At 41.9% G+C, this 144179-nt stretch overlaps 6 protein-coding genes across 6 annotated transcripts; 5 read left to right on the forward strand and 1 right to left on the reverse strand.

Moving 5' to 3' along the window:
* The first annotated feature begins 7152 nt into the window (after nucleotides 1–7152).
* On the forward strand, nucleotides 7153–8118 carry LOC135118123 (uncharacterized). Its single transcript, XM_064039249.1, has one exon. It carries the CDS (start codon nucleotides 7153–7155, stop codon nucleotides 8116–8118), a length of 966 nt encoding a protein of 321 aa, XP_063895319.1.
* A 6696-nt stretch (nucleotides 8119–14814) lies between these two features.
* Nucleotides 14815–20343, forward strand: LOC110379592 (membrane-bound alkaline phosphatase). Its single transcript, XM_049846855.2, is given in 6 exon segments — nucleotides 14815–15183; nucleotides 15265–15457; nucleotides 16510–16682; nucleotides 18532–19097; nucleotides 19099–19178; nucleotides 19648–20343. Coding segments are annotated over 6 exon segments (1602 nt in total). The 5' UTR covers nucleotides 14815–14853; the 3' UTR covers nucleotides 19908–20343.
* Nucleotides 20344–26363: 6020 nt separating this feature from the next.
* Nucleotides 26364–31351, forward strand: LOC110379591 (membrane-bound alkaline phosphatase). The gene is made up of 5 exons (XM_021339317.3): nucleotides 26364–26721; nucleotides 26803–26995; nucleotides 28610–28782; nucleotides 29364–30015; nucleotides 30484–31351. Exons 1-5 carry the CDS (start codon nucleotides 26392–26394, stop codon nucleotides 30741–30743), a joined length of 1608 nt encoding a protein of 535 aa, XP_021194992.3. The 5' UTR covers nucleotides 26364–26391; the 3' UTR covers nucleotides 30744–31351.
* A 5694-nt stretch (nucleotides 31352–37045) lies between these two features.
* On the reverse strand, nucleotides 37046–41940 carry LOC110379590 (membrane-bound alkaline phosphatase). The gene is given in 6 exon segments (XM_021339316.3): nucleotides 37046–37352; nucleotides 38968–39619; nucleotides 41061–41233; nucleotides 41310–41502; nucleotides 41595–41757; nucleotides 41759–41940. Coding segments are annotated over 6 exon segments (1632 nt in total). The 5' UTR covers nucleotides 41926–41940; the 3' UTR covers nucleotides 37046–37068.
* Nucleotides 41941–43233: 1293 nt separating this feature from the next.
* LOC110379589 (membrane-bound alkaline phosphatase) lies at nucleotides 43234–47870 on the forward strand. The gene is given in 8 exon segments (XM_021339315.3): nucleotides 43234–43483; nucleotides 43557–43640; nucleotides 43643–43753; nucleotides 43756–43850; nucleotides 44403–44595; nucleotides 46329–46504; nucleotides 46579–47230; nucleotides 47624–47870. Coding segments are annotated over 8 exon segments (1737 nt in total). The 5' UTR covers nucleotides 43234–43248; the 3' UTR covers nucleotides 47815–47870.
* Nucleotides 47871–48456: 586 nt separating this feature from the next.
* On the forward strand, nucleotides 48457–65756 carry LOC110379596 (uncharacterized). The gene is made up of 10 exons (XM_049846762.2): nucleotides 48457–48693; nucleotides 58166–58328; nucleotides 58404–58449; nucleotides 60645–60847; nucleotides 60928–61133; nucleotides 61254–61432; nucleotides 61525–62159; nucleotides 62741–64232; nucleotides 64347–64458; nucleotides 64539–65756. Exons 2-10 carry the CDS (start codon nucleotides 58272–58274, stop codon nucleotides 64669–64671), a joined length of 3063 nt encoding a protein of 1020 aa, XP_049702719.2. The 5' UTR covers nucleotides 48457–48693; nucleotides 58166–58271; the 3' UTR covers nucleotides 64672–65756.
* The last annotated feature ends 78423 nt before the right edge of the window (nucleotides 65757–144179 follow it).

Genomic DNA, 144179 nt, shown 5'->3' on the forward strand with positions numbered 1-144179 from the left:
CTGGCCTGGCCCCTGGCCTGGCCTGGCCTGGCCTGGCCTAACCTGGCCTGGCCTGGCCTGGCCTGGCCTGGCCTGGCCTGGCCTGGCCTGGCCTGGCCTGGCCTGGCCTGGCCTGGCCTGAAGCCTGAAGCCTGGCCTGGCCTGGCCTGGCCTGGCCTGGCCTGGCCTACAACCTGGCCTGGCCTGGCCTGGCCTGGCCTGGCCTGGCCTGGCCTGGCCTGGCCTGGCCCTGGCCTGGCCTGGCCTGGCCTGGCCCCTGGCCTTTCAGCCTGGCCTGGCCTGGCCTGGCAACCTGGCCACCTGGCCTGAAGCCTGGCCTGGCCCTGGCCTGGCCTGGCCTGGCCTGGCCACAGCCTGGCCTGGCCTGGCCTGGCCTGGCCTGGCCTGGCCTGAGCCTGGCCTGGCCTGGCCTGGCCTGGCCTGGCCTGGCCTGGCCTGGCCCACCTGGCCTGGCCTGGCCTGGCCTGGCCTGGCCTGGCCTGGCCTGGCCTGGCCTGGCCTGTGGCCTGGCCTGGCCTGGCCTGGCCTGGCCTGGCCTGGCCTGGCCTGGCCTGGCCTGGCCTGGCCTGGCCTGGCCTGGCCTGGCCTGGCCTGGCCTGGCCTGGCCTTTCGGCCTGAAGCCTGGCCTGGCCTGGCCTGGCCTGGCCTGGCCTGGCCTGGCCTGGCCTGGCCTGGCCTGGCCTGAAGCCTGGCCTGGCCTGGCCTGGCCTTGGCCTGGCCTGGCCTGAAGCCTGGCCTGGCCTGGCCTGAGCCTGGCCTGGCCTGGCCTGGCCTGGCCTTCCTGGCCTGACCTGGCCTGGCCTGGCCTGGCCTGGCCTCCTGGCCTGGCCTGGCCTGGCCTGGCCTGGCCTGGCCTGGCCTGGCCTGGCCTGGCCTGAGGCTGGCCTGGCCTGGCCTGGCCTGGCCTGGCCTGGCCTGGCCTGGCCTGGCCTGGCCTGGCCTGGCCTGGCCTGAGCCACAACCTGGCCTGGCCTGGCCTGGCCTGGCCTGGCCTGGCCTGGCCTGGCCTGGCCTGGCCTGGCCTGGCCTGGCCTGGCCTGGCCTGAGCCTGGCCTGGCCTGGCCTGGCCTGGCCTGGCCTGGCCTGGCCTGGCCTGGCCTGGCCTGGCCTGGCAGGCCTGGCCTGGCCTGGCCTGGCCTGGCCTGGCCTGGCCTGGCCTGAGGCCTGGCCTGGCCTGGCCTGGCCTGGCCTGGCCTGGCCTGGCCTGGCCTGGCCTGGCCTGAGCCTGGCCTGGCCTGGCCTGGCCTGGCCTGGCCTGGCCTGGCCTGAGCCTGGCCTGGCCTGGCCTGGCCTGGCCTGGGCCTGGCCTGGCCTGGCCTGGCCTGGCCTGGCCTGGCCTGGCCTGGCCTGGCCTGGCCTGGCCTGGCCTGGCCTACAGCCTGGCCTGGCCTGGCCTGGCCCCTAACCAACCCCTGGCCTAACCTAACCTAACCTAACCTAACCTAACCTAACCTAACCTAACCTAATAACCTAACCTAACCTAACCTAACCTAACCTAACCACAACCTAACCTAACCTAACCTAACCTAACCTAACCTAACCTAACCTAACCTAACCTAACCTAACCTAACCTAACCTAACCCTAACCTAACCTAACCTAACCTAACCTAACCTAACCTAACCTAACCCTAACCTAACCTAACCTTCCTTTAACCTAACTTTCAACCTAACCTAACCTAGCCTAACCTAACCTAACCTAACCTAACCTTTTTTTTTTTTTTTTTTTTTCTCGGAAATCCTCATGGACTTCCCTCCATGGGGAGAGGCGGGAGTGTGCCGGACTCTTACCGGCTAAAACCCCTGTGTCCTCCTTACGCATGGGCGGGGCCGCGGGAATCAGTTCTTCCCGCAGCCCGCACTGGTGCTGGCCCGCCTTGCGGGCCTCGCCTGGGCACGGGGGTGAGGTGTTAAACTCCCCGTGCAACGCCTCAGAGGCGCGCGTCGACACCCGCGCCTCCGCTCGGGTCCGTTGAATAGGGGCGGGGACTTCCCCAAGTCCTTCGCCCCTGGACCCGTTCATGGGGGCGGAAGAGGGCGTTGTCTGCCCTCCTCCGGCGCCCGGCGCTGCGGGCGGGATCGGCAGTTGAAATCTCCCTCTCCCGTTCCGCAGCTTCCTTCTGCGACATCACGTCCTCGCAGAAGGACACCACTGCGTCCCACGACTCTGCGCTGCCGACCATCTTCCGTACCACGGCCGGCAGCGACAGATCGCCTACTTCATTTGTGAGGACACGGCGCTGCTCCTCCCAAGCAACACACTGAACGAACGTGTGTTGCGCCGTGTCCCCGCCATGGACGCAGTGGTGGCACCGAGCGTCCGGCTCCCTGCCTATGCGACACAGGTACTTGCCGAAGCAGCCGTGCCCCGACAGCACCTGCGTCACCCTGAACGACAGGGCCGTGCCTTCTCCCGAGCCAGTCGTCGAGCACTGGCCGGATCGCCTCGACGGTGGCGAGGCCGGCGGTAGGGCGCAGAAGCCTCTGCCGCCATTCCGCCACCAAGACCTGACGGAGCTCTGCTCGGCGCTGCGCTATCTGCCGCTGCACCGGCCTCGAGTCCCGTGCCCGCTCTTCCTCGCGCCACCGATACAGCGACGCGAGTACTTTAGCCTCTAGGTCCCAGGGCGGGGATCCGGCCAGGACGCAAGCCGCCTCGTAGGAAATCGTGCGATACCCGCGGACGACTCTGACGGCCATCGCCCTCTGCGGTCTGCGCAGAATGGCTGAAGTGCTGGCCGCCAGGTCCATCGCCCAGGGGCCCCATATAGGGCCATGGACCGCACGATTCCCACGTACAACCGCCTACAGGCGGCGCTCGAGCCCCCATGTTGGGAAGCAACGTTGACAGCGCGCCCGCTGCACCCATCAGCTTGGGCACCAGCCGCCGGAAGTGGGGCCGAATTCCCATCGGCTGTCGAGCACCAATCCCAGATACTTCATGGTGGACTCGACAGCTATCCGGCTCCACCGACCACGATGTGTGATCCCGACGGCGGCGCGCGTCGGGGCCATGAAACACCATGGCCTCCGACTTTGAGGGCCACCTCCAGGCCCAGGCGCCGGATGCGGTTCACCACCTGTGACACCGCAGCCGTGGCTATCAACGCTGCTTCCTGTGCGAGCTCCCCGGGCAGTGACAAGCGTGTCGTCCGCATAACACGTCAAGTCGGCGCCCGACGGAGTTCGCCCTCAGCACAATCGTAACCGATGTTCCACAGGGCGGCCCCAGCACCGATCCCTGTGGAACACCGCACGTCATGGTGCCGACCGGCACCGTCATGTCCCCGATATGTGACGCATCTACCTTCTAGGTAGGCCCCTACTGTGCGACGGAGGTAGGGAGGCACGCGGTGATATCTCAGTGCCTCCCGAATACAGCTCCAGGGCAGGGTGTTGAACGCGTTGGAGATGTCTAAAGACACCGCCAACACCACCCCACCCTGGGACACCGTCTCCTCCGCCAGGGCTCTCACGCGCATTATGGCGTCTACGGTGGAGCGCCCGCGACGAAAACCAAACTGGTTGTCGTCCAGGTCCGGCCCCTCTCTGCACAAGTGGCTGACGAGGCGATCTGCGATGACACGCTCAAAGAGTTTGCCCGCCTCGTCGAGCAGCACTATGGGCCGGTACGCGGACGGCGAGTCCGCGGGGCGCCCCTCCTCCTGAGCAGGACCAGCCTCCCTCCTTCCACACACTGGGAAACTGACCCTGCTCGAGACATGCCGTGAAGAGCCCTCTCAGCTGGGGCTCTAGCTCCTTCAGAGCCAGGACGAGAGCTCGGCCAGGAACTCCGTCGGGTCCGGGCGCCGTGTTCTTAGCGGAGCCGCGACACGGCCGCTCTCGTCTCTGCTTGCGTCACCTCGGGGACATCGGTGCTCTCCTCTCGGGAGAGTCTGTGGCCGAGGGTGAAGCCATCGTCGGGGAACGTGTCCCGCTCGCTCAGGGAAGAGCGCCAATACGACCGCCCTAGCAGCTGGGGCTGCATGCTCTGCACCAGTGGAGGCGCCCATGCACGCAGCTTGCCCCGTACCCAACGGTAGGGGCGGCCCCACGATCCCGATCCAGGGACCCCAGCAGCTCCTCCCTGGCACGCGACTTAGAATCGCCGATGGCCAGCCACAGAGTCTCCTTGGACGCGCTGTACACCTCATACAGCGCGTCCTCCTCGGCAAACCCGTCGACGTCGTCTCCGGTATCGTGTGTACTGGCGGCGAGCCGCAACACGCGATGCGCAACTGCGCAATCTCGGCGGTCCACCAGTACACCTGGCGCCTTGCGGACTGTTGGCGGACGCGGGCATGGACGCGTCGCAGATCTGCGTCATCGCCCCGAAACCGCAGCGCCACCGCTTCGACGTCGACGGGGCCGTCCGTCGCCGACTCCCAAATCCAGGACTGGACTAAGGCAGCTTCCTCGAGCAGTTCCTTGTCGATGCACTTAAGCGCCCAGCGCGGGCCGTCGTTGATCGGGGCTGTTGGATGGCGGCCGCTCGCGGTCTGGGCAGAGACGTCGAACCGGATATACCTGTGGTCCGACAGCGTCTCCACCTCCACGGCGACACGCCAGTCGCGGACTCGGCTGGCGACAGAGGGGCTAGCGAACGAGACGTCCACTATCGACCCGCCCCGCTGCCGCACCCTAACCTAACCTAACCTAACCTAACCTAACCTAACCTAACCTAACCTAACCTAACCTAACCTAACCTAACCTAACCTAACCTAACCTAACCGGGACGCATTGGCTCGATCAAAGATTGGATACTGCTGAGGGCGCCGTAGTGGAAATAAAGTCATATAAAATCCTGCAGGCTAACCTCCAAAGAAAGCAGCTGGCGACCGCCGAGCTGCTCGAGTGTGCTTCACGGTCGAGAACGGCTTTTGCTCTTATTCAAGAGCCGTGGGCTCTGTCCGGAGAATGCGGGGCTACCGAGGGTCGCGGATCTACCAGGCTTCGGAGGAGGGAGAGGGTACTGTGAAGGCTGCCGTAGTAGTATTCGACCATGACCTCGATGTAATCCAGTGCCCGGAACTCACCACCCACAACATCGCTGTGGTGAGGATCCGGACCCGAGCCTGGGAAATCACAGCGGCGTCGGTATACTTCGAGCCGGACAAGCCCATGGACTCGTACCTGGAGCACCTCAGAGTGATTCGGCGGAAGCTAGGAAGTCGCCATCTTCTCATTGGAGGCGACTTCAACGCCCCATGGTGGGGAGCCTCACGGAAGACAGCAGGGGGAGGAGCTGTGCTCCACACTGGACGAGCTGGAGTTGCAGGTGCTCAACAGCGGCACCCTGCCCACTTTGACACCATCCGAGGGGCAGGAGATACTGCAGTCACGTCGACGTGACGGCATGCTCCGCGGATCTTCTCTGCCTGGTGGAAAGCTGGAAAATTGACGAAGGTCTGACGAGTTCCGACCACAACGGCATTAAATTCAATATAAAACTACAAAAATCATTTGGCATTGCAGCAAAATCAACGACTAGGAAATTTAACACCAAAAAGCAAACTGGGACCAGTTTCATGAAAAGGCCCAGTTTAAAATAGAAATGAACATAAATAAAGAAAAATTAGAAGAAATTAATAATAAAATAGATTTAGAAACCACTATACAAAATTATTTAGATATAGTAAACAAAACTTGCGAGGAGACATTACCCAAAAAGAAAAATTCTGACAAAATTACTTTGCCGTGGTGGTCCCAGGAGCTCGTCAGCCTAAAGAAGGCGGTAGCCACCAGGAAGAGAAGAGTCCGCTGCGCTGCTCCAGTCCGAAGGCAGACCGTCGTCGAGGAGTACCTGCAACTAAAAACGAATATGAGGCAAAGGCCAAATGCTCAACTAAGAGCTGGACAGAGTTCTGCACCAAGCAGGACAGGGAGGGATGTGGGAGGGCATCTACAGGGTGATCGGACGAACCGCAACACGACACGAAGACGCAACCTAACAAAAGTGGTGTGAATTTGACTCCGGCAGAATCCGCGTCGCACCTGGCTGAGACCTTTTATCCCGAAGACCTGGAAGAAGAGGACACAGAAGAACACAAGAACATCCGGCGTTTGGCCATGCGGGTAAACGACCCGGATCATGATGAAAACCATGACCGCCGTTTACAGCGCATGAGCTTATGACCGCGGCGTCCTCCTTCAACCCAAAGAAGGCGCCAGGTGCGGACGGTCTCACCGCGGACATCTGTCGCCAAGTAATCCTCCAGGACCCAAAGGCGTTCCTTGCCCTGGCCAACAAATGCCTCATTCTGGGCCACTTCCTAAGAAGTGGAAAGAAGCCACAGTCGTGGTACTGAGGAAGCCGGGCAAGGACAACTACACAAGCGCCAAATCATACAGGCCAATCGGGCTCCTGCCCGTGTTAGGAAAGGTCCTGGAAGATGGTCGTCACGAGGCTCCAGTGGCACCTAGTACCGAGGCTGAGTACCCGCCAGTACGGCATGCCCCAGAGAAGCACTGAGGACGCCCTCTATAATCTAGTGAACCAAATCAAGGTCGAAATCAAGAACAAAAAGTTGGTCACCATCGTCTCACTGGATATAGAGGGCGCCTTTGACAGCGCCTGGTGGCCAGCCATAAAAGGTGAGACTGGCGGAGGAAAAGTGTCCGGTCAACATTAGGCGGCTACTCGACAGCTACCTTGGCGACAGATGTGTGCGACTAAGGTATGCCGGAGTCGAACACTTTAGAAACACGTATAAGGGTTGCGTCCAAGGCTCGATTAGCGGGCCGATGCTCTGGAATGTCCTCCTGGATCCTCTCCTCAAGAGCCTGCAGGACCGCGGGGTTGTGTGCCAGGCGTTCGCCGATGGTGGTTCTGCTGTTTGCCGGACATACTGCGCTGGAGGTGCAGCGACATGCCAATGCCGCCCTCGAATTTGTTCAGGAGTGGGGAGTCAAAAATAAACTCAAGTTTGCGCCACATAAGACCTGCGCAATGCTGCTGACTAACAAACTTAGGTATGACACCCCACTCCTGCGCATGGGCGGGGTCGACATTGGCATGTCTCGCGAAATAAAGATCTTGGGCCTGACTATAGACGACAAGCTGACTTTTAACACCCACGTCGCCAACGTCTGTAGGAAGGCCTAAATAGCAAGCAGCTGCAACGAGCTGCAAAATCAGCTGGGGACTGCACCCCGATGTCATCCGTACCATATACACGGCAGCAGTGGAACCCGTCATCTTATACGCCGCGGCCGCATGGTCGCCCGCAGCCGAGATCTGTGTCCGCAAGCTCCTCAATACCGTCCAGAGGGCTTCGCACAAAAATCTGCAAGTCCTACCGCACCGTCTCCCTAAACTCGGCCCTACTACTGGCCGGGTTACTACCCTTGGACCTGCGTGTAAAGGAAGCAGCCGGGCTATACGAGGCTCGCAAGGGGTCGACCCGGCTAGTGCTAGGAGACCGGGAGGTCGAGCGGGTGGTAGGATTTGCGGAGCTGCCACATCCCGCCTTGCGTATGGGCCTGACCTTCAGAAGTCTAGACGACCGAAGCCTGGTAGACCAACACAACGTGCAGTCGCTCAGAATATTTACAGACGGCAGCAAGCTCCAGGGCAAAGTCGGTGCTGCGCTGTCCATATGGGACGACCAGACCGAACTGCGGAGCCAAAAATTGAGCTTGCCAGCGTACTGCACAGTCTACCAGGCTGAACTCCTGGCCATATGCAGGGCCACTAGCGAAGCCCTGAACAGCGGAGCAGAGAGCTGCGGAATATACAGTGACTCACGAGCTGCTTTGCAAACAGTGACCAATCCCGGGTCTATGCACTCCCTCGCAATCGAGGCGCGCCGAAACCTCAGCGTGGCCTTGACCCGTGGCAAAGCTGTGACCTTGTTCTGGATCAAGGCCCACGCCGGCATCGATGGCAACGAGCGCGCCGACGAGCTTGCAAAAGAAGCAGCACTTTCGAGTCGGAGGAAGCCTGATTATGACCGGTGCCCGATCTCATTCGTCAAGGGGGATCTTCGAAGCGACTCTCTTGACGAATGGAACAGGAGGTATAAAACGGGCGTGACGGCCTCCGTCACGAAAGTGTTCTTCGGATGCGAGGGAGGCATATCGCTTGGTGCGCAAAATACAGCCGCAGGGCATCGTTACTAGCATCTTTACGGGCCATGGGGGGTTCTCCCAATACTTGCACCGCTTCAAGTGTCGGGAGAGCCCGTCATGCGTCTGCGACCCTGCGGTTGAAGAGTCTGTCCAGCACATTTTATTTGAGTGTCCAGTGTTTGGGGCTAAACGCTACAACCTCGCCCAAAAAATAGGAAACAATGTGACGATCGGCGAAGCCTACGGGCTCGTCGCAAGCAAAAGAACTAGAGCCGAATTTATGGAATATGCGGAAGCCATATGTAGGACTGTAGTGGAAAGGAACGCATCGGACTAAATCCGAGCGTTTCCCTCCCCAAAACTATAAAAGAGACACAAATCGATAAGACATAAAATGTCTCTGATCATGTCAGAGGTACACCTGACGGCAGGAGTGGGTTTAGCCGGTAAGAGTCCGGCACTACCCTCAGGGGTGTCCATGAGGATTTCCACTCCTGCTACACTTAAAAAAAAAACCTAACCTAACCTAACCTGTGTCCATGAGGATTTCCCACTCCTGCCACAAAAAAAAAAAAAAAAAAACCTAACCTAACCTAACCTGACAGACTGTGTGACTTTGTCTTTTTTTTACTTTCGCTAACTTTACGCTCAACTTCGACTTACTTGTACTTCATTTTATTTTGGACTTTGACTTTTAATTCGACGTTAACTTTGACTTTGCACAAAGTTAAGATACAGTAAGTTAGGTTGCACAAAATACTTTTACAGAAAGATGGAATGCACAAAATTAGGTCTCAGAAAGATAGGTTATGCACATAGATAGTTCACAGAAAGTTAGTTTGCACAAAGTTAGGTTGCATAATGTTAGGTTGCCCAGAGTTAGGTTTCACAAAGTTAGTTTGCACACAGTTAGGTTTCACAAAGTTAGGTTGCACACAGTTTCATTTCACAAAGTTAGGTTGCACACAGTTAGGTTTCACAAAGTTAGGTTTCACAAAGTTAGGTTGCACACAGTTAGGTTTCACAAAGTTAGGTTGCACACAGTTAGGTTGCACACAGTTAGGTTGCACACAGTTAGGTTTCACAAAGTTAGGTTGCACACAGTTAGGTTTCACAAAGTTAGGTTGCACACAGTTAGGTTTCACAAAGTTAGGTTGCACACAGTTAGGTTGCACACAGTTAGTTTGCACACAGTTTGGATTCACAAAGTTAGGTATCACACAGTTTGGTTGCACAAAGTTAGGTTAGTAGGCGTAGAGTTCAGTAGATCTGGTTTTAGATGTGCTCTGTCTGTTGTTGTTTAGAAGTTAAGACTACTGCCAATTTTGCATGTAATTATTCATCAAAATAATGTTAAGGCTTATAATTTTGAAAAGTCAAGTTTTGTGAACTTATATTTTCATTATAATTATGTATTTGAGATAGTTGTCACTAATTTTATCTGTGCTTCCTACTTGGGCTTTTGGATTGCGAATTTTACGCTCCGTTTTCGGCAAGTTATTCGCCATTCTTTATGAAATTTTGTTTATTTATGAAAAAACAGTTTTTCGACCAAAACTTTAAAATTTTGCTCTATACTTACCTAATATTATATACCATTGGATAGCTCTCGCCGAGACGCTTCTTTTGACACCACTTTTGTTACGATATCTTTTACGAAACGTCAAAATTGCCCCGCACCCACCCGGTGTGTACAGGGCAGGTAAACTTTGCCTCAAGGTCATATTGTGATTACCGCGTTTTGAATGAAATTTGTCTCGAAATGGCTTGTAGTTGCCTGCACAAACATCTTTTGTTCTAACAAAACCCTCATAGTCGTACCAGGGAGTGTCAATGCGAGTGTTTTGATATTAACTTTTCGATATGTCCACCCGACAAATAGTAAATAGTAGGTTTATGAATTAAGTGGTTCAACAGTAGACATTTGTAAAAAATAATGTTTATTTTATACTAGTGTAAGTCTAAGTGGACACTTTTCCCTATATAAAAATATAGCAAATGAACCATTTATATATATTTATATATAGTACCTGTAATAGCACCGCTCCACACCAGCATTCAACTTCTCATTCAATTTAGAGCATTAAATCGTGTGGAGTATAATATATTTTATAATGTCAAAAGGCAACGGCCGGCAGTCAGCGCGCTTGCCGCTACCACACAACTCGGCTCGCAGCCCGCGTGCTGCAAGCGAGCGGACCTTATGCGTACAGTGCGCCGACGGCAGGCTCATTACGCGCCGACTCCGAGTCGGCAGCGAAACAATGTCATTGCTTGCTCGCAAGTCCTAGGCGTGTTCTATCATAATTGTCTTAAAACAATATTGATTTTGCGGTGACAGCAAGCTTACACCTCGCGGCCACTGCGCGGACTGTGAGCTTACACGTCGCGGCCGGCGCGCGGACCGCGAGCTTGCACCTTGCGGATAACGCGTAGTTAGCGCGCTGGCAGCTAGCCGTAGTCTAAATTCGAGGCGACGCCGCGCTGCAACTGTGCTATTGTGGTACCGGTATAATGTGCCATGACCTTTAGACGTAAGGCGTAGGGGGGTGATTCTTCGAAACACAGTTTTGACGTGTTTTTGACCGAAGAACACATGCAAATATCCTTCGATTGGAATACCAGTTTCAGGTTTTATGTAAAAGGTAAATGTCTATCGACGCCTTATGTAACTAATTAGAATTTATTAAAAAAAACGATAATTAAGTTAGCAGAAAACAGTAAAACCTAATTAGTCTGGTGTGTCCCAACGACGGTTTTGGATGCATTATTTAACTTTCTGCGAGCTACGGTCGCGTTACAATAAAAATAATGAATCCAAATGATCTTTAAATATGTGTTTCTTAATATTTTAATATTAAAATATAAAAAAAATGGTGTATTTTCATAATTACATAAATTTAAAAATTGTCCCCGACTAAATTCATCATTAAGCTGGCTCGATTTAAAAGTCGTGGTGGCCTAGTGGGTAAAGGACCAACCTCTCAAGTATGAGGGCGCGGGTTCGATCCCAGGTCAGGCAAGTACCTACCAATGCAACTTTTCTAAGTTTGTATGTACTTTCTAAGTATATCTTAGACACCATTGACTGTGTTTCGGATGGCACGTTAAACTGTAGGTCCCGGCTGTTATTGAACATCCTTGGCAGTCGTTACGGGTAGTCAGAAGCCAGTAAGTCTGACACCAGTCTAACCAAGGGGTATCGGGTATGTAACTGGGTTGAGGAGGTCAGATAGGCAATCGCTTCTCGTAAAGCACTGGTACTCAGCTGAATCCGGTTAGACTGGAAACCGACCCCAACATGATTGGGAAAAGGCTCGGAGGATGAAGCTGGCTCGATTTGTTCAAACATTATCTATAGTTAGTTACAGCCTATTTATCGTCCCACTGCTGGGCACAGGCCTCCTCTCACACGGAGAAGGATTGAGCATTAATCACCACGCTTGCTCAATGCGGGTTGGTGATTTCAGACTATATAGTCCAGGTTTCCTCAAGATGTTTTCCTTCACCTTTTTATCAGCCATTGGTGTCTAATAATACTTAGAAAGTACATACAAACTTAGAAAAGTTGCATTGGTACTTGCCTGACCTGGATTCGAACCCGCGCCCTCATACTCGAGAGGTTGGTTCTTTGCCCACTAGGCCACCACGACTTTTTCGTTAAACATTATCTATACGTAAATAAAAAATATTTGAAAGAGTAATATTTACTTGTATGTGATCGCACCGGTCAGCACCGAACGGTGACAGCGAGTGCTCGTGAGCGGACGTATTTTTGCAGAAAAATACAATCGCAAGTTGTCATCTGGTGTTTGTAAGGCGAGTAGTCATATCAATCTGTCTTAATTAACTGATAGTGTGTATCTACTATCGTTTTGTTGCCAAAGCAAAGTGTCTTAAAAGAGGGTTTTGCTAACATTAATTGCATGTTTGATGCTTTACGTTTATAAATAAAGGAGCAGGATTTGATAATCTGCGAATTCCTATTTTTTCTGTCCCCCATTAGTCTGGATTCATCTGGCTCTTAAAGCCAGATGAATTTGAGCGGGACATATGAATTAGATTTCATTCAAATTCGGGCATATGTTACAGGTATGTCTAAAGACATTTCTTAATTGTAGTTAAGTATACTTATTTGTTAATTTGTGTTGGCTTCTAGTGCATTGTTTTTTGTTCAAATACCGTGGAAATAATTATACTTATTTTTTAATTTCAATAAGATTACTTAAGTAAGTAATACAAAAAAATAAAGCAAATGGCCTGTTGGTTTTTATTCCGAAGTTCAATTTCTGTGCTGTGCTGTTTTGTTTTTTTTTTTATCGTCGCTAGAATAGCTTTATATTTTTTTACATCCATATTTTCAAAATGGCACAACGAAAATTACAAACAAGAGAAGAAATACTAAGAAAAAGGCTAGCGGATAAGAGAAGATATGACAGAATAAATAATAATGAAGAATTATGGAAAGAAAAACAAGAAGGAATAGACAAAACTATATTCGCAGGAAAGAAGAAAACAAAAAACTACTGATAGGAGAAATGAATCTCAACGTCTGATTCATTTTCATAAAAAGTTCCTGAAAAACTCAAATTTAATTATTCAGCGTTCTGCAAGTTTGGGAGATCTAACCTGATTTTCGATCAAGAGATACTTTTTTAAGAGATGGAAGTAAACATTTTAGTGTCGATTTAGAAAATATAAATCCATACTTAATAGACACTGATGATGAAAAATTTAATATTTTTTATTAATTTAGGTAGCATATTAATTAGTTTTCTACTATCTCAAACTTAGAGTTCCTATCGTACTGAAAAATTAAGTCTGATTTTGATTAGTAAGTTTTATTTCTTTTTAATTAAGAGTTTGTTTTCGGTGAATTTTATTTTTGTTTTAAGCTAAGAGTCGTTTTTGTTTTGTGTTATTAAGAGGTCTTATTAAGATAAGTTTACCATTTCATATAATTATTATAGCGTTGAAGCTAGTGTGATTTAACAACCGTAAGAGGTTTAATAAATGATTAATTTGAATGAAAGTGTTACTGTTTAATTAATTCATAATTATTTTCTTGTGTCAGCCAAAAAAAGTGATAAATTAAGTAGTAATAGGAGTAATTATTTCAATATTTGGTAAAATCTATACTATCTATACTAATATTATAAAGTGGAAAACTTTGTTTGTTTGGTGGTAATGGATAAACTCAAAAACTACTGGACCGATTTTAAATATTCTTTCACCATTAGAAAGCTATATTATCTGCGAGTAACATAGGCTATATTTTATCCCGGTGCGGGCAATAGCTCCCACGGGACGCGGGTGAAACCGCGGGGAAACGGCTAGTTTTATGATAAAGATCGTTGGAAAAATAAAGGAATCTGTACTGTCACAATTAATCTGGCCCAGCAATTAATCAGCACCTTTTAAATCCTAATCTACGTGATGCAATTCGATGCCTTCCATATATGATATTGCACATAAGGCACTGGGTCAAACTATTACGTCAATTCAGGTCTAAGAGCAAAAAAAAATTGAGCCAGATCAATGAGTCAAAAAAACACTCGGTCTCGAAGAATCACCCAGGGACGATCGTCTTTTTTCATACAAAAACCACGGTGCGGCAACAGTCCTGTTGTCGAGCGTTCGACGTGTACTCACTTCATGGATTTCCTTATATACTTCCTTAAGTACTCCCCTTATGAACTGCCTTATGTTCTTGTACCGGAACGTTACATGATTGTAACACTTTTCAATGCGTTGGTCTTTGTTTGTGCGCGGGTTAGGAAAGCGCGGAATGAACCGAACGAATCATTTCGATCGACGCAGCGGCGCGAGCGCAGCGCCGGAGTGAGATTCGCAAGTCGCTTCTAGACTGGTGCGAGCGTTGACCTCCGGCCACTTTCCGTCCTGTCAAGCTCCCTAGCAGACATGGCCGTAAAGCCTACCGTCGTGGATGAGTCGCGGTGGCCTAGTGGGTAAAGGACTAACCTCTCAAGTATGAGGGCGTGGGTTCGATTCCAGGTCAGGTAAGTACCAATGTAACCTTTCTAAGTTTGTGTATACTTTTTGAGTATATCTTGGACACCACTGACTGTGTTTCGGATGGCACGTAAAACAGTAGGGCCCGGCTGTCATTTGCAGTCGTACATCATTGGCAGTCGTTACGGGTAGTCAGAAGCCAGTAAGTCTGACACCAGTCTAAACAAGGGGTTGCCCTTGTAACTGGGTTGAGGGGACAGAGCAGTCGCTCCTTATAAAATACTGGTACTTACGGCTCTACTGGCGCGCTGCACACCTACCCGCTTGACCGCTGCCGAGCTGCCTGACTATACAGGATAGTGGTGTTCTATAGCGGGCTAGAACTTAACGTGTGCTCGATATTCTGAATTCACTCCCGGCTCTGCCGATCTTTTTGTAGAACATTGTACTAGGATCTTTTTGTAATACATATATAACTTATATCAAATTACTATTTTTTTTTTCTCTACACCTTACTAGTCTACCTACCACTACATCCAAACGTGACAGTTCTACATCCGGTTAGACTGGAAGCTGATCCCAACATAGTTGGGAAAAGGCTCGGAAGATGATGACTACAGTCATGAGTTTACTTGACGCCTACAAAAATTTTAAATTCGAAGAATTAACAAGCATATTTAATTTTATGAATAGATTATCTCCACAATTTTTGAATATCATCCCTGCTCTGATTAAAACTACCACAAGATTAGATATTCAAGACAATAAAAAAAACTTGTTGAGCGGCGTCATTCTTCAGTGGTCACGATCGCGATGGTGACACTGTTCCCGTACGTAGTGGCGGTGCTGTGCGGCGCGACGAGCGCGCGCGCCCACTGGCTGCATCCCGCGGCGCCGGCCGCCGCCAGCCGCGCCGAGACCTCTGCCAACTACTGGGCGCAAGACGCGCAGGCCGCCATCAACGCTCGCCTGGAACGAGTTGAAAGCGTGAAGAAAGCGCGTAACGTCATCATGTTCCTGGGCGACGGCATGTCGGTGCCCACGCTCGCCGCCGCGCGCACGCTGCTCGGGCAGCGCCAAGGGAAAACGGGAGAGGAGACAAAGTTGCATTTCGAGACTTTCCCCACAATCGGATTAGTGAAGGTTAGCTTGGAGTAACCAGCTATTTGATGGTTGTTTTGAAGCGAATCAAAATGTTAAACGGTAGTTTCGCTTATGTTTTAGACGTACTGTGTGGACGCCCAGATTGCAGACTCCGCATGTACTGCCACAGCGTATTTGTGTGGTGTAAAAAATAACTATGGCGCCATAGGCGTAGACGGCACGGTACGCCGAGGAGACTGTCAAGCCGCTTCAAACACTGCGACACACGTCGAGTCCATCGCGGAGTGGGCGCTCGCTGACGGACGAGATGTCGGTAAGTGATAGTAGCTTTATCGATGTAGATATTGTTTTGTGTTCAATTAATTACGCTCAATTATGCTGATGTGAATAATGCTGAAGCTGCTCGTCATTTTAATGGTAATGTTTTCATGTTACGATGCTGATGTGAATTGTAGTCATGTCGGTGAAAAATATAATAGGTATAACTACTCCGATATTCGTCCCGAATAATTACTGCCGAGGTGGACACACAAACTTTTTGCCGTTCCCGCTTATTGCGAATTAGCGAGTCCCAACTGATTCACCTGTACAGAGATCTCTTACTGCACTCAACGCTCTCTTGGCTGTATATATATGTAGGTACTTGTGATATTATAAATAAAATAAATAGTAGATACATATATACCATTTTGTGTCTGGGGCATATCCACATGTAGTAGACGTTGATTCTTAACGCCTGGTGAATGGCGAAGAGCCGCGATTCGCTCAAATGCGCGATACTCCTGCACACCGTTGTTACCATACCGGACTGCCGAAAAGATGGTCCTGGGTTCGATTCCCGGTACGTTAACATTGATAAGCATGTTTGTGTTTCAGCATATTTTTCTTTTAAATTGTTTTTTTAAACATTCAATACCTGTTCAGTCCAACCTGAACATCGTAAAGTTTGAAGCATTATGTTAACTAAGACGGGTGGAACGGATACATTTAACGAGATCACACAGCCTGAACGTGCTTTCTCATCAAGATTCTCTCAATAGACTCGCACCATCGGCTTTGTCACCAGACGCCACCATGACGACCACTAACAAGCAACCAGCCAGCAATATTGGCACGTGTAAACATTGTAAAAAACAGTGAGAAAAATCTGTACTCACTAGTGAGACAAAGCAAGGTCATCCCGATTAATTTCGGCCATTAATGATTTTGTCTCACTAGTTGTTCTCGCTGCTGAAATAAAAACTTTTGTGCGTCACACAAGCGACTCTCTCAGGATTTTACTCAAGAATTACTCGTGGAGCCCGTGATTCAAACAGAATCTTTCGTTCGCTCGGGATACTAAATAATCGGGACGATAATTTGTAGGTATTGTGACGACGACTCGTATCACTCACGCGTCTCCGGCGGGCACGTTCGCGAAGACGGCGAACCGCACCTGGGAGAACGACGGTGAAGTGTCGCAGATGGGCTTGGACGCCAAGGACTGCCCTGACATCGCGCATCAGTTGGTACACCATCATCCCGGTAACAAGTTCAAGGTGAGTAAAGCCATAGCATTATGATCCTTAAAAAATTAAATTACAAATTTAAAATACCCCGACCCAAAAAAGTACGCAATAATTATGACAAAAGGTTAAAAACGATAAACCCTATAAAAAGCAAAAAATAACTTTTAACACTACGTAAACTAAATTTTGTCGTGTCGGGGGACCGTTCTAATTCATTACTTTAGATTCGTGTTTTTTTTAAACGAATGTTGTAATTAGGTAGGTATCATTTGATTTATGTAAGTATTTATGAAGGTAAAAAGTGGTCCCCCGACACGTCAAAATTTAGTTTACGTAGTGTTAAAAGTTAGTTTTTGCTTTTATAGGGTTTATCGTTTTCAACCTTTTGTCATAATTATTGCGGACTTTTTTGGGTCGGGGGTATTTTTAAATTTATAATTTTATTTCATGCTTTTAAAGGAGCTCCTTAATTTTTCCTTCTTTCATTTAATTTATTTTATTTATCTTAAGATGGGGTCGCTATATGCGATCTCGGCCAAAGGAAGCTGTTTAACAATCCTCATTACAAACTAGCTCTGGGAGAATTGCACAGATATAGAAATAATAAAGATTAACCTTTGGTCATTCTAGATTTTCAGCAAAAATATAAATCGGTTTATCCGTTTCATTCCGGCATTTCAGGGTTTCATCCGTCACATCCCATTTCCAGCATCAGGTTCTCGTCAATTAGAAACATGAAGAGAACTCGTCAAGACAAATTCAACGAGCCCAAACTCGATGGGTTTACTAAAAGGCAGTTCAGGGTTACGTCTCCTACCTTCGTGCCCTAACAGCAGACCAGCTCAGTGGTTCCAAAAGACATTAGTGTTTTAAATTTCAGATCCCACATATTCTTGCAAGTAAACTGAGCGTGTAACATTCCTATCACATCTAGCAAATGAGCTGATGACCTTGAAGACCTGAACCGATTTCCACCAAACATAGCTAAGAACACTCCCAACTGACATACCTTTTAAACAAAAAAAACCGCATTACAATCGGATCATCCCTTTGGGAGCTACGATGCCACATACACACACACACACACACACACACACACACAGACACGTCAAACTTAACTAACACCCCGTCGTTTTTGCGTCGGGGGTTAAAAATAAATGATACCTAGATGACTCATTTTGAAATGTTTCTCTTAGGTAAATAAATTAAAATAAATAAACTGGTGAAAAATAAAAAGAAAATGAAAAGTCTACTTTTGCTCAATACTCTAACTTTTATTGCACTCCACATGTTTAAAAGGTATTACATAATCTATACATATAATAAAATGATAGGAAAGTCAAAACTGTACATTGAATATTTTTTTAAAAGAATACTTGGGGGGTGATCCATAATCGATTCTGAACCCAAATATGTAGTTTTTAGAATTTTTGTCTGTATGTCTGTTTGTCTGTATGTTTGTCCCGGATAAACTCAAAAAGTACTGCATGGATTTAAATCAAATTTTGCATGACTATTACCTGGGGGCCGGTTCAACACATAGGCTATATATTTTCACGCTATCATCTACGGGGGTTGAGCAATGAACGATTAAATAAACGAAATTGCCCACGCAGACAAAGTCGCGGGCAACAGCTAGTATTATAATATAGTACAGCATGGACCCTCTAAGGCAGGGCAACCTAGAAGAGTAGTGGATGCTAATTTTATTTAGATTTTTCACAGATTTTTTATTACTAGTTCTAAGTAGTTGTTTTATTCCATTTACTGTTGTATGTTTTTGCATTATGCATTTGTAAATTATTATCAATTTTTTATGTATTCCATTTATAATCCATGAAAATGTTAAATATCAATAATTCATGTATGTTCCTTACAGGTAATTTTTGGTGGTGGCAAGCGTGCCTTTTTGCCAAATACTGAACAGGACGAAAAAGGATCTTATGGTAGAAGGATAGACAACCGGAATCTTATCAAAGAGTGGGAGGATGATAAGGTTTCTCGTAATGTCAGCCATCAATATGTTTGGCACCGCGAGCAGCTAATGCGTCTAAAGGAGGACCTGCCTGAATACATGTTGGGGCTGTTTGAGAGTAGTCATATGACCTATCACTTGAAATCAGACCCTCAGTCTGAACCCACTCTCGCTGAACTAACAGAGGTGGCGATTCGATCATTAAGACGCAATGAGAAGGGATTCTTCCTGTTCGTGGAGGGGGGGCGCATCGACCACGCGCACCATGACAACCTGGTGGAGCTTGCACTCGACGAGACGCTGGAGATGGACAAGGCCGTGGCCACCGCCACGAAGATGCTCTCAGAGGACGACTCGCTCATCGTGGTCACTGCCGACCACGCACACGTCATGACTTTCAATGGCTACTCTAACCGTGGTCATAACATCCTCGGGCCCTCCAGGGATGTCGGACTAGACAATGTGCCTTACGCTTACGTATGCCAATGGACCCGGATTCCGTCCACACGTAAACGACATTAGACCAGATGTTACCCTTGAGCCAAACTATCGTAAGTGAAAATGACTATATGTCTACGTTTATCATTTCTAAGTATTGGATTCAATTATAATTTTCCGTCATTTTAAAAACTCAAATTGGCAATATCTATTTGCTTTTAAAAGTGTAACAGATGCTATGGATAATAATAGTAAAGTAGAGTATAATATATTAGATTGATAGTAGGTAGAGTTAGAGAACCCGCACTTTGCAAACTTTAAGTCGCCAGTTTGTTCAGACTCTTAAATCAGTATGGAAATGAATGATGAACGCACATAACAACGATCAGGTATTTGACCGGTATCAGACCGACTAAAATCTTAAAAAATATATTGTTTCAGACAGAGTGCGGTTAAGTAGTACTTACCTACATTAATTACCTATATAATTTAGTCGTCGGCATATATCTATTGTCATATTTTTTCTAGTCGGAAGTTTTTTGTAAGTCGTGTTGCACAATGTAACATCAATTGCATTGTCAGGCACTCTGGACTGGGAGTCGCACGTGGACGTGCCGCTGGAGGACGAGACGCACGGCGGCGACGACGTGGCCGTGTTCGCGCGCGGGCCGCACCACTCCATGTTCACGGGGCTGTACGAGCAGAGCCAGCTGCCGCACCTCATGGCCTACGCCGCCTGCATCGGCCCCGGCCGGCACGCCTGCGCCAGTGCCGCGCACTTGCCTAGCGCGCACTTCTTCGTAGCTCTGCTCGCTCTATTCACTTCCATTTTACTGCGATAATATTTATTAATTGAAATAGCTTTAATAAAGTTTCATACTTAATAGTCATCATTACGTTGACAAGCAGATCTGTAATGTGTTGAAATAAAAGTAAAAGTTATCATTTAACATACGAAAAATAAAGTTCACATAGACATTTATAAACAATACAAGATTGATAGACGTTATTTATTTACGATTTCTGCACATACATAGGTACACATAATAAATACGAATGGAAAGAAATTTAATGTAACAGATTTTGGAGTTAAATAACCATTTAGTTAATATTGCGAGTTTCATTGGCCACATGCTGCATATCTACATTGTTTGAACACATCTTCTAGGTCTTGAAGCGCTGTTGTTGCCATTTATTGCGTATCATGTTGTTTACAATACTTAAAATATTGAACCTTTTTCATTATTAAACAATATGAACTGTAAAGTGTAAAACCTTTTTGTGTTAGTGTTTTCTTTTTTAATTTTTTCTTATCTTGTCATATCTTGCATGGAATACAACATCCATAATTTTCACAAGCATTTTTCTATAAGTAAGTGGTGGTGGCCGGGTAAAGGACAACCTCTCAAGTATGAGGGCGCGGGTTCGATCCCAGGTCAGGCAAGTACCAATGCAACTTTTCTAAGTTTGTATGTACTTTCTAAGTATATCTTAGACACCGTTGGCTGTGTTTCGGATGGCACGTTAAACTGTAGGTCCCTGCTGTCAGTGAACATCCTTGGCAGTCGTTACGGGTAGTCAGAAGCCAGTAAGTCTGACAGCAGTCTAACCAACGGGTATAGTATTGCCCGGGTAACTGCTGGAGTTTATTATTTCTTCCTCTCTTTATACAAAAACCAAATTTAACGCGGACCAAGTCGCTGGCAGAAGTCAGCATTCAATAATACCGTATCTATCTATCTCTATCTCGTATGGCTCAAATACCTCGGAGTTCATCTGGACAACAGACTGAACTGGCTGATGCATCTGAATTACCTGAGCAGCAGAATAAGGAAGCTGTTATTCATCTTTAAGCGACTGTTAAAATGATGTACTTCTCCCTGTATCAGTCTGTGGTCCAATATTGTATTCCATGCTGGGGCATATCTGGGAAAACTCACCTTATGAATGTGGAAAGGGCGCAACGTGCTTTGTTAAAAGTGGCGTACAGGCGACCATTTCGGTACCCCACTGATCAACTTTACTCTGATATATCCGTGCTAAGAGTAAGACATACATACTTAGTATAACTTTACGGTTCCATTAAACCTCACTGAACCACTGTGCTCAGAGTCACTGTCATCGTAAAGTAAGATGGCACCGAATTAGATGTTCCAAATCTTTAGGTAGAAAATCTTTTGGTTTTATGGGACCATACATATATGGGAACATAAACAACCAACACAATAATGGCGTCCACGGCCGATTTCGGCCACGGCGGCTTTTCTCATTTAAGGAGATCAGCCAGCTGCACAGGACATATTATAGTGCACGAGCATTTGCGCAGACACAGGTGCACTCCCTATTCCTTCACTCTCATAACCCGATGGGACGGCAATCCGACACGACCGGAGAAAGATCAGGCGCAGGACCAACATTTACGTGCTCTCCGATGCACGGGTGAATCAATCACCAACTTCCAGACTACGGGCTGCTTTGTGAAAGTTTGTGAGAACTCACAAAGCTATTTCGGCCCGACCCGGGAATCGAACCCGAGACCTCGAGCACAGCACCCGCTCTTGCGACCACTAGACCAACGAGGCAGAACCAACACAATATCATTAAAACAACCAAAAATAAATGCAAAAAAATTGTTACTCTCTGGCTCCTTACGCTGAATACCAAACGGAAGAAGTGGAAAATCCTTGAGTAGGCATGCATCACCTATTCAAGGATTTTAATAAATTCTATACTACACGCAGACAAGCACACACACCCAGACACTCACTCAACAGTACACACACTGCACCAATCATTCACCCCACACACACACACACACACTCCAATTATGTAGATTGTTCTAGTTTAGGTTTTAAGTACTAATTAAGTTTTTGTGAACGGATCGCAGAGCCTAGGTCCTACAACACAGTGAATTCTAGTGTAGGATCTAGAGCGTAACCTATATTGTATTAATACTGGCAATAAACGATTTTTCATTTTTTTAAACGATTTTTATTTTTATTTTGTTTTAGTTTAGATAGAGAGTATGAAAGGATTGAAACGACACTAGACAATACAAAATATCAATTAATTATGGATTGAATAAAAAAGGAAATGAACTAAAGAAAACAGAGCAAAAAAGACAAACAACTGAACTTGTTGAGCCCATTTTAAAATAAAATGCCTCATTGCTTGGCACTGCACTGAAATGAGTGAGGTTTGACAACATAGAAAAAAAATCGGTAAAAAAAACTTTTAAGTCAAACGGTTTTATCTTATGTGCACTGAAAACTAGAAAATAAAAAAATAGTTACTTACCTGTCAAGCTACGTAGGTGGTCTTGGTCATATTAGACTAAAATAAAAACGTGGGGCCCATGAACTGTTGCTGTAGTACTTTCTTCTAGAGGTATAATAGGTGTGGATTGCATCGACTTACTATAATCGTAACTGGAGATTTTGACAATCAATAAATCAGCCGTAGCGGCTTCACCAACGAACGCCGAGCTCACGATCTACCAAAGTATAAAGATATGCTTTGCCATAGGTAGGATTTCAGAGGGGCCCCACGTTTTTATTTTAGTCTAATATGACCAAGACCACCTACGTAGCTTGACAGGTAAGTAACTATTTTTTTATTTTCTAGTTTTCAGTGCACATAAGATAAAACCGTTTGACTTAAAAGTTTTTTTTACCGATTTTTTATTTTCTAGTTTTTAGTATTTAATGAAAATGCCTACCGAACATTCCTCATTCTATCTAATTCATTTAGTGCATCATTATTACACGGTATCTTAACTGATAATTTATTACAATCTAATTTAAAAAAAAAAGTCAATTTTTTTAACGACGCCAAAAATCATCAAGTGACCCCTCCCTGGGTCAGCAGCGGTAAGGGGGACCCAGACTCTTACTGACTAAAAATCGTCGTAGGCCTTTTATGTACCAGGGCCACGGTAACTCTTTCGAACAATCCCGCAGCCCAGGCAGGCCTTGGCCCTGTTGGGCCCCGCTGGGGTTGCTAACAGTATTCTACTTGTTTAGCCCTTTCATTTGATACCCATATTGAGGGGGTTGTGGAAAAATATGTAATCCGCCATTTTGTACCGGCGGCCATATTAGATTAACAATGTTATTGATATTATTATATTGTATTGTCATCGGAATTAAAGGTGTATACAAAATTTCAGATTAATCGGTTGACAGGAAGAGGGTGAAATTTGAATGAATAAATTTGACCCAAGAATAAAACAAACGGGATGAGCTAAATAAAACCGTTTAAAAATTGTTATCAGCCATTTGGTAGCGGCTGCCATATTAGATTTCAATTTTGCATAGTAAATTGTATTCTACTTGTTGAGACCTTTTATTTGATACCCATGTTGATGGGATTGATAAAACCTAAGTTATCCGCCATTTTGTAGAGGCCGCCATCTTGGATTTGAATTTTATGTAGTACATTGTATTCTACTGGTTGAGCACTTTCATTTGATACCCACATTGATGGGATTGATAAAACCTACGTTATCCGCCATTTTGAAACGGCGGCCATCTTGGATTTGCAATGTTATTGATATTACTATATTGTATTGTCATCGGAAATAAAGGTGTGTACCAAATTTCAGATCAATCTGACAACAGGAAGGCACTGAAATTTCAATTTCTAAATTTGACCCAAGAATGAATAAATAATAAATAAAACAAACGGGGTGAGCTAAATAAAACCGTTTAAAAAGGGCTAAGATAAGAAGTCGATCGCGCTTTATAATTTTAAGCACTTTTTACAGCGCCAACAACATGAAATCAGCATTTGGTTTCGTCACCACTCAGCAGCGTTTGCCGCTCTGGTTGTGTGCGTTGAGCATTTGTAAGCATGTTTTCGAGTTTATCTGCATCAGCCACATGTAACTTTACTACCAAAGTAAAAGTTTCTTTTACTTTGGTAGTAAGCCAAAAATCGATCTCAGTGGCGTGCACTTGGAGAGGCCTATGTCCAGCAGTGGACTGCGATAGGCTGATGATGATGATGATGATGATGAAAAGTTTCTTTTATATGTATTTCTGTACTTGTTCTGATTATTTTTAATTCTTAATAGGGTCATAAGATGAGGCTACTTTTCGTATTTTTGATCGTATTTCGATGGGCAAACCATCATTTGATTGTTTTGTCAGTTGTGCTGCTTAACGACTATTGTATATAAACGACTTTTTACTTATATATGAATAAAAATAAAAACATACAAAACTATGAAACTATTACATTTGAAGTGCGCACACGAGGCGCCGGCTCGTGCTCCGCTGACTCGCGTCGTGTGTCATGGCGTCATGGCAGTACTCCACACCCGTCTTTGTCCACAAGCTATGGCCAAAACGCCTTCCTTATTCTATGAGCACTAACTTATAACAATATTCAAACAATAGTATGTAATTATCTACAAAAGCTACATTGGACATTATTAGTGATGACAGACTAATACCACAGATTACTATAATAGTTACTACGCTAATACCTACATATTTCTCCATAATACGGTTCACTATAAGTAAGGCATGTATTTCAATAAGGTTCATCCTACATATTTGACTGTAGTTCTGCATTCTCCTAAATCAATAGTCACACATTAATAGCAATGTTGGTGCATTGTTGCTAAACTGAGTTTAGAGCATTCACAGTATTACCAGGCGTTTTGGCGATTACAATAAAATAACATTAAAGCATATAATTCTAGTTGTAAGAAAAGCAACATCATGTGATGTCGTTAGACAAAGAAAGAGCTGAATATTAAATCTTAATATTTACTCTAATTCTTCTGAGAGTTTAATCTGAAAGAGTACCTACAAACTACAGTTGGTATTGAATCTGGTAAATATTTTTGTCTATAAACTGTCCTGAACACTTGAACTCAGGATGCATAACCGCGTCAGACTAACTAAACTTAAGAAATACAGACATGGTACTGTAGCAAAAATGATTCCACCTGATTAGCATTGTCTGTTGTGAGAATAAAGAAGATCTGAAACATCTGTTGTGGAACAAACAGAGCCTATCTAGACCATTGCGTATATAGGAATGACGACGGCTATTTAATGTTGACTTATGAAAACCGAATATTAGAAGGGTCTGATGTGAAAATCAAAGCTATCACTTATTTCACTGTATGATCTCAGTGTATGATTATAAAATAACATAAGCTGGGAATACATCCACGTGGTGAAGGCGGCAACACTTTAGGAATGATTTTCGATGACGATAGTATTTTCGATGATCATTGTTAATTTGACTTTACTGACCAAAACTTTATCAAATTAATATGCTTTTGAGCTTTAATCGGTCGGGTTCTAATCGTGATTCACTCTTTGTCTTCAGTTCGATTTCGAGACGTTCCCTGATTGAATAGCGCTTGAGTTTTCAGCGTGTTATCTGGTCTGATGTGCATTTCCTGTTGACTTACAAAAGTGAAAGATTGGAAAAGTGTCGAATTGTTTCGCGCATCCCGTTGTTTACCTGTCCCCGGGCTCTAAGAATTCGACATCAGACGTTTCAGATGTTTGACGACCCCGCTGTCGATGGCATAATGAATAGGATCCGTACGAGGTCGCGGCCAGAAGCTATAGGGTGCTTACCTGTTTCAACTTACCTATTTCTTTATAAGTGAGTGACTACGATTGTATTGAAATATTATACCTGCACTGATCGGTACCTACCCGTACAGGTTTGTCTGTACCGGAAACCTGTTTCTTTATGTAAGCACCCTTACAAATTAAACACAAGTACATCTGGACAACTTCGTTCCTACATTAAAAAATATCTTGACGAGCCTCAGTTTTTCTAAATTCGGCGAGCATATTATCTACATAATACTAGTAGTTTAATAGAAAGGAATAATTTTTTGTTTGTAAGTACACGTTCAAAGCTACACCCTTATCGATAATATAAGCTATATTTCGTCCCGGTACGGGCAGCAGTTTCTTCGGGATGCCAGTTTAACCGTGATCACACGGCTTGTCGCGTGTTAATCTGGGAAATTCAGAAACACACACCACCGCAATACCTAGCTACCTTGTGATTTACTTCTGATGGAATGACAAAGGTTATTTTTATCTGGACTGTGACTTGCTTACAAAAGTTATTCATTAAATCACAGTTATATTACAAGGCAATAACAATAAACAACTTCATAATCTTTAACCGAACACTGAAGTGAATATAGTGGGACGTCATAATCAACAAATTGGGTAATTACGGTAATATCATCTGTGTTTTCTGATTAAATCATTTGGAAGATTAGATATTGGAGACAATTATATAAAACTGTTGAGCGACTTTACTGGTTCAGTTAGAATCGCGATGGTGACACTGTTCCCGTACGTAGTGGCGGTGCTGTGCGGCGCGACGAGCGCGCGCGCCCACTGGCTGCATCCCGCGGCGCCGGCCGCCGCCAGCCGCGCCGAGACCTCTGCCAACTACTGGGCGCAAGACGCGCAGGCCGCCATCAACGCTCGCCTGGAACGAGTTGAAAGCGTGAAGAAAGCGCGTAACGTCATCATGTTCCTGGGCGACGGCATGTCGGTGCCCACGCTCGCCGCCGCGCGCACGCTGCTCGGACAGCGCCAAGGGAAAACGGGAGAGGAGACAAAGTTGCATTTCGAGACTTTCCCCACAATCGGATTAGTGAAGGTTAGCTTGGTGTAACCAGCTATTTGATGGTTGTTTTGAAGCGAATCAAAATGTTAAACGGTAGTTTCGCTTATGTTTTAGACGTACTGTGTGGACGCCCAGATTGCAGACTCCGCATGTACTGCCACAGCGTATTTGTGTGGTGTAAAAAATAACTATGGCGCCATAGGCGTAGACGGCACGGTACGCCGAGGAGACTGTCAAGCCGCTTCAAACACTGCGACACACGTCGAGTCCATCGCGGAGTGGGCGCTCGCTGACGGACGAGATGTCGGTGAGTGATGAAATCAAAGTTTATCTTTGCCCGAATGATCATGACTTTCTTTTATTCATCTGTTCATCCTCCTGACTCTAACCGGATGTAGCTGAGTACCAGCACTTTACAAGGAGCGACTGCCCTATCTGACCTCCTCAACCCAGTTACCTGGGCAACCCAATACCCCTTGGTTAGACTGGTGTCAGACTTACTGGCTTCTGACTACCCGTAACGACTGCCAAGGATGTTCAATGACAGCCGGGCCCTACAGTTTAACGTGCCATCCGAAACACAGTAATTGGTGTCTAAGATATACTAAGAAAGTACATACAAACTTAGAAAAGTTGCATTGGTACTTGCCTGACCTGGAATCGAACCCGCGTACTTGAGAGTTTGGTTCTTTGCCCACTAGGCCACCACGACTTTTATTTATCTGTTAATTGATAAAGAAGTTCAATTTTTGTACTCATTCCTGCCAGCGGTTTCACTCGCGTCCCTTTTTTTTTTTGGGAGGGGGAAATCCTCATGGACTTCCTCCGCCTGGGGAGAGGCGGAGGGGTATGCTGGACTCCTACCGGCTAAAACCCCCTTGTGTCCTCCTTGCACGTGTGCGCGAGGCCGCGGGAATTCAGATTCTTCCACTGCCCCACATTAGTGCTGGCCCTCGCACGGGCCTCGTCTCTTGCACGGGGTAGTGAGGTGTTCGCCTACCCTGTACATCGCCTCAGGGGCACGCGCCGAAACCTGCGCGTTCCACCGCCTCGGGTTCACTGAGTAGGGGCGGCAACTTCCCCAAGTCCCTCGCCCTTGAACCCATTCATGGGGGCGGAAGAGGGCGTTGTCAGCCCTTCTCCTGCGCCCGGTGCGCCTTCTGCGACCGGGGAAGGGAGTCAAAATCTCCTTCTCCCGTTCCGTAGATTCCTTCTGCGACATCACTTCCTCGCAAAAGGAAAGAAGTACTTTGCATACCCGATTAAAATCGATGACTATCCAAAGTCGAAAAAATATCAAATTAAACAAGTGTTTCCTAAAATTAACGTGTTCAAGCAAACAAACAAACACTTCAGCCTTATAATGGGAGTGTACACCTACATAAATAATTTCAAATTTTCTGCAACTGTGTTTGTACAAGTATTGGACACCAATGACTGACTGAAGGTGAAGGAAAACATTTCTTGGTTAGCTCGACAATTATGTCTAAAACCACCAAACCACATTAAGTTATATGTTCAATCCTTCTCTTTGTGAGAGTACCTACGCCTGTGCCCAACAAACCGTGGGACGATAAAAAGGCTGATGACGATAGTCAATGATGATTACATTACTGCTCGTTGTAGGTAATGAGCATTATAAATTTAGTCCACAAACTCGCTCAAATGTTTCAAAAGCAATATTTATGATTTCAAATATTTTTACTAACACATAGGAAGTGGTAGAGGGGGGGCGTTTTGGGGGCTGTCTTTTGTTTTTGAACTTCGAAAATTGCTGATTTATCAGCCTAATTTGAATAAACATTTTATTGAGTCCGCTTTCAGGTTAATACTGGCTTTTCTCAATGAATGATTAAGGGTACAACCGTCTTTCAAAATCTAATCGGTACTAGGTATGAAACAATTAAATTTTGATTTGTAGGTATTGTGACGACGACTCGTATCACTCACGCGTCTCCGGCGGGCACGTTCGCGAAGACGGCGAACCGCACCTGGGAGAACGACGGTGAAGTGTCGCAGATGGGCTTGGACGCCAAGGACTGCCCTGACATCGCGCATCAGTTGGTACACCATCATCCCGGTAACAAGTTCAAGGTGAGATCATTTGTGGACATCAAAGAATTTAACTTGTTACTAAGTGTAACTGTGTTTGTAACTACCTTTTGTTACTAATATCACTTCCCAAACAAAACCCATGACTTAGATAGTTGTTTGTTTTAAATCACTATTAATTAGGCGTAATTATGACTAACTAATTGTGTAGGAAAATATTGAGGAGAGACCTGTTGATCGGCTTTACATATCAGAAATAATATGGGCCTTACAAAGCATGAAGGTAAAGCATGGTTTTGTTCTTAATTAAAATTGATCAGTTTACAACTCGTTTAGAACCTTTAGAAAGTTTTCAAACTAGGAAATATATAAGTTCTTCTTATTTTCCGGTGACAGGACAAAAGTACGATGTAAAAAAATAATACGATGTAAACGATTTTGCTAAGTGATAAAACCGTACGTAATATATATACAATTTGGGCAGTTTCGTAGTATGATAACAATCAAATACATATTTATACAATTATATGTATTTACAAAAATCATTAATACATTATCTACTTCTCATCTCTATTTTGTGTATTATTTGTTTTCCTTTAAATAATGCGAAATATTCCTTGAAGGTTATATTCGGTGGTGGCAGGCGCGCCTTTTTGCCAAACACAGTTCAGGACGACGAAGGGTCTTATGGTAGGAGGATAGACAACCGCGACCTTATCCAGGAGTGGAAGAATGATAAGGATTCTCGTAATGTCAGCCATCAATACCTTTGGCAACGTGAGCAATTAATGAACCTGAATGATGACCTGCCTGAGTACATGTTAGGTCTGTTCGAGAGCAGTCATATGGAATATCACTTGAAATCAGATCCTCAGACTGAACCCACTCTCGCTGAACTAACAGAGGTGGCGATTCGATCATTAAGACGCAATGAGAAGGGATTCTTCCTGTTCGTGGAGGGGGGGCGCATCGACCACGCGCACCATGACAACCTGGTGGAGCTTGCACTCGACGAGACGCTGGAGATGGACAAGGCCGTGGCCACCGCCACGAAGATGCTCTCAGAGGACGACTCGCTCATCGTGGTCACTGCCGACCACGCACACGTCATGACCATCAACGGCTACTCCGGCCGCGGTAACGACATCCTCGGGCCCTCCAGGGATGTGGGACGTGACAGAATGCCTTACATGACGCTATCCTACACTAATGGACCCGGATTCCGTCCACACGTGAATGACATCCGGCAAAATGTTACTGCAGAACCAAACTATCGTAAGTGAAAATGACTATATGTCTACGTTTATCATTTCTAAGTATTTTTTTATTCAATTAAAATTTTCCGTCATTTCAAAAACTCAAACTGGCAATATCAATTTGCTTTTAAAAGTGTAACAGATGCTATGGATAATAATAGTAAAGTAGAGAATAATATTTTAGATTGATAGTAAAGTTAGAGAACCAGCACTCTGCAAAATTTTAGTCGGCCAGTTTGTTCGGACTCTTAAATCAGTATGGAAAAAAGAATAAATATTTTTTTTAAATAGTAAAAAAATAACTTGGCCAAGTCTTGGTTTCTTTCTCATAGTAAAATAAGAAGTACAATCTACTTAGTCACCATTTATACGTTGTATCAAAGGTTTATAAGTGAGGCGATATTATAAAGCTAAACTTTATTTATAGTATACAATCTGATTATTTACTATTTACGACGACAATTTTTGATGACAATTTCATTGGCAGGCAATCTGGACTGGGAGTCGCACGTGGACGTGCCGCTGGTGGACGAGACGCACGGCGGCGACGACGTGGCCGTGTTCGCGCGCGGGCCGCACCACTCCATGTTCACGGGGCTGTACGAGCAGAGCCAGCTGCCGCACCTCATGGCCTACGCCGCCTGCATCGGCCCCGGCCGGCACGCCTGCGCCAGTGCCGCGCACTTGCCTAGCGCGCACTTCTTCGTAGCTCTGCTCGCTCTATTCACTTCCATTTTACTACGATAATAATATTAAAATTATAATAATGTATGTTTTAAACCTATTTGATATTTATTTAGATAAACAGATCTGTGCTGTGTTTGTGAGTAATAATAACAGTTACATAGGAAACTTGATATAGGTCCTTATTAATAAGAAAGAACGGGTGGTGAAATTTGTAGTTGTGCGCGTACGGCGAGAGTAGGTTTACGTCAATCCCTTGCATCAGACAATGAAATGACAAATGAGGGAGTGAAACGTCAACCAATAACAACTGAAACCGATTTCAGGTAACGAGAAAAGTGTGTTAGCTAGCGGTAACATGAAGGTCTTTTTAAATTGTTAGTGTTAGTCGAACCCTGGACAGCTATTTCGTATTATGTAATTCTAGATTTTCACCAAAGTCTTTCTTATTTTACAATATTTTTATTCGATACCCAACATTTGACGTTGGGTAGGTGCTCATTAACTCTAAAAGTATTATTTTCTTCAAAATCCTAATAGTAGTCTGTTCAACAGTTTTGTCAGTGTATTACTTACTTTACATTATCTTATCACTGTGTGTATATTATTTAGTTATAGGTTAATGATAATACTTATAAAAATGCAAAATATAATAAATTGTTCTTCTACAATTTGAAATTTGATTAACTTGACAAAATCCTCACATGTCACCATTTGCTAAGTATGCTGAGAAGTAAAAGCCAAACTTCAGTTGTTTTGCATTTATGGCATCAGATTATTTTATATCTACCAGTAGCATGAGTTTCAGTTCCAAATCCCTCAAATATTATCAATGCGAAAGCAACTCTGTCTGTCTGTTACACTTTCAAGTCTAAACCACTGAACTGATTTTAATAAAATTTGGTACAAAGATCGAATATTGACTTTGAGAAAGAACATAGGATAGTTTTCATCCCGGACTTTTGAAGATTTCTCTTGGAAACGCGAAGCTATGTAGTAATTTACAAAATTTCTATTTATTTCTTTACGTGCTATTCTTACGGTATATACCCAGGGCAATAGCTGTAACTTAAAAAATAAAAAGATATATTTAAAAAAAAGCGTGGGGTGCATGGTGTCAATAGTTATAAATATTTTATTGACAGATATGAGTAGAGTGATTTTCATTTCGATAATATCTTAAAAAGCACCCCACGCTTTTTTAAAATATTTTTTTTTGTATTCACACTATTATTAATTTATATTCATTGAAATTTTTAACACTATTTTTTAATTTAAATTCATTAAAATTTATTTTCAATTTTTTAGTTCCGTTTTCTATAAAAAGCGTGTTTTTTAGTTTTTTTTTAACTATTATTTATTTTCTACTTTTTAGTTTGTTTTAAAACTATTATTTGTTTTGTAGAATTAAATTATCTTTAGTATACAAAAAATTGGCAATATTAGAGAAAACGGCTAAAGATAATTATTGGAAATAAAAATTAACATCGAGTCCTGCCTTGTCGACTGTAGAGAAAAATTCTAGAAAATTTAATTTTCTTACTTTATCGACTATAGATGAAAATTATATAAATTAACAAAAATCATATTTTGCAAATTGAAAAGCCTAGAAGTCGGTGTCTAATGGATGTTACTAAGTAAATTTTGCCACCGACCTCTAGGCCGATGCACCTAAAATTAGTTATTTTTTTTGCTTTTTAGTGTTTTGGGAAGTCGGTTTAATTTTTTTGTAAAAAAGTTTTTTTATTTAAAGCTTCAGTGATACGAATAGTTGTCACTATCCATACAAGTGGGAAGTTCTTATCAATACAAAGAATATAAGTCCAAACGAGGTATTTTATATATTCAGTTGTCGAGTTCCCTCGACTTTCTCTGGTTTCCATCATCAGGTCAGCTCCAAACCTTCACTGTTGCAAAGGTCTTGTCAATACAAATAATTTAAGCCCAAACACGAGGTAGTTTACATATTCAGTTGTCGAGTTCCCTCGACTTTCTCTGGTCTCCATCGCCAGATCAGCTCCAAACCTTCACTTTTGCAAAGGTCTTGTCAATACAAATAATTTAAGCCCAAACACGAGGTAGTTTACATATTCAGTTGTCGAGTTCCCTCGACCCTCTCTGGTCTCCATCATCAGGTCAGCTCCAAATCTTCACAGTTGAAAAGTGATTTTAGGCGTACACCTGAGTGTCAAGTTTTTATCCTATGTATGCCTACAACTATCGAAGGTTGCCCTCGATTTCTCAGGGTTTCCATCATCAGATCCTGACCTGATGACTATGGGACCAACTGGCAGCTATCCCGAGTCGAACAAAAAAAGAATCACGTAAATCGGTCTATAAACCTCGGAGTAAAAAAACATACCGGCCGAATTAAGAACCTCCTCCTTTTTGGGAAGTCGGTTAAAAATGGAATAATTTTATCAAATTAGTGTATTGTCATCGGTCCTCAATAAATCTACAAAGTTTGAACGAAATCTGGCCGTTTAAAGTGGGTCAAAATCGCGCCCAAAGAAGTCGGTTACAAACAAACATACAAACATACAAATATACAAACATACAGGTGAAGCTAATAAAAAGCGTGTAATAACTTAATTTAAATATGATATCCGATATGTCCGAGAGAACAATTCTCTTTAGGCTTTACGCGAAATATATCCGGTATCCGAACGCCGTGCTTCATACAACCCCTGAACCCGTAAACAGAAGAGGCAGAACTCAATTAGGGATTTTACAACAAACCCGAATCCCTAGTCTCCTTCATTATTCCTCAATATGAGTTTCCCATTACTCAATACTCAATTCTTTATTATTGAGTATTGAGTAATGGGAAACTGGACTGGGTACTGGGGAACATTACATCATCCTCCGAGCCTTTTTCCCAAACTACGTTGGGGTCGGCTTCCAGTCTAACCGGATGTAGCTGAGTACCAGTGCTTTACAAGGAGCGACTGCCCTATCTGACCCCCTCAACCCAGTTACCCGGGCAACCCAATACCCCTTGGCTAGACTGGTGTCAGACTTACTGGCTTCTGACTACCCGTAACGACTGCCAAGGATGTTCAATGACAGCCGGGACCTACAGTTTAACGTGCCATCCGAAACACAGTCATTGGCGTCTAAGATACACTTAGAAAGTACATACAAACTTAGAAAAGTTGCATTGGTACTTGCCTGACCTGGAATCGAACCCGCGCCCTCATACTCGAGAGGTTGGTTCTTTGCCCACTAGGCCACTGGCCACACTAGGCCACACTAGGCCACACTGGGGAACATTAGAGTATATAATATTATATTATCGATCAATTTACCTAAGAGCTTGCTTCTTCAATAGAGCAACGTTGGTGGGCATGATTTACGTCTGAGGATTGTTAGGTGAAGGTCGGTGAAAGTGCTTAAATTTTGTCGTACTCAAGTTGATAATAAGTTATTATTCTATAACCAGTTTATAATGTCATGTTAACAGTTCGATTCATGTCATGCTCCTAACTATTAATGTTAACACGATTAAATTAGCTTCACTTGTGACTGTGTATCTAAGAAAATCTTGGTATCTTAATTTGACCTACTTCCCGGTATTTGATAAGGATACATTTTTATACAATAACTAGCTAAGAAGTGTCTTTACAAATTCAATATGGCAGCCTCTCCAAGATGGTGGACTGGCTATTTAAAATCCACCCCCATGATATAGGTATCTAAAACAAATATAAATCTAAAAAAGTACTTATTTCCTAAAAATAATAGTATAAAGTAAAAATACGCTCCACGCTTTTTTCATCAAAGTAAAGTAGTTTTTGAAAACGTTTTTTTTTTAGTTTTTAAACTATGTATTATTTTAATCGTTTGTATTACAGATATAATGTCATCTGCAAAACAAATCATTTTGTTATTAGCAGTTACTTTTGGATGATCGTCTATGTAATGAGGAAAAGAAGCGGCCCAGTACTGTACCTTGTGGGACACCGTACTTTAACTTTGTTGGTTTTTATGCATAAACGGGTTCTATTTTAGCTTTTGTCATATTCTTGAAAAAGTCATTTCTTAAGTATGATCCTATTAACTTAAAAATATTTGTTGTTTCCTCTTATACCATTACTGTAATTTCTGTAGTAAAATGTTATGATGCACATAATCAAATGCTTTGAGCTTTGGTCATCTCGGTATAGATTGCACAGACTGAATGATGTCTGCAGATGACATTACATTGGCTAATAAGTTAATTAGAGCTGCGTTATTCGCTTTATTTTTATACTTTGGCAGAATAAGTTGCCTACGTTCAGCAATGGACAGCAATTGGCTGATATGATGATGATTGCAGAATATTTTGTATAAAAGAGTATAAAGAGTAAGGGTCATGGCACATTATAGGCTATGGCAACGGCACAGCTGCAGCACGGCGTCGCTTCGAATTTAGACTACGGCTAGCTGCCAGCGCGCTAACTACGCGTTGTCCGCAAGGTGCAAGATCGCAGTCCGCGCGCCGGCCGCGAGGTGTAAGCTTGCTGTCACCGCAAACTCATTATTGTTTTAAGCCAGTTATGATTGAACATTGATTGCTTCGCTGCCGACTCGGAGTCGGAGCGTAATGAGCATGCCGTCGGCGCGCTGTACACATACGGTCCGCTCGCTTGCAGCACGTGGGCTGCGAGTCGAGTTGTGTGGTAGCGGCAAACGTGCTGACTGCCCGCCGTTGGCTTTTTCATATTGACATTATGAAATATATTATACTATACACGATTTAATGCTCTAAATTGAATGACAAGTTAAATGCTGGTGTGGAGCGGTGCTGTTGCGGTGCCGGTATAATGTGAGCCATGACCCTTATTTTGGATACTTTTGCGTTAATAGGCAATTCCAATACCTTTTATTCTGTTGTAAGTTCTTTTTCTGATAGTGTATCCGATGCAACTGTCAGTAGATCTGGCATTATTTAGAACGATTTGGTGGTAAAATACCTTAGGTACCATTCCGATCAGCTTTTAAAAATTAAACATAAAAATATCGATATTAAGGCCATTCGATATTCTTTTCTCCGATATTCTGTACTTTCGATGTCACTTTTGTAGATGATTTGATTTTAGAATTACTGGTTGTAGACACGGAGATATCATTACGCCATATCTCCTAAGAAAATAGAACGTCAAAATGCGGATGTTCAAGGGACGAGGAACTAGTTTCGCCCTCAAACGCTTTCTTTACAACCCGCCCACTTTTTAGGGTTCCGTAGCCAAAATGGCAAAAACGGAACCCTTATAGTTTCGTCATGTCCGTCTGTCCGTCTGTCCGTCTGTCACAGCCGATTTACTCGGAAACTATAAGTACTACAGTGATGAAATTTGATGGGAATATGTGTTGTATGAACCGCTACAAAAATATGACACTAAATAGTAAAAAAAAGAATTGGGGGTGGGGCCCCCCATACATGTAACTGAGGGATGAAATTTTTTTTTTCGATGTACATACCCGTGTGGGGTATCAATGGAAAGGTCTTTTAAAATGATATAAAGTTTTCTAAAAAACATTTTTCTTAAAGTGAACGGTTTTTGAGATATCAGCTCTCAAAGTCGTAAAAAGTATGTCCCCCCCCCTCTATTTTTATAACTACGGGGTATAAAATTCTAAAAAAAATAGAGGTGATGCATGCTAATTAACTCTTTCAACGATTTTTGGTTTGATCAAAGTATCTCTTATAGTTTTTGAGATAGGTTGATTTAACTGTAATTTACGGAACCCTTCGTGCACGAGTCCGACTCGCACTTGGCCGGTTTTTTTAAATAAATTCACCAATCAATCAAGGCTTCCAGTACGATTTATTACTGTTATTTACTGTTGACTTTTACATATACGTATACATATATATAGATGTATGTGCGCCCTAAACTGCCCGTTTTCAATATTTTCAAAAGATACCTATACTCCATTCAAAGGTTGTCTCGAAGAAATTGCTGTTAAGCGATAAAACCGCCTATTGTACTTTCTTTGCGTGTTGTGCTTTCCTGTCTATCTTAGGATCTTGACGAGCCTCAGTGTTACAAGCTGTTGATTTGCATTTGTGCAATATTTCAAGAGGTTGACATAACATACGTAAATAATCGATTGGAATTACGGTAGACGGGAAAGTGGCTAATATGCGCTGCTTTGTTTGTCATTGTGTCATAGCATGTCAGAGTAACCCAATTTCATAAATGTTTATGAATGATCTTTATGCTGATTGCGTTTGTATCTCTTTCACTGTTGGAAAGCTACACTCTTCCCAAGTAACATCTGGGCTATATTTTGACACGTGGATGAAACTGGGGGAAAACGGCCAATATTATGGATAATAATTATGTTATTTAAATTCAGGAATAATTAACAACACATCGTGCTTAATCAGATCTTTATTTATTTATAAGTCTTTAGGCCGTCTGAAAGCAATCACAAGGAAGATTGTTACAGTAACGGTGAATGTGCGCGGTGAAGTGGTGAGTTGCGCTGCACTGACGCTGGCGCAGGCGTGCCGGCCGGGGCCGATGCAGGCGGCGTAGGCCATGAGGTGCGGCAGCTGGCTCTGCTCGTACAGCCCCGTGAACATGGAGTGGTGCGGCCCGCGCGCGAACACGGCCACGTCGTCGCCGCCGTGCGTCTCGTCCTCCAGCGGCACGTCCACGTGCGTCTTCCAGTCCAGATTGCCTGCGGAACCAGTTTATACCTAATGCTATCTAAACAAAACTAGTTTGTCATTACATAATGTTGTGATAATATAATGTTTGCACACTTATTTGATACTAGCTTTCCGCCCGCGGCTTCGCCCGCGTGGAATTCGGTTCACCCCTCCCGCTGTGGGTTAGCAGCGGTGAGGGAGTGTCAGACTCTTACTGACTAAAATCGTCGTGTTCCGTCCTAGGCCTTTTATATACCAGGGCCGCGGTACCTCTTTCGAACAACCCGCAGCCGCGGCTGGCCCTGGCGCTACTGGGCCCGCGGCGAACCTTAACATTGCGATACAGAAAAGCACAACGCCATCTATCGAGCTATCGGGAAGCTCGCGATTGAACAATGAGCTACAGGTTAAAGCTCGAGATATCATTGCAATTCTTACGTATCTTAAAAAAAACAACGTCACCACGTTTTAAAAAGCTATCATTCCACTTCTTACGTATTTTAAAAACACATCGTTACCACGTTTTAAAAACACCCAGCGCCATCTATCGCATACCTCAAGAACTAAATAACTTAACTAATACTTATACCAATCATAATTCGTTGAATTATAGTTATTTCAGGATAAGTAGATGTAAAAAAAACAGTTAAGACGATAAAACAAATTGTACGTCATCTCTCGGGAATTCCTCATTTTCGAGGATTCATTATCGTATCATTTAGCTTCTAAATTTATATGTTCATATTCGTTTGCAATATATAAGTAGATGTAAAAAAAAAAACAGTTTAGACGATTAAACAAATTGTACATCATCCCTCGGGAATTCCTCATTTTCGGGGATTCATTATCGTATCATTTAGCTACAACGACACACAGCGCCATCTACAATCCATCCATCAAGCAAACAATATTTTTGTTTTCCCTCGGGAATATCTATTTTTTTCGGGATAAAAAGTACCCTATTATTTAATCCGGACTTCTAACTTTACGTCTGCAAAATTTCAAAGCAATCGGTTCAGTAGTTACGGCGTGAAAGCGGAACAAACAAACAAACAAACAAACTCACTTTCCGATTTATAATATTATATATATATATATATATATATATATATATATATATAAGTAAGGATAGTATAGTAAGGATAAACAAAATACTCCATTTGTTTAAGTTTTTTTAACTACCCTCGGCTTAGCTCACGTGAAATTCGGGGAACACGGTAGCAAAGAGTCTGTGTACCGATTTTTAGCTTTCTACCTTGCTACTACCTAATTGTTACTCCAAAAAGTCCCATATAACAAACAAGCCATTTGAAGGCAGTGGATCACGAACTTTTAGTTAGTTTCATATTATATAATCTGCATACCAAGCTTTTTAACTTTCTGTCTTGAAAATTGCGGAATGCTCCATACAAACTTCCACCTTCTATTTTAAGGAAGTGGGGGCTAGAAAGTGACAGAAAATAGCCTACGTCATTCTACATCACTTCCACTGCCTACATTTAAAAAAATTGTATTGACAACCTCTTTTCTTTTGACATCGCATAAAAAATCACGTCAACACCAGGTTGGACCGGTCGGTCCTGAGATTAGAGCAGTTTAGAAATATAAATTCTTCAAGTTTATAATTAATTATAATAAACTCACGGTAGTTTGGTTCAGCAGTAACATTTTGTCTTGTTCCATTCACGTGCGGACGGAATCCGGGTCCATTGGCGTAGGATAGTGTCATGTAGGGTACTCCGTCACGTCCCACCTCCCTGGAGGGCCCGAGGATGTCATTACCGCGGCCGGAGTAGCCATTGATGGTCATGACGTGTGCGTGGTCGGCAGTGACCACGATGAGCGAGTCGTCCTCTGAGAGCATCTTCGTGGCGGTGGCCACGGCCTTGTCCATCTCCAGCGTCTCGTCGAGTGCAAGCTCCACCAGGTTGTCATGGTGCGCGTGGTCGATGCGCCCCCCCTCCACGAACAGGAAGAATCCCTTCTCATTGCGTCTTAATGATCGAATCGCCACCTCTGTTAGTTCAGCGAGAGTGGGTTCAGTTGAAGAGTTAGCTTGCAAATGGTACTGCAGGTGATTATTCTCGAACAATCCCAGCAAATATTGAGGTGGTGATGAGTATGAGTCCATCAACTGATCGCGGTTCCAGATATATCGGTGACTGACGTTTCGTGAAACCTTATCGCGTTGCCATTCTTCGATTAAATTGCGGCCATCTGTCCTCCTACCGGATCGTCCCTCTTCGTCTATGGATGAAGTGGGAATGAATTCGCGCCTTCCTCCACCTAAAATGACCTTTAACAGGAAAGAAATCGATGTTAAAATGAGCACAAAGTGAAGTAAGATCAAACTGTAAATATCAATACACAAGTGAATGTAATGTGATGTGAGTGTAGTAATGTGTAAAACTTACAGATGAATAACTATTTCATCCCACCATCTCGGAGAGATTAGTTTTACCCTTAGATATCTGAGCGCAAAAGCCGTTTTTATCCTCTAGAGCCGCAAAGTGATTTGAAGTACATCGTGTGCAATACTCCATTTTATAGTTAAACAAATAAAATACTGCTTAAAATAACACTACTCAACATAGAACACAGGACTGCTCTAGCACGTCTACTTTTGGAGAAAAACCAATCTGAAAATGCCTTAAAACGCTTTTTTAACGATATTTAAAGCCATTTTTTTACAGACACTATTTTTTTTTTCGTATTTTCTAACTAAAGAATCATTTAGCACTGCTCTTCTCAATTCAAGTCCAGTTTACTTTACATCAGTACGAGTTTCCATCCTCGTGATATTTTTTTTCAGCTACGTCGTACGATTTTCCTTACATTACTAATAGACATTTTAGTATGGACAAAATACACCGTAAATGAAAAATGGTATATCTTGAGAAAGAAAACTCGTAATGATGTAAAGTAACTGGATTTGAATTGAGAAGAGCTAAATGATTCTTTAGTTAGAAAATACGAAAAAAAAATAGTGTCTGTAGAAAATGGCTTTAAATATCGTTAAAAAGCGTTTTAGATTTTCAAAAACTAGACGTGCTAGAGCAGTCCAGTGTTCTAGACTTCGATTCTGTGATAGATAATCTGCAAAGATTTATATGTTTCACCTTGGATACGAAAATGCTGTTGACTAGTGTAATTATTCAATCGATTAAGTAATTTTTATTATTGTTTTTACAAAGATTTTTAAAATCGTTCCGTTTTAAAACTGAGTTTTCAAATAAATTAACTTTAATATGCACATCTTTTTAATTTGATACCCATATGTGCGCGCCATTTTGTTTCTTTTTGCATTTAGTAATTTCCTCGATGAAGTGGGATGAAAATATTTTTTTTTATTGTTTTGAGATCGATTTTAAACCTCATTACATTTTTAAACTGAGTTTTTGCATAAATAAATTTTAATAGGTACATCTTTTTAATTTTCCATGTGTGACGTGCGTGCCATTTCCTTTTTTTGAGATTAGAAATTTCCTCGATGAGGTGGGATGAAAAGTTACGTGTTGCACTCGATTACAAAGATTTTTCACCTTGTGTTCTTTCGATAACCTCGCTATCGCTCAGGATTCTAATTATTGAAACACTCGCTACGCTCGTGTTTCAATTTTAGAATCCTTCGCTTGCTCGGTCATCAAAATTGAGCCCGCGGTTAAAAAGCAACTTTGCACTCTTGTATGAAAAATAACTATTATATTAGTAATAATGGTAGATACAGAGTACGATACCTTGAACTGGTTGCCGGGGTAGTTGTGCACGAGCTGGTGCGCGATGTCGGGGCAGCGCTGCGGGTCGTGGCCCGCCTGGCGCACCTCGGCGTCGTTCTCCCAGTGCCGGTTGGCCGCCTTGGCGAACGTGCCGGCCGGCGACGCGTGCGTGATGCGCGTCGTTGTCACGATACCTGTTCACTTTAATACATCGTACCTACTTCTTTTGCAAGGTTTTAAGTGATGAATTGAAACTAGCATGACGCTTACCCGCATCTCGACCGTCTGCAAGCGCCCACTCAGCGATGGATTCGACGTGTTGCGAGGTGTCAGTGGAGGCGTCGCAGTCCCAGCGCGGCACCGCAGCGCTCAAGCCCAGCGTGCCCTGGTTGGCCTTGGCGCCGCACAGGTACGCGGTTGCTGTACATGCCGAGTCCGCCACTTGTGCATTCACACAATATGTCTGCAGAAAATAATAGCAAATGATCATTTTATCACATGTGCGCAATGTTAGCTTGGCGAACCGTTTCATCGTTCTACATAAAAACCACAAACCTTGACTAAACCAGCAGTAGGGAACGTTTCAAAAGTTAACTTGGCCTCTTCGCCAGTGGCACCTTGGCGCTGTCCGAGCAGCGTGCGCGCGGCCGCGAGCGTCGGCACGGACATGCCGTCGCCCAGGAACATGATGACGTTACGCGCTCGTTCGGCGGGCGGCGCGCCAGCGCGCGGCGATGCCGGCCTGCGCCTCGGCGTGCCAGTACGCGGCGCTGCTCTCGTCTCTACCCGCGCCCGCCACCGCGCCCGTCACCGCGCCGCCACCGCGCTCACCGCGAGCGCGCCCATCAGCAAGTGCACCAGCAACATCATGAGGCGTCCGACTCATCGAGTACCGCTGCTGCCCCTAAGGTTCCGTTTTTATCTGCTGACAGCTGCTTATCTAATCTTCGGCGTTGTACATATTACAAATCCATGATCATTAAAAAAGCACTACTAGACTCCATGATTTGTTCATGTTAAGATATAATATTAGTTCGTGTAAAAAAAAGAAAATACAGCACAATGAAACATGAAGAAGGCAAAGTTAAAAGGCTTCGTTACCGTTACTGTATTTGTACAAGAGGTCTGTCGCTTGTGACTACAGCGAGCGTCAGGCGGCACGCAGGCGGCATGCAGGCGGCACGCAGGCGGCATGCAGGCGGCACGCAGGCGGCGCGCACGGCGTCACCTCGTGGGCTAGGCGCGGTGACCTACAGTTCTAGCACTGCTACATCACAAACTCAGACAATGCCCCTAAGAAAGCGTAATTCATTCGCTTCTCTAAGTCATTTCACTATACTCGTTTGTAGAATACTGAAAAAGTAGCATAACAATAGCTTTGTTTTAGAATAAAAGATGAAAAAATCTCACCAAAAGCTGAAATGCTGAGGTCCGAATGTAACTTTGAGATATGAAACCTGTTATCCTCATTAATTTTGAGAGTATAGTAATATTTTTTTTTATGAAAATGCCATATTCAGATAAATAAATACTTACCTGTAATATAATATTTATAGTAGGTAATAACCTACTATGTTCACTTACTATAAATATTAGTTTTTTTAAGCTAACTTATTAGTTAGCTTAAAGATGTATATGAATAATTTTACTATTTTAAAAATGTATGTAAATGTTTCAGTTAATATAAATAAAAATCTTTCTGACGACCTCTATGGCGCAATGGTCACCAAGCCGGAATGCCGAATCTGAGGTCCCGGGTTCGATTCCCGGTTCGGTCGACATTTGTGTGATGAGCATGCTTGTTGATCGTGGTCTGGGTGTTTCAATATGTATTTATAAATATGTAGCTATATGTAGTTTATCAGTTGTGTTAGCACCCATAACACAAGTTAATTAATAACTTACCATGGGGCTAACCAACCGTGTGTGAAAAGGTGTCCCGACATTATTATTAAGGTGTCCCGACATTATTATTTCCCTTTTATTCATGAGTTAATAATCGTTTGTAAATATTTTGTATAATGATCTAAAAAGGTGCAAGTGCTGTAAGATGTTGTTACCTACTTGGCAAGCATAGTCCTTGGTTAACAATGCTCTTATACGAGTTATAGATTTAAATGGCACATTTAAGACATACACAAAGCGAGTATGAGTAAGAAGTGTCATCAGGTGCGCGCTGGAGTGCCACAATACAACGCTGTTTGCGGTTATGGATGCACACGCGTATGGGACTGAGTGTCAGGCTGACATTGCTCTGAGACTCATTTGTTTGTCAACAATATTGATAAAAGCAGATAGCAGAGTGGCGCATGATCGTTCGTTATCAGTCCATGAGATGTGCGACAGGCGGGAGAGGCTGCGCCACATTGCCGCAGCAGACATGGCGGGCGCCACGCGAGCCTGCGCGCTGCTGCTCGCGCTCGCGCTGTTGCCGCCGTCTCACGGTACTGCGCCGCTCTGCTGTGCTGTGTGAACCCGTCGCCCGTCCACTAAATAAATACAATGTTTTGTCACCAGAACGAGATGCGTACCACAAGTCGTTACGTGGCTCGGCGGCCAGCACTAGGTCCCATGTTACGGAGATGGAGCTTGAGCCCGAGTATTGATGTCAGAGGCGCAGGCCGCCATCAACGCTCGCCTGGAACGAGTTGAAAGCGTGAAGAAAGCGCGTAACGTCATCATGTTCCTGGGCGACGGCATGTCGGTGCCCACGCTCACGCCGCGCGCACGCTGCTCGGGCAGCGCCAAGGGAAAACGGGAGAGGAGACGCAGCTAGCTTTCGAAAAATTCCCTACTGTTGGACTTGCAAAGGTATTTTATATTGAACTTCTCTTTATTTATCACATAGTAGACAATATGTACGAGTTGGTAAAAAGTCATGCTTTGAAACCACATTCGCCAGTAAAAAATGAGCTACCCTATATTGTTTAGATATAAACTGCCTCGTTGGTCTAGCTGTCGCAAGTGTGGCTGCTGAGCACGAGGTCTCGGGTTCGATTCCCGAGTCGGACCGAAATCGCTTTGTGGTTTTAGAAGACTTTCACAAAGCAGCCCGGAGCCTGGAAGCTGGTGATTGATACACCCGTGCATCGGAGAGCATGTAAATGTCGGTCCTGCGCCTGATCTCTCTCCGGTCGTGTCGGATTACCGTCCCATCGGACTATGAGAGTTAAGGAATAGTGAGTGCACCTGTGTCTACGCAAATGCTCGTGCACTATAATATGTCCTGCGTAATTGGCTAATCTCCTTACATGAGAACAGCCGCCGTAGCCGATAATCGGCTAGGAGGACATCATCATCAGATATAAGTAAAATATGACGTGTAAGGCATTGTGATGGTGAGGATGGTGAATGTGTTGGCAGACGTACTGCGTGGACGCGCAGGTGGCGGACTCGGCGTGCTCGGCGACGGCGTACCTGAGCGGCGTGAAGGCCAACTACGGCACCATCGGCGTGAGCGCTCACGTGCCGCGCGCGGACTGCTCGCGCGCCGCCGACCCGCAGCACCAGCTGACGTCCATCGCCGCCTGGGCGCTCGCCGACGGCCGCGACGCCGGTACCACTCCCTAGATATAACCACTTATATCGGCTGTGTCCTACGTAATCACATTCAATCCTATCACATATACTTTATGATATTCTAAGGCAAACTGTAAAAAAATAACCTAATCCATTCAGTGGTTTAGCCACAGGAGTCATTTTTCGTTTTCATAATTTACTAAATCAGGTGTAAAGCAGAGATAAAGTTAGGAGTATCGAATGTTTTGATCAGTTGACAGCTGTCAGTTTTCAAGGGAGAATTTCAGTTGTTGGTACTGACTGACTCTTATATGTGTAGTTTACAAGCTTTTTTATTTTATATACTTTGTTAGTTTTTTTTTACGTTTTTTATTTTTTTCTTTGTGCTAATCGACATGTATTAACCAGTATACTAACGTATTTCATTTAATGTGATTAGCTACGACACACACGATATGCAGTTGATATACAGGGTTATAGGTTTATTACCACACTAACAACCTCTCAGGACCATATCACTAATATCATAAACTAAAACTTTTGTTCTACGACTTTTAATAATTCTCAGATTTTAGTTCATCAACATTTTCACACAAAAATTAAAATATTTCAAGAGTACGCTCTAAAATTTACGAAGTCTATGGGAAGCAAAAGAAAGCGCTAGTTAGGTAAACAGCAGTACAAAAGACAGCGGTGGGGAGCGGGGCTCGGGCGGCGGCGGGGGAGCGTTTGAACTTGACCTATTTACGAGCGGCCGTCAGTCGTTTTTATGCGCCCGCGTCGCGTCATACGTGTCCTTGTAGCGAAATTCGGTTGTGCGAACGTAATTATCTTTACAGTATGGCGTGTTGATATTCAAATGTCGAGTACTCGGAAATGGTGCGAATGCTTGCTAGGTGTGATGACAATGTTTCGGAAGCCTGTCGCCAATACGCCATACGATTCCCAAACATCCCTACACCTCGCTGAGTAACAATGCTAGCCGCCACACAGCGGTTACGAGATTACGGGCAATTCCGGCATGCCATCAGGGATAGTGGTCGTCCACCGAGGCACACAGTACGTGAAGAAGACGATATTTTTTTTTATTTGACTTGTTACCAATTCAAAAGTATGACTAGGTACGAGAATAGTGTGCGTGGGAGGCGTGGGTAGGTAAAATTCTTGCATTCATTTTAAAAGTGCAAACCCTCTACACCAAACGAATTCATTGTAATGTGTGATAATCTTTACTCGTCCACACACTCTAAGGTCGACTAATCGCTCGACTGGTCTCGATCGGGCCATTAGTTGGTGAAGAAATGGTGGGGGCGTGCAAATTTTATCACTATAGCAAAATAGAGTTGAAATGTGTTAGATAGAACAATGAAATCTTGTAGGTTTGTTTTTGGCAAATGTATTATGTTTTATAAAAAGTCATAGAACAATAGTTGTAGTTTATGATGTTAGTAATACAGTCCTGCAAGGTTGCTAGTGTTTTATCAATAACCCTGTATATCTTCAAAGTTTTGATAGTACATATCCTTAATGAATAAAGGGCAGGAGTTCAAAAGGTTACTTTGTAAAAGCGTACATAAACTAAATTTTCAAGAAATAAGTATTCAAATTAGACTATCATTGAGGAAAAAAGATTGCTAGCAATTTGAGAAGACCTAAATCAAACAGAGCTCATTGAGGCAGTTTGATAATTTGCAAACGAGTCTGGCAGCTAACTCGTAAGTAAATGAAGCAAGCGTGTGAATGATTGAAGTGGTGAGAGTGACTCGGCAGGCATCGTGACGACGACGCGCGTGACGCACGCGTCGCCCGCGGGCGCGTTCGCGCACACGGCGGAGCGCGACTGGGAGAGCGACGCGGACGTGGCGGCCGACTGCGCCTGCGCCGCGCCGCGCCAGCCCGACATCGCGCTGCAGCTCGTGCGCGACCACCCCGGCCGACAGTTCAAGGTACCCGCCGCCGCCTGTCACACAACGGCTGCTGTCATTGTTTGTATGTGTCACGTCCAAATGTTTTACTGCAGGTTATTTTGGGAGGTGGACGTCGCGAGTTTTTACCGAACACTACTATCGACGAAGAAGGATCCAAGGGCAGGAGACTTGATTTTAGAAATTTAATAGAGGAATGGCAGGAAGACAAAAAAGCACGAAACGCCACCTATCAGTACGTATGGAACCGGAAGCAGTTAATGGACACCTCGAAAGAACTGCCCGATTATTTGCTCGGTTTATTTGAAAGCAGTCATATGCAATACCACATGCAAGCCAATGCCGACACAGAGCCGACTCTCGCTGAGCTCACTGAGGTCGCGATTCGGTCGCTGAGCCGCAACGAGAAGGGCTTCTTCCTGTTCGTGGAGGGAGGCCGCATCGACCACGCGCACCACAAGAACCTAGCGCAGATGTCGCTGGACGAGACCGTGGAGCTGAGCGCGGCCGTGGCGCGCGCCGCCGAGCTGCTGTCCGAGGACGACTCGCTGCTGCTGGTGACGGCCGACCACGCGCACGTGATGGCGCTCAACGGGTACTCGGCGCGCGGCAGCGACGTCCTGGGCCCCGCGGGCGACCGCGGCGACGACGGCCTGCCCTACATGACGCTCTCGTACACCAACGGGCCCGGCTACCGCGCGCCCACCGCCGACGGCGCACGCGAGGACGTCTCCGGCTCCGACTACCGTGAGTACACAGCGACAATAACGTTCGCTTAACACTCCATTATAACTATAATACTTGTTACAACATAACACATACCACTTTTGGACTCAACCGTCTTATATTTTGACCAATAACCAATGACACAACCAATGACTTCACACTCTGTTGCCGAGAATGTTTAAAGTTTTCGTTTCGGGGTTAAGATCATAATTAAGCTCAGTAACTACTAGCCCGATTTAAAAAAACCTCCAGTGTTCGTTAGCCCATTTAATGAGAAAGGCTATAGGGTACATTTTAAAGGGGATGATTGATGAAGTTTCCTCGGGATGCGTGTGAAGCTAGAAGTTCATAAACAGGCAAATTGGGACGCAGTTCGAGGTTTGTGCAATATTAATGTATCGATACGGTTCGCAGACGACGTAGAGTTCGCGTACCCGACGAGCGTGCCGCTGGTGGACGAGACGCACGGCGGCGACGACGTGGCCGTGTTCGCGCGCGGGCCGCACCACTCCATGTTCACGGGGCTGTACGAGCAGAGCCAGCTGCCGCACCTCATGGCCTACGCCGCCTGCATCGGCCCCGGCCGGCACGCCTGCCAAAACTGATTTCCAATTTCTGTGATTATTAACTTACCTCATAAAAATACATACTTTATCCTAAACGAGTTTTGTTTTACCAACTTTCCAGAAAAATAAGGTTCTCAAGTCAACCACGTATTACATGTCCATTTATGCTTATAATTAAGTTTAGGTTTCTGAGATAATGGTAATAGCGTTCAGGACAAATTTCAGCTACAGCGGCTGTTCTCAAATAGATTATTCAAATACGCAGGACACATACAGTGTACAAGCATTTGCGTAGACACAGGTGCAGGAAAGCGAGGTGGGGATGTGCTGTCAGTGACACACTGGAATCAAATAAAAGCCACAATCGACGACCGCCGAAAGTACATAAACTTTGCCAATTACACAAATTGCTCGTCGCTCATTACCGTGGAGCCCGCGGGCAGCACCCCTGCCCCGTCACCCTCGTCCCTCTGCCCCGCTCGTCCGCGTCGCATCAGTATTCATTAAAAGCGCAATTAGCGGAGTGCATAGCCCCTCGCGAAGGCGCGCCGCTCCTCTCAAAGTGAAACATTACGAAAATGTCATTCGTCAAAATTTCCCCGAAGACTGTCGGGTCCGGGCGAGCTGGCGGCCGGGCGGCGCTCCCCCCCCTCCCTCCCGGGCCCGGGCGCGTGCGGGGGCGAGGGTTGCACTCCGGCAGTGGCGAGCGTCCGCCCTCGCAGCTCGCGCGCCTCGCGCCGCCTCCCGACGCTCCGCGCCGCACTCGCGACAAACTTTCGCCGCGACTAGTGAAGTGCTGGGAAACGAACGAAACTCGTGTCTCATTCGAACTAATTGGAAGAAGTGTAACTGTAATCAGTGGTGGTGTACGTGCGTAATAGTGTACTTGGATATATTCTACTAGAATAGTGGTAACAGGTAATAAGGACCAATGTTCTTAAAAATTTGGGGCAAACCTGTAAAAAAATATATTATGAAGTTTTTTTTTACTTATTTTCAGGCTGCATTGGCCCACAGATAATACTTTCATACATATTATTATTAATTGAAAGACTTACATACATATTACATTTTACAAAATTATGAAGTTAATATTGTTAATATGAACTCGAATTTTCGGCTCGTCGTTTTGAGCTGGTGCGAGTTGAGCTCCACACGCTAATGCCGTGGTACGATTGGCGCCCACCGTGGGCCCGGCGGCGCGCGCTGCTCTGGCGCCGGTGGTCGTGTGCTGTCTGTTCACCGACGCAGCGGCATCAACAATGTTCCAGTCATTAATCAGTGGGAAGGAATCTGGACTGTTTTAGGTAGATGGTTGACGAGGTGCCTTACACGTACGTAGCTCGTTATATTTGGCGGGACTATTGAACCCTAACACAGGGCAACTTTTTTTGGTTAGCAGCGGTGAGGAGTGTCGGACTCTTACTGACTAAAAACCGTCATGTTCCGTCATTGGCCTTTTATGTACCAGGGCTGCGGTATCTCTTTCGAACAACCCGCAGAACACAGGGCAACTGAAATAATATTAATCACCAAAATTAATAATACTACTCATGTGTAGATTGAGTGGCATAGATGCAAGAAGTTGAAACGTTAGTAGATATCGTATTCGCACTCTATAAGGGTATGTTATCATTCGTGTAGGTATCTTAGAAGAGGTAAAACGTGTACAAAAAATAAAACACTTTGCAAATACTTGGTTTTAAGGACTTTGTATTTGTTTTAATGGGTTTTTAAAGACTGGAATATATTACTAGCGTCTAAAGGATGAGAGTAGCTTGCGTAAGGTGTGATGCTAAAAAAAGATTATTCTAATTAGTCCGCAGTTTAGGTAGGCCAAAAATATTGGACAATATAATTTGGTTTATTTTGACAGTACATTAAATATTTAGTAAGAATTAATGCAACAAATACTGAGAGTTAAGGCCCGTGACGTCACGTCTATGTATTTGTACTTACAAGTGACGTAACTCAAAATTCAATCGTGTTGTATCTCGCTGTTATTTGTTTGTGGGAGAAAACAAAAAATATATGCCCATTATTTTAGGGTTATCTAAAAGACGGACCAATTACTTTTTTCCAGTCCTCATGAACTATTGTTAAGAAAAAGGTTTAACATTGAGTTGGACTAACTCTTCGTAGAAAGTTCGTGAATGTTTTTATAAGTTTTCGATATAACTAATAATGCAGTACTTAGTGATAACTTATCAATGTATCATTTTAATGCATATTCACCTGGGGCCTGATTCTCCTAAGTTAATAATGTCAAAATTGAATAGAAATTGAATCGCAATAGCAGTTTTAACTATATCGAGCATTGTGTTACTAATATAAGACCAATCGTACTCCAACGACATTCGATTGGTTTGCAATTGGTGTGCCGTTTTGGTGATTTTGGTCTATACGGTAGTTTGTTCTATAATCAAATTGCAATCGTAAATCATTTGCAGACAAGATGATTCATTATTAAATGACAGAAAAGGATAAAAACGTTTATATCAAAGAAAAAATAGCGAAAAAAAATATGCGGAACGCCACATACGCTTCAATCGTAATTGAGTCGTGATTGGATCTCAGTCGAACTTGAATCGTATGCCGCTTAAGTAAAATTAGGAGAATCGGGCCCAAGATCTAACTGAAATGAATGACACCTACGACCTATTTTTGTAAGTTAATCACGCACGTCCTGGACACTACTCAAATCAAATCTAATGGTTTATTTGTGAAACACGGGTATGGTACAAAGATCTTAAAAATATACAATTGTTCATGCCGTGATCTGCCACATGGGGCAAACAAATATGGTACTTACTCCTGAATAACCTCGCTGAATTTGGGTTCTATAGCATTTACAAAGGATTTACATGAGTAAAATACTTCTTTATACTTTAGACTTTTATTTTAGACTTTCAAATTACTCAAACTATACTGAAATCTCAAAATATCTATTTATATATTGTATAAAAGAAAGTCGTGTTAGTACACATTTTATAATTCAAGAGTGGCTGAACCGTTTAAGTTAAAAATAAGAGGGAAGGTAGCTTGGACCCGGGAGAAGGATATAATATGCTAGTTTTTATCACCATCCGGGTCGTCATCCAGGACGCGGGTGAAATCGCGGGCAGAAGCTAGTCTTATATGATCTTTCAATATTGACAGTTTCCCACACAAAAATATACTCTTCTTACATAATGAGATATGGTAGATAAGGAACTTAAAAAAACAATTTGTTTGCATTAATTTCCGTAATTTGGGGACTTTACAATTAAATGAAAAAAATAAACAATAATTATAAAATTCAACAAAATTGCAACCTCCAAAGATGCACAATGTTTCGTAGTATTTGCAGTACTAACTTATATTTTTCCACACACTCCAAAAAAATTGTCTCTTCGCACATAATACCTACTTAAGTAGCAGTCTTGCGTTTCATCTTTGGGTCACACGTGGGAACATTTAATGCCAACTTCAAGATCCACTTCAGATGTGTTTGGTAGATCTTCACTTATCACGAAAAAAATATTATATGTAAGTATAGACTATCGAGAACTTCTCAAAGTTTTTTATAGGTCTTTACAAAGACTGGAGAATACGGCAAAAAATCTGAAATTCATAATCCGTAATCAGCAATCTACGTTAAGACAGAAGTGATTACTGTAACGACGCATTGAATTATGTATAAACTAGCTTCTGCCAGCGGTTTCACCCGCATTCCGTGGGAACTACTTCCCGTACCGGGATAAAAAGTAGCCTATAGCCTTCCTCGATAAATGGGCTATCTAACACTAAAAGAAATTTTCAAATCGGACCAGTAGTTCCTGAGATTAGCGCGTTCAAACTAACAAACTCTTCAGCTTTATAATATTAGTATAGATAATATTTAGCTTCGAAAATACGGTGTCTCTCTAAAACGACTAGTAATTTCTCAGATATTGTGATGCTTTGTGAGGATTTGCCACGGAACAAATTAATTTGGAACCTTTTGACTATTACACATTAAATTCAGTAAACGTTACCGATAAATATAAGTGGACAAGAATGTACAAATTACAACCGGAACCTAAAGCTAAGCATGGTTTTCTCCGAGGCACGGAGCGAGTGATCCAGTCCCACGCACACAGACGGTGAGACGCCGGCGAGCACGCGGCGCGCACTCCGCACGCACACGCTGCGCGCTGTTCTGTATCACATCGGAAGATATCACTTTGTTAACAAGCTTATCGATAAATATTGGACGATACGTACCGACATGATGTACTTGTGCTCGGGAGCACACGAGCCGATAACATGCTTCACACTGGGACCTGTGGAACATTCTGACACAAGCAGCTTTTATTTACATGCGTTATGAGCTTTCCTAACCATATTACACTAATTAATATTTTTGAGGTAGTAATGTGTTTGGTGTTTTATGGTGATTTCATGATTAGAATAAGTTACAATGGATCAATAGCTAAGAGAAAACAAGTCGACAGACGTCTTGTTGAGCTTTCCAAAGGTTAAGGGCAGGCAAAGGCAAGCTAAGCAAACCGTATAGTTATTTTACACTTTCACATGTCTGAGATGTATTCTTATTATTATGAGTTATACAAGTTAGTACATACTATTGTTGTACAAGTTAGTACAGTGAACATCCAACGCACACAAGCCAGCCCGGTGTCGGTGGCGGAGGATGATCACTCGCTGGAGCTGCAAACGTTTTCCCGCATCTGCTTAGTGCTAATGGTTGTAAATCAGTTGAAGTGGCGCTCGAGTGCCACTCGATGCGCGCGACTCAAGCGATAAGACACACAGTGACTTCCCAATTCTTTATATAAATGATCATCGATTACTTAACATAGCTTTCTGTAGGCGCTGATAGGTTTTCGATGTTAAGCCTAAGGGTCTTAAGTCGTCGTCGTCGTAGTTTTTAGAGACTAATATAATTTAGTTAGTAATTTAGTTAATAATTTAGCCGTGTAGCGACGGCTTAAGAATACACATGTCGCTACCCCTTCTTCCAGTGGGTGTCGTAGAAGTCGACTAATGGAGTAAAAAATGCACCGAACACCGTGCGAGAGAAGGAAAACTCGAAAAAAAAACCCTCTATCAACCCGTCTGGCCAGCGTGATAGCAGTAGGCTAAATTCCTCTATGTGCAGAACCATAAAGCCACGGCCCCTAGTTCCCGGCAGTCCCGTTATTCCCGGTCACGGTGGCGACCGTGGTTACGGCGGGACAGGGGGTGCGAAGAATCTCCGGGTTACGGGAGGCCACCAAACTAAACTGACTCTGGCGACGTACAACGGCCGCACGCTACGGCTTGACTCGCATCTGGCGCAACTCGAGGTGGAACTTGGGAAGATTAGGTGGCACATATTAGGGTTATGTGAAGTTCGAAGAGGGGGAGGACACCATAACCCTCGAATCAGGTCACCTAATGTACTTCCGAGAGGGAGACCAACAATCCCAAGGTGGCGTTGGGTTTCTGGTTAATAAGTCCCTAGCTGATAACGTGGTGGAGGTGTCTAGTGTGTCGAACAGGGTAGCGTACCTTATCATAAAGCTCACCGACAGGTATAGCCTCAAGGTAGTGCAAGTGTACGCACCGACCTCGACACATTCAGACGATGAAGTGGAGGATATGTTTGATGATATATCAAGGGCCCTCCACTTCACTACAAAGACCCATTACACCGTTGTCATGGGGGACTTTAACGCTAAAGTGGGAGTACAGATTTGCGGCGAATCGGCAGTAGGATCCCATGGATTTGGAAGCAGGAATCATAGGGGGCAAATGCTCGTCAACTTCCTAGAACGCGAGGGGCTCTTTTTGATGAACTCCTTTTCAAAAGCAGCCCCAAAGGAAGTGGACGTGGCAAAGCCCCGATACTATGACTAAAAATGAGATTGACTTCATCATGACGAACAAGAAGCACATATTCAGAGACGTCTCCGTGATCAATAGGTTTAATACCGGGAGTGATCACCGACTTGTCCGAGGCTCTCTGAATATCAACTTCAAGGCTGAACGTTTCCGTCTGATGAAGGCCAGGCTCCGACCAACACTGCTCCAAACCATGACAGGATCTGAAACGTTCCAGTCAAATTTGGAGAACCGATTTGCCGCCGTGGAAACTACAACAGACGTTAACCAGAACCACGAATATGTGGTTCGGATCCTCAGGAGGAAGGTTCGAGATTCTGTAACATGCAGCGTAAGGGCAAGAAATCAAAGCTTTCGGAAGAGACATTAGGGCTTATGAAGAAACGACGTGAAAACCCGCCTGTCACTTCGTCAGCTCAGCGGGCTCTAAACCAAGAGATCAACAAGCACGTACGACGCGACCTCCGGTGCTCCAATACTCTGGACATTGAAAGAGCAATTGAGCTGAATCGGGGTCAAAGGTGTTCGTACAATCTCTTGGAAGAAGCCACTTGACGAAGCTGACCACAACAAGTGGAGAAGTCGTTTCTTCGGTGCCGGCAGTCCTTTCGGAAGTGGAAAATTTCTATGGCCGGTTATACGCATCGCATGCATCTCGACCTGATCCCGGAAATGAGGATTCTAGAGCCACATTAACACGCCATTTCACCGAAGACCTGGCAGAAGTCAGCAGTGGCGAGATCGAGATCGCTCTGAGACAGCTCAAAATGGAAAAGCCCCTGGCGAGGATGGCATTACAACAGAGCTTTTAAAGCAGGAGGCAAGCCCGTACTGGGGAGCTCCAGAAGCTTTTAATGCCGTCCTCTTTGAAGGAGAACTCCAGAGGCGTGGAGTAGGAGTGTTGTCGTCCTGTTCTTCAAAAGGGAGACAAAACCCAGTTGAAGAACTATCGACCCATTTCCCTAAGCCACGTATATAAGCTGTTCTCAAGAGTGATCACGAACCGACTTGCGCGAAGACTCGACGAATTCCAACCACCGGAGCAGGCTGGGTTTCGGAGCGGATACGGCACCATAGACCACATCCACACAGTGCGGCAGATTATACAGAAGACCGAAGAGTATAATCAGCCCCTGTGTCTAGCATTTGTGGACTATGAGAAGGCCTTTGACTCGGTTGAAATCTGGTCTGTTCTGGAGTCCCTGCAGCGTTGTCAAGTAGATTGGCGATACATCCAAGTGATGAGATGTCTCTACGAAGCCGCTACAATGTCCGTCCAAGTACAGAATCAGCAAACAAGGCCCATACCGTTGCATCGAGGAGTGAGACAAGGGGATGTTATTTCCCGAAACTGTTCACTAATGCAATGGAGGATATGTTCAAGACGCTGAACTGGAAAGGACGCGGCATCAACATCAATGGCGAACACATCTCTCACTTGAGATTTGCTGACGATATCGTCATCATGGCGGAAACGCTGCAGGACCTACAACAGATGCTGAACGACTTGGCTGAATCTTCTCTACGCATCGGCCTACGGATGAACTTGGACAAAACCAAGGTCATGTTCAATGAACATGTTCTACCGGAACCGATTGCGATACACGGCGCCGTTCTCGAAGTTGTTCGGAAATATGTATACCTCGGGCAGACATTGCAGTTAGGTAGAAACAACTTTGAGGACGAGGTGAATAGGAGAATTCAGTTGGGTTGGGCTGCATTTGGGAAGCTACGTCGAGTCCTAACATCGTCGATCCCACAGTGCCTAAAGACAAAAGTCTTCAATCAGTGCGTCCTACCTGTCATGACCTACGGAGCCGAAACGTGGACACTGACGGTACGGCTGGTCCACAAGTTTAAAGTCGCTCAGCGGGCTATGGAAAGAGCTATGCTCGGCGTTTCTCTGAGGGATCGCATCAGAAATGAGGTAATCCGTCAGAGAACCAAGGTCATCGACATAGCCTACCGAATCAGCAAGCTGAAGTGGCAGTGGGCTGGCCATATTAGCCGAAGAACCGATAACCGTTGGGGTAAACGAGTTCTAGAGTGGAGACCACGCCTCGGCAAACGTAGTGTAGGACGTCCTCAGGCACGGTGGAGTGATGACTTGCGCAAGACGGCTGGCAGGAGCTGGATGCGAGAAGCCGAAAATAGATCTCAGTGGCGTGCACTTGGAGAGGCCTATGTCCAGCAGTGGACTGCGATAGGCTGATGATGATGATGATAATTTAGTTATCTCACTTGTTGTTGATAATGCCTAATCACCACATTTGACTTATACCAATTTTATGGTCTACTATTATGTACTTGGAAGTTTTTCTGCTGTGTTGTTTTGTACGTTGTGTGTGTGGAACTGCAACGTCTATAATATACGATACGATTACGTTTTTGTTAATTTTGTCTTTTAAAGTGATGTCCGTTATTGTAATGAACCGTTTTGTTCGGAGCTGTTGGTGGTCGCGGGTTCTTTCACTTGATCTCGTGTGCCACCATGACACTTTCATAATATTCTTACCAGGCTATAATGTCCCACTGCTGGGCAAAAGGCGAGATGCTTTTGCTTTGCATCTCGCTTCCATACTTCCTGAATATACCTGATCCTTCCTGGGACTTGTAAATCAAACGACGGACAATTTAAGATAGGCACTGTTTATTACGGCACACTCGCTGACGCGCATAACATTATACACATAGATACTTACCATGACCCTACAGAGGTAATGTTGCATCTTAATTTTCTTTGTTGAGGGTAACTTAATATAAGACGATTTAACGAGGTTTTTCCTGCATTTACAGTTACTGCAGTGTTATCTGTACGTATTTACTAATACTAGCCGTTTGCCCGTGGTTTCACCCACGTCCCGTGGGAACTACTGCCCGTACTGGATAATGTCAAATTGGTTGAGTGGTTTCGGAGCCTTAAGGTTAAGGGTTTTTGTTTCTTTGTGGTGCTGCAGTATCCTTGAGTTATATTTTGTACTGGAAGTAGTTCCTCCGGGACGTGGGTATCTACACATTAATCACGCAACTTGCAATAAATTATCTACTGAGCTGATATCGACACATCAATAACTATGATTTGATGTTTAGGGGCAATGCTAAGATAAGATCGATAAAATCATTATTGTATTGGCACATTGGTATCTGACCGTAGATAAGTTTGGTATCATAACATTACGTTTTGTGATTAGTAAGTGCTGAGTGTATGTTTATGCAACAACAGCGAGGCGTCGATAACGCCGTGCACCTGTGATACACTCGGCGTCAGTGCGCGCGGTGCACTCGGGCGCACTCCGCACATCGGCTCAGTAGTCGTGCTGCTCATGTTAATGCATGTTGAAAGCGTTAATGTTAAGCTTTTTAACACGCTTTTATTAGGTGGACCTGTATGTAACTATGTAAGAAAATCTTGGAATAATTTGACCACTTCCCGGTCTTCGATTAGAATGAAATTTTGCACACGTTCTGAGTTCTGATGACAATGCATGATTAACTTGACGTACTTGCTTTTTGGTATCCACCTCCATGATATGGGCATCAAATGAAAGGGTTTGCTCTCAGGAATATGATAAAAATATTCACGTGTCTTAAATCCAATATGGCGGACGTCCAAGATGGTGGACAGGCTATTTGAAATGCATCCCCATGATATGGGTATTGAATGAATAAATCCGAAATGGCGGCCTACATTAAGTTTGAATAAGTCTAAAACGTATAAAATAATAGTTAAAAAATATATAAAAAAAACACGCTTTAAGCACGCACTAAAAATTACAAAATAATTTGGACATTGTGTCTAAAAAGAGTAAAGATTGCATAAACGCTTTTTAAACTATTTGTTTTTGCTAATAAAATGCCTGAGCCTATTGAAATGTTTTTAAGTAGAAGGTTACCGATATGTTTCATACTCACCAGAAATAGTTTTCTGGGGACGCGGATTATACCGCGACCAAACAGATACCACGTATTTAATAAAATACTTTAATGTAAGCAAGTTATCGGGGTTTTTTATATTTTTGTATTTTTGCTCTCAAAATCTTGAGATCTCAGTTAAGGTATAACTGAAAAGCCGGAAAGAGGTGTAAAAACCTCGGTTAACACAATCTTTAAGTAGGCTGATAGTTGGTTTGGGCTCATAAGTCATTATGAAGATGAATCATAGTATACACATTACTATCTATCCTTATCTATTACAAAGACTAGATATTGAGCCGGTATCCGACCGACTGAAAAAGGGTCATTGAAATCATGATTTTCTTTAAAAAAAAACGCCAATCATTGGGTCAACTGTCTGCTGACTGCCTGCAGTGTGTGATTACTGTTACCGTGGGTTTTGGCAAGCTAGCTAATGTATTGTGAACTACACATTTTGGCGCCAACTTATAGCGACAATAATCCTAGCAAGACTATCGAAATACATAAATTTATATATTAGAGAAAAACTACATAAGTTGTATTGCAAACAACATAACAATGTTCAAAACTGTGGTCAGTAAACCCTCTCGCGTTGGCTTGTGCCGCTCAGGTGTCGGCGATGTGAGCCGCCGCAGCGATGAGCGCGCGGCACTGAGCGTGGCGCGGCGCTACTGTGGCGCGACAGTGGCGCGACTACGGCGCGACTGCAGCGTGACATGGCGGACGACAACACTATCATCGAGGGAACTGTCAAGTTCCGTGATGGGAAGAAGGTAAGCTTGTGGGGCGCAGTGGCACGCGGCGGGCTCACTGTCACAACTACTATAGCACTCGTATGTTGTCCGCAGTGGAAGTCGCGGTGGTGCGTCATGCGCAAGCTGTCGCCGGTCGCAGGTGAGCCCCTCACTCTTCACGGTTCCTCTTCCCGGCCATAACACTAGGAGGTGGTGAAAGGGGGACTTTTTGTGGGTGCTGTCAGATATTATTTGACGTGAAAAAGTGCTAATTTAATTAGACTTCCAACCAATGAAATCGACTAGACTCGAGAACTGTTCTCACGGAACTGACGAAATGTCACTGCCTTGGGAGGACCAAACCTTTAATTCAGCTACTACTAACTACTACAACAAGTGACTACTTTCACTTAATTTCTGAAAAGTATACGAAAATATAAGAGGGCACCCTGAGTTATTGAATGAACTGATGAAAGGATATGAGTGGTTTAATGCTTGCAGTAGATACTACACATACACGTTATGCTAGTGAGAGCGTGTCGCGATGTGTGTCACGCTGTGTCGCGATGCGTGTGGCGCGTCTCGCTTTACGACTGCGCAGTTAGTCTCGCGCCTCGTGTGCACTTCCGGCGTCTTATAGCCCATAAATCTGATTGAACATTGATGAAAGCGTGTGCCCACAATGTAAATAAACTGACAAGACTAAGTTCCTATCAATATTTTAAAGAACCAAAATGCTACATAAGGTTATTACCTCCTATTAGTAGTGTTTCAAAGTCTTGATACATACTTGCATGAGATCGGTTCGTGTGCGAGTTCACTAGCAGGGCGGCCGGTTTCACAGTACTGTGTGGCCGCCGTCACGCTGGCAGGCGTAGGGAGTCAGGGGCACGCCGCTCCGCGCCGACTACAAAGGATTCCATGCTTATTTTCGACTCCATAAAATACGAAGAATGTAAGTAGATCGGTCGCGAGCGCCCTTTATTGCCCGCAATCGATACGTTGAAATGTTACGATCCGTGCGCTTTCTGCCGGCTTAAAGTGCAATACGTTCGGGAATTTAAACAATATTAGAGCCCCTTAGTGACATTTGACTTGAAATATCATATTCTAGGCTGTGTTTACTTAAAAAAGTTGAACTATGTTGACAGAAAATTCACAAACAAAATCATCTACGCATAATAAAAATATTGATTAGTTAGATTTCAGTTAAGACAGGGAAGCAGTCACTTAGATTGCAATTGATCAGGTATCTTCCTCATAATAAACTCTAGCCATGCTTAGGAACAGGTCAAATCTTCCCAATTTTCCAAAGTAGCTAAAATATTGAGGATCATGAGAGCCAAAAAATCTACTGAAGACTGTTAGGAGAAACTTGATGGTGTTCCAGAACATCAGTCTGCAATTAGCTATCAGAAAATCTCTGCATATCGTGAAGCAAGCTTGCGTTCTAAGGGTTTTACATCCAGAACTCTAGAGAACCTCTCAACTCAAGAATATGTCATCAATTGCACTTGAGTTCTCAGTTTATTGTTTTAATTGATGAGCATTTCCTGTTGATTTTAAAAATGAAAGATCTGGAAAACTGAAAAGTCTCGAAACGTCGTTGTGTTCCCGTCTCCGCTCGCTTAAAATCCAGATTTTTCAGCTTTTTGATAAAGATAAAGGATAAAAAGACATTTATTAAAAGTAGGTTGAAAATCAGGACTTTTCGAAAGTCAAGTTACCAGAAGACAGCCCCCAGGACGCCCGCACTTCACCACTTCATATGTGTTTTTGCTGGGAAGAAGTGGTGGAAGAAACTACCCAACAAAATGATTTCTTCGACTCCGTTATAGCTGGCATTAGGAATAGGATCCGCGTACGAAGTTGCGGGCAGAAGCTAGTCTTAAATTCTTAAAATCTTTTGCCTGCTGTCTCCCCAACTATGTTAATAAATAAACGTGTGTTCACCTATTTGTAACATCTATATACGGCTTTGACAATCGCTCTATACATGTACTTACATATGTGTTCTAAAATGCCAGACAGTGTTGTAAAGTATTTACGTTGTATGTTATACATACTAAGCCACATACAAAAACTACCTACTACTATTTAATGTGTATGACTCAGGCCCGAGTCCACCGACAACATAACCCTTCGTTTTTTTAAGACCTTTCTGTATACCTATGCTAAAAAATAAATATATTGAATTGAATTATTTTTTATTAAAATACTGTTCACTTTGTAACGTGTACGTGACAATTTTATTCATCGTGAACTGAACGCTTTAGAAAACGGACGTTTATGTTGTCAGTGAACTTGGGCCTTAGTCATACACATTAAAGGTGAACTCGCATGCGTTGTGTGCAGACTGCGTGCACCTGCAGCTGTACCGCGACTCGAAGGCGCGGTGCGCGGGCGCCGCCAGCAAGGCGTCACTGTCGCTGCAGCACTACCTGGGCAGCGAGGCGGCCTTCACGCTCGACAAGCACTCCAACACGCTGGCGCTCGTGTGCCGCGACCTGGTCGCCATCCTCGCCTTCGAGACGCGCGAGCGCCTCATCCAGTGGCAGGTACGCCCTCGCCTGCACTCCCACTCGCCCCACGCTCCACCCACTGCCCCCGAGGCCTGACGCGGCATGTTCTGGCGCAGGTGAAGGTGAGCGCCCACCTGGGCGAGCCGCGCCACTACCTCGTGCTGGTGGGAGGCGCGGGGAGCGCGACGGGCGCGGGCGGCGCCACGGGCAACAAGCGGCTGCCGGCGGGCCCGGCGCGTCTGCACCTGCACGACCGCCGCTTTGCGCTCACCGCCGGAGTGCCACCCCGGCTTCTTGGAATATGGGAGCTGCCACATCTCAGGTACTTATTTTACAGCATAATCGATCAAAAAAGTGGCAACCAAGCAAGTTATTATGTTATGTTCTGTTTTAGTTTTCAATTTTCGTCGGTACAGTAATATTTCGTATGTACACATGGCAGGCGTTATGGCGTAGTAGAAGGTCGATTTTGCTTCGAGGGAGGCTCTCACTGTGGCAAAGGCGAGGGCCTGCACGTACTCATCACCGACCAGGCGAAAGACATTGCGCGAGATTTCGACCTTGCTTCACAAGGACGACTCTCACCACGGAGGAGACCCAACACTTTCAAGAAGAACGAGGGTATGAGAGTTAAATTAAATACAAACTTTCTCTGCATACTTGTTTGATAACATTTACATTCAATGAAAGACCTTTTATTTCAAATTGTTTAGGTACGGATAGTCCAAATTCCCACAAAGCATACCGACCGGACACGCGGCTCTCTGAATTGAACACGATCGACCAGTCGCTGCCTCCTGGCGAGCTGCACAGCTACGAGGAGAGCGGTGAGGAGGCAGGCGCCATCTCCCCGTACTGGCCGTCTGCCGAGAGGATGCACTTCCAGGACATGGGCCACGGTGACACGGCGTCCGTCAACGAGACCGTGGAAGAGACGGCCGCGTGGGGCGGCGTCAGCAACGTCACGCTCGAGAGGTGCATGAGCTGTATCTCAAAACTTGGGGCTCTGTCGCGATCTTCCACTGCCGCGCTTACCCCTGGCGCGAAACACTTCAACCCTGCGTGGACCATGGAACCTGTACACGAAACCCTCCCCACCGAAACCAAAGAGCTCACTCAACATTGTGATATTGTACCTAGTGCAACTGATAAGACTGAGGACGTATGCCGCTGCCCCGGCCGAGGGGACCGGCCGCCGGAGAGACCCCCCAAGCCCACCCGCCTAGAGCTCAACCTGAGCCGCAAGCCAGTGCCGCCGTGTCGCTGCTCACACAGTGTTCCCGATGACAAACCCAGCAGAGTTGGGCCCTATGAAAACTACGATGTGCCCAAACTTTCCTACCAAGAGGTATGTCCTTCTATTACATAGCTATAGAAAAGTTTAATTAGGTATAATTCAATGTTATTTTGTATAGTTTATAACTGTCACCGCATCCTGGTCAGGCATATTATAATAGTAGTTTCCGCCCGCGTCAAGTTGGTTTATATCGCGTTTCCAAAAGAACTCTTGAAAAGTCCGGGATAAAAACTAACATATGTTCTTTCTCAAGGACAACTCTATCTCTGTCATCAATGTATCAAATTTTATTAAAATCAGTTCAGTGGTTTAGACGTGAAAGCTTAACAGACAGACAGACAGAGTAACTTTCGCATTTATAATATTAGTAGGGATTGTAATGTTAACAAAACATTAGAAAGATATAACGCAACATTTGAAAGTGTGAGTTCGTCACGTCAAAGTAAGGCTTGTACTCAAAAGTGACGTAACACAAAATTCAGTTGTCTTGTATCTTCGTTCTTATTTGTTTGGGAGAGAAAATAAAATATAGAATGTCCATTATTTTTAGGGTTATCTAAAGGGAGTTTTGTTTCACTTTAGTTTTCATTAACTTTGCATATTAATACATTAATTTTTATTTATTTTTTAAGGTTGATGGAGAGTATTACGATACACCTAAAAGACTCAAAGAGTGTCTCGATAGCGAATTATTTAAGGTTACTAAGAGTTCAACGTCGAATGCTGTTATACTAAAAAAACCCTGTGGATGTTTACTAAAATTTGGTAAAAGACGGAGAGAGCCGACAATCATTGACTCCGAGGACAACTTCCAGCCTGCGAACTGTCCTTGTCAGCGCGTCACTGACTGGGCAAATAACTGGATTAAGCTTCCCTATTGTAGGAAAAATACTGTTTCAAGTGACAATCTAGTTCCAAATAAAGAAAATGTAATGCCCATTAGTAGCGACCGGAGCGCCCTGTACGCCACTATTGACCTGTCTCGGAAGACCAGAAGAAAACAAAGGCCCGGCGAGCGTGACGCCGACGCCCCGCACGGCGCGCTGAGCCGCAGCCGCTCCGTCGACATCGACGACGGCCCGCTCGCCAACTACGAGAACCTTAGCTTCGCTCTGTCGCTAGAGCATTACGAGAATGCTAAAGATTTATTGCGGAAAGTTGGTGTCACGCAATCAGAACTCGACGCGATTAGTGCTAATTTAAAGCCCACATCGTTTGAACACTTAGAGTGCAAAGGCATTTGTACCAAATGTGGGCATCCACAAAAACAGCGGAAGACAGATTGTTCGATGGAGGCGCTAGCTGTTAACACAAATGATGACTATTTAATGATGGCGCCGAATGTTAGCAACAAATTAGAGCAAAGCAAACCGTTACCAGCTGGTTACACGCCAATGTCTCCAATAAGTGGTTTCGCATTCAACACTCTAAAACATCCATCCAGAAGTCCTATCAACAGGTTACTCGAAGAGAAATCAGCAAGCAACCCGACGCTGTGTGGCCCCGAGGAAAGCCGACGGACGGACACGAGTGGTAGCGAGTCCAAGTGCGCACCGCGCGCCGCACCTGACCGCCCCGATAGAATTGAATACAGGAAACGGTCTAGTTCGGCCGACTCGTCACGATTCCTCGAAGATGTAAAAGAATTCGACGGCAGTGTTGATAGTCACGGTTCGACATCTTCTATAGAAACGCTGCGTAATATTGCACTCGATGGTGAGCGGACTTCTACGCCATGTAATTGCGCAGTGGATAATAAACATTCCGACGCGGATAGTTCTGAAGCATCGAAGGGCGCACGGAGTAGGCTACCGCCAGCCAAGCGCTCCTCTTCCGTACCTGGCAAAGCCGGTGGCAACAGAGACTCGTCGAGCTCTAACGACTCCGGCGTGTCGAGCTGCTCGCTGCGGCGCGGTGAGCTGTTCGAGCTGCCGCTGACGACTGCGGCGGCGCGGCGGCACTACCGCAGCGCGCGGCGCGCCGCAGCCGGGGCCGGCGCCGCGCCGCCGCGCCGCTCGCGCTCCACCGACCCGCTGTGCGACTGCGCGCACCAGGAGCGCGTGCCGCCCAAGTCCTCATCCGCAGAGGCGGAGGTCCCTGTGCTGACCGCCAAACCTCTCAGAGGTACATTCTTTCGTATTCAGTAACTAGCTGTCTGTAGCTTGGTGGCAGAGATGCTACTCTGCTTATCAAAGCCAGATGTTCTGCCATATTATTGATTCTGGATCGTTGTCACAGGTGTAATGGACACGCACAGCACTTCGAGCGGAACGTCGGACATGTCAGACTACATCGAGACGTTATCAATATGTTCTTCGCATTCGTCCACAGACACACCTGTCACCATGAGGTAAGTAGTCCGAGCTGTAAATGAACAATAAGCCTAAAACTGTAGTGCAGTAGTCTGATGTGAGAACGTTTGGCTCGCAGGGTGATGCGGCAGACGACGAGCACGCTGCGGCCGCGCTCGGGCAAGGAGTACGGCAACCTGGACCCGCGGCTCGCGTCCGCCTACCGCGCGCCGCCCGCGCACCCGCCGCGCCTCTACTCCAACCTGCCGTAGGGCTGCCAGCCGACTGCGAACCCATCCGGACACTGCACCTTAACGAGTCGTCTGCGAGGATGTCCACGTATCGCGAGAGCCCTGGCTTTCTTAATTGCTGTGTTTCGTTAAAACTATTGTTAAACAAGTGTAGTTTTGTATTGTTGCTGTAATAATTCCGAGCAAGTGACATTATTTTACGTGTGACAAGTTAAATGTGATCCGTCCATGGTCTGTCCCCGATGCGTCGGTTTGTTTGTGCTCTGCTCTCAGTTTAAGAATTTTAGTATTCGGGACTATTGTTGTTTTAATATGTTTCCTTATATTTAAATGACTGACTCATAAGCCCGGCTGCGATGTCGTAGTCTTGCGCAAATTGCAGAGTGCCAAATGTTACGTGTCTGAGCAACACAGCGTTAGATACTTATAATGTTAGTTACCTTTAGTGGGAAACTGAACGAATTACAAGACAGGTGAAATAAAATTACTATTATTAATAAAAAAATTTGATTGAATATGGAACACGTAGGCTAGGAGGCAGTGCGGCCAGGCGTGGCGCGGGCGCTTGTCCGCCGACTACTTTGTATATACTGTAATAGTACTTCTCGTCGACTTGTTTAGAACGATGTAAATTATATATTAAATATTATTACTAAAGTAATTATTGATATATAAATTTAATCTCTACAACGACTATCTTGTCTCTACTTTGTTACGACGATGTAATATTTTGATATTCGGAGTTTATCTGAGCGTGTATGGCGCAGCGCGAGCGCTTGTCTCACTAAGCAATAAGCAGAGCAACCAGAGGTGATCCTTGTATTGTATAGTACATCTAAACTAGACTAATGTCTACTAGATACGTTATTGGCGAAAGCGCGGTTCGTCTGTATGGCGGCGCGCTGGCCCCGCGTCGGGCGGGAGCCGACCGGCGCCGAGCGGAGCCGAGCGGAGCCGAGACGCCCGTCGCGAGGCGACGCGGGGCCAGCGCGCGGGCGGGCGTTGTTGGCCCGAAGACTGGAATTGTAAGCAGGTTGTTTAGATATTACGCTAGCAATGAATTTATATTACTAAAAACTAATGTTAATAAACTTGGAATTTCTGAATAAAAACTGAATAATAAAGTTTGTTTTATTGCTTTTAAGTAATGACGTGGGAAACTCATTAGGCACCGCAACTAAGTAATTGGAGGTTGCAAATGGTGATAGTAAGTTTTGAGCTAGTGATGGTTTGAGAGACATCATTTTCATATGTGACTATAAGTTTAGGTGTGCCCATACATGTGCTTTATGTAAATATAACAAGATGAGTAAGAATGTAATCCAGTAATCAATCATGTGACAATCGTGTTTAATGCGTCCACAATAAACCTTAATCTTGAGTGCGTTGCGCAAAGATAAGATACGACAGAAGTGGCGACACCTGGCGCGCGCGCACCTGTCGCGACGCTAGCGCCGCCTGCCGGGACTCTGAGGAGGATATGTCCACAACAACCACATTTTGTTACTACCAAAATGTAGCTATTTAAATCTAAGATCGTTGCCAAATGTCAAATCGCTGATTTGACGGCTGCCTATGGTTTAGTTCTCGTTATAATTAAAAGGTGTAACCCATAAGAATTAATTAGACCCAAATTCTAAAAAACCTATATCAGTAAAGTACAAGTAAATTACACATTCATTGTTCGGTACACATATTATTCTTTAGGCATTTTCGAGTAATACTAGGTGATTATCACGGTTTCATAGTGCTTGGCATATTTTAGGTACTTCAGTCCGGAGTCCAAGTCCATATAGTGCGTCACTGAGACCGATATCGACAACTATCTTAACAATACACTTACAACATTATCTGCCTCTAATCTTTCAAATCCTGTTAGTTATTTAGCCGCTTGCGTAACACTTGTATACTTATCTACATATGACATAATTTGTCAGATGGTGCGTTAAAGTAAAGGTCACGCAGGGTGCGCAAATACTTCGTAAAGCGATAAGACAGATCTTAATCGATCAGAAACTAAAGAAACTGCTCAGAAAACTATTACAAGGACAGTCATGATGAATAGTAATGAGAAACGAAGAGAATAATGTCGATTTATACAATTTGAAAATATCGAACCGTGCAGGTGATATTTTCGCACTTGGTCGAATTTTGAATGCAGAATAGTTTATTTTATTATGTTATGTTTTAGGATTTTCCAAAACTTCTCGTATGCGATAAATTTTACATAAAACATAATCCGGGATGTGCAAACAGCATGAAGTCATCCTCCGTGCATCACGGCGCACTGACTCACGCGCAGGTGACCGACCTACCGATGATAACAAGTCGTCTTTAACTTGGGATATATAAATACTACCTAGTTATGACTCAATACACGACGCACGTGATGTCGTGTGGATGGAGATGCATCATGCTACCTGTACGAGTTATCCGTCCCACAACCGAGAACGGGCATCAAGTGACTCTCATACAAATGACGTTATCGCGGCCCCTTGCTAGGAGAAACTCATGTTCATGTTTCTAGACTTTTCAATTGAAAGATAACACAGATGCGCCGACACAGCGCACAGTACTGGGCGCTAGGGTGTCGGCGTGTTACGTCCCACGCCAAAGACTTCCCATCATCCTAGACATTATGGACATCTAGTCTGGTTTCTTGCTTTCGTAACGTCGCGTTTTAGAATTTTGTTAGTGAATAGAGTAGAGAACCGTTAAATGTTTTTGACTGCTGTGGTCGTCGTTCAAGAGTGAGACTGAGCGAGGTCTCCACTCGTGGCCGGTACGACCAGGTGTGCAGTAGTCGGCGGCACATGTCGCCGCTGATACAAATCGCCTTATCACACGCTATCGGTAATCGTATTTCAATATACACCGCCCTACAGCTGTTAAAATTATCGACGAGTGGAACAACGACAATTACCTCGCGATCTATGGATATCATTACAGTAATTCCGATTAATCCGATAAGTAGCAATTTATTGAGTGTCCAAGATTGATGACTACTCAATTCAGTTCGAGGCGATGAGTATCGCGTTCAATATCAAATGTTCATATACTATGACAACAGGGTGCCGTGTCCTCAATAATATATCTTAAACTATTTTCTTTAATATTTCAAAGGCAAGTTCAATACTTGGCCTTATCTACATAACATGACATAATCGTCGCACCCCTGAAGAATGTAGCTTTTTCCTTGGGTTCACCATTTAGGCTAATTGGAAACTTAGTACCTACTAGTATTTTACATCTAGATACATTATAGGTAATATAATAGATTAGAATATATTATATTTATATAGAATATAATAATTCACTTGGTTAGCGTATGTGACCTCGACAACGCAGTACACATTGACTGGTTATCTGGAACTGTCAGACAGTACAAGCAAGCTGCAGCAGTCTGAAGCCGACTATCGACTGTAGTCGGGATCTTTGATAATCTGAACCTTCTGAAATACTGAGGACACCGGCTCAGCACGTGAATGGTTAGAATGAAAAGTTTATTTGAAACATACAAACACCCTCCTGAGTGCGTGCGGTGACGCTGCGAGCACTTCCAGCGAGCGCTGACGCCCGCTCACAGCGCTGCACGAGTGATATGAAGTCTGTTCGGTTGGAAGCGCCTGCATGCAGTTGCTCACGGAAGCCGCGCTCACACGTTACATTACGAATACATTATTTGTGAAATGATAACGTCGCGATGTTCCGTTCCGAAAATGAATTTAAAGCGGCGCGTGTGTACCACGAAGCGCACACAATAAATTAGCGAAGTGAGCGGTGCGAGCATTGTGAGCGCTGTGAGCGGTGCGAGCGCAGAGTACTGTTTAGGCTGGTCCTCATGTACGCTGCCACTTAATTTCTTTATCTCACAAAGACATTAACTTACTCGAAACACATTAAAAACTTGAATTTGTGTATATTTATATACCAATCTACGTTCTGTTAAGAAGTGTCCACTACGAGTGCTACTTCTTTACGAAAAGTATTCCACTATCAGTATGCATTAGTGTTTGTCTTATTACTCATACTTTAACTTTTTAATAGGAGAGAGGAGCGAGTGATGACGAGAGTAGCTGGAGTGACCCGTGCGACTGTCACAGTGCAGGAGTTGGGTTATTGCATTACTGCATTATTGGCATTACTGTAATAAGATTTAATGTGTTAGGGAGAATTGTTACTATACACATCATGTAGCATGGAGCGTGTTTTTGTTCCAATGATAATAATTAAGCGGAACAACTGATTTTATTTAGTGGAAAACAAAATTGCCAAGAACCGATCCTTCATAAATTTGATCAGCAGCGACGAAAAAAAAAAACAATCAAGCGTAATTGGATAGGCTTTCCTCCGACGCAACATAATTGGGTAGACGCACGCGCCTCGCGTGTTCCACGTTAAGATAAAAACAGGTAATTTATTCAAAGAGCACATTCGTCCTGAATTAATTCCTCGTCCAATCTGTATGTGTGGGGTGTCAATAAATCTAAATATTCATCAACGTGGGTCCGGCGGGTGGGGAGCGTGGGGCGGGGCGGGGAGGGGGGGGGGCGGCTCATTTAGCCGCATTAATTACCCGCGCCCTCTGCTGCACCGCTTAAACTCCTTTTAACATTCGCTACGCGTAGCTCTGTAGCACTTCGTAGTGCTCCGTAGCGCGACGTAGCGGCCTCGTAGCTCGCAACCCTATCAGTTGAAGCCTTACCTGCGATTAAACGAGGTACAAACATATCGCTATTTGTGTCGTGACGGAATTGGGCTATAACCACAAAATCTATAACTTACCCAGTCGCTACACGACTCAAAATTCAAACAAAATTTACAAACTAGGCGGGTTACCTACGTAAACTAGGTGGGTAAGTCTCATCACTAGTCATATCTGAGTTTATTTCAAGTCTGTTTTGCTCAATAGCCTCTTTTAAATTCGATTTCTTGTAGATTGTTGATATTTTTTTAACGCGTGAACAACAAACGATTCGATGCACTTACTGACATTGCCTGGTTTATGTAGTAACGAGTACAGTCGGCGGCAGTGGGCAGTACAGTCGGCAGCATATATTAAACATTCGGCCGCTGCAGAGGGCGCACGGCGGGCGGCGGCTAACGACTTCCGCTTCCGGCAGCGGCGGACACCGCTACGCGGCACGCGCTACGGGCGGCGTAGCGCTGCTACGAGCGTAGCCACTCCGCTGAATGGCCATGTCGGAATGAAAGTCGGAATTATGACTTTATTTTGTGAAATACGAGTGTTTTTATTACGTTCCTTTCCAATGTTATAACGAACAATGACGCTCTCGTGACGTCACTCTACTGTGCATGTGTGCGTGCGCTCGCGCTGGAGTTTGTGTGTTGGGATAGCGTATGTATAGCGTGATAGGTAGTGCAAGAACAATCGTGTCGAACAAATGTAATCCATCCACTAACTAGTCAAATATGATGTAAATATGGGTTAAATGTAATGTATGGGTTATCCTGAAATAAATGATTATTTATTTATTTATTTTTATTATTAAATATAAGTTTGAATAAATTGAGATATCAATTTGAAGGGCTTTTTTAAGCACGCGCGACCCCTCTGCTGTCCTAATCCACACCTAAATCTCTAAACAAAAAATCCGTCCCGCTCTCGAACCTGTCGCCTGTGAGCCGGCGCGGAGGGGGGGGGGACACTGAATATTTATGCAGCTCGCGAGTGACGCGACAACTTTCCTCCATGAATACGACAATTGAAATTACACCGAGCAACGAAACAATTTTGTTATTCAAACGCCACGGCGAGGGGGGGCGGGGCTTGCCTGAGCGGCGGGGGAGGGGAGGGGTGATCTAATCAAAACAATACGTGATTGAATACAAACAGTGCGGTAAAAACGTAAGCGATCGTGTCGGACAGTCACACAGCTAGCAAGTCAGCCACGACCGCGGGACTGTGGCGTCGAGTACCACACATCTGACTGTTTAGATCGCCTTACCTACCAGCTATATACTTTATTTTTACCCGTAATAAATAGTGCTTGCTTTTAGTAAAATCAACGAGAAAACATACTTGTTGAGTACCTGATAGTATGTACTAAAATGGCAATACTGTGTTACGTGTAGCTGCGCCGTAACATAAATATATCGGATTGATATTCTTTTTCAACTAATAAAAACAACGCGCTGCGGGTAATCTGTCTCAGTTGCACAAAGGAATAGTAACCTACATGTTGATGTCGAAAACACAACTATTTTTAATGTTATCAAAGCGGCCGTTTCTTTTGAAGCATTCTTTGGCTCGTTCAGTCGGCGGCAATCCCTTCGAGTTGAAGGGTATCCCATCATCCCTCTCGAGCTCCCCCGTGCCCCCCCTCGCCCCCCCGCGCCCCGCAGCTTATCGCGCTACAAAGCGAGAGATTGTGTGGCCGCGGGGCAGCCCCGGCACACGTCGGGGATAACAATCGAGTTCAAATAAAAACGCGACCTATTGTTTTTCACGTGAGGTGAGACGAGCCGCGACAAAACGAATAATACAACAGATCCGGCGAAACTGTTAACTAAACATACGCTGGCACACTTCAAACAGAGCTGTAGTAACACCAAGCGCTTATTATACATATCGCAAACTATTCCTACGCTTCCCGCCAATACATGTGTTAGAGTATTCGCGTGCGCACGTGTGCGTGTGTGGTCGCAAGTTTCAACTGGTGACGATTAAGGCAACGAGCGCCGCGAGACCCCCCCCCCGCGCTCCGGCCGGAGACAGCCGCGGACCGGGGCCTTCTTATAAATGTAATGTGCGACTCCATCTAGTTAACGAGTCGCAATTACACCGATACACGGATACAGGCCGCTGAGCTCGCCTGTCAGCATCCAATTAATATTAATCAAACTAACAACAGCCTGTGTACTCACTACGCACATACAATGCGGATTAATAATCACTTGAGATTAACAGATCGCTTCATGAGCAAGTTAAATAATAAATAGATAGGGACGCAAATTCGATCAGAGGAAAGCAATATTATGAGTTTATTGTCAAACATATTGTCTTGTTTCTCTCCGTACTTATTCATTATCAGGTGATCATCCGGATGAAAATTTTTCGAATCAGATCTGACTCCGCTCTGATTCTAGTAAGTCGTTTTCTAAGCAGAGTTTCATAGATGTTTGCTAATTGTCGCAATTGTCTATGCGCAGCGACATGACGACCGCACGGCACCGCCACTGATAGATCGACATTGAAGATTTGGTATTTTGTTAAGTGAATAGATATCGGACGAGGCTATAGTCCTTTGTGTACTACCACATGTATTCTCTTGTTCTTGAATGAGCACGAGCTACTTAAGGGCTGGCTCCAGGTCTGGTGAGCGCTTGTCGGCGCTTGTCTTCGCTCTCAGCAGTTAGCTAACATTGCGTACTTGTAGTTACCAACGCCTGACAGTCATTATTATTGTGAAATCTTTTGTAATAGTGGTGATTTGATAGTGTTATATCTTTTGTGAGCCATAATCTTATTACAAGAACTGTTCCTTATGTACCGGCTTCGAGTCAGTACAACAAGTAGGTAAATGACTTTAATTTTACTGAGATTTATGAGGTAGTTGTAAAAACCACCTATTGAATTATGTGCAATAAAAATAAAGCAGATATTACCACTCTGTAATGTTTTTGAAGATAAAATTAACAAAAGTCATTGTCATAATCAATGTTATGATCATAACAATGACTATAATACATTTAATTTACATTTATTGGCGATAATCTGAATAATTGGTCGATATGATTGATGTCCGCTACTGATGATGATGATGTCCTCCTAGCCGATTATCGGCTACGGCGGCTGTTCTCATGTAAGGCGATTAGATTTAGGGTTGTCCCTACATTAGACAACTGCGCAAGGCATGTTATAGTGCACGAGCATTTGCGCCGGACTGACATTTACGTGCTCTCCGATGCACGGGTGAATCCATCACCAACTTCCAGGCTCCGGGCTGCTTTGTGATAGTTTTAAGTAGGCAAGACCAACGACGCAGTCATGTCAGTGTCTGCTACTTTTATACATGTTCTTCCTCCCAGCCTTTTTCCCAAACTATGATGGGGTCGGCTTACTATTATACATGTCACCACAAAATAACAAGATGCGTAAGTTTATTTTCCTAGGAAAACTATTGGTTGTCGGCGCCGCACGCTCACTGGTGGAACAATGCCGTCTGCCTTAGTTATATATTTTTTTATAAATACATTAAATCTTAAAATAAGAAAATCCCAATTCCCCAATTTTAAGTAGATTTAGGGCGTTCTAAACAATTTGAAGTAAGTAGAAGTCGTGCCGCTCAACGGACAGAAAGGTTATACTCCGCAGAACTCCATCAAATGTAAATCGTTCGGAGGGACAGAGTGAGCAGCGGGATCAGACAACAAATAAATGTAAAGACCAATGAATAGATTAACTGCGGGTTAATATTTGACCTGAATAATTGACAAAGTTGTGGCTCCCGCGCCGCGCTGCTTACGTTGCTATAACTTATACTAACATTATTCACTCTTTGTTGTATTCCTTCGTACTGCCTGTGTAATCACCGATCATCGTCTGGTACCGGCTATACGCACGCAGGAAAATGACTTCCAACATATGATTTTTATTACTGCACAGTTCCTGAGTTGTCTGGGTATAGTGCTATATGAATGTCTTATACTATTGTAGACTGTGGATAATACAGAACTCTTTATGTATTATAGAACTATAAACGACGGCATCCAATTATAGAGACTGTCCAGTGGCAGCGAGGTGTCGCGAACCGCCAGTATGTGCCACTCGACACACTCGGCCGCTCGCTTGCTCTCATCGCTCTCGTCGATCTCTGCGCTCTCGGCGCTCGCCACACGTTTATATAAAGCCAATCTCCAGGTGGAACCCATAAGTGTTTGGTGAAGCGCAGCCAGCGCCGACCCGCCGTGATTGCAGCTTACGTCCGTCCTACCTCTATATCTACATATACGAACTTACAGTTTACCCAAATTTTCATCAGCGTATACATGAGTAATTGGTTCTTTTACCCTTTTAAAGCCAACAATAAAAATTATGTTTCGAAAATAAATTGTTTGTTATGTGTATTTCAAATTAAGGTAGTAAGAAGGTAGCATGAATGATTACCTACAGTGATTCACAGAATATAAAAGTTTAGTACAGATGTTCGATCAATTAGTTAAATTAATGAGCGCCGCTAATGGAGTAACATCAGACAAATTATTGTCGCGTCTGGAGCGAAGTATTGAAAGCGAGCGATCACTGCGGTGTTATTATTGGAGTCGTCGATGAGTGACGCGCGGGCTGCACCGAGCGCAGACTGCAGGCCTACTGTGAAGCCTCCAGCAAATACATGCAATAAGCCGCTTGACGGCATCATCATAATCTCGACACAAAGGTGTTATTTGTTGTGGTGTGTCGCCCGAGCCGGACACGGCGACGAAACGACGACGCGACGACGCGACGAGGGCGACGCGACCCGCGACCCAAATAATTTGTACACCGACTTGTTAATCCACAGACAAAAGCCTTTGATCTGAAGCACAAACTTCCGCACCTCCCCGCCCGCCCGGCGCCCTGCGGGTCCGCGATTACTGTCAGTAGGAATTCGGACGCTTTTATCTTCAAAAAGCGAACATTTTCGCAGAGTTTTTAATTGTTGTGCGATGTTGCTCGATTGATTTTGTTATCATTTGCTTACTTGAGAAAAAAATAAACTGATTTTACATTTAATTAGTAATTAAAATGCTTTTGTGTATTTTGAGCTCAAAAGTGATGAACATTATATATTTAGTAATGCTTATAAAGTTTCACCTACTAATTTACGATTTTTGGAATGAAGTTGTAGGTGTCCCTTGACATCTGTCAAGTTTTTTTTTATAAATTGCGTGATTTCTTGTGATAAAACATATTATAAGTGCACGTTTGATGTAAACACAGTTTTTCATCTGCAAGACCACGTGCTCTGGAGATACTCAACATATTTAAATTTGTGGATATTGTGAAATTCATGGACATCTCTTAGTGATGTTGTAGACTTAAACCTGCTTCTGAAATAAATGCTTACTTTGTATACTTTAGTAAATAGTAACAGCACTGGTCAACGCCGAGGTGTCAGTTAGTTAACCTCTTAATTGCGTCTCCGCCAGGAACATGTAACGTCAGCCGGCTCCGTTGGAATTACAATATTATGAGCGCTGTAAAGGCAGGAATCATTGAAAGTCCGTACCTTACGTCGAAGCGGTGTGACCTTGTCACAGTAAGTGAGTACAAGTATACAGTGACCGATGTGATACTGCGCCGCCTCACAAAGTGCATCCACTGACCGATAAGTTGCGGCCGTGCACGAGCTCTCACTGCACTCGGACAAAATTAAATAATGAATCCGCTTGTAGCCTCGACTACGAGTGCTACGAGTGCTACGAGTGCTACGAGTGCTACGAATGACCGAACGACCTTCGCGTAGCAATAAGTAAACGTTAAAATGGTATTCTCATGTCGTCACTCTGTCACATTGTAACTAGACTCGCCGACATCATCATCGAATCATATGTTACTTTTCTAGGTCAGTTTCAGAGTGAGCCAATAAAATAGACATTGACTGATTTTGCCCTTATGTGTTGCTGACATTCTTGTTCAATTAAACACCGATCAGCTTCCCCTCCCGGCCCCTCTCCCCGCCCCCGCCCCGGCCCGCCCCAGTGCTGTCACGCCGCAAAAGTAATTAGCCAGTGTAATTGTACTCGCACCAAATTTCAATTTAGACATATTAGCTGGACAAATGTTCCGCTCACATAATATGTGATGCTAATCGCTTTCCATTAAACGAGATTGAAGACTTCCACGAAGCCAATCATTGTAATTAATGTTGTAAATAATGGTCACTACGCTGCAATCTAGTATTGTAGTTAACAATCCTACTAATATTATAAACGCGCAAGTTTGTATGTATGGATGTATGGATGTTTGTTACTCTTTCACGCAAAAACTACTGAATGGATTTTAATGAAACTTTACAATAATATAGCTTATACATCAGAATAACACATAGGCTACAATTTGTAAACATATTGTTCGAAATACTAAACCTGCGCAGACGAAGTCGTGGGCACCTGCTAGTAAACGAATAATGCTACATTTAGGGTCAATTCACACTGAAAGAGCAGCGGCCGGCAGCGGCCGGCAGCGGCCGTAATTGCAAGGGATTGAGCGCGAGCGCGGCGGGCCGCGCGGCGCCGCGCGGCGCCGCACCGCGCCGCGCTCTTACATTTTCCGTGCTCTTACGGCCGCTGCCGGCCGCTGCTCTTTCAGTGTGAATTGACCCTTAGGGTGTGCACATAGCAAGTGAGCGCGGCGCAGACAGAAGGCAACGCAAGCAGATGTCGCGCGACAGATGCGACGGCCGTCGTTCCAACACTTCGGTAATAACCTGTCAATGTGAACATCTCGCCACACATCTTATTATTATAATACAGCTTATCGTGATGGTCTATTGAATAAATAACGAACCTCTCAAGAATGAGTATGTGGGATCGATGCCAGGGCAGGCAAGTACCAATGCAATATTTCCAAGTATGTATGTAATTTTTGAGTATATCTTGGATACCAATGACAGTGTTTCGAAGAGCACGTTAAACTGTAGGTACCGGCTGTCTTTAAATATTTTTGTCAGTCGTTACGGGTAATCAGAAGCCAGTGTAAGTCTGATCAATAGTCTTACTAAGGGAAGACTTACCTTGGGCTTCGTTCAGTTCTGATAGCACCGGGACAAAAACACATTGACATTGTTACGAACGTTAGGAAGTTGACAGCTTCGCAACTGTTTACAACAGAATATATTTTAACTGTGGGAATACTAAACGGACCAAGTTATAAATAAGTATTAACGTAATCGAAGGAAATACTGAAACTGACAGAGCCACGACATAACATGTCCTGCTACTCTGATGTTCCTGCGTAATGTAATGTATGTTGACATTCATACTGCTGAACAGTTTCCATAGCAACCGACATGTTTACGAGACTCGTTAACACTTGTATTATGGTAATTTTCAGCCATTCGCTGGAATAAACAGAAATTGCTTAAATTGCGCTGAGGACATATATTTCTTTTATTCGCAACATAAATATTGACATGGTTTTCATTATTGAAACGTTAAAGTATGCATCCAATCCGTTAATAAAACGGACGTTCCCATTGTGTTTTTCATGCGGCGATTACAGACGACCGAAAAATGTAGACGCGCACAGCGCCACACAACAGGCACGCGCAGAAGGGCAACTGTAGGTAGCGTGAAGGGTATGTAGTTTGAGTATTGCTATATATTTTTAGTGGCAAATCTTACATGGCATCGTGATCAAATTAAACAAACAGCTTACATCAGATTTTATGTATGTATATGCTTTAATGAACCGGCCTCACTTTTCAGATTTCTTTAATTACACGAAAGTGGGTTTTCTGTGGGTGGCTACTGTGTGGTGGAACAACGCACTACGTATCAATTGGAATCAATTGTCGGGCATCTGCATTGCGATGCGATAAATCTGTTGGTGGCAGCGCGGGGGTGCGGGCAGGCGAGGCGGGGCGGGTGCGGGCGCGGGGGGGGGTGTATCATACACACGCTGACATCACTGAGTGATGCACAGCGAGGCGAGTGCGTCGCCGGCTGCACCTGCCGCCGACCCGGCACCGTCACAGCCATGTCTGATGAATTACTATGACCTAATTGATAAATATCGCCTCTTAGGCATTTACTTAATCTGCGGAGACTCTTGTATCAGCGCGTGGCGACTCCCGCGCTGACGCCGCGTGAGTGCCTCTTCACTGCGGGCTGCTCGCCGCTGTCTGAGGAACGAACTCTACATCATCATCCTACAACTTTACTACTTTACAACTTTACTAAATAAACTCTCAGTAGACTTGTACAACTATAAAGTGATATTGATTAAAAAACTTTCAATAGAAGTTCAACCGCTTTTGAAGCAAAATTGTCGGCTGCATCAAACGTATTTAATGGTTTTCCTGTTGGTGTTCCAATGAACTATAACTTAACTAGTACTCTTTTGAGTTGCGATGATTCCACTAGCAAATGTACGTCACGTTTTCAACAATGTACCTATATTTCTTGATAACTATGGTATTACAAACACAGTCTAGATATATTTTTATTTATACGTTGAAATATTCGCAATACAAATTAAAACTATCTTAAATATATTTACAAACTTATAATTATTATCGACAACTAAAGATCGACAAACTAGCATATAAATAATAAAACGAATCAAAAAATATCTGAGTTTTAGGCATCGAAGTACTCCTCCGTATTAGTTTAGATATATTCTGTTGTAAAAATATAGATCCGCAGGAGGACACGGTGCAGTCAGCGACAAATGATGAACACGTCTGAACAAAACTTGCTGAATAACTTAGCTTAGATGTTCATGCCAAGTATTGCCCGCCGAGCTGAACATAGAACAAGAGAAGCAGGCACATAGCTGTATCTTTAATAATAATGAGTCACGTTATGTGCAAACACACAGAAAGAAGGAACGTTTTATGATTGCCGTGATATTTGTCGCTAGTGGGTCGCGTACGCTTACAGTAAACAGGAGTTATTACGAAACGTTTACTGTATGACAACAATATGACAACGTGATCCCTCGATATTAGAATTTTGGCAGCAATTCAAGCGCCGCTACATCCCGGCGGAGGACAGCTCGGCTTAGTGCGGCCTACGGCGACATCTACCTACCTATGTACTCCTAGCGCACTCGTATTTAGTAATGGCAGTCTATGAACACCGACTGTTCCTGTGAGACTTCACTCACAATTTTCGCAGTTGGTTTAACATTAATAGGTACCTACATTTAGTGTCACTTTAAAGTATAGTTTGGTATAGCTATGATATAAACGTATAGATAATGCAGGGGCTTAGTGTGATATCTTGCTAGTGCGGGCAGACGTCCAGCAGCAGTGCGTTAAGCTCATAATGCCGGGACTTGGCGTAATCACCAGCCGCCGGCCGCTGATGTTATTAGTGCGCAGGTACTCGCAGGTAGCTGCTGTCGTAAGCCCTAGTGATGGAGCGTCTCACTCTTCGCCGGAGCTACTGCCACGGTGCTGCTGCACGAGAGGTTTGCGTCACACGCCGTGCAGCTATTGCGTTTGCTGTAACAACGTTACCGAAACAAAAGATCAACTCCACTGAGTTCACGCAACTCGCTGACTGTTACAAAGTTTAATCTCGAACTACGAGCACATTCCACGGCCGAATAGACATGCAACAAAAGTTTGGTCTCCGACTGAAAAACTAAATTTTGTACTTAAATGGGCGAGTGGCCGAGTGCTGCACTCTGGAATTCAGGAAAAAGTAAAACAGGCGCGCCTGCAGCACGACACGACCGAGTGACGTCACAGTGGCGCGTCAAAGTGTTGCTGACGTGTGGATGCGAAGTGGCGCGGCCGATGTCCGGCTGTGTGCTCAGACAGACGACAAGCACGTGTTATTGCAATTACCGCGCCGAGGAAACACACCTAGTAGCTCTAACTACCTCACTCTATGAACAGAACATACACATTACACATAATATTATTACCGATTATGTTATGCACTCGAGTACTGTTTGTTGTTTGCTGTTGTCGTGACCTGAAGTTAAAAAGGTTTCACAAACAAGAGTAATAAGGTAGGTACAACATTGATACCAGCTAAGTACGTATATAGATGGCTTACTTTGTATACGTGTACGTACATGAACAGTTAAATGTGCCTAAGTAGTGAGGGCATCTTGTTATCGGCACGTGTCGCAGTCAATATTGAATGAGGCATCGTCAATGCAGGCGAGGCAGCCGCCGACCTCGGTCACGTCTTGCAATGTATTTGTTTCATTACCTCGCAGCTGATAATGTTTCACCTGCCGACTGAAAAGCGCTGATCACAGGTTTATTAGGCAAACGTTTTAGTAAGGTTCCACGTGGTGGCCGCGCATTGTTCGCGCCTCTAATGTAACTAACCTGTTGTTAATATTTAACCACCTCCCCGCCCCCGCCCGCAACCCCCGCAGCCCCGGGCCCCCGCTGTTTGACTTTCGTGAAATTAACTTAATAACAATGAAGGTGGAGGTTTAATAATCGTTACAGCGATAGTTGACAGTCGCGTCTATTACAATAAGCCACCAGACATTCATTTTTGATAGGATTGCTAGTGTTTGTGAGGACCACTGTGTCAGACGTGTGGAACGGGTACCAGGAGTATTAACTATTCAGACGACGACGTCGCGGGACAGAATCACACGTACCAGTAATTATCGTAATGTAGGTGCCCCGTGCCAAATATCCCAGTGTTCAATGAAACATGCTGGAACATGGTGTGCTACCAGCGCGGTCAACGGGAATTAATGGAATCACCGTCTATTTCTAAACATCTAATTATTATATTATCGTTTAAGCATTATTGCTTTGGTGTTGAGAACATTTATATTTGATTATAGTGCTACTAAACTACAGATACACAAGCACGTCCCTTACAGTTTAGTATAGCCAAGTAATATCCACACTAAAACCTCAAGCGATGATCGCTAGACCACTTTTACAACTTCTTTGCCCAGTTTTTTGCATAAATCATAAGCTTCCCCAGCTTCACAATCCCGCTCTTGTTGCGAAATTAAATAACCACTAAGAAAAGTTTCCCGAGCACAAACGTTTTACTATATCTAGGCAGTGTTTAATGTTTCTCTCGCAGATAAACTCTTGCTAATTGAATAATTCTACAGATACAGGTAATGGAGTAATTTCGCGGAGAGTTTGCGCCGCGCGGGAACTTCGCAACTACTTACCCGACGGCTGGAAATGGTTAACGGTTCATAATTGATGAAGCAGCTCACTGACTATCAGTTTTGTCACCTCTAGCTCACAATGTAAACCTCAGCAACTACCTTGCTCTAACGTGGACACTTAGTTGGTCCTTTACCCATACATACATAGATCTAAATCTATTTACCTATCTATTTTACAAATAATAAACGACTTTGAACCACTCCGACTTTACCTACGCCAAAAGTCTACTCGCAGACTTTTGTTAAAGCCATCAATGTCTACCTGATAACCTTATAATATTGTCCAAAGATGATATAATTACAACAACAATACGAGACACAACCCAACAGAAATGGGTCAAAAATCAACAATTGAAAGTGACGCCTGTTCGCAAAGTACAGGAAATGAGCCCGATTTACATTTACATTCAGCGGAACAGTTTGACTGTTCCCGGCGGGCGCGGGGTGCGGGGTGAGGGGTGCGGGGTGCGGGGGGGGGTGTGCTCGTAATCTCGCTTAATATGAAGTAAATAATAGATGAGGTCTGTTTGTTGTTAGCGCTACATTATGCAGGTGATCAGTCGGCGCCGAGCTCGTCTCTCGATACTCACTGACCACCGATGTGGCCGATGTACCAGATCACTCATTTAACACTATACTTCTAGTACTTTTTACTAAGTATACCGAAGTTCATTTTATTAAAAATAATAATCTTGTAAAAAAATCCACAATACAATAGGCATGATAGGTTTCAGCAAGATACTCATCTATTGCAACAACATAACTGGCTCAGGTTCACGGCGTAAAGGTCAAATGGATCAAAATGATTAAGCCTTAGCCGACATACAACGTGAAGGTGTCAGTCACGTGATGTATACACTCGCGACACAGCGCTGACACATGCGACACAGCGGACACGCGCGTGTCGTACGTTGTGTTAGTGATACACGAATGTATTCGAACAATTGCCTGCTAACGGAAAACACAAATAGAAGCAAACGTCGCCACAGCTTCAATATGCAGTACATGTAGTAAGTACACAATGTGCTGTTTACAAACAATAATAAATTAGTAATTTATTACTACAAGTAACAGCTCTCAAAGCTATGACTAGCTTTTCCACTATTAGTAAAATTAAGTTAAAGTATATCTGACAGGCCGCTAGAGGCACAGTACTCACCGAGCTCAATGGCCCATGACCGCTGCCGCTGATGCCTAGTAGTTCTCTAGTGTTCTGAGCCGACACTGGGTTTGGCGAGAACTGTAAGAACCTTGACTCATCAAATAACTGTTCATTTAAGTGTAGTAGTACCGTGTAGATTAGCACACAATGTAGGGCTGTAGATTATACTGCTTCTGTTCGACTGAAGTTCCGATGTGAGCTCAGTCAATGGTAATAGGCTCGCACAAGTGTTGGCAGCATGTGGATCTACTAGACTTGTATTGTAAGCAATAAATACTATTGAAGTTCTGCAGTCGAGAAGTATTAAGCAACATCTTGAGTGAAACAGGCCCATTCCAATATAATATTCCAATCCGAAGGAAATTATTTATTGTTTCGCTGCTCACTACGTAATACGCAATCTTTTCCTGCGATCTTTCAATCATCTATTATCAACTGAGATTACGTTTCCTTTTCTTTCCCAGATATTATTAGTTATATTATCTGTTATGTAGCAAAATGTAATATCGAATTGTCTGTTAGCTATCGGGACTATTCGGGACACATAATAATATATCTCGTGATTCTTTATACGTCACACAATGATTAGCTTCATATCGTCACTCTAATATCGCTGATTCTGATTTCTGAAATACTCGTAAGTAACTATTATAGTAATCCGGGGTAGTACTCTAATACCCTTAAATAACATCAATGTTATTTAGCTTTGTTGCATAAATATTGAAATGTTCATTTGTATGAAAGAATAGTGCGTGGACGTGAGTGTGGGGAAAGTTGGGTGTTATCGACTCGCTAAGACAATGTTTGCAATTACTGAAACTGACCGAAAAACCAACAAATACAGACAAAAACATAGTTTTAACAAAATAAATGATAAATTTGCTGTAAGCTTGGCGATCAAACGTACAATATAAATGTAAGATGTATTAGAGCGCGTCGTGTACTAAGACCTCGTTACAGCCTAGATACGATCGCATAAATATTATTCATGATTCAATTCGGTTTCAATAACGCACGGAATCCGGCGGCGTCTCCGGCCGACTCCGGCCCGTAAGACACTCGTGAGACGCTTCTAAATAATTCTCTGTGTCCTGAGGACGCCCCGCGGGCGCGCCTCACCCCCGCGGACGCCCGGCGGGCGGGCTCGTGTAGCGCCCCCGGGACTGCACGCGAGGGTCACTGCGGCGCGCTCGCTGCACTCTGAGCGACAAGACGATTGTCTCACACGATCTGTTTGATCGTCTAATTGTTGCAGAACGCAGATGACGTGCTCCTCTCTACCTGTTTGCACGTTCTCTGTTGGTTCACAATCGTGTTAGCATCAGTTAGCTCTATTGCTGTATCAGTTTCCACATTCCTTACGATTTGCAAAGCACTCATATTGTAAAACTGCATAATGTAGCCTCGATCCTGCTGGACAATGTAACAGCTGACCTAGTTAGCAGTACCCGAGGACAGAGGAACATCAACACCGGCCGGTGACTGAGGGCGCCGGTGAGGGCGCGCGGCTACGTTTCTTTGACGCTCCTCGTAATCAAATAAAGCGTCGTCTAATCGCGTTACCTTCACGACAAACAGACTAAATTGTGACTTCAATGTAAAGTTATTTTTAACTACCCATAGCCTGAGAATTTTTCAACCGACTTCCCAAGAAGCACAAGCATGTCACAAATTAATTTAATACATTTTCTTTGTGTTGTAATCAGTTCCTTGAGTATGCCAACATCACAGGTAAGTTTAAAGAACAATTTGTTAAGAATGTAAGACGAACCGAACACACGCTACGAAGTTATAACAAAGAAAGTTTTAGCATCTCGTGTAACAGCGGATCATACAAATTGAAACTGCCGATCGTGAATAAATCCCACGCACAAGGGCGCGCAACTTGATGAATTTGCAAGGATTATGAAAATCCAGGTCTCAATCCGTCCCGCGGTACGTATTGCGGCATGCCCTATTCATATCAAACTTTGCCAAAAGAGTTCATTAAAAAAGTTTGGTGTGTTGCTAAATCGCGGCGCGCGACACGACGCGGCGTGTCTAGCGATGACAGAAGGTTCACTCTGTGACGTCAGCTGTGCGGGCTCGCACATTCAGGGAACTAGACCTTCGTACATGTGCAACATGAAACTTAAGCGTGGCTATCAGGTAACGGTAGCAATATACTTGTTCACTATCTAAACATATCAATCGGACTGTATAAACCTTTTGCATAATAATGTTTGATGTTCATTGCTCGGCAACCGAAAATTTTTAACAACTGCATGCGGCCCAGAGAGGTTCATTAGTGTGTCGCACCACGCACGGAGCCGGCACTGCACGGTGCCGCTCGGTACTGCACGGTACTGCACGGTCATACACGATGTCGCATGGTACCGCACGGTGCCACTCGTGCTTGCATGCAATGCATGTAAACCCTCCTCTTCAATCACTCTATCTATTAGAAAAAACCGCATCAAAATCTGTTTCGTAGTTCTAAATATTTACGCATACTTATGGACAGAGAAAGCGACATTATTTTATACTATGTAGTGATACATATCAGTATAACACCTAGTCTCCAAGAGTTTTATCAATAGTAATGTTATTTGCCGAGAAGGTCCTTAAAATAAATTAATAGTTGAAACGGAAGGACATATCCTCCGTGGTATACACATTTCACGTCTCCAGAATCCACAAGTATAAGATATATTACAAATCAAAGTATTAATTAAAACCAAGTGACCGCAAGCAGAGGAGGGTCATTCATGCTGAAACCCTTCGCAATATAATCAAATCGCAATCCTCAGGTCCGGCCACAGGGAAACGTTCCTAATACAACCTTCAGATGTCCTCGTTTGTAGCAAAATTGCATTCTTAACATGTTCCCCTTGAAGTGAGGCGGAAGTGTGGGTGTGAGTGTGTGTGTGTGTGACGTCACAGTGCACGGGCAACCAGGCGACACTGTTTCGTCACGCGTCACCGTACTACGTTCCGCGCGGAACATCGTGAGCGTGATTTCAAGCAAATAAATAAATTCTTCTTCCACAAAAACTTTGTCATCTCATACGCAAGAAGAAAACTAGGAACACGTGTTACAGTACGTGTGACACGGTGCCTCACTGTCACCGCGACGTGTAATATCATGTCGCCTATATACATTATACATACATACCTATTAACGTCTCGCCGTGACGAGTGCGCGACACTCGGAGCCAGCGTGCGTCGTCCGTCGCCGGACAGTCACCGACACCTGACTTCTTACAGAAAGTCTGACAGTCTTCCTTAGGGGTATCGGGTTCCCCGTGTAACTAGGTTGACAAGGTCAGATAGTCGCTTCATGTAAAATACTAGTTCTCACCTGCAGCAGGTTTTACTGGAACTGTGAAAGACGGTTCGGCAGATGGATTGTTGAGGATGATGAAAGGTACTTAAGTAGCCACCACTACAATATATTCACAAGACCATTTGACGCACTTAACGGAGGAATTAATCTCATGTCCAGTCTGCGCGCATTTACCTGATGCTAATTTATAAGTCTATTTCTAACTTCATGTTAAATCGACACTTCACTTCAAACTGTTGCTACAGGCACTTCTGTTTATTCCATATTGCTACGATTTTTTTATTGCAAACGAATCTTTTCTAATCTCTACCTACTATGTATCACACAACCCTCGTACTGAAAATACCTGCGTAAAAACGAAGGTATCCAATTTTCCAATCGACCAACTCAATTTAGTCTCAGTATCAGCAAAAAGGCCTCGAGAAGGTCAGCGACGTAGCGCTCGTAGGCGTCGTAGCTCGTAGCTCGTAGCGTCGTAGATTGCGTAGCGCTGGATTACGTAGCGTCGCTTACGTCACGATTAGTGGGCGACACAAATTAACTGGAGTGTCCGCTACGGGGCGCCTTTAGATGTCGCGTTTTCTATTTAAGGGTATTATGAGAGAGAACTACTTGTGCCGATATGAGGGTACGACGTTGATTGGGATTTAAATGGCACTTTTATGTAGTTTCGGGTTGACGATGATTTCTCCCAAATCTTCGCATTGTCACTGACTGGTTACAAGTGAACTGTTATAGGATGCTAGCGAGTTAATACGCCCTTAGCAGCAGTTACCCACACAGCTACAGGCGGCTATCACAAGACGCACATTAGCGCGGCGCACGCAACTCGCGCGATTTATTGCACAAACAGCCGCCCCGGGCTTAAACGATTTCTTATTGCTTCTCTCATGAAAATTATTGCAAATAATTCTAAACATTACTCACAGGTTTACGTTTATATTAAAAGTAGACGTTTATTAATGTTCGCGGACTTGACAGATCTTGTGGCTCGGTTCTGTGGGTTTCAGATAGATTAGCAGCCTCGTGGTAATGTGTGATTGTCTTGACGCAGATAACAAGTTGATATGTTTAAAGTCATACAGGCGATTGCTGAAATAATTTGATGATGATGTCGTCCTAGCCGATCTACGGCGGCTGTTCTCATGTTAGGAGATTAGCCAACTGCACAAAACATATTTTAGTGCACGAGCATTTACGTGATAGCTCGACCAACAACGCAGTTGACGTTGAAATCATTTACGACGCTGGTCTTCAAGACCACAACATGTGTAACAACTACTGCCCCCCCGCCCCGCCCCGCCCCGCCCCGCTCCGCGCAGCAAACAAATGCACATCGCTCGCTGAGTGTGACGTCACATCGCATGACAAGTGTGACACGAGCACAGCGCGGCTTCACAGTTAACCCGAGGCGAGATACACAAATACATTACACACACCGCACACTTACTCGGGTTTCTCTAACTATTCTTGATTTCCATGTCTTATTCACGTTTGAATCTAACTATTAGATGATGTGGTTTATAAACTAAATATTGCAGCAGTCACGCTATCGGCAACTAGACCAACGAAGCAGTCTACTACTAATATCCTTTCTATTAGAACAAATAGCATCTGACACTAATGTCTGTTTATATGTATAATGTTATCGCGTCCACTGCGCTCCCTCATCGTACCAATTACAATCAAATAAACACCGTCCGTGTTGTGCACTTGTCACACACACACACACAAACACGCGCGCACACGCACACATGTGCACGATGGAGTTAACCCGATCGCTTTAATTGAATCTGAGCGCGGGACGGAACGAGCGGCTAAACATTTTCTTTTCATTTTCCGATCAGCGTCAAGGAAAATATTATGGAGCGAAAATATATTGGATAATTTACCATGTCGCGTTTTAGATGAAGGAAATTATAGTTGATGGCTTGTGTGCGCTGCCTCGCGTGTTATGTACTGAAAATATATATATTTAGGTACCTACTATAAAATAAGGTGAAAGTAAACGGTACGGCAAACGGTAATGTTACGTGTATGATGTACGTAAGAGTACGCACACTACAAACTTTTAGTCGGCTGATAGTTGGTTTGGGCTCATAAAGCTCGCTAAATCAGTATAATATGAAAGTAAGTAAACGGTATCAGACCGACTAAAATCTGAAACAGTTCATTTGATAGTTGTGTAACATAATGTAATCTGATATTATGTATTTCCTTTAGTAATAAGTTAAAACTCACGTGTACGAATTTTGCATCGCTTGCAACCTATAATTAAGTGCTACGCAATATTGATTTATTATTGGTTTTGTATTAATACGTTTTTGGGGGATTCTAATAAATGACGCCGAACGAGTAAGACCTGTTTGATTTTCAACCACCTGAACCACCAACACATTACATGGCGACCCTGCTATTGGAACCGCTTGTAGAACATACACATCAAGATTGAAGAACGAAGACTATTAAACCCGATTACAAGAAAGAAGATTGCAAGACTGAAGAAAGAAGATTGCAAGACTGAAGAAAGAAGATTTCAAGACAGAAGATTTTTAGACCTCATAAGAAAATATTTTGGAGATATACCATGGGAAAATCTGCGTCAAAAGAACAAGTTGTGATCGCACAGAATGCTAACGGAGCAGCTTCGGCAACGACTACGCAATACCATACCGAACGTTTGGAGGCTATAGAATTCTTGATTACCGTAGCCGTCGTTATATTGGCAATTGCTATAACATACTATGTTCTCAAGAAATGTAACAAACACCATGTGCGCACCATGCAACGAGAACTGAACAGACACAACTTGGCCACTATCTCTCGTGCTGACCTGACCACCAGCGCCGTCTAAGAAGAAGAAGAAAGAAGGTTTGGAGGTGTCCAGGGTATAGCCCGGCCCATCCCCACAACACAAGCAACTGCAGCCTGAGTCATCAGCAGCGACGCCGCGCGCACAACTACACGTCAGCGCCAGGCCGCTCGTCATCAGCCACGTGCCAGCATCGGTCTACGCGCACCTCAACGACAAGATTTGTTTAATCGGATACGTATGTAATTTTCAGTTATTATTACTTATGTTGCATAATTAGGGTTATTAAATTTAGTTAAATATTATGACAAGCTTGATTGTAGAGTTACATGAACTTCATAATACGTTAAATTATCTTAGAGAGTACTTAGTTAAGTTAGGACCTGAAAGAAGGCAGCAAAACCTTGGGCAGAAAAAGATAGAAGAAGCAAAAAACTTGTATTCTTCATTAGAAAGTATTTTGCCTCTGTTGCACGTAGAAATTGAACGCGAGGAAATTAGTACAAGCGATATCACTGCTGTACATAAAATAATAAGTGACATACATATTTTATACAATAAAATAATTAGTTTATCTGATCCTAAAGAGCGAGTGAGTTTATCTGAGCCAGTAAAAATGTCTACAAAAAGGGAATTTGACTTAAAAACTGCTATTTCCTTATTGCCAATAATGACTGGACAGGAATCTGTTACTAAGTCTCTCATTGACTGTATTGACTTGTATGGCAAGATGATCTTGGAGTCATCCACTCAAGAGTTAATTGATTTTGTTCTTAAAACCAGACTTTCTCAAAGTGCAAAATTACGTATGAAACCAACTTACGATACCGTTGATAACCTGTTAGCTGACATGCGCAAGTATCTTATTCAAGATAAATCCCAAGTAGCATTGCAATGGAAATTACATCAGTGTAAACAAGGAAATCGTTCTATCGAGTCATTTGGCAATGAATTAGAAAAATTGTTTGTTGATTTAACGATCGCCCAAACAAAAGATAGTCCCAATTCCTACGATGTTTTTAAAAAAACAAATGAAAAAATTGCCTTAAAACGTTTTGCTGACGGTTTGAGTGACCCCAGATTGAGTACTGTTATAGCAGCAAGAAACTTTCAATCTTTACCGGAAGCTATTAGGACTGCCATGGACGAACAATCCTTGTCTTCATCATTCGAAATTATGAACATCAGGCGTCATAATTACGCAAATCGTGGTAATAGGAATTTTAATAACAGTTTTCGTGGACAATATAATGGCCGATCTCGCAATAATAATTACTATCATTTGTCTAATTACAATCACGGTAATACGAAGCCACCGGCATCAGGTAACCTATCGCCTCATCGCGGACAATATACTCGCGGTCGCGGTAGAACTTTTCAGAGAGGTCGAAGTAATAGAGAGTTTGGCAATAAGTACAGTAGGCCCTCTGTTCCAGTTCGGCATAGTATCCAGGAACCATCGACTAGTGGTATCACTAATATTCCGAGCCAAGTCGTGACTTCCAACAGCGCATCAAATGATTTTTTTCGTTAATTCAAATAATTTCATTTTTAATTTTAACAATAGTAGTACAGTAAGATTTTTAGTTGATAATGAAGTAATTAACCTCTTAGTTGATAGCGGAGCCAGTCTTTGTGTACTAAAGTACGAATGGCTTAGTAATTATCCTCGGTTAATGCAACAATTGCGTCATGATAAAATAACTATTAGAGGTGTAAGTGGTAGGTTAGAATCGGAAGGCTATATCTATTTGAATTTAGTTTTTGATAATGAAATATTTAGTGAAAAATTTTATGTATTTAAGAATATGTCTTGCACCGCAAACGGAATTTTAGGAGATAATTTTTTAAAGCGTTATGGAGCAGTTATTAACTATAGAGATAGTATATTACAACTTTATAAAAACAATAGAAATATTCCTATTGAAATACATTATAATGCTAGATATAGACATTTGATACCGCCTCGGTGCGAGGTAATAAGGTTCATACCAACGTCATCGAGTAGCGATTGTGTAGTTTTATCAAAAGAAGTCCAGCAAGGAGTATTCGTAGCCGGCCTTATTGCGAAGCCAAATAATGGTCGCATTCCCTTAAGAATATTAAATACAACGGATAACGAAGTAGAATGTGATTTTCAAGATCTTACTATTTACGACATAAATTGCTTTGCTGTCTGTAATTTTACGGAAAATACAAATAGTGTAAATCGCGTTAAAACATTATTTGAGTTATTGAATCTATCGAACATGAACACAGAGGAAAAACGTAGTATCGAACACATTTGTGCAAAATATGCCGACGTTTTTCATCTTCCCGGTGATAAGCTATCAACTACAAACATCATGACACACACTATATCCTTAAAAGACAATGTTACACCTAGTTATATTAAGCCTTATAGGATTCCCCACTCCCTGAAACAGGAAGTACAAAAACAAATTGAGGAAATGCTAGTGAACGATATCATAGAAGAAACAACATCAGAATGGTCGAGCCCAGTCTTATTAGTACCTAAAAAGTCTGATAGATCTAACGAAAAAAAGTGGAGATTAGTCATTGATTACCGACAGTTAAATAATAAAATTAAAGATGATAAATTTCCGTTACCAAATATAACAGATATTTTAGATTCTCTCGCAGGTAGCATTTATTTTTCAAAACTAGATCTTTCACAAAGCTATTACCAATTATCATTAGAAGAAAATTCGAGAAAGTATACAGCATTTAGTGTAGATAAAATGTACCAGTTAGAGCTAGATCCAGAATCCCGTAAATACACGGCCTTCACTACTGATAAGATGTATCAGATGAAGCGTTCGCCTATGGGTTTGAAAACATCTCCCAGTGTGTTCTCAAGACTAATGACTATTGCTATGTCAGGAATTAATTATAAAAAAGCATTTATTTATTTAGACGATTGTGTTGTGATAGGAAAATCGATGGAAAATCATAACAAAAACTTAATTACAGTCTTGGAAAGATTGCGAAAGGTCAATTTAAAATTAAATCCAATGAAATGTGAGTTTTTGCGCACTGAAATAGTATATTTAGGTCATAGAATAACATCACATGGCATTCTTCCTGACGACAGCAAAATCGAGGCGTTGCGTAAATACCCTGTGCCAGTGAACTCGGATGATGTCAAGCGATACTTAGCATTTGCTAATTATTATAGACGTTTTATACCTAACTTTTCCAATATTGCGCATCCATTAAATAAATTATGTAAAAATAATGCAGAGTTTAAATGGACATGCGAATGTGACCAATCTTTTCACAAATTAAAATCTGCTTTAATGTCGCCGCCTATATTGCAGTATCCAGATTTTTCAGAATCGAATATTTTTCAGTTACGAACAGATGCTTGTAAGACTGGATTAGGCGCGGTTTTGTCAAATAGTAATGGTCACGTAGTTGCTTATGCGAGTCGTAACTTATCGCCCGCAGAAAGTAGATACCCGATAATAGATCTAGAACTCCTAGCTATCGTGTGGGCAGTAAGGCATTTTAGACCATATCTGTATGGCAGAAGGTTTAAAATATTTACCGATCATAAGCCACTAGTATATTTATTTAGTTTAAAGGATCCTTCCAGTAGACTAACTAAGTTTAGGCTATATCTTGAAGAATACGACTTTGAAATTGTGCATATTCCGGGTCGAAATAATGCAGCTGCAGACGCATTAAGTCGACTACCGAAAACAATAACCTGCGATGATTTAAAATCTATTGGAGAACAAGTTGTTTCTGTGTTGACGAGAGCACAAACAAAAAAGCTAACGTCTCAGATTACTGCTAATAACAATAATTTGACAAAAGAATCTTCTATCAGCAGCAGGCCTGATCAACCTGACACTGTAGAAATTCTTAAAAAACCAAGAGATGTGATAGAATTAGTTTTTATAAATGAAAGAGATTTTAAGAATTTGTTTTCTCATTATTCCGGAATAGAATACTGCACGTATGTACCTTCACGTTGTACTATATACCTAAATACTCGATCGTTATCTACCCCGACGGAGTTAGCGAGAGATTTAGGATCGTTGTGCGAAAGAGAATATATAAATGAAATCTTAATAATAAAAAATAAAGAAAATGCCACAAATATAAAAATACTTGCAAGTCATATGAAAAAATTGCAAATACGGGTACCCAAAATTTTAATAACAACAGACGTAATTAGAATTTGTGATCACGAGGATAAGAGAATAATATTAAATGACTTTCATTTGTTACCCACTAGCGGACACGCAGGGATAAACAGAATGATAGGTAATTTAAAAAAATATTACTTCTGGCCAGGTATGACGAATGACGTTGTTGACTACGTTAAAAAGTGTCAACAATGTCAATATAATAAACATTCTAATCGCCTCGTAAGAGAGCCAATGGTTGTAACTGATACTGCAAATTCAGCATTTGAACGTGTAGCGTTAGACATCATGGGTCCATTACCGACTGATATAAACAATAATAAATACATTTTAACATTGCAGTGTGACTTATCTAAATTCGTAGAGGCTTATGCTATGTAGAGTAAGGATTCCGAATCAGTAGCCAGAGTATTTGTTTCTAATTTCATCTTGAGATATGGAGTGCCTAAAGAAATCATAACAGATAAAGGTACAGAGTTTTTATCCAATATTATGGAAAATGTGTGTAAGATATTAAAAATTAAACGTTTAAATTCCACCCCTTACCACCATGAAACGATAGGATCGTTAGAAAATAGTCATAAGCATTTAGGCTCATATCTTCGAATTCAGTGTGATAAAAATACTGTTGATTGGAGTGATTGGTTACCTTTTTGGTCATTTTCTTACAATACTACAGTGCATTCAGAGACAAAATACACGCCATTTGAGTTAGTGTTTGGCAAATGTTGTAAACTGCCCTCAGATTTTGGAATTTCAGTTGAACCTTTGTATAATTACAATGATTACCCAAAAGAAATGAAATATCGTCTACAGCGAGCACAATATGATGCCAAGCAGAATTTGTTACAAAATAAATTAAAAAGAAAGCTGTTGTATGACAAGAAAACTTACTCCGTAACTTACAAAAAAGGAGACCTAATTCTTATAAAAAACCAAACTGGAAATAAACTTCAAAACATCTACAACGGTCCCTATGAAGTTATCGAGGAAGTTTCACCTAATGTTAAGATTTTAAAAGATAATAAAGAATATCTTATACATAAGAATAACACTAAGAGATATTTTAGTTAATATTAAGTTTTATTGTATCCTTAAATAATTTTAAGTAGTTTTGGATCGTTTTAAAAAAAAAATGATTATTTATAAATGTCAAAGTTTATAATAGTTCATACATAGACCTATATATTTTGTTTTTTTTTTCTGTAAAAGGGGAAGGGTAGCAGACCTTTTTCGGGGGAGTTGTAACATAATGTAATCTGATATTATGTATTTCCTTTAGTAATAAGTTAAAACTCACGTGTACGAATTTTGCATCGCTTGCAACCTATAATTAAGTGCTACGCAATATTGATTTATTATTGGTTTTGTATTAATACGTTTTTGGGGGATTCTAATAAATGACGCCGAACGAGTAAGACCTGTTTGATTTTCAACCACCTGAACCACCAACACATTACAGTTGAAACGTGTTAATTTGTATAGGTACTTAGTTGACATCAGACACAGCGCTCGTTTTCCGGTCAGTAGCGCTATAATTTGTGCTATTGATACAGCCGAACAAATGGAAATATTATCAATGAATAATGACTGACATCAAGTCTATGCAATCTTTGTTGAGCTCGTAAATTCGAATTTGTATTACACGCCTTCGTAGTTGAAGTTAAAACTGTTAGTTTTAAGGAGCCAACACAAAACAAGAAACAATTAAGTACTCGCTTTGTATGCACAGATAGGAAGTAGTTTTATAAAAAAAGTGTAAACTCTGAACAGAGAAATCGTCGGGCAACACAAATAACTGCGGTATCTGAATCACTTAACCCTCGCCGGTCGCGTACCGCCGCACCACAAAATAAACAAACGCACATCTACTCGCTCTACATAAATCCCGCGCCGCGGTGCGGTGCAGCGCGGTGCGGTGTGGCGCGGTGCGGTGCAGCGCGGTGCGTTGCGGCGCGGTGCGGTGCGGCGCGGTGCGGTGCGTTGCGGCGCGGTGCGGTGCGGCGCGGTGCGGTGCGGTGCGGTGCAGTGCGGTGCGGTGCGGTGCGGTATTAAGAAGTAGGTACTGGTAATAAAAAGCCTCGACTTGTGGCTCATTAATAACGAGCGCTCGCCGCGACCCACTGACTTAGCTCCCGAGGATACATCGAATGCACTAAGTAGTTATAATTTGTCAATGAATCAATGAACATGTTTGTTCACTGACTACAAGCTCCTGGAATAGAACACCCTCCACTCATGGTTATGACTAATAACTACTCTATGTCAGTTTGTGTAATTGTAAGGTTCAATCAAGCAAACGTGAATAATTCTTAGTTGTTCAGTTTTCAGCAACCCACATCCACAGCCTGCAACCTTGGCCGCATTATCCGAGTTATCCGTTCCTCTAGTGGGGGGCCTGCAGGAGCTGAAACTTCCGTGAATACTAACATGCCGAGAATTACTGTTCTCTTTATAGCTGTTACAATTACTGATTCAGTTAAAGTTATAAAAAATTCTCTTTCAACATGTATTTCCAGGAAATCTTTAGTAATTTTCTCGTCAATGAGATTGTATGAAATAAAATGTGAACATAATGCTGTAAGTGGCGAGTGGAGCGGCTCCGAGGCGGAACTTGTGTGAGTGGCAACCACTGCGCGAGTGCTATCGATACATAATAAACAGTGTGCTCCGAACAATCTCATTGAATGTTAGCACAATGCCGCTGCAGCCAACTGAAACATTTCTTTTGTATTGAATGCGGCCATGTAGTCGGAGAGCCTCGGCTCGGAGCGGCGCAAGTAATGAATACAAGAAATAAAAGGCGCGCGAGTCTGATTGTCGGGCCGCGCCGCCTCGCGGATGCGTGCAGAATCACCAAGTAGAACAGAACAACTTAGTTACGACAAGATGTACTGCAGTGTGTGATGTCCTCGATGTACTTTATGTCTTTATTTTGGAATTCTACTGCTGCTGTTTTTGAAGACACAAGCGTCTCGCGAACTTCGGATGAGTTCTTAGCGAAAATACTATAAATCTGATGTTGAACACGAGCCGTACTTGTCAATGTGACACTGCGATGTATGGCAGACATTTTGTAATTGCTACTATGAATGTGGAGCAGTCATAAAGCTGCGTTAGGTTGAGTGTGTACTCCAAAATTGCAGTACCTATTAAGTAAGTTTTGTGGAATACATGTATATTTGAAGATCTAGATTGTAGGAACAGTTGAAATAAGCAAAACTTATGTAAAAATCAGTAGCTAGTATATAAAGAGTTTAGTAGGGAGGCTCATTGTGATGCAGTGCGGCGCGCGGCGCGTCACGTCGCGCGATGTCGCGTGCTGTCGCGCCGAGTGTGCGCCGCGCAAACACGCCACGTGCCGCGACACGCATCACATCATCTCATTTTTTATTGGGGTGACCCTTAGGTATTGTCACAGTTACTGGATTATTTTATGACCAGAATCACAAAACCTGATTACCTACTTGGTAACAGTATAACTTTAAATAGACAATATAGTCCTACATTCTTCTTGAAGCTTTCAACTTTCAACAATAAACCAGTTAAGCCTGTATGACCGATCCTATTAACACAGAGCCCAGCAAATATCTGTGAAATAGTTAATTAATATAAATATGTACACATTTATAGACGTGCACCGCTGGAGAGGGTTTATGAGAGATCTTAACATTAGGGGCGAGCAGACGCCGTAATCCCTCCAAATGAATGTTTGCCGAACAAACGCCGGCCTACTGCTGTAATATGCACGCACTACGCAACCTACGCCGAGGACACATTCATACTGTTATACATTCTAAATATACTTATGTACTAACGACGAAAAATTAAAGTTAAATTTGTTTCACCAATCAGCACAAATATTTACTTAGTAGAGTTTCAGTGTCAAGTGATTTTTTAATGAAAAAGCCTTCTCGCAATCATATACATAGTATTTAGTTGTACTTCTGTTCCAAGTTCCAATGTTATTGTTGGCGTATGTACGTAGTAATGCGAATGTTGAACTGGGTCATATGACACGGTGTGACGTCATGTGTCACACTAGACGTCATCGTGTCGCACGCATCGCGCGGTTGCGTCTTGTTACTACAGTAGACATTGCACATTACTGTCAGGCATCACCTCGCGACTAAATTATTGGTGACTCGCTACTCAAACTAAACGCTCCATAAGTTTGGCAAATCCACAAATTACGCTATTCAACTTACTTAAAAGAAAGCGTAAGCAGTATTGATGGTAATGGGAGGAGACAGGCCACACCGCTTGCGTAACGACGCGCGTGTCTACGTTACGCAAGCGGTGTGGCCTGTCTCATACATTTCCATACATTACAACTCATGGTTACGCCGTAACTACGCGCGTGACTACGCGCGTGGTTACGCATACGCATCCGGTCTGCTCGAGCCTTAAATGTAGTTAATGCTAACTGTTTGATCATGCACAATTTTCCTCTTTTTTTTAGTCATATTCCTGGAACTCATGAACTTTAATAAAGTGCTGGAATGTTTTCAATTTCCAATGGGCTTGGTCGCGGTGTGTGGCACAAGTAACAGTGGGTCACTGTGTGACGGCTATCAGCCGACGCACTCTGCTCGCGTCGGATTTATTGGCTGATTGAAAGCGGCCGCGGTGGCCGATCGTAATGCTCTCAGTTAATGTGGTCACGCATCTGTTCGGCTAGCGCCCACAAACGATACATTACTCATTATTACATCTTCCTCAATGGGGGAATGGTATTTGGCTTCCGTCGTACATATCAAAGCGCAATGGGAGTCTTAAATAACTGGTATAAAATAAATGTGCTGCAAGTTCCCTCGTATCGCGTCGCCGATGTTCAATCGAGTGTGTAACGTCCACTTACAAAGTGTTTATTCAAATGCGTTGAACGTGGACGGCCACAAATTCGCTGCTTACCAGCCGGGGGCGCGTCGTGAAGTGCTCCTAACTACCTCCGCCGCCATTACGGGGAAATTGAATCAATTCCTCGTGCCTCCAGGACATATTTCTTGACAAGCACCCCTTCACTCGACATGTAGCAATTTTCTGTCTCTTTATGGAGCGGCCAGAATTCGGAAGTCATTTCGTGTGAGCCGTCCCTTTGTCAGGCTTATTGAAGTAGTGCACACGAGCGCCGCGTCCTGTCACTCCTCAACGCGCCCTTTATTGTGTTCTAATGAAAAACAAATGGAGTTCTATGACAGTAGTTTGTTGAATCAGTATATAAGACATCTTATTACATAGTAGTAATGTTGCTACATAGGGTTTTTGTTACAAAAGGATCATATCTGTTTTCATAAGAATTATGTTTTTGGAAAATGAGAGCTCTATTTGAGTCAATTCTGTTATTATTGCGCGAATTAGTACAAGCTCACAACGTGAGGCTCCCGTAGTTATTTAATAGAGCGTCAGTCATTACGCGGAATGTTTAGCGCGGTATGAATAACGATGTGCATCTGTCAGTTAAATGCAACACGCGCCGTGTTTGTGGTCTGCTTGTAATTTAAATGAAAATGTTCGCGTAACAACTAACTGATAACGCGGCCGTGACGGATGGACGAGGAAAACTGCCGGCGGTACGTCACGCGTATGCATAGTCCTGTCACAATGTACGAGAGCGACAGGGGTCGCGCTCACCATATGCTTCTTATAACCATGTTGTTAATATTAACCTACAGTACTCGTGTACATATAAATGTATTTTACTTCACATCGTATAATGACATATTGCCATATTGTCTTTCTAAAAGCTGTACGTCTTTTCACCGTATATAATTATGTATGTAGGTATAGGATTTTTGTTATCATTGAGTAACCCTTATTCGTGGAAAGGCAAATAGCTCTCGCTGTATACCTGCTCTAACCCTGTGGGTATTGAAGACGACGTGTTCAAATTGATATAAATGTCCGAGCGCGTTCGCCACGCCATAGATCAATAGGTGTCTTGTGACGTGCCAGTCTCACGCGCCGAGCCCGCGGGACGACGCGGCGGCGGTGCGGCACGGCGGCGCGGTGGCGGCGCGGCGCGTGAAATGAACTCCGCGTTGGATTGATACATCACGACACTCTGACAGGGTGCATACGAGAATTGTTTCTGTTACTGTATGACGTCATCTCGGACGTGGAAATAAAAGGAGGCCCGCTTTACAGCAGTTGTGACAGCTACTTGTGACAGATTCATTCTGAAAAACAAGACATTATAACATTCTCATTTCAGTTTTGGTTGTCCATTGCTTTGGTGTCCAACTCGACTACATTTTACAGATTACATCTATTTCAGGCGAGGGCCCTAACTATTCTTACAATACTTGAAATCCGTTTGCAGAAAAGTTTTATAATTTCCTGATCAAAGCATAGTTTATTTATATAAAGATACCTAACTATTACTTTTTTAATTTATTTATTTGTTGCAAATGTATATTACAGAAATGCATCATTATTCTAGGTTTACATTACCCTGTTAGGGCGTAGAAAATTATTATTGTTGTAAAGAAATGGTATCCAGCTGCTTCCGGTTAAGCTGGTACCAGACCCCAATATAGTTGGGAAAATGCTCGGAAAAGGATGATATTATGACTTTTTTGTGTGACTCTATTCTATTATATAGAGTAATCACTTGTTATAGGTAGAAGTTCCCCTGACTACAGTCGACACAATATTCATGAGGTAGGATGTAGCCGCGGAGCCAACTCGCTGATATTTTGTGAGAAGTCACGCGCCGCCGGAGATACCTTCGATTTTCATTACCTTCAATAACATGTGCTTGGGTACATTCGTCAATTCATTTTATTGGTAATAAGTCGTATTTACCGAGTGATGTGAATTGTGATATTATGACAGGAGTACATTATTCCTCGATCACGTTTGAAATCGATACAAGATAATAAGTTATGTATTTGAATTTTATTATTATATCAGGCATCTACGACCCATAAAAAATACAATACTTAAATATTATAACATGAAATCATACACTAATACATATTTTATAAAAAATATTTAAATCTAATGCACACGAAGCGTCGAAGAGAGTTATACTTACTAAATAAACCACTTATTTATAACACTGTACTACTCTGTGAATCTATGTACATATCTGTTGTCAATGACATATTTTGTATCTGCCGTTGTTCCGTCATATTCGGCTAAAATTAATGTTTGTTTCGTCACATTATTATATTTGTTAAACTAACCACGCTTGACGAAAGTAAGTGAATCTAGTAGGTAAGTGTTGCAGTTTTTGTTCATGTTTTTAAATAATTCAATTGTGACTTGACTTTTCACAAAACAATTTACTTAAAACGTCTTTATATTCGCAAAACTAGTAGTGTTCCAAGCCGGCTAGCGCAAGTAATAAATGAGTTATTCAAGTAGTGGTGAAGTCTATCCGCAGTCTCCTTTTAGTTGATTGAGGCGAGTCGACTTATTGCGCCGCTCCACTGCACTCGCTAATAGCTACCACTGACAACGTTGCTATACTACGATAACAATATTTGAAACAAATGTAAATTCGTTTCGATTTTTTAGTATTGGCTGTAGTACATCTGAAGCTGTAACCACGCTACGCCATGCGTCACTCGTTGGCTAAAAATTCCTCGGAGTGCGGCTATCAGGCGTCTTGTCTTTTTTGTGGCGCAATGGTGTGTCGAGAATGTTTCATCAGTCGGCATCGACTCGTCGCTTTGTGGTCGGCAGTACTGCGAGTCAATCACTGACCACCTGTGCGTGCAAGCACCTGATAGCTGACCGCGCCGTACCGTGCCGCACCGTGCCGCACCGCGCCGTGCCGCACTGTGCCACACCGCGCCGCAGCTGTGCCGAGTGCCGGCTGTCGGTTCATTGTCATTTTTCAATTCTCGGAGGCGCCGCCAAAAAAAGCTCTTCAATCGTATCGGAACCATTGTGCGCTCCCAACGCGAATATTTCAAAGGAAATCATTATATTACGCCCTTATCTGAGAGATTTCAATTTGAACTGCTAACCCGCTTGCGTTGCGTTGGAAGCTAGCTTTTAGAGAATGATTTTATAGTTGTGTGCTTAACCTACTCATGTATATGCGTTAAGTAAAAAAACACATTGCAGCAGAGAGCCCCAAGACGTACATTTTCAAATAATACATAAGGTATTATCCTTACATTCATACAATGAGATTGTCATGATGACATTCGACATGATGATGATGATAATCGTGATGCACGTGTGAGTGATGTCCCGACCTGAGTCTCCCAGCAGTGAGAGGCGCATCGCGCGGTGCGTGGCGTATGTAGTGCGGTTCGATGCGGAACAGTTTTATTGTGCAAGTTGCCCGCTGTCTGTTCCGCGCCGGTGCCTGCCTCGGCTAGCTCCCACTGACAGAGGCGCCCACTTCACTTCTCATTTATTCTATTAATATTTTTTTGACTGACTGAATGATTTAAGTTTGACAAAAATATATTTATTTATCCTTTTACATGATGGGGTCATTGTACCACAATTCGTCAATATCAGTGAAAAGAGTCCACAAAATGTTACCATTGATGTGTGATGGAGAAACGGGCTGTAAGTATCTAAAGATTTCCCTAAGCTCTTAAAAAAAATGTGTGTATAAAAAAACTCTTGACATAAATGTCGCTCGCAGTGTGACCGAGTCGCACTTGCAGTAGAACATAAAAACAAGGCGTCGAGCGTCACCCGGCGTCTAATGCGATGTATTGAAATGTCCCCGAGTCTCTCGATAAACACGCCAGGGCTGGCGTTAGCTCGCCGCTGCGCCGAGGCGACAACCCCACCACGTTTTATTTGCAAGCTTTTTTGCTTGGTGTTTCATATTCACACGATGACTGCGCGCGAATGGGGCCGTATTTGTTCACCTATATGTCACGTGTGTATGTCTGACTTGTGTCTTTGCTGACTTTTTAGCGGTAAGTCAACATGGTTGTTAGAATTTTTATGCATAACTGAAAGGGAAACAATTCTAGATAAATACTACTAGGTATATATTACATCCGACAGCAGTGTTTAATGTAAAAAAAAAACAAAAAACCTAATCCGTGCATTTGCAGAGATATGGAGCACTCGGCAAGATCGGCGCAGCACGTCGGCAGCCCTGCCAAGTCTCGGCGATGTTTTTGCCAGCCGCGGTGAGTAATGTGCGCCGCGCGGCTCCGCCCGACTTCCGACACACTCACACATAATGACTCGCCGACAACTGTTTTCGCAACATCCAAGTCTTTGTTACATTACATAGAACTGCTGCAGAACTTCCAGTCAAGATAAAATCTTGTTAACGACACTCTACACAAAATACATATACCTCTACAATCATTGCAGATTTATTTGCAGTCAATTCAGGTTTGAACGAGTGAACCTAGAAGTGAGATTTTTTATAAATATTGCCAGAACAATGCTTGTTAACCACTTATTTTGAGAAATCATCATCATCATCATGTTTTCTCTCATACTCTTTTTACAACAGTACTTATACAAGTAACATTCTTTCTTACCACATCTATGTTCACAAAATCCATCCATCGTTTCTTTGGTCTGCCTTCCACTATTTTCGCTCTGAAATTTCTGCAGCATGAAGAAAAAATTTGAAAAGTTTACTAATTTAATAATAAAAGGTTAAAATTAAGATAAAAATGAACCGGCATCACTACCAAATCACTAATAAAACCACACTTATCCACCACACAGGTAGGTGTATTTTATTTAAAAATTATACTGATTGAGAAATAATTTGCCAGTGAGTGACCCTTCTGCGTGTAATAGAGTCGGTGCGGCGCTGGAATATGCACAAGTTTATTTGAGCTTAACATTTTGTTGCGTCGAGACATTCGGCTGCGCTTTGAACGTTTATTTCCGTCGATCTGAGATGAAGGAATAATATCGAGTAAGGTCGCTCGCGGCTCTCGCTCGCTGCGCTCTCAGCGCTCGCTGCGCTCACTGCAGATCACGCAGAGACAATCTCGACTTGATGTTTGTCGTAATGGCCCCTGATAAACTGACACCAAAACTAATAAAGTCGTTTTTTTATCATTTTAGTTAAATAAATAAGTATAGACATGTATATGGTAACTGACCGACTTAAAATAGTGATAAATAAATAAATTGACGAATATTACTCTGAGTGATATTCTTCCTGACTGGCACTCGCCCTTTCCCAATAAGTTAAAGCTTTGTTACACAAAGCAATAACAAAAACGTGAAGATGTAGTAGAGTGTAAGTTATCGAGTAGTGCGCCAGTTCATAGCAGTTCTTATATCGGCCACACTCGAGCTTGTAAGTAAGAAACTCATAAAAGTGACGTGGACGAATCTTTTCCTCGAGAGCGGAACAAAAACACAGTTTTATTGCGAGTCGCAGAGCAGCGCCGCGATTTGTTCGCAAACTGTTGTTATGTAGCGACAACTACTCACGTTTTTGTACAACGAGCTTGGGAGATTTGGAGCCTTGTGGTCAAACACAGTTTCTAGAATTTTATTTCAAGCTTTGATTCCGCTGTGATAAATCTTCCTTTATCTGGTAATCTCCTGGTTTCTCTTCTGGTCACATAAATAGCAACTCACACATAACCTTACATAAATTTCAGTATAACATAACTATAATCCATACAGGTATGTTCATTCAGAATCTTGTGTCGGTAGAGAGACAGAGTCGCGGAACACGTAGCTATCCCGGCCCCGCAGTGACGTCACCTGAGCCTCTCAACACCAAATTTATTTAATCCGTCAAAGCGGAGACGCGGATATGTTTATTTTCAATTTGCGACTGCGACAACTAAACGCGACGCGGAATAACGGCAAAAACTCAGCTGTTTACCTAAATAAGTTAGTTTGATGATCAAAAGCGCTTTGAAACGTCCAATTAGCCGAGAGCTGTCCGCTACCTATCTGGACTGAGTAAACCGACTGAAAAACTGTGACTTGTGTGCACAGCGGCTTGTTAACATCTCTGACGTCATTTACATTCGTTGCTGACGCTACTTCAAGTAGAAGTGAACCCATCTTTAGCTGGTATGACTTCTTTATAATTTAACAATTACCTCGATATATGTATGCTTGATGAAGAAAGAAAGAATATAATATTTTATTTTTATTTAAATTAATGTTCGACTGTTGAATAATTATGTAGGTCAACACTACCTCAAGGGGCTGCAATCCTTTGTCCTACTCCAGCTTACTTTAAATACACATAACAATTAAAGGAGCGACTCCAGCTCTCTTCGCTGCAAAAACTTGATATTTCCATAAGAAAATGTATTCTCTTTGTCATTCATTTATACTTCATAAAGCAGAACACAATTTCTCAACAACTTGAGCAGAAATGGAAACAAAAAACGTTCCGGAGCGGGCACATAAATAACTCGACACAATTCACAACTACTTAGTTATGTGGCGTGCCAACACATTAATAAAATGTTCATTGCTGGTCATAAACGGCGAGCGGTTTTGGCACAGGTTGAAGGCGGCGATGAATTATGAATGTCGGGGATTACGTCCACGTCAGCGTTACGTCACGCCACACACGGCATCGCTAATTCGCCTGTTTACTCCACTAGCCGTGACGAATACGTTAGGAATTAATCTAGCAAATTGCCAGGTTTGCGCCACATTCACCAGCATTAATTATGAACACTGAAATTAGGTCACTCATAGAATGTTATCGTTTATTCCATTTGGACAACATAATCAGTCCACGTGCGCGCTCATGTACGTCGTGTACATAGTGATACATGACCGCGTGTGATATTCAATTTACAGGTTTTCAATGTTAATGATGCGAAGTATCAATGAAGCTATAACATGAGCAGTGACAAGTGCTGACCGCCGCAGTACAGCAGCAGAGTGAACTCCTCCGGTATAACGCAGACGCGATGAGCCTCACTTCACGACTATTGCTAAACTTTGTACTAATTGTGTTTTCTGGAACATTGGGATTTAGGACTACTTTTAATCGCTCTCTAGACTGGAACTGTGTTTTTGTACTAACTTTGTTATCTTAACGTTAATTTATTGAGTACCTAAATGCTCTTATTTTGTCTAATTCCTGTTCTAATTCGTATCATTTAAGTGGAAAGGGTTTTAACTTTATTAAAAAAAAAGGAAAAGTGATTACCAACCCTTTCTATAGGTACTTTTACACAGGCAAATAAAAGTTGTGCAAAGACGAAATATATACTATTATTTATTGAGGTGCCAACAAGAACTACTGTGGTGAAGTACTGAATACACTATGTATGTAGGAATACTTGTTTTTCTGGTAGTAGTGTCGTATTCATTACGATACAATGGCGGTGGCTGCTGTTGCTAATCAAGTTACCCATTACAAATGTTACATGAACAGGCAAACAGTTTAGTTGAGTGTTAGTTATTCCGCCTCCGTCTGCAACGTCTTAATGACCACGACAATAATAAGAGGAAGCACCAACTACACACTATACAGGTACAAGTCAGAAGGCTATTTATGTCTTGTATGAAGAATTAATGAAATTGGTTTGCTTGAAAATGCTATTCTCAGAAGCTCAGAATTGAAAAATTCGCCGAGTGCCGTGTAGCTCAATTGTAAGTATTATTTGTAGTTGAAATGTGGACCTGGAATACATACAGTGATACTTCTGCGTTGTTGTGTGTTTGCGTGAGTGTCACATGTGTAGCATACATTACCGGCGCAGAAGGCGGGCCGCGCCGCGACGCGATAACAACAGTAATTGGATAATGAAGTATACGCCATGAATATTGTATTAGTGACCCTCGCTCGCGGACAACTACCCTCTATTCTATTACTTATTTATGTCGTTGTTTAGCGCTAAACTGTTAGAGGCGGGTTCAAGTTAAAAATTTTTTGGTATTTATTTTTATTAAAAACACTTTTTTATTTTCGTCAACTTTTGCATAATGTTAGGGAGCATTTATCCGAAAATTGATCCGAATATTTATCTTATTCTGCTTCTACCGAAGACTAATCTATCTACAGCTTGATCACATGCTGCGGCTAATGTTGCCGTGGCGTGGCTGGGGAGCAGCATTATGATAATGTGTCGGTGTTGCGTGTAGAGGTGTCACACGTAATTGAGTGTCGGTCACAAACAACAGCATGTAGATGTTCTCTCGCGGTGTGTCGTAATGTTAACGTCACGCCTATCTCCTGCATTAATATTATACAGCTAACGAGTTTGTGTGACTAATGGTACTTAGCGGTTGAATTAGAAAAACAAAATTCAGTGCCAGATAGCCAAATTAAGGAGAACTGCGTTTATTAGTTCCCTACATTTCCATAGTTTAGGTAAATAATACCTGAGGTGTTGGTTGATAGGTAGGCCTACCTATATGTTTCCTATGATTATGTATCTTACATTGTTTATTAAACGCACCGATGTGGATCGGCATTCCAACAGTATAAAGGGTTTCAATCCTGCACACACAGGTATAGCTATGCAACTAGTCAATTAACCAAGCACAGTGACATCACATAACTTACACACAAACACACTTTATTAAGTTCCCACATTGAGCAGTGTTACAACAGCTAGATATATATACACACACACACACAGCGCAATGTATGTACTGTAAGTTTACGAGCGACGTGAATATCAAGCACTATCGGTTACCTATCGCAGTGATGCACTGACGGATTATGCGCCGTCATAACACTGCCCTGATAGGAACTACCCTAAAATATATATACCTACATGAAACGTTAAAACATACGCTTAAATAATAACTTCTCATCAGTAACCTAGACCGAAACATAATGTATGACAATAATAGTATGACTTCCACGTATCTCTGTCAGCCACTGACGGGCTGCGTGCGTACGTAGTAGGTATTTCAAAAGTAAATGTTAATAGGTACTACATTACGTTGGGATTACAGTAATGCACATCTAGCTACTACTGCGTACCTCCCGGCTCCACTCTCATCCACTAACGTTGCAGATTATAATATTATCATAAATAATACGAGAGCACTCGTGCTTTAATGCCATAATTATATCTCAACTAAAAGGGAAACAAAAACACCATGACAAATTAAATTCTATTCGTAAAATTCTTATATTTGACAATTAAAATTGTAACGTGGGCAACACCAACAGCTCATAAAGTCAAATCCTTGTAAAGTACAAATTAAAAGAGAACTCACATAAGCCAAAATGTACTTAAAAGTTGTTTTTTACGAGCTCCGTGTGAGCTGACATTGTCGCCTTTCCCAGGTGTTTAAAACTTCCAAGACAAACAGTCATATTCGTGTGAGTGGAGTTATCGCGGTGTATTAATTAAGTTGTATGTAGTGGAGCTTGACGAAGGCCTCGACACTAGACTAAGCCTATAACACGAATCAATCGGAATCCCAGCAGACAGGTAACTATTATGTACCAGCGAGTACTCACACCTATGACGACTATAAATCGCTCACAGACTATAATAAATTATATTCTCTCAGTTGTAAAGTTAACGTTATGAGATGACGCGTCGGCGCCGCACTCAACGAGTTCACTGGCGAGTTATAGTGCATTCCACTAATATATCAAATTATTACTGTCATGACACACAATTTTATGGTTCCTTTGTTTTTGTTCAATAAAGAAATAACACCAAATGGGACGATGTGTGAATAGGTGGACGAATGGGACGAATTCTTAATTAAATCATGTTCTCTACTCCATAGCTGTTAAGCGATAAACACACAAAAATCACCTAGGTAGAGGCCCATTGTAAACCTGTAATATTACTTGATGAAAAATGCTCGTTTCATTAGGCGTATATACCTAGTATACTCACATCACAGTGTATCTGTATGCGTACCTTATTCCGTGTAATACTTCGGTAACAAAAGTTCCAATCGTCTCAGGTTAAGCAGATTGTGTTTGTTCCCGGGACCGCAAACGTATGCTTCAATTGTTTGAGAAATATCGAGATATCAGCGTCGTTCCCGGGACACTTGTTGTGACGTCAGCTCCGGGAATGGGTATTACAATGTACGAGCTATATCGCAAATGAAATTGTTCAAACTGGCTCGTAATTCAGTCAGTTTCGTTTTTACTGCCTAGTCGTTCGCTGACTATGTAAAGACAAGAAAATTGGATTTGAAGGAAATGTAATCTTATCGCTTGGTTTGCAATAACGTAGGTAGCTATTTCTTCTTCTGTAGTAGTAGCTTAAGTAGGTAGGTCTTAACTGTGTTTGAATAAAAGCAGAGTAACCGCTGTTACAATGCAATTCCGTCGCTAAAGTCCCGCGCAGTAATTCGTGAATGTTGTAAAGCCGAGCGCACACTGGCTGCGGGCTCACGAGAGCGTCCACTCAGCTTGATATTTTCCTTACCGCGCCTTTGCGACGTCTCGACTGCGCGTCTTCTTCACTGCCCGTCTTCACTGTAACGTGATGCAGAAGATCAACTACTTTACAGCATTTCAGATAATATATTGCCATGAAAGTTACAATGCTGATGAATATATCGCTGTTGGTATGTATCCGGCTAATTTTTGGATCATAATTGATACCAATCTAAATGTTAACATTAAAATGTTAGTCTGCCACGCTAGTCGGTGCGTTTTCGTTGTTTTTGTTGAATGCATATTCAAATTATTTAGCTTGTTATCGTGCTCCGTAGACCGTGGCGTGATCTACCGCCTATTACATGTTCCGCTAATTATTTACAAACTGCGATCATCGATTACTATTACGAACAAATATGGCCGCAGCACATTTCCCTGGTGGCTCCTTTTTCCAAACATTTAGTACCTACCTACACTACATGATAGTGTTTATTAAATCGAACCTTTACTATAAAACGTTATCAAAATAATAATAACTGTTTAAATGGAAGCTCTAGTCTAAAATAATTAGTAGTAAACAACTGTATATTTAATATTCTCTGCTAGCGTAAAGGCAAGCGAGTAACTGGTACTTCTGAGGCTGCCTACTCGTCCTGTAAGCCTAGATCAAAGCTCTCGTCTTGACAGCGTCTAAATCTAAGTAGACGCGTACCTACACAAGTACAGTAACTATACTAGTACAATAGGTATACAGGGACAGTATAGGCACGGTACAGATTACGGTACACACGGCCACCGCACACTCGTCACGGTTATTTGATTAATGGCGGACAAAGGAAAACTGTTTGTGTGTAACATATCGCTTAGACGTCACGTAATCATGCGTCTCCATGCTATTGAACATTCAATTACTAGCTGTATCATGTTGGTAATTCATTTAAGATGGTCATTGTGGCGGTTACATATCTCTCAGTTCTGTGTTCTCATACTGAATATTTTGTTCGTAAATTAAAGTCTTTCGACTTTGTAAAGTAATTTAAAATCTTGCATAAAAAGTACACAAATTGCAAACTGCGGTAAAAGATCTAGTACCTATACTCCGCCGTAATCTTCATTCGACGTTATTCGTTTCAAAAATAAGGCCCTTTAAGTTAGCACTGCAACATATATCTGCAACTTAAGAATATATCAGAAAGGCAATAACCATTAAGAATTTAATACATAGCATTTACAACTCACGCTGAAGATTGATTGGTAATCAGTGACGTGCTAGCTTTAGACCTTGATGTTAGTGTTGTAACAGTTTCACAAAGCGTTGCGAATGATTCCAGCGGGCTGCACAATAACGCGATGAGGCTTGCCTAATGCCTGGTAAAGTTTGAGCGCTCGGCGCGGCGCCCGCATGTCCGCGGCAAACAACACGCGCAAACACGCGGATACCGCGCCACACTGCGCCTGTTTACCTGTTCAGCTGTGAGGACCTACCTATCAGCGCCTCTCTTTGATTAAATACCCTACCTACGGTCCTTAACGAACAAGATTTTTTTAAAGAAAATATGTATTTTTTTATTTCACTAGGTACTATAAATTATGCTTTGTAATGTTCTCTATTTTCTTGGAAAGCATAAAAATCTTACCATTCTTTTTTAGTTTTAATGATATAAAGTTAAAGCTACGTCTTTGAACTTGAATAACAGTGTAACCTCGTCTTTACACCAAATCCAAAACATTGTCGTGTGTGACACAAAGTGCTCGCCAAGTATCAGGTAGCACAAAGGCTGCTCAAGAGGTGATTGTCTAACTACCGACACTAAGTAAGATTACGTTAATTTGACACGGACTTAATCACAGCGGAAGTTGGTAACTAGCTGAGGATCACATAGATGAGACACACAACTTATAACAGGTGGAAGTATGCGCCAGTGTACCGGTGCCGGGGCTCGGGGCTCGGTGCTCGGGAATGGCAAGCACGTCGCCGCCAAGTTATTACGGTAAGGTTGTCGTAAGTCGTGACGTCACAGATTCATCAGTCGCTTGCGGTGCAGCGCTGCGCCCGCAGCCGGTCGGTCACGCCGAACTCTGCTTTAAAGCGCTTTCAAGCGTTCACTGTCGCCGGGACATTCTCAACTTGACTCGCCAATATTGCATTTGCATGCGCATTCAATTCTATTGATGTACAATAAGGTTTACAATCGCAGTCCTCGAGTGCGTCCTTAGAGTGGTGTAACTTAACTCATTACGTAGTAGGCAGAACTATGTCCCCCGACGCGTTTCCCCTCGGATTCGTTGAGACAGAAAATCAATGGTGATGCCGATAACCCTGTTTTAATGTCGCATTGTTATAGGATACGACTCAGTGAGCACCGATTGTTACAAGTGTGCTGTTGAAAAAGATAAAAAAAGGAATGGAAGCAAATTAAATGTCAAAGTCAAAGTCAAAGTATCTTTCGACGCCTCCTACGCATAAGGTCGTAAGGCTAAAAAATCGTTTTTACAGGAGAGCGTTTTTTGTATACGGTGATGATATTTTTTTTTCTGAAAGATTTTCAACAGAGATTTTTGCATTATGCTGTCAATTAACAATTAAATAATTTATTCCCAGGTGCTGGATATTATAAAAAATTGTAGTTACCGAAAAAAACCCGGTTTACTTACTTACGACCTTATACTTGATTGAAAAAGGTCGTATCTTCTTGTTACGACTGTATGCGTTCATAAACTTGATTTAAACAACACGAATAACGACGTAAGTTTTTAATTACGACTATATGCGACGAGCAAACTGTCGAAATCCATTTAAATAACAAGTTTAAGGCTAGAGAAATAAAGTCAAATGGTAAAAAAGAAGCATTAGAAAGTGGAGGAAAAATAGTTACAGCGTATTTCTAATATTCCACATGTACAGTCACTTTATAAAGTGTATTTACCCAGTAGTGGGAATAGTTGAAATAGGTTATTTACTTAACTCTTAACACGAAATTAAAATATTTTTGAAATCGGTCCCAGGGGCACCGAGGAAAACCAGTTCAAATGTTCTCCTCACATAGTCACTCTACAAATTCTTGGGATTCTCTGCCCAGTAGTGGGAGTGGTCAAAATAGATTCTTTATTTCACTCATAACACGAAATTAAAATATTTTAGATATTGGTCCCGAAGGTCTCCATGAAAACCGGTTGTAATATTCCACATGAAAAATCAATTTACAAAGCCTGAGCCCTTTGCCCAGTAAATGGGAGTGGTTAAATAGGATCTTTACTTCACTTTAACACGAAATTCAAATATTTTTAAAATCTCTCCCAGGGGTCCTGACAAATTAATCGGACAAGACTTTTCTGACAAATAAGTCTTGTTCATATTCATTATCATTCATCTCGGGATCTGGCTGTCAGGATCTAGTACTGTAAAAAGTTGAAATGAGTAATTTTTTTACTGTGATTTTAAAATGAATTCTAAAAGCATTAGTTTCTAATAAAAACTGACCCTGATTTCCTGAAAAATAAGGCAATTACCGCAATATATTTGAATTCTCGGTTAAAATCTACAAGACCCCTGCGCTATGGGCTATCTACTGGAAAAATCTTATCAAGAACTCTCTCTCGAATACGAGCTAGATAGTAGACACTGTTGAGGAATTCCCTCGTTTCTCTGTCGTCTTCATCTTCAGGTCAGATCTTAACCTCCACTGTTTTGTGGTATCTGAGACATATACCCGAATGAGAAGTTTTCCTCTAAATGTGTCTATAATTTTCGAGAGTTTCAACCGATTTTTTTAGGGTTTCCATATCTAGACCGGATGACAAACGAACTACTTAGGAAACCCTTTCAAACAATAAAATATTTGTTTGAATCGGTTGGTAACCGACGGATTCATTTTGGGAAGTCGGTTAAAAAAAAGTTGTCATATACTATAACTCATATTTATCAATTAATATAATTAAATTAAGGTAATAAAAGTGGAAAAGTTAAGACTTCGTTTGTAAGCATATTTTTCAGAATATTGAATAAGATTGAAACCAGTTTATCTCAGGACTCCTGGGGTAGATTTCGAAATGCTTTGGTCTGAGACCTAATATAAGCCTATGGAACATTATACACTATGCAGTTACTGTGGGCAACACTTGAGCCCGACTACTATACAAAGAATAGCATTGTTCTTTACACATGTTACAAATACATGGATAGAGACTTAGAAAATTAACATAATTCAAACATAACATCATGACTTTTATTCCCCAAAGGGGTAAGCATAGGTTAGAGAGGTAAGAGACAGGAGAATATTACAGTCCACTCAGTTATTAATCCCATTGTTATGCCTGTTGTCGAACATTAGGCACTATTCCAGACTCCGTGTTATGAGAATTTTGAAATTGAAAAACCCAATAATATATTGCCCGATACGGGAATCAAACCCAATACTTTGTGGCGGGCAGTCATATTGGCGGCCTCTAGAACAACGAAGCAGTTCGAACGTTAATTTTAATGATTTTTCAACCATAATTGAAAAGCAGAGAATCGTATCTTATTTTTTTAACGGAGCATACAGCCGTATGTCTATGATACGTCTTTATACTTTTATTCATTGTTATATTTTAACCTCGCATATGGCCTTAGGAATAAGTTACGACTCCTAGAATTAAATTATTGAGTAGTATAAAGTCGTAACTGAACACAATACACGTATGATTACAGCGTATAAAGTCGTAACATGAACGTTTCGACGTTTTGCGTGGGACGGCTGCAATACGACGATTGACATACGACGTCGGTACTGCGCTCTGATTGGCCGTCCTCGCTCCAATCAATCGGAGCATACAGTCGGAACTATCCGCGCGACTTTATGCGCGGGAGAACATTGTTGTTAAGACCATTATCCATTAAAAAACTCGCTATTTATAGAAGATATTAAAATTTGGATTTTAGTAATACGTAGTAACATTTAAGATTATTGTAATGGTGCAAAAAAACGATTTTTGTAAAAAAATGAGTTCCGACCTTCTGCGTGGGAGGCGTCGCTTTATTGTGGGCATATGTCTAAGAGTTTCATACGTGATATATTTATAAATACACTTATTTTATCATGTATTTATTTTTCATTATAATAATTTTAATAAAACACACGTGATTGTTTCAATCGGACTAACTTTTATTCTCTATGACACATACAAGAAAGTTGCACAGATAAGTAATGCTTATAAACTATTCTTACATACATAGGTAATGGATGGCGTTACTGTTAAGTGTTGTCTAATTAAATATATTTTGATAGCTTTTTAACAAATTTTAAATGTGAAATTAGCACCCAAAGCAGAAAAGGGTGCAATCCAGAAAGTTTCAAAGGTTTTGCGTGAGTAAAACATCAGTTGACATTATAGTCAGCATAATAGGCAGCAGCAGTTGCAGCTGACACGTTAATATAGAGTAATGCATTGTGATGTAGTAGTTGTAAGGTATATATTAGGGTTCTATTATTCAATATATTCAGTGTATTCTCGGATCTCAGTCGTTTCATTCCTCTCTTTAAACATCCAACCTTACATGGCGACCCTGCCTAAAGCTTAAGACGGCACGGGGCCGAGCGCGTGTGCTCCATATACGGTACGGTATTTCAAAACAATCCGTGGAAAGTTACAGTGATCTCTAAAATGAAGAGGACAGCATTGGAATACGGGACGCGTGTAACACGTCTGATCATTACGTTAATTTGTCACGTTATTGTTTGTAAAAATGGGCGGTTCTAGTTCGAAAGAAGAGGTAGTGATTGCCCAAACAGCTGGAGCTGGTAGCAATACAGCACGCACGCAGCAGCTTCAAGAAACCACTAACGTTATCCTCGTGGTTATTTGTACCGTTTTGATGATCGGATTGCTGGCGGTGATATATAAGCTGTATAACCATTGTCATAAGAAAAAGATACAGCGTTGTGTAAATGAAATGACGCTTAAGCGATACTCCAGCATATTACGCAGACAGCAGGCTTATCCAGGTGCAGCACCACAAGCTGACAAGGCCAAGGAATTTGACATATAGCGACGGCGAGCGCTACGTAGCACGGATAGCAGATGGTATCTTCACGATGGCGTATTATTCGACGGTGTAACCAGAAGTGTGTGTGAAAAATCGGTTTAGTGATGTGAGCAGTGAAGTGAACGACCCTATGTCAGTGGAATACTAGTAAGTAGGTAGGAAAATAATGTTTAGTGTTAAGAGCTATATAATGTTAGTACATATTTTTTTTTCCATAAAGGTACCATAAATTATGAAATATTATTATTGTGTGCATTCCTTTTGAGTGTTCGTTGAGCGCAGCTTGCGGTATCTTGTTAGCTGATGGCTGAGGAGTTAAGTATCATTTTAAAAGAGTTAAAAGTCGTAAGAAATTACTTAATAAAAATTGGTCCCAGCCGTCGACAAGGAAGAATTTTAGAGATAAAAAGAGAAGAGGCAGATAATATTTTAGTAAAGTATAATAGGTTTTTAGAAATATCTAAGGAAAACTTAAAATCTCTTGCAAGTTCAGAAGTTGCATTAATTACCAAGATTTGTGGGTAGTTTGATAGATTATTTTAGAGGTAATTTCCTTTGTAGCGTAACGGAGACGGACAACCCCTCATTAGAAACCATGGCTGATTCATTTGAGTTAAAGACTGCATTGCAGCTGTTATCCGTCATGGATGATAGTATAGATGGCACAAAACTGCTGATCGAAGGTATCGAATACTATAATTCTGTGCTGGAAAAAGCAACATGTAAAAATAAATTGATTCAGTTTGTTCTAAAGAGCAGGCTATCTCAGCGTGCAAAATTATTATTGTCATCAAAATACGAGACTGTCGATGAGCTCGTAAAGGATATGCGTAAATTGTTACTGCCGCCAAAAAGTTTTATCGCTATTCAAACAAAGTTGCAAAACTGCAAACAAAATAATAAGACGGTTATAGATTATGGTAAAGAAATATCAGACCTCTTTGTAAACTTAACGGTATCTCAAGGTGACGGCGATACCAACAAATATGAGTTACTTAGACCCATGAATGAGAAGTTAGCTATCAAGCGATTTGCTGATGGTTTGAGAGACCGTCGTCTTAGTACTATAATTGCCGCGCGTAACTTTACTTCATTGACAGAGGCAATCCAGGCAGCCCAGGACGAAGAGACGCCTGGTCCAAGCGGATCATCAGAAATAGTAGGTATGTACAGACAGACGCAGCATCCGGTGCGGAGAGCTCATAGGAGTTTTCGCGGACAGCGTAGATTTGGTGCAAGAGGTGCACGAAATCCACGCGAGCATCGCTATCATCAACAACAGGTACCGTATGCTTATAATAATACTTATTACCGTAATACTTATCAAAATCGTTTTCGTGGAGCGCACAGGCCATCGCATAGTAACCGCGGCCGAGGTGTCAGGTCGCAAAGGAATATCAATATCGTAACACAGAATAGTCCGATAGCAACAGCAGACACTTCGAATGCTGAATCATTGAATCATTTTTTTCGTGACTGATGATGTAATTCTTTCTTGTAACGATTTAAATAACGTGTCATTTAATATTTGCAATTATAAGCATAGCCTATTAATAGACACCGGTGCATCTATATCGGGAATAAGTCTAGAGTGTTTAGAGCGTTTACACATTCCTTACCATAAAGAGAGAGTTAGCGTTAGAGGTTTAGGTGGATCTTTGTATTCTAAGGGTTTTGTGTATTTAACTCTTAATTATAACGAATATAACTTTCCTCATAGGTTCACAGTTTTTAAAAAATTACCATGTATGGCGGATGGAATTGTTGGTCAAGATTTTTTATCGCATTATAAAGCTATTTTAAACTTTGAACTCAATACTTTACAATTAGTTTCTAATGACAACCAATATGTAACATTAACATTTGAGAATAATCAGCCAAATCGCAATAGTCACTATCTGATCATACCAGGGCGCAGCGAGTCCACGCATTATATTAATACAGAATTAAACGAGGAGTGTGTAGTAGAAAATCAACAATTATGTGAGGGTGTTTATTTAGCTAGCAGCATAAATAAACCAGTAAACGGAAAAATGCCGATTCGTATTTTGAATACTCGTGACACAGATGTAAAATTAAATTATTTTCCAGTAAGAGCAAGTTATTTAAAAGAATACTTTATTTGTCAATTTAATAAAACTACGGTTCATTCGGAAAGGGTTAAAACTTTATTCTCCTTATTAAACTTAAAGGGATTGAATATTGAGGAACAGAAATCAGTAGAGCAAGTTTGTGCAAAATTTCCTGATATTTTCCATTTACCGGGGGATAAATTATCTACTACTCCCGTATATGAACAAACAATTGATATGAAACCACATACGAGTCCTATTTATACAAAACCTTATCGACTGCCTTATGCTCAAAACCTGAATTAGAGAAACAAATTAAAAATATGTTAGATGACGGCATAATCGAGCCATCTCGGAGTGCATGGTCAAGTCCATTACTGTTGGTTCCCAAAAAGTGCGATGCGTCTGGTAATAAAAAGTGGCGTGTCGTAATTGATTATCGTAAGCTAAATAACAATATACAGGACGACAAATTCCCTTTGCCAAACATCACCGAGATACTAGACTCTTTGTCAGGAGCAATGTACTTCACTCACTTAGACCTTTATCAAGGATTTTTCCAAATTTCATTAAAGGAAAACTGCAGACCTTATACGGCATTTACCACTGGTAATAATCAGTACCAAATGACCAGAATGCCAATGGGGCTTAAATCTAGTCCCAGCAGTTTTAGCAGAATGATGACTATTGCGATGTCTGGCCTTAATTATGATAAATGTTTAATTTATCAAGATGATTTGGTAGTTATGGGTAGAAATTTGAGTATTCATAACCAAAACTTAATGGATGTGTTTTCGAGGCTACGTAAAGTGAATTTAAAATTAAATCCTGCTAAGTGTACATTTTTACAAAAAGAAATTCTGTATTTAGGTCATGTAGTCTCTAGAGGAGGTATATTACCAGATCCAGAAAAAATTAAGGTAGTAGAAAGTTATCCAAGGCCACAGAACATTGATGAATTAAAGCGATTCGTAGCGTTTGCGAATTACTACAGAAAGTTTATAAAGAATTTCGCGGAGTTTGCATTTCCTTTAAATAAGTTGTGTCGCAAAAATGTTAAATTTGACTGGACGAAAGAATGTGAGCATTCCTTCCAAGCGCTAAAATCAGCTTTAATAAGCCCGCCTGTGTTGCAATATCCAAATTTCTCAGATAGCAATGAATTTATATTACAGACCGACGCATCAGGCAAAGCAATCGGATCGGTCCTATGCAACGGAGATGGACGGCCTGTGGCTTATGCCAGTCGTGGGTTAAATAAAGCCGAAATAAATTACCCCACTATTGAAAAGGAACTCTTAGCAATCTCGGGAATTAGCGACCGATCGTGGGTCAGAATTTATATCAAGTACTATGAAAGAAGTATGCCAAATCTTAAAAATCAATAAAACTTCATCTACAGCTTACCATCACCAGAGCATTGGCGCGCTAGAAAACAACCATAAGACAATGGGTGCGTATTTAAGGATTCATTGTGAAAATCAGCCAAGTGCGTGGAGTACTTGGTTGCCATATTGGTGCTTCAGTTATAATAATACGGTACATACAGAGACAAAGTATACACCACATGAGCTAGTATTTGGAAAGCGCTGTGTATTACCCACAAACTTAGAAGGACACGTCGTAGATCCTTTATATACGCATGATAATTATGCTCTCGAGCTGAAATATAGACTCCAACTAGCACAAAAGGATGCACATAGTAATATAATTAAAAGTAAATGTAAGAGAAAACATAATTATGATTCTAATATAAACCCAGTGTATTATAAGAAGGGTGATTTGTTATTATTAAGGAATGTATCGGATAACAAAATGGATCCTATATATTTAGGACCTTATGAAGTACTTGATGACTTAGATTGTAATGTGAAAATTCTGAAAAATGGAAAGGAGGACGTTGTGCATAAAAATAGGACTAAACCTTTTAAAACTGATTAATTCTATTTTTGTCACTTGTTACATATTGTCATATCCTATGTACTTTCATATCATGTGTCATGTGTTATTGTTTATAATGTAATCACTTATATGGTATTGTCATATAATATTATTTTCAATGTAACCAATTAGTATATAATAATCAACTTAATATACCCTGCGCAGGCATATGTTGTAAGAATATTATCTAAGCATATATTGTAAGCATATTATCTAGGCATATAATCTAGTATAGGTAACTGTAGACTATATCTCTATATATCCCAAAATAATAATCATATTATATTGTTATTATTTTTTATTAAAGGGGAAGGTGTGATGTAGTAGTTGTAAGGTATATATTAGGGTTCTATTATTCAATATATTCAGTGTATTCTCGGATCTCAGTCGTTTCATTCCTCTCTTTAAACATCCAACCTTACAGCATTACTGCATTAAAGTAATTAATACCGCGAGCGTTCTCTCGCGACCGTCACGTCGGAGAATCGGGTTCAATCTAGACACACGGCAGTGTGTCCGCCAAGTTCGAGCAAAAAAAGCGACACACCGGCCGTGGGTTATATTACACGAACCATTTCGGGCCAAATTCGACCCCCCTGTAACTCAAAATCTATTTTATTTACGCATATCAAATTTCTAGTATCTGTTGAGACCCCCTCACTTATCTAAAATACAAAATTTTATTAATATACCTATTGTAGTTCTTGAGATATTGACGTCAGAAAATCGCTATTTTTACTATACACTCACTGACTGACTGATTCACTGACTCATTCATCAAAAACCTAGACCACTTCCAATGATCGTATTGACTTGAAATTTGGCATGGAGGTAGGTCTTTATGTCAAGGTAAAGGGAAAAATCTGAAAATGGCCAAGTGTGAGTCGGTTTCAAAATAATGAAGGTGTTTTATACCCGGTGTAAATTTATACCCCTAAGGAACTAAAACGAACTAAATTTATCTATATTTATATAATTTATCTTCGAATTGTACAAAGGTTTGTATTTAGTCAAAGTAGAGTAAAAATCTGAAAACGGCCAAGTGTGAATCACTTTCGAAAATAACGAATGTATAACTTTGATCCACGAAAATAATATATGATAACATGTCATATCAGTCAGTTGGTAAATCTAGTCCATTTAGTTAATCGTGTTCATTTCTTTGTAAGTGCACATAGTGCATATTAAAAAATCTAAAAGATAGTACCTATAAATGAGACATTTCTTTAACAAACTTCATCATAAGAAAAAAATAAAATAAACAACCTTACAAAAATAAATGAAATCCCACCCAAAACAAAAATGTGAAAGACTGCCAAGTTCGATAATATGGGAATGCTTCGCCTATAAAAGAAGTGAGATCTGAATAAGTACCAAGTTCCATACACATACCTCAGTTAAAAATGGTTACTTTTTAATGATGTTACTTGGCAAGTTTGAATAGAAAATTAAATACTTGATTCATTGTGTTTAGTAGGTTTATAACAAGGTGTGTCAAAACTATACGCCATTTTTAGGGTTCCGTAGCCAAAATGGCAAAAACGGAACCCTTATAGTTTCGTCATGTCCGTCTGTCCGTCTGTCCGTCTGTCCGTCTGTCCGTCTGTCACAGCCGATTTACTCGGAAACTATAAGTACTACAGTGATGAAATTTGATGGGAATATGTGTTGTATGAACCGCTACAAAAATATGACACTAAATAGTAAAAAAAAGAATTGGGGGTGGGGCCCCCCATACATGTAACTGAGGGATGAATTTTTTTTTTTCGATGTTCATACCCGTGTGGGGTATCAATGGAAAGGTCTTTTAAAATGATATAAAGTTTTCTAAAAAACATTTTTCTTAAAGTGAACGGTTTTTGAGATATCAGCTCTCAAAGTCGTAAAAAGTATGTCCCCCCCCTCTATTTTTATAACTACGGGGTATAAAATTCTAAAAAAAATAGAGGTGATGCATGCTAATTAACTCTTTCAACGATTTTTGGTTTGATCAAAGTATCTCTTATAGTTTTTGAGATAGGTTGATTTAACTGTAATTTACGGAACCCTTCGTGCACGAGTCCGACTCGCACTTGGCCGGTTTTTAAAAGTTAAAATAATCACTGACTATTTGTATTATTGTAGGGTCTATGACTGAATCAAAAATTGTTATTGGTCGCTTAAATGACCGTTTCGAATCGTTTACTTCACAAAATGTCCAACAAGAGCGCAGTTCAGGGAACGATTTGGCTCCGAAATTGTTTAATTACTTCCATCGCAAATGACGGTTTATTAGAAGTTCATTTTACATTGATTGTCGTTTGAAAGTGCCGCCATCAATAATGTTATTGTTCATGAACTGCTAATTGGCTTTTTTGTCGTCGTAAAGCTCCGGTCAACCATTACTCTTGCCGTTCAAATAATTAACCTCAATAGAAGCATCATGATTACCTGCAGGAGGAGAGAGCTCAATACTCGTCCGCGGGGACATTTTCATATAAATCGAAATTATCGCGGCGCCTCACCGCGACGACCTGACGCCGGGTTTTATTTGATTCCGATACAATATTGCTGAAATACTTTTTTATTTGCGTTATTAAATGTTATCTGGAAACATTTGGGTGGAATTATGAGCACGCAGCACTCCTTGGAAACCGTGTGTTACTGTACATTGCTGATATCGTGAAACCTGTAATGTCTGCAAAAAGTTATCGAATGTTCAGTATTCTCGTTTCGCTTTAAAAAGTATGTAGTATGTAGCGACAGTCGTTAGGTTGTCGCGTCGTCGTTAGCGGTAATGCGATCGCGCCGAAACAATCCCTCTCACCCTCCGCGAACTGTCGCGTCATCATAGAAGCAGAACATGTGCAACACTTATTATTTATTACATTTCTTTTTGAAGAATAACAATCTATTATAGTCGGTCGTGATAAAAATAAATATTCGAATATGAACCAAGTTGTTTTTCAATAAGTATGTATTTAAAACTGCTTATATCAATTGTACTGAAGTAAACTAAGGGCTAATCTTTTTACATAACAATAGGTTCAAAGATTGTATGTAGTTATTGCATTTTAAGAGACAACGTCCGGCATCCATCAACTATTTTGCTTTTGACTTAATAATTTCCAATGACACAAATTTAATACTATATTAGGTGTAATGAAGACAAGAAGACAGTGTAGGCGTGTCCCACACGGGCGCGTCATTAGCCGCGTTTGTGCCGCTCGGGCGCGCGGCGCGGGAGACGATATCGCACTAGCATTGTCTCATGCTCACACTACACAACATTGCTCAAACTGGACAACTAACAAAAACTGTTCATTATTTTATCATTTGTATTATAACACTTTGCAAATACAGTGCATTTGATCTCATAATAAAGAACACTTGTTTTTACACAATAGATTTGCAAATAAATCGCTTGAATGAAATACAAACATGTCACAGTATCTCACTATCAGCTGCGGAACATCTCATACAATATCTATAACTAAACAAGGGGAATGCAATTGTGTTGCATTAGAGATTGTCTAGCTTTAATCCTGTGCTACTAAAGGGTGCCATTTTTTGTTTAAAAATAAATAGAAACTAAATCCGACTAAAGCGGTAGAGTTCAAATACCAAATTAAATAACAACAACCGTATCAGGTTATTTTAAGTCTTTGTTTACAATGATATCGTACATCGTGTTAGTCCGTGTGTCTGCGCGTCGCGTCGCTCGGAACTGCTGAGTCACGGCTCATCGACGCGCGCTGTCGCTTTTTTGTGCGATAATTATCTGAGCGATGACGCCATTGTTCGCACGCACTAAGTACCCCACTCCATCACACGCTGCAAGTCACTAACGACACCGCACATACACTCACAGAAGGCTCGTTTTCAATTTTGTACCAAACTTAACATTCTACAATTATATCCTAACAGAAACAATTAATATTTAAAACTATATTTATGCCTTCCCTGACACATCACTTTCAAAGAAATGAAGGTAATATTTTTGCTTTCTGGCAATCTTCCAAATAATAAGAAAGACTTTATCTTGACTAGTTACCGATAATTACAGTTCGGAAACTTTGTAACAGAGGCATAGTAATTATGATAAGAGTTTGTTCTTTCATGAAGTTGTAACAACAACATCAGAAGAAGTTGTACAGACTGCTGTAGATAGGTACATATACACATACAGCTTGCTTCGTTAGAGGCGTGTCGCGGGCGTCACGTTCGGCGGCGGCGCGACACGTCCGCGGCACGTGCGCGACAGGTGATTCATACTGAACTGTAATCTGGCTCACTCTCGAACACTCACTGCTGTTGTCACTCACGCTAGCACTCGGGGAGGAACCGCCACTCTTTTACACAAAGATTGCTATCTTCATCTCAATATGAATAAGTAGAAATAGATCTACAGTAAAAGACTCTAAAATGCTACCAACGTAATCACTGGCTGATAAATATAAGTGTGTTTATAAATAGGCAAAAAAAAAACTGAACGACATTATAATCTAAACAAAGGGCGTGATATCGCCACTGGGAGGTACATAAAGGCGGTATTTGTTCCGACACTTGTAACGGGATCTATGGAAGGCTCACGACTTGAGAATGTCTTTGTTCTGTTTAACGTAATTGCATCCAAATGATTTCGGTGAGATGAGTCAAACAGCCATCGCTTCTGTTTATGCGCGCCGTTTGTTACTGCTAAATAAAACGGAAAATTCGCTTCTTTAGGCGCGATGTCTCCGGGGTGTGAGGCGGGGGTGAGGGGCAGGGGGGGGAGGTGAGGAACGATTGTTTCATTTTCTCTGATTGAACCCACCAATATTGTATTTCTGACAACAATTTTAAGAATTCCGGGTAGAGACGCTCGTTTTGACACTGGATTATTATTAATAGCCTCATTGTGTCTTATTGAGAAATAGGTAATCAAATTGACTACAACATTTTGCATTTGTTATTTACCGATGCATGTCATTATTATAATGACGTCACCGGTCGCCGGCGCACGTGGCCGGATGCATAATCGTGTGCATTCTCTCCCCCAGTGCATTATTTTTGTATATTTGGGTGATTTAATTTTCAAAGCATTGCACATTAATTTAATGATTTATTATTCGTCATTATTAACTAGTGAAAAGGCGTCCGTTTTGACCTTAGTAAATACGAGTACATAAGCAAAATGAAATAAAATATGAGTTGTTTGTATATATAGTTGCATATTTAGTACATGTGAGATATTTAGCGTCTGTTTGTGATTACCGCGAGTGTGTCCCGCGCTGCGTTCCGCGACGGTGCTATTAATCTAAGTCAAATTATTTTATATTAATAAATCACGCGCTACGTTGCTACGCGCTACGCCTCTTCTGCTACGCGGCTACGGCGCTACGGAATCGCTTGTGACAGAAGTTTTCTCTTAAATTAATGTTAATATTATGATTCTTTGTTATGGAGTATGAACACATAATATAGAACTGAATATTTGGTTATTATAATATTACCGCAGTAAATATTATAATTCAATAAGTGAGCTCATGAAAATTATCGTAATTATTTGCGTTTGATTACCCGTTTAAACGAAATTATATGGTTAAAAGCATGTCACTGAGCACTTTATTTAAAACGATTTATAATTACCGATACAATAATAACACATTAATGTACACCTGGCTATAAGCTGCGACCGATAAAAAATAGAATGTTCATTTTATTTCTAACACGCACAAAATAAACAATAATTAAGTTTACAATAATCTGAGGACCGTTATAACAGATAGCTGACCTAATTATAAAAGGCAATCTATTATTATCTCGAGAACTAAATCTTGGAACAACGGCGACACAGCTCAAAGTATTTGTAGTACTTTGTACAGTTTGTTGTAAGGAGGACACAAAAGTTTGATGTTCGCGAATCATCATTTAATATCCAACAAGTTGTTCTTCATAAATAGATACACAGAAGCTAGTGACGTATTTTTGTAGATAATGTAGTTTTAATACAGATAAGAGTTAAGTTAATTTAAGTCAATCTTTGTAACTGAGGTTAATCATGAAGATTGTGTTAGATTGTGCATGCAGCTATTTAGTAGGAATTTCGGCCAAAACAATGTCCTGAAGTAAACTAAGTGTTTGTGAGTGTTTGCGCTCAGCTCAGCACATCTCGCAAACAGACCGCAACGAACCGCGAGCCGTTCCGATGACGATGCCAATATCACTGATATGAAAGAGACGCCTATACCAGTCTGCTGCAAGAGTGAAGGAGACAGAGAGCGGACACAATACTAGGAAGTTGTAAAAGTCAATGTTACGCGAGTCCGCGCGGACACGTGACGCGAGGGCTGCTGTCCAATCAGATGTAATGCACGACACGGTCATGTTACCACGGGGTACTAGGCCGTCATACAAGACTACTGTTATCTAAACAATCATCACCAAATCTTCCTGACAAATCTGAATATATAGATTGAACATAGGGAACTGTACGTGACTGTACTGATAGCGGAGTCTAATAATCATTTTCAATTATTTCGTTCAGCGAATTCATTTATTGCAGTTGTGGTTTATTAAACAATCATTGCGAGTGCTGCATAGTGACCACTCATATTATTTCGCCTAAACAATCATTCAACTAGCGAGCTAAAATACTGGCAGATATCATTTCATAATTACATAAGTAATTTATTTAAAGGTTCTTCGCAAGTGTTACTTTTGGCTTGGTAGCGTGTCGCTACACCGCGGTGGGCTCGCACCCCAGCTGGTTCAGCAAACATATCTGTTCGGTGTGCGGGCTCTTACAAAACCGTATTACGTTATTTGTTCTTCATATTTGAGTTCGGAACAACGTTAACATTGTGAACAAACGCGCTGTGTTGGCGCTTCTTTTATTTTATACAATGTTCCTCTGTTTGCATGGGATCACTTACATGGATTCTTACAGGTTTTCCCGAAAACTATCGGGTCAGCTAAATAAATTAGTCTTCATCGTTAATTAGTCAATCAAAACTTTATAATGATAGCAGTTTTCTGGTTCAACAGCATAGGTAAGTTATGGTTTAGGTTATTCTTTATATCTAGATAATATTTTGTAACGGTTCAATTTTGATCACATAGTAGCACTAAAGTACCCCGTGGTTGTGTGTAAGTTGTCATCACCAAGTCCATCGTGTGTGTGTTCGGTTCCGCCGCGTCGCCGGAGACTCAGTGGCCTTACACTCACTGCATAAAGCTCAGCTCAGCTCAGCTCTCTGCTAGAATACTTACCTATGTAAAATATGTTACATACGTTAGTGATAAAAAATTAAATTGCTTAGATGGTTTGCTCAATTCCAGTTACATCCATTTGTCAAAGATGTTTTTAATTGGTAAATACATAGTAGCATTTATGTGCCAATGTACAGAACATTGTTCATAGGCACCATTAGTGAGACGATAACGTTTGTATAAGAGAAAGGCATAAGTAATGCGAGCGTGTGAGCGGACGGTAATCGTTTGGTGTTTAACAACAACAGCCGCCACCCTCCGCGCATTCTTCCACAATTACACCGAGACAGACAATTTGCTCACATTCATATTCATACTCCGCCGGTGAGCTCCCCCCCCCCTCGCGCGGCCGCGTGCCGCACAAACGAGCGTTTGATGCCGCACGCGCGTAATTACCGCGCAACTCTTTGTTCACGTAATTCGCTAATAATAGCGATTTTTACGAGTGCCCAAATAATGTCCTCTCCTACGGGACGTTGTTCATTTGTTCTCTTTGTGCACGGGAGCTGCTTATTTGCATTTTTTCCTGTTGCTCCCCGATTCTGTTACCTGAAGGTTCTAAACTGAACTCCAATAGGTGTCGAAAGGGTAAACAAAGAAAACATTACAATGGTCTGTGAAGGGTATGCAAATTCATCCTTTTACACGAATTAAAGACTGTTTAGGTATCATAATTTTATATTTTCTGTTTAAATGAAATGAATGTCCATGGAAACCGGCCAAATTGAGTTTCAAAAACTGTCATCATTACTCAACTTGCATTTTTCCTCTCCACTGTGTTCGGGAACGCTAAGTTTGTCACTCGGCTGCGGGAACAGCTCCACCGTTTGAATATAACATCTGGGTATACAGCACATCTATCAACATTTACATTTCAAATCCAGATCTTATAGTGTGAAACCGTTTCAAATTGATTCAGCACAAACAGCAAAGAATGCCGGCGTCGAAGGAGCTTATGCTAATAACTCATTATAACGCAAAGTGTGCGCGAAAACTTAAAACTCCATCACTAGTAGTTCTGCAACTAAGTAGGCTTTTGTGAAAGTCGCGGGAATATTCGCAAAGGAAGTGTGTCGCGGGATGCGAGTCCCGGGATGGTGAAAGCCTTTTGTGAGCTTCCTCGGAGTTGCCTTACTCCGAGACAATCATTTTGGCGCTTTGCTTATTTTTATTCCAAACTATGTTTTAACATGGCAGTAGGTAAGCCTTTATGATTGTTTTACTGAAAGGAAGACTTTCAGTCTTAAAAACGACCATCACGAATGACAATTTGGTAATACTCAGTCAGGAGCGATGAGAATTACCTACCCAAGTGAAAAGTAGTCCACTCCCGGCCGTATTGATATGTTATTAATGAAATGATGTAATTATGTGTACATATACACGTGAAGTATTACTTCATAAGCTGTAAGTAGGTAAGTGCAGCAGACACGGCGCCGCCAGCAGAGCACACACAGGCCTACTCCGACGCATCTGCATATTTGATGAGCTCGCGTTAAATATGTGGAAGATGGAAGTAGGTAGCGAACAAAAACTTATAACAAACAATATGGCGCAGTTCCATTAGCATAATATATCACTTATTAATAATCCCGGGAAGCATCTCGCATCGATTAACGCCCGCGGGATGTTCCGGGGCGGTCCCGGGGCACGTGTGCAACAATACCTCACAACGTGAATATGTGCAGAAGGTGTAATTCATATTATATCAAATTATGATGTTCATTTTACAGAAACTTGGGAACAAGCAATGTTTATTTATTAGTGAAAATGAAGATACCTGACGATACAAGTTGAAAGATGTCTCATTACGTAATCACGTTTGAGAAAAAAATATTTATTTAGAAAACATGTTATACGAAAAGGGACATTTTTTAAAACGGAGCAAATATAAAATAAAGTACTCATCCAAGTTAATGAGTGATAAATCATGTAGCAGCAAGCCGATAATATCAGTATTCATTACTAGAAAGAAAATAGATTTTCATTAAACAGGCAACAATGTGCCACAAAAACCTGTCGAGTAAAAAATGTAATATCTAGGCTATAGCGGCGGCTGTCGAGATGAGAGCGGAACAAAAGATGTGGGTTACGACAACAAACAGCTGTCATTTGTGTACGAGTTGCGGCACATAATAGGAATGGGCGTACTTTCCCGTTTTTATTCAGTAAGTCCATTACATTAGCGCACAATGCGCGGCGCCGCGAGCGCGGACAAAGCGCGCGAGTGCAGTTCCGCGGGGACGACTGCGGGCTTTAATACTTTTAAAATTGTTACGCCCATCCCTACGCTCATTATGATTTCACATTCTGCGGGAATTCTGTCGGGTATGAAGTGTTCAGTCTGATTGTCGAGCGACGAGTATGAATATTTGATTCGTGTATCGGATTTATAATGAAATGTGACCATTAAATATTCCGTTTAAAGTTTCACGTCGAATTGAGGGAATTACATCAGACTGTCAAAGAGAACATTTTTATTTTGAACATCGTTAGAGCTCGTACCGTCTGATAGTAGAAGAAAAAAACTTGCAGAAAGTTACACAAATTGCGCACTCGGGTAACTGTGGCAAGTGGCTGTTAAAGTAAAGATGGCCCCAGCACAGCAGGACGTTTGCTATGAAAGCGGAGCTCTCAATATTCACTCGCCCGCCGTACATTACATCTGTACAAAGTGGCGCACAACTTCAGCAGCGGCCGCCGGAACTTGCCTCGTTACATTTAATAGTCAGAAAGTCAAGCTTTTATGATTTCACTTAAAAAATTCTGAAGGAAGTGAGAAGTATAAAATAGTGCTGAAAAGTGTGAACCGGACGCTGGCGCGGCGCCGGCCGTGCTCACAGTGCGCGCGCTCCGCCACGCTAGCTGTGGGACCTCGCCTATGCCTGGCTCTTACATTTGAGTCGCTCGCTGTGATCTCGTTCCTCTATCTGCGTGGCGGGGCCTTACCTAGCCTATGTCAGTGAACCTGGCAGATCATTGTCCAGCAGATCAACTTTTTTTTTGAGTTCTTATCGCATGCAGATGAGTTCTATAGTTCCTGATAGTTTTCAGGAATAGTTCTGCCATTTTCAGCTGAAAAACGATAGTTCACAAAATGATCTGCTAACTTCCGGTAGCAGAGCATTTTTCAGAAAATCAAAAAAAAACTGAGATATTGTCACATAAAGATGAGTTCCATAGTTCCTCATACTTTTCAGGAATAGTTCTGGCGTATTTCAGCTGAAAAATATTTTTTTTTCACAATTCACGTTTGAGTGTTAACAGAGCATGTATTAAGATTAAAGTGTTATTTTCAAAGTTCAATCCAGATAAAAGGGCGAAAACTCATTTGTTTTCGATAGATGCTTCATGAAACTGTAATCTAGACTTCAATTCAAATCTAGAACTATCATTAAAGTATCAGCAGAGCATGGTTGAAAGTAAGAAACTGTGAAATTTCACGTCTTAATATGAAAAATATTCAAAAAAATATTTTCGCGGTTCCAATTACTCTAGGAGGCGGGAACTATCGCGTTTCTGATAGAAGAATACGAGCACCATAATATAACAGCAGATTCAAACCCAGAACTCTCACTAAAGTATCAGCAGAGCATGGTTGAAAGTAAGAAACTGTGAAATTTCACGTTTTAACATGAAAAAATATTCAAAAAAATATTTTCGCGGTTCCAATTACTCTAGGAGGCGGGAACTATCGCGTTTCTGATAGAAGAATACCAGCACCATAATAAAACAGTAGATTCAAACCCAGAACTCTCACTAAAGTATCAGCAGAGCATGGTTGAAAGTAAGAAACTGTGAAATTTCACGTCTTAATATGAAAAATATTAAAAAAAATATTTTCGCGGTTCCAATTACCAAAGGAGGCGGGAACTATCGCGTTTCTGATAGAAGAATACCAGCACCATAATATAACAGCAGATTCAAACCCAGAACTCTCACTAAAGTATCAGCAGAGCATGGTTGAATGTAAGAAACTATGAAATTTTACACTATAATATTCAAAAAAATATTTTTGCGGTTCCAATTACTCTAGGAGGCGGGAACTATCGCGTTTCTGATAGAAGAATACCAGCACCATAATATAACAGCAGATTCAAACCCAGAACTCTCACTAAAGTATCAGCAGAGCATGGTTGAATGTAAGAAACTATGAAATTTTACACTATAATATTCAAAAAAATATTTTTGCGGTTCCAATTACTCTAGGAGGCGGGAACTATCGCGTTTCTGATAGAAGAATACCAGCACCATAATATAACAGCAGATTCAAACCCAGAACTCTCACTAAAGTATCAGCAGAGCATGGTTGAATGTAAGAAACTATGAAATTTTACACTATAATATTCAAAAATATTTTTGCGGTTCCAATTACTCTAGGAGGCGGGAACTATCGCGTTTCTGATAGAAGAATACCAGCACATAATATAACAGCAGATTCAAACCCAGAACTCTCACTAAAGTATCAGCAAGCATGGTTGGTAAAACTGTGAAATTCAAATAAAAAATTAAATTTGAAAAATAATTTAAAATTTTTATCGCGTTTCTGATAGAAGAATACCAGCACCATAATATAACAGCAGATTCAAACCCAGAACTCACTCACCAAAGCATCGCATGGTTGAAATGCAAGAAACCAAAAATTTCACCAAATCTGCAAATTATATATGGTGCCATTCTTAACAGAAACGCGATAGTTCCCGCCTCCCAGAGTAATTGTAACCGCGAAAATATTTTTTTGAATATTTTTTCATATTAAAATGTGAAATTTCATAGATTCTTACATTCAACCATGCTCTGCTGATACTTTAGTGAGAGTTCTGGGTTTGAATCTGCTGTTATATTATGGTGCTGGTATTCTTCTATCAGAAACGCAATAGTTCCGGCCTCCTATGGTAATTGGAACCGCGAAAATATTTTTTTGAATATTTTTTCATATTAAAACGTAAAATTTCACAGTTTCTTACTTTCAGCCATGCTCTGCTGATACTTTAGTGAGAGTTCTGGGTTGGAATCTGCTGTTATATTATGGTGCTGGTATTCTTCTATCAGAAACGCGATAGTTCCCGCCTCCTAGAGTAATTGGAACCGCAAAAATATTTTTTTGAATATTATAGTGTAAAATTTCATAGTTTCTTACATTCAACCATGCTCTGCTGATACTTTAGTGAGAGTTCTGGGTTTGAATCTGCTTCTATATTATGGTGCTAGTATTTTTCTATCAGAAACGCGATAGTTCCCGCCTCCTTTGGTAATTGGAACCGCGAAAATATTTTTTTTAATATTTTTCATATTAAGACGTGAAATTTCACAGTTTCTTACTTTCAACCATGCTCTGCTGATACTTTAGTGAGAGTTCTGGGTTTGAATCTGCTGTTATATTATGGTGCTGGTATTCTTCTATCAGAAACGCGATAGTTCCGCCTCCTAGAGTAATTGGAACCGCAAAAATATTTTTGAATATTATAGTGTAAAATTTCATAGTTTCTTACATTCAACCATGCTCTGCTGATACTTTAGTGAGAGTTCTGGGTTTGAATCTGCTTCTATATTATGGTGCTAGTATTCTTCTATCAGAAACGCGATAGTTCCCGCCTCCTAGGGTAATTGGAACCGCAAAAATATTTTTTTGAATATTATAGTGTAAAATTTCATAGTTTCTTACATTCAACCATGCTCTGCTGATACTTTAGTGAGAGTTCTGGGTTTGAATCTGCTGTTATATTATGGTGCTGGTATTCTTCTATCAGAAACGCGATAGTTCCCGCCTCCTAGAGTAATTGGAACCGCAAAAATATTTTTTTGAATATTATAGTGTAAAATTTCATAGTTTCTTACATTCAACCATGCTCTGCTGATACTTTAGTGAGAGTTCTGGGTTTGAATCTGCTGTTATATTATGGTGCTGGTATTCTTCTATAAGAAACGCGATAGTTCCCGCCTCCTAGAGTAATTGGAACCGCAAAAATATTTTTTTGAATATTATAGTGTAAAATTTCATAGTTTCTTACATTCAACCATGCTCTGCTGATACTTTAGTGAGAGTTCTGGGTTTGAATCTGCTGTTATATTATGGTGCTGGTATTCTTCTATCGGAAACGCGATAGTTCCCGCCTCCTAGAGTAATTGGAACCGCAAAATATTTTTGAATATTATAGTGTAAAATTTCATAGTTTCTTACATTCAACCATGCTCTGCTGATACTTTAGTGAGAGTTCTGGGTTTGAATCTGCTGTTATATTATGGTGCTGGTATTCTTCTATCAGAAACGCGATAGTTCCCGCCTCCTTTGGTAATTGGAACCGGGAAAATATTTTTTTGAATATTTTTCATATTAAGACGTGAAATTTCACAGTTTCTTACTTTCAACCATGCTCTGCTGATACTTTAGTGAGAGTTCTGGGTTTGAATCTGCTGTTATATTATGGTGTTAGTATTCTTCTTTCAGAAACGCGATAGTTCCGGCCTCCTATGGTAATTGGAACCGCGAAAATATTTTTTTGAATATTTTTTCATATTAAAACGTGAAATTTCACAGTTTCTTACTTTCAACCATGCTCTGCTGATACTTTAGTGAGAGTTCTGGGTTTGAATCTGCTGTTATATTATGGTGCTGGTATTCTTCTATCAGAAACGCGATAGTTCCCGCCTCCTAGAGTAATTGGAACCGCAAAAATATTTTTTTGAATATTATAGTGTAAAATTTCATAGTTTCTTACATTCAACCATGCTCTGCTGATACTTTAGTGAGAGTTCTGGGTTTGAATCTGCTGTTATATTATGGTGCTGGTATTCTTCTATCAGAAACGCGATAGTTCCCGCCTCCTAGAGTAATTGGAACCGCAAAAATATTTTTTTGAATATTATAGTGTAAAATTTCATAGTTTCTTACATTCAACCATGCTCTGCTGATACTTTAGTGAGAGTTCTGGGTTTGAATCTGCTGTTATATTATGGTGCTGGTATTCTTCTATCAGAAACGCGATAGTTCCCGCCTCCTTTGGTAATTGGAACCGGGAAAATATTTTTTTGAATATTTTTCATATTAAGACGTGAAATTTCACAGTTTCTTACTTTCAACCATGCTCTGCTGATACTTTAGTGAGAGTTCTGGGTTTGAATCTGCTGTTATATTATGGTGCTGGTATTCTTCTATCAGAAACGCGATAGTTCCCGCCTCCTAGAGTAATTGGAACCGCAAAAATATTTTTTTGAATATTATAGTGTAAAATTTCATAGTTTCTTACATTCAACCATGCTCTGCTGATACTTTAGTGAGAGTTCTGGGTTTGAATCTGCTGTTATATTATGGTGCTGGTATTCTTCTATCAGAAACGCGATAGTTCCCGCCTCCTAGAGTAATTGGAACCGCAAAAATATTTTTTTGAATATTATAGTGTAAAATTTCATAGTTTCTTACATTCAACCATGCTCTGCTGATACTTTAGTGAGAGTTCTGGGTTTGAATCTGCTGTTATATTATGGTGCTGGTATTCTTCTATCAGAAACGCGATAGTTCCCGCCTCCTTTGGTAATTGGAACCGGGAAAATATTTTTTTGAATATTTTTCATATTAAGACGTGAAATTTCACAGTTTCTTACTTTCAACCATGCTCTGCTGATACTTTAGTGAGAGTTCTGGGTTTGAATCTGCTGTTATATTATGGTGCTGGTATTCTTCTATCAGAAACGCGATAGTTCCCGCCTCCTAGAGTAATTGGAACCGCAAAAATATTTTTTTGAATATTATAGTGTAAAATTTCATAGTTTCTTACATTCAACCATGCTCTGCTGATACTTTAGTGAGAGTTCTGGGTTTGAATCTGCTTCTATATTATGGTGCTAGTATTCTTCTATCAGAAACGCGATAGTTCCCGCCTCCTAGAGTAATTGGAACCGCAAAAATATTTTTTTGAATATTATAGTGTAAAATTTCATAGTTTCTTACATTCAACCATGCTCTGCTGATACTTTAGTGAGAGTTCTGGGTTTGAATCTGCTGTTATATTATGGTGCTGGTATTCTTCTATCAGAAACGCGATAGTTCCCGCCTCCTAGAGTAATTGGAACCGCAAAAATATTTTTTTGAATATTATAGTGTAAAATTTCATAGTTTCTTACATTCAACCATGCTCTGCTGATACTTTAGTGAGAGTTCTGGGTTTGAATCTGCTGTTATATTATGGTGCTGGTATTCTTCTATAAGAAACGCGATAGTTCCCGCCTCCTAGAGTAATTGGAACCGCAAAAATATTTTTTTGAATATTATAGTGTAAAATTTCATAGTTTCTTACATTCAACCATGCTCTGCTGATACTTTAGTGAGAGTTCTGGGTTTGAATCTGCTGTTATATTATGGTGCTGGTATTCTTCTATCGGAAACGCGATAGTTCCCGCCTCCTAGAGTAATTGGAACCGCAAAAATATTTTTTTGAATATTATAGTGTAAAATTTCATAGTTTCTTACATTCAACCATGCTCTGCTGATACTTTAGTGAGAGTTCTGGGTTTGAATCTGCTGTTATATTATGGTGCTGGTATTCTTCTATCAGAAACGCGATAGTTCCCGCCTCCTTTGGTAATTGGAACCGGGAAAATATTTTTTTGAATATTTTTCATATTAAGACGTGAAATTTCACAGTTTCTTACTTTCAACCATGCTCTGCTGATACTTTAGTGAGAGTTCTGGGTTTGAATCTGCTGTTATATTATGGTGTTAGTATTCTTCTTTCAGAAACGCGATAGTTCCGGCCTCCTATGGTAATTGGAACCGCGAAAATATTTTTTTGAATATTTTTCATATTAAAACGTGAAATTTCACAGTTTCTTACTTTCAACCATGCTCTGCTGATACTTTAGTGAGAGTTCTGGGTTTGAATCTGCTGTTATATTATGGTGCTGGTATTCTTCTATCAGAAACGCGATAGTTCCCGCCTCCTAGAGTAATTGGAACCGCAAAAATATTTTTGAATATTATAGTGTAAAATTTCATAGTTTCTTACATTCAACCATGCTCTGCTGATACTTTAGTGAGAGTTCTGGGTTTGAATCTGCTGTTATATTATGGTGCTGGTATTCTTCTATCAGAAACGCGATAGTTCCCGCCTCCTAGAGTAATTGGAACCGCAAAAATATTTTTTTGAATATTATAGTGTAAAATTTCATAGTTTCTTACATTCAACCATGCTCTGCTGATACTTTAGTGAGAGTTCTGGGTTTGAATCTGCTGTTATATTATGGTGCTGGTATTCTTCTATCAGAAACGCGATAGTTCCCGCCTCCTTTGGTAATTGGAACCGGGAAAATATTTTTTTGAATATTTTTCATATTAAGACGTGAAATTTCACAGTTTCTTACTTTCAACCATGCTCTGCTGATACTTTAGTGAGAGTTCTGGGTTTGAATCTGCTGTTATATTATGGTGTTAGTATTCTTCTTTCAGAAACGCGATAGTTCCGGCCTCCTATGGTAATTGGAACCGCGAAAATATTTTTTTGAATATTTTTTCATATTAAAACGTGAAATTTCACAGTTTCTTACTTTCAACCATGCTCTGCTGATACTTTAGTGAGAGTTCTGGGTTTGAATCTGCTGTTATATTATGGTGCTGGTATTCTTCTATCAGAAACGCGATAGTTCCCGCCTCCTAGAGTAATTGGAACCGCAAAAATATTTTTTTGAATATTATAGTGTAAAATTTCATAGTTTCTTACATTCAACCATGCTCTGCTGATACTTTAGTGAGAGTTCTGGGTTTGAATCTGCTGTTATATTATGGTGCTGGTATTCTTCTATCAGAAACGCGATAGTTCCCGCCTCCTAGAGTAATTGGAACCGCAAAATATTTTTTGAATATTATAGTGTAAAATTTCATAGTTTCTTACATTCAACCATGCTCTGCTGATACTTTAGTGAGAGTTCTGGGTTTGAATCTGCTGTTATATTATGGTGCTGGTATTCTTCTATCAGAAACGCGATAGTTCCCGCCTCCTAGAGTAATTGGAACCGCAAAATATTTTTTGAATATTATAGTGTAAAATTTCATAGTTTCTTACATTCAACCATGCTCTGCTGATACTTTAGTGAGAGTTCTGGGTTTGAATCTGCTGTTATATTATGGTGCTGGTATTCTTCTATCAGAAACGCGATAGTTCCCGCCTCCTTTGGTAATTGGAACCGGGAAAATATTTTTGAATATTTTTCATATTAAGACGTGAAATTTCACAGTTTCTTACTTTCAACCATGCTCTGCTGATACTTTAGTGAGAGTTCTGGGTTTGAATCTGCTGTTATATTATGGTGTTAGTATTCTTCTTTCAGAAACGCGATAGTTCCGGCCTCCTATGGTAATTGGAACCGCGAAAATATTTTTGAATATTTTTTCATATTAAAACGTGAAATTTCACAGTTTCTTACTTTCAACCATGCTCTGCTGATACTTTAGTGAGAGTTCTGGGTTTGAATCTGCTGTTATATTATGGTGCTGGTATTCTTCTATCAGAAACGCGATAGTTCCCGCCTCCTAGAGTAATTGGAACCGCAAAAATATTTTTTTGAATATTATAGTGTAAAATTTCATAGTTTCTTACATTCAACCATGCTCTGCTGATACTTTAGTGAGAGTTCTGGGTTTGAATCTGCTGTTATATTATGGTGCTGGTATTCTTCTATCAGAAACGCGATAGTTCCCGCCTCCTAGAGTAATTGGAACCGCAAAAATATTTTTTTGAATATTATAGTGTAAAATTTCATAGTTTCTTACATTCAACCATGCTCTGCTGATACTTTAGTGAGAGTTCTGGGTTTGAATCTGCTTCTATATTATGGTGCTAGTATTCTTCTATCAGAAACGCGATAGTTCCCGCCTCCTTTGGTAATTGGAACCGCGAAAATATTTTTTTTAATATTTTTCATATTAAGACGTGAAATTTCACAGTTTCTTACTTTCAACCATGCTCTGCTGATACTTTAGTGAGAGTTCTGGGGTTGAATCTGCTGTTATATTATGGTGCTGGTATTCTTCTATCAGAAACGCGATAGTTCCCGCCTCCTAGAGTAATTGGAACCGCAAAAATATTTTTTTGAATATTATAGTGTAAAATTTCATAGTTTCTTACATTCAACCATGCTCTGCTGATACTTTAGTGAGAGTTCTGGGTTTGAATCTGCTTCTATATTATGGTGCTAGTATTCTTCTATCAGAAACGCGATAGTTCCCGCCTCCTTTCGTAATTGGAACCGCGAAAATATTTTTTTTAATATTAACGTGTAAAATTTCATAGTTTCTTACATTCAACCATGCTTTGCTGATACTTTAGTGAGAGTTCTGGGTTTGAATCTGCTGTTATATTATGGTGCTAGTATTCTTCTATCAGAAACGCGATAGTTCCCGCCTCCTTTGGTAATTGGAACCGCGAAAATATTTTTTTGAATATTTTTCATATTAAGACGTGAAATTTCACAGTTTCTTACTTTCAACCATGCTCTGCTGATACTTTAGAGAGAGTTCTGGGTTTGAATCTGCTGTTATATTATGGTGCTGGTATTCTTCTATGAGAAACGCGATAGTTCCCGCCTCCTGGAGTAATTGGAACCGCGAAAATATTTTTTTGAATATTTTTTCATGTTAAAACGTGAAATTTCACAGTTTCTTACTTACAACCATGCTCTGCTGATACTTTAGTGAGAGTTCTGGGTTTGAATCTGGTGTTATATTATGGTGCTGGTATTCTTCTATCAGAACCGCGATAGTTCCCGTCTCCTAGAGTAATTGGAACCGCGAAAATATTTTTTTGAATATTTTTTCATATTAAAATGTGAAATTTCATAGTTTCTTACTTTCAGCCATGCTCTGCTGATACTTTAATGATAGTTCTAGATTTGAATTGAAGTCTAGATTACAGTTTCATGAAGCATCTATCGAAAACAAATGAGTTTTCGCCCTTTTATCTGGATTGAACTTTGAAAATAACACTTTAATCTTAATACATGCTCTGTTAACACTCAAACGTGAATTGTGAAAAAAAATATTTTTCAGCTGAAATACGCCAGAACTATTCCTGAAAAGTATGAGGAACTATGGAACTCATCTTTATGTGACAATATCTCAGTTTTTTTTTGATTTTCTGAAAAATGCTCTGCTACCGGAAGTTAGCAGATCATTTTGTGAACTATCGTTTTTCAGCTGAAAATGGCAGAACTATTCCTGAAAACTATCAGGAACTATAGAACTCATCTGCATGCGATAAGAACTCAAAAAAAAAGTTGATCTGCTAGACAATGATCTGCCAGGTTCACGGACACACCTAGCCTGAACTGTTTACTCGCGGAAACTTGCTCACAGAGAGATTTTTAAATATCATTTTCAACTTGTTATAATAGAAGGTGCAATTGGTCAAGTTAGATCGAGATTTTGTAAGAAAAGCCGAGAGAACCACTTTACATTATTTTTAGTTTTAATTCTTAATTGGTCCAGGAAGTTCAGAAATTAATTTTTTTTTTTTTTTCACTATGAGGTACCTCTTACCTGCTTAATTGTATTTATTTATTTTTATACTGTTATAGGAACGGATCTCGACCTATTTAATGTTATCTATTCGTTATTGAATAACTAATGAGAATTAATAGTTATTTATTATATCCCAAAATAATAATCCGATGCAAATAATAGTTTGCTGCAAAACTATTGGACCTCGACAGCCTTTAGTTCAAGTCATGTTCCCTACCCCTGTACCCTGCCCCTCGCGCCGTCACCCCGCACCCCGCACCTCGCCCCCTCGCCCAATATCAGAACAAAGCGCGTCCCGGAGATTGCACTCAAATACATTTTTCCGTTTCCGTCGGTCGGCGGTGACGGAATAGAACCGGCTAACGAGCGGCTTTGTTGCACCGCGCCGCGCTGATCACTGGGCCATTGTGACGTCATAATAAAAACTGTTCGTGTCACATTACGTGTGATGGCACGCTGTTACACGACACAGTTTATTGTGCCATTGCGTGGCGGTGTAGCACCCGCTGATGTTACCTACATATACTGCATCTCTGCTAACTTTACTTAAAGAGATCTACGCAAGTAAGATTTAAAATAATGTAATCTTTCAGACATGCCTGTACTTTGGCTTTTATCACAAGTCGCGTACGTTTACATCACAAAAGACAGTTATGTCAAGTAGGCAGCGGCGGGCGTCGCGGCGCTCGCGGACAATCAGCGAGACAATGGTAGCACGAGTGACGTCACACGTCAACAGCTATGACCAGCTTGAGTGAGTGCTACTACCTGGCACATTTTAAGCTAGAATATTCAAGATGTTCAAGAAAAATGAAGCCAAAACTGTGCTTAGATGTTTAAATCCTTTGATCAAAATGGCAATAGTCATAACAAAGATATTGTATAACGAACAAATTATGACCATTACTGTATCAGTACTGCATTAACGTTCTGAGGTCCATTTTGATATTTCAAGATGCATCGCCACTTAGATACACGTGCTGGCTGAAGCAGAGAATCTGTAGAACAAATGGCGATAATATCCCGATGCACTTGTTGCGTGTCATACATATTGTATAGCGGCGCCATCGCTCGCACGTGCTGCCCGCGGTCAGCGCCGAGCGCCGCGCGAGGGTCATAATACTTCCTCTACCTACTTACAGAACCTGAATCGGTACACTCACTAAGAGTAAGTCACACAGACCGGAACAAAAATCTATTAACAACTGTACGTACGTAATACGTGTTTAAATACAAGAAGCCATAACTAAATTATCGCAGGAGCGAGCATACTAAAAGGCACTCAGTTTATGTATAATTCCCGAAATCCAGGAAAGTTTTACTGCAATCTAGCTGGGTCAGCTTACTTTGGCAAGTTCCCGGTCAGTGGTCCGGCGACGCGCTCGCTGCAATATGCACGCTGCGCTCCAACTCCGCCGCACTTCATTATTGAAATTGATTGAGACTTCATTCAACCGAACCTGCTGTTATATACCTATAACGAATAACTGTAAGCCGCCCGTCAACTTAAATCAATTCAATGGATTCTGTTTTGACAAATGTGTAATCTATTAGGGCGCGGCCGGGGAGGCTTAGAACAAATCCATTTACTGCGACCAGCGGAGCCCTGACCGCTTATTTGTGCACAAAAGACTCAAAGGCGAGCCATCGGGCCTAGTTAACAGAGCCGGTAAGCCGATTTGTACACAAATTTTATAAGATTTGTTCCGACTGCCTGCGCGCTGTGAATGCGGTCGTGCGATCACCCTCGATGAATATTGACGACTTAAAAGGTTGCAATCAGAGGGAGTCGCCTCCGTCATACCGACATACACACTTACTGACAGGTTTTGACAACAATTTTACAATTTCTATAGAAGCTCCCTCATATAGCGGCTCGCCCCATCACCTTGGGAAATGATGATGCATTCCGTCAGATATTACAATGTATACATGCAATATTAATTCAGTAATGTAGGCATTAGGGTGACTGGCGTAGGTACCGACGTCAACTACGAGGCATGTGTCGCTGGAAAACACATAGTTTTTATGTACAAACACTGTTCGACTTTCCGTACGTGATTTAAACTTTTAATAACTATGCTTTAAATTGTATGCTAACTAGTTTGCCAATAAAACGAGTAACTCTGTCATTTGCATATCTCAATTAAAAGTTGACGCAATTACTGAGCGTAGTAATCAAACAGTGATTGAAACACAAATGTGATATTTGTATAGGCATCGCTTTGTCTCGCATATTATAATCACATTACGCAACTTGCTCAATGGAACTTCACTTACATTTTCACGGCAGAAGGTTACGAGTTAATAATTAATATTTGATTACCGTGGAGCGGTAACGATTGATTTTTACTGAAGCGAACTCTGCATTAATTAATTTGTGGAACAACTCGTGGAAAAACCTCGGCCGCCTCGGGACGAGTCGCGCGGCCGAGCGGACGAGCGGACTAGCGGACGAGCGGGGGAGAGAAATATTGCCGAGGAAGAGGTTCCGTATCGGTAACCGAATATTGATTGTATCTAACTTTGTATTTTATTGAGATGGGAGTTTGTTTTAGGCGCTGCGTTACAGATATCAAATCTAGACACACGGCAGTGTGTCCGCCAAGTTCGAGCAAAAAAGGCGACACACCGGCCGTGGGTTATATTACACGAACCATTTCGGGCCAAATTCGACCCCCCTGTAACTCAAAATCTATTTTATTTACGCTTATCAAAATTCTAGTATCTGTTGAGACCCCCTCACTTATCTAAAATACAAAATTTCATTAATATACCTATTGTAGGTCTTAAGATATTGACGTCAGAAAATCGCTATTTTTACTATACACTCACTGACTGATTCACTTATTCACTGATTCACTTATTCACTGATTCACTGACTCACTCATCAAAAACCTAGACCACTTCCAATGGTCGTATTGACTTGAAATTTGGCATGGAGGTAGGTCTTTATGTCAAGGTAAAGGGAAAAATCTGAAAATGGCCAAGTGTGAGTCGGTTTCAAAATAATGAAGGTGTTTTATACCCGGTGTAAATTTATACCCCTAAGGAACTAAAACTAACTAAATTTATCTATATTTATATAATATATCTTCGAATGGTACAAAGGTTTGTATTTAGTCAAAGTAAAGTAAAAATCTGAAAACGGCCAAGTGTGAATCACTTTCGAAAATAACGAATATGTAACTTTGATCCACGAACATAATATATGATAACATGTCATGTCAGTCAGTTGGTAAATCTAGTCATAGTTAATCTAGTTCATTTCTTTGTAAGAAACATAGTGCATATTAAAAAATCTAAAAGATAGTATAAATGAGACATTTCTTTAACTAACTTCATCATAAGAAAAAATAAAATAAACAACCTTACAAAAATAAATGAAATCCCACCCAAAACAAAAATGTGAAAGACTGCCAAGTTCGATAATATGGGAATGCTTCGCCTATAAAAGAAGTGAGATCTGAATAAGTACCAAGTTCCATACACATACCTCAGTTAAAAATGGTTACTTTTTAATGATGATTACTTGGCAAGTTTTAATAGAAAATTAAATACTTGATTCATTGCGTTTAGTAGGTTTATAACAAGGTGTATGAAAACTTGCCAAGTAACATCATTAAAAAGTAACTATTTTTAACTGAGGTATGTGTATGGAACTTGGTACTTATTCAGATCTCACTTCTTTTATAGGCGATGCATTCCCATATTATCGAACTTGGCAGTCTTTCACATTTTTGTTTTGGGTGGTCGTATATTTTCAGGAAGAAAATTATAAAAAGTTTGTATTTCCCCGAGGTCATCAGCCTCTCATATTACACTCCGCGCTCGGCACGCGTACAGAAAAGAGTTCTCATTTAAATGTGGAAATCAACGTTCATTTACATCATCCGGGCGACTGACGAGCGCGCTTAAATGCTCACTATTACTTCGGAAACGAACTCCAATGCGTATGGCAAGTACACTATGTAATACCTACAGATAAAACTTATATTTTTCAGCCAAACTTTCTTTATTATCATCTTAATGTTAGCAAATTGTACTACCAGTAACATAAAGTACTTACCAGTATTTTTTTTTGTAAAATAAATTAACACGAAAACTTACAAAGACAATTTAATTTTATTTCAGCAACAATGAATTTGTTTTAACTATTAAGACAAAAGAATCTAGTTAAATAATTTGATAAACTTTTCGCAAAAAATAAAATCTTAAAAATCCTCGTGGGAGCAGACTTAACAAGTCTAACACTAATTCTGTAGACTGAAACACGTCGACTTGTCTAAAAAACTTTTAATTGGCTCGCTCTACTTTCAGTTTCTTTACAATCACTTATGTCTTAGAAGAATGCTAGGTAACAGATTTTTGGCATAATTGTAAACAACAATAACAACTATGTAGCCCTTTGCGAGCTGGCATCATTGCCACGGCACGCAAAGCCTTATAATTATGCGTCGGACTGTCACTTAGCCACGAGCTCCATTACCTTATAGCCATCGTAGCCACCTGAGGTGCGTTACTGCCTTACGTGCTTCCCGATATACTCCCGCACTAACTCTACGTATTTCCTTATGATTTTTTTTATATACTACCCCTATATACTCAATGGTATATATAAGGACGTAGTACTGTTGCGTGATGCACTCGCACCATACGATCTGCTATTGGTTTCGGCTTGTCGTCGCTGGTGTCCAAATTGTCGCAATTGCGCGTCGCGTGGTGCGAGGCACTTGACCGATATCACCCGTGCCTTTGCTGAGGCTACTACAGTTTCACAGTACATTGTGTCACACATTTCCACGTAAAGGTGTACTAATTATTTTACTAAGAACGTTTCGCGATTATGTGAACTGTTTTTTTAAGTTAGATAATAGTTATTCAATTAAATGTCTACTTTGTATAACAGTGGAAATATTTTTTTAGGTTTTACGAGAATTTGGTTTGTCGTAGAATTGCTTCTAGCAATTAAGTACTGCTAGTAGTTACTTTTTCAGGATAATCTACACTAGAGGATGCTGTTGATAAGTTAAATTAGTTACGTCGGTTTCTGAGCTTGCAACCGAGACAAAAGACAGTCACTACGTTCAATATTTCAGTCATATCCGTGAGCTGTACGTCTTCATATGAAAATGCCGCGCATTGTTGCATATTATGTACAATAGTGTGTAAAATACAGAAGGTTTGTCCCTTAGATGCAATTTTGATAATTTTTACCGTTATAGTTACGTCATAGAAACCAATGAATAAAAAATTGAATACGTGCGTGGACACAACAGTACTGATAGCCATTGCCATAGCTACAAGTAAGTCACTTTATCTCGCGTGGACCTTTTGCGTCGCTCCTAGTGGTGCAGCCGATAGAAGCCGCGGTGCGCTCCGGCACAGATTCGATTTCCGTGTGACACGCGCGCCGCTACAATAAGATTTCATGACGCCTGACACCTACCGAGCATCCGATGTAGCGTATTTTGAGCTCACACTTAGCTACTTTAAGGTATTTCAAGAATGTATATAGCTATCAATGTATTGGTCAATACTTAACTAGTAACCTGTTACGATATTCTATTCATCAAGACATTTGATACTTCTCTAGGTATCTGTTTCTCCTCAACTTTTAAGACCGTTTTTAAGAATTCGTTGTATTTACCGTGTTTATAACAGTGGTGACGTCTAAATAACGTGTGTAAGTTAGGACGCTAACTACTGGGCCATTGCGCTATATATTAAACACGTCCGATGCCGACCCTAAAGCTGTGTCTAGTAGCTTTCACGAGCAGCGCGGTGCTTACACCTCGCGGGAAACACTAAATAAACGGGACACTTTGTCTTAGCGCACATCTTATACATGGAGCGTTTTACTTCTCGCACTACAATCACTAACAAAAAGGCATGCATTACATACCACAAGAAAGCATTCATTTTCTGACGTAGCACTGTTAAGTCGTAGCACTGCTACGCCGTAGCATTGTTGTAGTCTTTCTCTTATTCATGAACAAAAATATTATTTTACTCGGCGCTCTACTGGCGTCGTCAAAGAGAAAACTGCAAAGAAAGCCGTACCATACAAAGTTACTAATAAATTCTATACACGTCCGTAGAGTTGCAATGTTCAGCGCAAAGGACCGATTGTATCGATATACTTATAGGATATCTGAGCGATCGATACACTGTAATGAAACTGTGTAACACGATATTGGCCCCAAGAAAATCTGTATTGAACACGGCCTTTGCCAATAACTAGCGACAGTTATCGATCTTACAACGACAATGTTATCAATCGACTAGTGTGGACGCAAACTCTACAACAATATATTTTTAGTACTTGGCGATGTTCATCATTCGACGACCTCGATGGCGCAATGGTCATCATGCCGGACCGCCGAACCTGAGGTCCTGGGTTCGATTCCCGGTTCGGTCGACATTTGTGTGATGAGCATGCTTGTTGGCCGTGGTCTGGGTGTTATGATATGTATTTATAAATATGTATATATGTAACAATACGTAGTTTATCAGTTGTGTTAGCACCCATAACACAAGTTAATAAATAACTTACCATGGGGCTAACCGACCGTGTGTGAAAAGGTGTCCCGACATTATTTATTATTATTTATCATTATGATATTTTACAAGTGCACTTTATTTGTTTCTTGGGTATTGTGTCATCAAAGAGTAACTTTTGTGTCGCAAGGTCCAAGGCATCTTAGCATTAATTGTTCGACTTACAGGGACTCCGCCAGTCCGACAGTCCACATTATAAGATTAAATGTATGTATGCGTATATAAGGACGTTAAATCCTGACGCCCCCATCGGAGGCTCCTCGTAAAACATAGAGTATTAACTGCGCGCTCCGAGATAAGATCTTTATTCGGCCGATGTGAGGGGCCTTATCCACTTGCAGATTATAGGGAATTGTTGAAGGGAGCCCAATTTTTTGCCAAAACGATTCGTGAAATATAGCTTGACGTGATTTTTTTTAGTCCTGAAATGCATAAATATATTGTTAGAGGCAGTTGTTTGATGCTAATATTAAGTCTTTTGAGTTTCAGCATCATGCATGATGCATGGCAGGTAAACCTAAAGGACCAATAAAACGGTTACATTTTAATATACGTCCCTGTGGCGTACAAAGGCTTTAAAGCTGAAAAAGTGTCCAAAACGAGACACGAAACAAGCTGAAACGCTCACAATCTAGTCTG

This window comes from Helicoverpa armigera, chromosome 18 (genome assembly GCF_030705265.1).
Source record: "Helicoverpa armigera isolate CAAS_96S chromosome 18, ASM3070526v1, whole genome shotgun sequence".
Lineage (NCBI taxonomy): Eukaryota > Metazoa > Arthropoda > Insecta > Lepidoptera > Noctuidae > Helicoverpa > Helicoverpa armigera.

Bases quoted from the DNA above. Each gene is read 5' to 3' on its own strand.
- LOC110379596 (XM_049846762.2), top strand. From the start codon at position 58,272: ATGGCGGACGACAACACTATCATCGAGGGAACTGTCAAGTTCCGTGAT. The intron at 58,329-58,403 runs GTAAGCTTGTGG...TGTTGTCCGCAG, and splicing joins AGTTCCGTGATGGGAAGAAG to TGGAAGTCGCGGTGGTGCGT. The intron at 58,450-60,644 runs GTGAGCCCCTCA...CGTTGTGTGCAG, and splicing joins CAAGCTGTCGCCGGTCGCAG to ACTGCGTGCACCTGCAGCTG.
- LOC110379591 (XM_021339317.3), top strand. From the start codon at position 26,392: ATGGTGACACTGTTCCCGTACGTAGTGGCGGTGCTGTGCGGCGCGACG. The intron at 26,722-26,802 runs GTTAGCTTGGTG...CTTATGTTTTAG, and splicing joins CCACAATCGGATTAGTGAAG to ACGTACTGTGTGGACGCCCA. The intron at 28,783-29,363 runs GTGAGATCATTT...TATTCCTTGAAG, and splicing joins ATCCCGGTAACAAGTTCAAG to GTTATATTCGGTGGTGGCAG.
- LOC135118123 (XM_064039249.1), top strand. From the start codon at position 7,153: ATGTCATCCGTACCATATACACGGCAGCAGTGGAACCCGTCATCTTAT.